The sequence below is a fragment of the Tamandua tetradactyla genome, chromosome 4 (genome assembly GCF_023851605.1).
Source record: "Tamandua tetradactyla isolate mTamTet1 chromosome 4, mTamTet1.pri, whole genome shotgun sequence".
NCBI classification, from domain to species: domain Eukaryota; kingdom Metazoa; phylum Chordata; class Mammalia; order Pilosa; family Myrmecophagidae; genus Tamandua; species Tamandua tetradactyla.
Window position 1 is genome coordinate 48,491,190 of NC_135330.1, and position 144,179 is coordinate 48,635,368.

Sequence of the window (144,179 nt, forward strand, 5' to 3'; positions counted from 1 at the left end):
CCCAGAGACCTTCTTTTGTTGGTCAGATGTGGCCTCTCTCTCTAAGTCAATTTCACAGGTAAACTCACTGCCTTTCCCCCTACATGGGACATAACTCCCAGGGATAAGCCTGGCCCTGGCATAATGGGATTGAGAAAGACTTCTTGACTAAAGAGGGGAAGAAAAATGAAACAAAATAGTTTCAGTGGCTAAGAGAGATTTTAAATACAGTAAAGAGTTCATTCTGGAGGTTATTCTTATGCATATTGGAGTAACTAGATGGAAATTCTTGAAACTGATGAACTGTAATCCAGTAGCCTTGATGCTTGAAGATGATTGTATAACTATATATCCTTTATGGTGTGACCGTGTGATTGTGAAAACCTGGTGACTGATAGTCCTTTTATCCAGTGTATGGACAGATGAGTACAAAAATAAATACAAAAAATAAATAAGTAATAGGGGGTTGGGGATATGGGATGTTTGGGGTGTTATTTTTATTTTTAATCTTAGTGTTATTGTTTTTGGAGTAATGAAAATATTCAAAAACTGAAGAATTGCATTTTTTAAAAAAAGATAGGATCACTTACTTGATCTTCTGGGGGAGCTGGAGGAGAAGGGAGCTCCAAAACTCACTCCTCAAAACAGCTAGTGGACAGGTAGGAAATGTCAGAAACAATTGTTCTGAGGCCCTGGGGGCCAGAGGAGCACTGTAAAGCACCCAGGGAAGAACAGGAGTAAAAGGCCAAGAAACTTCAATAAAGAACTGTGAATAGCTCACTAGATGGGTGTCAGCACCCATCTCCTACTCTAAAGACAGTCACCTTGGGGTTTGGTCCCTGGCTAGCTGCAGCAGACAGAGAGGAACGTTGAAGTCCTCTTCCCCGAGAATTGGGGATGGGGGAGTGTGCCAGTTTGAAAGGAATATGTATGGTAAGAAAGCCATGTTTCAATCCTGATCCAATCTTGTGAAGGCAGCTGTTTCTTTTAATCCCTATTCAGCACTATAGGTTAGAAAATTGATTAGATTATCTCCACGGAGATGTGATGCACCCAAGTGTGGGTATTAGCCTTTGATTAGAGGGAGATGTGACTCCACCCATTCCAGGTGGGGCTTGATTAGTTTACTGGAATCCTTTAAAAGAGGAAACATTTTGAAGAGAGCCACAGAGCTACAAGAACCATGAGAGCCTAGGGAACCAGAGATCTCTGGAGATGAAGAAGGAAAACACCCCCAGGAGAGCTTCATGAAACAAGAAGATGGGAGAGAAGGCTAGCATATGCCACCATGCTCACCATGTGCCTCTCCAGTTGAGAGAAACCCTAAACTTTGTTGGTCTTTCTTGAGTGAAGGCAATCTCTTGTTGGTGCCTTGATTTGGACATTTTTATAGACTTGCTTTAATTGGGACATTTTTACAGCCTTAAAACTGTAACTTTGCAACCTAATAAATTCTCCCTTATAAAAGCTGCTCCATTTCTGGCATATTGCATTCTGGCAGCTAGCAAACTAGAACAGGGGATATAGCAAACACTGATCACAGCTTTAGCTCAGTGAATTTGGATCACTGGGTCTCAGAGGTGAGCTGCAGTTTCAGACCACCCCAGAAGGGATGGCTACAGCCATTGTTTCAAGCTCACCTTCACAGAGACAGAGGCAGTGGAAGGTTAATGATGCTTGCATCCCTAGGACTTCAGGTAACAGTTTTCTGAAGGGCACCATCTTCTGGGAAGACCATAGAAGCACAGTTTCAGGAAGCCATTAAAAAGGCTTGGGGCATTTTCCCCAACCTCCCAGGATGTTTTGGACTTGGCCTGTGCCCTTTTCATGGGTCCATGACCCTATTTTGGCTGAGAAATACTCACTTGGGAAAGTCCTGTCTGGAGTGACTCTCCTCTTGAGAATTTGCCTTCCAAGCAAAAGCAGATAGAAGTAACTAAAGGAGTGTGAAAAATAAAACTATAGAAACAAAATAAAAACATACAGACCAAGATTCCCAAAGAAGGAACAGAAGAAAGGAACTTTTCTCCTGGGAGGTGAACTAATTGCACAAATACTGCAATCTTTAAAATTGTACTGCATATCCAGGACAAGAATCAGATGAAGAAGAGTGAAAAAATCTGGTCAGTTAAACATTGGCTATTCTAACAATCTGGAATAAGTTGAACCAAGTGTCAAAGAAGAACCTTAGCAATCAACAACTAAACCCTAGGCAAAAGAGAAAAACTAATTTTCAGCAAAAAGTCATCAAGATAATCAGATGCCTAGTCACCAGCAAAATGTTACAAGCCATACTAAGAAACAGGAAAATATGGTTTAGTCAAAGGAACAAATTAAGACTTCAGGGGAGATAAAGAATTTGGAACAACCAATCAAAGATGATCAAACAAATCACATAAATCAATTAAAGGAGAGGAAGGAAAATATGGCTAAACAGACAAAGGATAGTAAGAAAACACTGTGTGAGTGTGAAGGGGAATTTGAAAGTACAAAAAGAAACGTAACAGAGCTTAGAGGAATAAAAAGCACAATAGAAGAGATTAAAAATACACTAGAAGTATGCAACAGTAGATTTGAAAAAGCAGATGAAAGAAACAGCAAATTAGAAGGCAGGAAAATTGGAATCTTACAAACCAAATCTTACAAATCAATCTTACAACTGATTAAGGAACAAATGGGAGAAAAATTAGCAGGATCTCAGGAATCTGAGTGGCAGCATGAAGGGCACAAACATATGCATCATGGGTGTCCCAGAAGGAGAAAAGAAGGAAAAGGGGCAGAAATAATATTTGAAGAAATAATGGCCCAAAATTTCCCAACTCTTTTGAAAGACATAACTATGCATGTCCAAGAAATGCAACATACTCCAATCAGAATAAATCCTAATAAACCCACCCTGAGACTTATACTAATCAGAATGTCAAATGCCAAAGATAAAGAGAGAGTCCTGAAAGCAGAAAGAAAAAAGGGGTCCATCCCATGCAAAGGAACCACAATAAGATTAAGTTCCTTAACCATGGTGGCCAGAAGGCAGTGGTATGATACACAATAAACCCTTGTTGCATGAACTCAACACATGTGAATTCAAGTATGTGAATTCAAGTATGCTGGATTGGCAATTGACAAAAATAAAGGCAGAGAGAGAGAGAGAGAGAATTAGGATTCTAAAAAATTATTTCTATGATTAATTTTGTTTACTTATGGGTACAAGAGTGTTTATTTGCCTTATTATTTAAAAATGTATAATAGGCATGTTTATATAAGAAATACTGAATAATGGGGTTTGCTATTATGTGTACCCTATATAAAGCTGGAGAATGTGGCCGTGGCAGGGTGATACACAAGGGGAGGGGGCAGAGCACCAACACAGCCAGGGTCTCCAGGCAACACCATCCCCCAGGCTGCTGATATTAGGTGCCTTCCTAGACTCCCATTAGCTGTCTACAGTGTTTTTCCTCTGGAAAAGGGTTGGAGAGATCATGGGGTAGTCTAGGTTGTTGAGACTCATGCGTGAGAGAGAATGACAATTTTTTAAAATGGTTCTATGATTAATTTTGTTTCCTTATTGTTACTAGGGTGTTTGTTTGCCATCTTTATTTTAAAATGTGCAATAAGTATGCTTGTATGAGAAATAATGGGGTTTGATATTATGTATGACTTTCAACTTACTAAAAGAGTCTTAGAAAGAACTGGTCACATAAAATGGGGTTTTACTGTATTTAAGAAACTGAAAGAGAAAAATTGGCACCCAAGAAGTCTATATCTGGAAAAACTGCCCTTCAAAAATGAAGGAGAAAGTGAGACTTCCAGGAAGAGGGCCAACTAGAGTGGCTCGAGATTAGCCCTGCTCTACGGAAAGGTTGGAGAGGGTACAGGAGGGCAACTGAGGCAGTGATTCGGAAGAGTTGCTGACCTGGGAGAGCCTTCTGCACCACATGTGGAAGCCCTGGTTGCAGAGGCTGAGGAACTGAGAGGCAGAAGGCTGGAGCCTGGTGTCGAGGCATAGAGCTGTGGAGCCCACAGGAGTGCATGGATTGGAGTGCAGGACTAGGAAGTAAGCCAGGCTGTGTTCCTTGGGTGTGCTACCCTCACCAGCATAGCCCCATGACTGGTGACTCACCCCACACCCCAGGCACCTGAACCCCATCACCCTCTCCCATTCCCCATGCTCCAGGCACCCCCACACCACCAGCCTCCAGTGCACATACCTGCCCCACACCCCCACCCCAAGTGCAGCCTAATCCACCTCTCCTGTACACCTCCCAAGCACTACCTTCCCATTCCTGTTCCCTGCATAAAGGTTGCAGGCATTAACCTCCATATATAAGCTACCCCCACCCCCTGCCCGTAGTGTCACACAGCCTCACTCCACCCTCCCTGAGCACAGCGCATCCATTTATGGCACTTCCAGGCCCACGCATGTGCACGGGCCCCATCACATCATTCAGCTCTGAGAACTGCACTTTACAACAGAACTAGAACCATGAATGTGCACAACACTCAGCCTCACTTTCCAGCTCTGCGAAAGTGCCAACCTGCACAGCCAGGTCACATATACCCCCAGTCACTGAATGCTTAATGCTGACCTACTGCCACAGCTCTACACATGCACACAAAGGGGCCCATGCCTTAGACCAGTGCACACCAGGATTATGACCCCCAGACCAGTGCACCCACATAGCTACATCCTCCTTGGCCACAATATTCACAAGCATCAGCGTAACATCCCCAACCTTTGCCCATACCTGCCCTGAAGCAAATCACCATACTGAGTGCTCCCCCCCCATGCCCTGTTCCCTTCTGTACAACCATCCTGCAAACACAAGTCTTCTTAGACTACTGAAAGAAGTCAACTCCCAAAGTAAATCAATCAAGATATTTACATGCAATGAAGACAGCAGATCACTAAGCATATCACAATGCAGACAGATACAGCCCTGCCTAATGACCAAACTAAAACACCAGAGGAGACACAGACATTGGAATAACTAATCAAAGATGTTCATCAACTCTACTTAACTAAATAAGTGGGATAGCAAATGACATAAAGGAGATCAAGAACACAGTAGAAGAGCATAAAGAGGAATTTGAAAGAATAAATAGAAAAATAGTAGAAATCATAGAGATTAAAGACTCTGTTGACCAAATAAAAAGCATACTAGAGGCACACAATGCCAGATTTAAAGAGACAGAAGAAAGAATAAGTGATATAGAGGACAGGATAATTGACTTTGAAGACTCAAAACAGCAAATGGCAAAAAGATGGAAAAAAACTGAATGAGGACTCAGGGAAATGATAGAAAAAACACAGTGCACAAACATAAGAATCTTTAGTGTCCCAGAAAGAGAAGAGAGGAGTAAAGGGCTAGGGAGAGTAGTTGCAGATATAATGGGAAAGTTTTCCCAACCCTCAAAAGGACATAAATGTACAAGTCGAAGAAGCCCAGGAAAGTCCAAATAGAATAAATCCAATTAGGCCTTCCCCAAGGCACATACTAATCAGTCTGTCAAATGTTGAAAAGAAACAGAAAATTCTGAAAGCAACCAGAGAAAAGCTATCTACTACATACAAGGGAAATGAAATAAGACTAAATTCAGGCTATTCAACTAGCACCCTGGATGTGAGAAGGCAGTGATATGATATATTCAAGATTCTGAAAGAGAAAGACTTTCAGCCAAGAATTCTGGACCCAGGCAAATTGTCCTTCAAAATTGAGGGAGATCAACGTTTTCACAGACAAAGAAGTCCTGAAAGAGTTTCTCAACAAGAGACCAGCCCTATAAGAAATACTGAAAGGAGTTTTCACGGCTGAAAAAAAAACGCAAGCGAGGGAGGTCTGGAGGAGGGCACAGAATTGAAGAGTACCACTAAGGATAATTTAAAGAATACAAAAGAAAGAGGAAAACGAATATATAGATCTGACAAACAAAATTAAAAAGATGAGATGGTGGAATCAAGAAACATTTTTTCAGTAATAACTTGAATGTTAATGAACTAAACTTACTAATTAAAATACAGATTGACAGAATGGATTGAGAAACGTAATCCAGCTCTGGATTATGCTGTTTACAAGAGACTCATCTTAGACACAAGGATACAAATAGATTGAAAGTAAAAGGATGGAAAAAGATTTTCCATGCAAGTTGTAATCAAAAGAAAGCAGGAGCAGCTGTACTAATATCAGACAAAATAGATTTTAAATGTAAAGACATCATAAGAGACAAAGAAGGACACTATATACCAATTAAAGGGTCAATTCACCAAGAAGATATAAAAATTGTAAATATTTATGCTCCCAATCAAGGAGCTCCATGAGACATACATTGGCAAAACTGAAGGAAGCTATAGAGTTTGAACAATAATAGTAGGAGACTTCAATACAATGCTCTCCTCTATAAATAGAACAACCAGACAGAAGATCAACAAGGAAATGAAGAAGTTAAATAACTTGATAAATGAATTAGACCTCACAGACATAAATAGGTCATTGCATCCCAAAACACAAGTTTATACATTCTTCTCTAGCACTCATGAACATTCTCCAGAATAGATCATATGCAGGAGCATGAAACAGGTCTTTATAAATTTAAAAATATTGAAATTATTCAAAGCACTTTCTCTGATCACAATGGGATGAAGCTGGATCTCAATAACCACCAAAGAGCAAGAACATTCACAAATACATGAAGATTAAATAACACACTCTTAAATAACCAGTGGGTCAAAGAAGAAATTGCTAGAAAAATCAGCAGCTATCTGGAGATGAATGAAAACGAGAACACAACTTATGGTATGTGGCAAAGGTTTTGTTGAGAGGGAAATTTATTGCCTTAAATGCCTGTATTAAAAAACAAGTAAGAGCAAAAATTGAGGACTTAACAGCAAACCTGGGGGAACTTGAGAAAGAACAGCAAACTAACCCCAAAGCAAATAGGAGAAGAAAAATAACAAAGATTAAAGTAGTGATAAATGAATGGGAGAACAAAAGCACAAAGAAAGAATTAATAAAACCAAAAGTTGGTTTGTTGAGAAAATCAATAAAATTGATGGACCATTAGTAAGACTATCAAAGAAGAAAAGAGAGAGAAAGCAAATAAACAAATCCGAAATGAGAAGGGATGCATTACCACAGACCCTGAAGAAGTAAAAGAATTCATAAGAGGATACTATGAACAACTACATGCCAATAGGCAAGACAATTTAGATAAAATGGGCAAATTCCTGGAGACAAACAAACAAGCTACACTGACTCAGGAAGTAATAGAAGATCTCAACAAACCAATTACAAGTAAAGAGATTCAGTCATCAAAAATCTTCCTACAAAGAAAAGCCCAGGGCCAGATGGTTTCACAAGGGAATTTTATAAAACATTCCAGAAAGAACTAATACCAATCCTTCTCAAACTTTTACAAAAATAACTGAGGAAAAAAGGAACTCCACCTAACTCATTTTATGAAGCTATTATCATTTTAATACCAAAACTGGGTAAAGATGCTATAAGAAAGGAAAATTACAGGCCAATCTCCCTAATGAACATAGATGCAAAAATTCTCAATAAAATATTTATAAATAGAACCCAACAACACATTAAAAGAATTATACACCATGACCAATTGGGGTTTATAACAGGAATGCAAGGATGGTTCAACACAAGAAAATCAATTAATGTAATATAGCACATTAACAAATTAAAAGGGAAAAATCACATGATCATCTCAATTGATACTGGAAAAGCATATGACAAAATTCAACATCCTTTTCTGATAAAAAAAAAAACACTCCAAAAGATAGGAATCAAAGGTAATTAACTCAATATGATAAAGGGAATATATGAAAAAATGATAGCCAGCATCATACTCAATGGAGAGAGACTGAAAGCCTTCCCCCTAAACTCAGGTACAAGACAAGGATGCCCACTGTCACCACTCTTATCCAACATTGTGCTAGATGTTCTAGCTAAAGCAATCAGGCAAGACAAAGAAATAAAAAGCATCCAATAAGAAGTAAAACTCTCATTATTTGCAGGTGATGTGATACTATACTTGGAAGATCCTGAGAAATCTACAGCACAGCTACTTGAGCTAATAAACAAATTCAGCAAGGTGGTGGGAAATAAAATTAATGTGCAAGAATCAGTAACATTTCTAGAAACAAGCAATGAGCTAGCTTAGGAGTTACTTAAGGGAAAAACTCCATTCAAAATAGCAACTAAAAGAATCAAATAGTTAGGAATGAACTTAACTAGGGATATAAAGACTTGTACACAGAAAACTACATAACATTGCTAAAAGAAATCAAAGGAGATCTAAATAGGTGGAAAGACATTCCCTGCTCATGGATAAGAAGACTAAAAATAGTTAAGATGTCAATTCTCCCCAAGTCGATCTACAGATTCAACACTGTACCAATCTAAATTCCAACAGCCTACTTTGAAGAATTTGGAAAAGCTAACTACCAAATTCATCTGGAAGGAAAAGAGACCCCAAATAGCTAAAAGCACCCTAAAAAAAGAAGAACAAAGTGGGAGAATTAACACTCCCTGACTTTAAAACCTATTATAAAGCCACAGTGGTCAAAACAGCATGGTACTGGCACAAAGACAGAAGCATTGACCAATGGAATCGAATTGAGAGTGCAGAAATAGACGACCAAATCTATGGTCAACTGATTTTTGACAAGGCCCCCAAATCCTCTGAACTAGGACAAAATAGTCTTTTCAATAATTGAGCATGGAAAAACTGGATATCAATAGCCAAGAGAATAAAAGAGGACCACTGCCTTACATTTTACAGAAAAATTAACTCAAAGTGGATCAAACATGTAAATATAAGAACTAGCACCATAAAGCTTCTAGAAGAAAATATAGGGAAACATCTTCAATACTTAGTAAGAGGAGGTATCTTCCTAAACTTTACACCCAAAACATAAGCAACAAAAGAAAAATAGATAAATGGGAACCCCTCAAAATCAAATGCTCCTGCACTTCAAAAGACTTTGCCAAAATGGTGAAGAGGTAGTCAATTCAATGGGAGAAAATATTTGGAAATCACATATCAGACAAAGGTTTGATTTCCTAAATATACAATGAAATCATACAACTCAACAACAGAAGAACAAACAATCCAATTATAAAATGGGCTAATGATATGAATAAGAATTTTTCTGAAAAGCAAATACAGATGGCTCAAAAAAACATGAAGAGATGTTCATTTTCACTGGCTATGAGGGAAATGCAGATCAAGACTACAATGAGATACCACCTCACACCAGTAAGAATGGCTGCTATTAAACAAACAGGAAACTATAAATGTTGGAGAGGATGTGGAGAAACTGGGAAATTGATGCACTGCTGGTGGGAATGTGCAGCCACTATGGGAAACTGTTTGGCGCTTCCTTAGGAAACTAAATATCAAGCTCCACCATGACCCAGCAATAGCACTACTTGGTATATACCCAGAAGAGCTGAAAGCAGTGACACAAACAGACATTTGCACACCGATGTTCATAGCAGCATTATTCACAATCGCCAAAAGATGGAAACAAACCAAATGCCCATCAACAGACAAGTAGATTGACAAAATGCGGTATATATATATATATACCACATTTATTATATTATGCAGCAGTAAGACAAAATGACTACCTGAAGCACATGACAAGATGGATGAGCCTCGAGGACATAATGCTGAGCAAAATTAGCCAGACATGAAAGGATAAATACTGTATGATTTAACTTTTATGACCAACATAAAGGTATAATCAGAGACTTCTAATACAGAATACAGGGGACTTAGAGATACATAGAAGCTGGAGATAAGTGAACCATTAGCTAATGAGGTTGAACTCCAATGTCAAGGAATAGATAAGAGTGAAGGTGATTCTCTAGTGGGCCTAAAAGTGATATTACCATATTGAAGATGAACAAGATTGAAAAGGATTGTATAGACCTACATGTCCCATGACTCACACTAGAAATATGAATGAGTTCTTGTAAGAACTACTTCAAAGATATGATTCTTGTATAAAGAGTGTTTAAGTCCAAGGTATAGGGGGAAACCTGCTATGAGCCATTTTCAAAAGGAACCCATCAGCCACTACCACAGCAACAGCAGAGGTAAATAATGGGGGGAGGGTGTATTTATTGGTTTTCTGTTTCTTGGGAACAATAAAATTATCTAAAATTGATAATGTTGACTGTGGACTTTGGGCCCTCTACATGATGCCCGATGAATGCAGGTGGCTGAAGGATGCACTGATGGAGAAGTAGATTGATGAACAATGGTGTTATACTTATGAACACAGGCTGTGCTGCTATAAAAAGGAACAATGTCAAGGCATGCAATGAAACGAATGAACATGTGGGACATTTGGTGAGACAAAATAAGCCAAAAACAACAATGGTAGGGTCACCTTTAGAAAATGCTTTTAAGAAAACAGGTGCCTAGATTGTAAGTGTTTAGAGCAGACACATTAAATCTGGAGTGGTGATTATTATTTCTGGATTTTGAGAGGCTGCTTCATATATATAACTGATATTTAGAGATAAGAATGAAGCCGAAAAGGTTGGGGTTAAAGTAATTCAGAACATTGGGGTAAGGAAGACAGTGTCTATGTATTAGAACCACACATACTATTTGAGGCCGATGGAAGAAAGGTTTATTTGCTCTAATTCAACCTATCGGTATAGCTCATTTGAACAATTGAAGCACAGGAAGCACAGAATAAGAAAGAGGTCCTTTAATCCTGTATAGGTTATTGTAATGCCTGGAGACACCCTAGAGTATATTTAGCAGATCATCAAAAAGAATTGGCAAAGCCCTCTGAGGGAGGGGAGAAAGAATATGGAAATATTAAACTTTACCATCAGGGAATCCCCTGATACTATGTCAAACTTTAGGGACACCCAAATCAAAAGGCCATGCCCTCGATCATGAAGTTTATTCTTGTGAAGATTGTGTAGGTAGCATAGAAACTTAGACTACTTATAGCCATGCCTAAGAGTTACTTCTGAAGGACCTCTTTTGTTGCTCAGATGTGGCCTCAGTCTCTCTAAGCCCAACTCTGCAAGTGAAAACATTGCCCTCCCCCCTACATGGGACATAAACATCTAGGGGTGAAAGTCTCCCCGGCAATGTGGGAGAGGACTCCCAGGGGTGAATCCAGACCTGGCATCAGGGGATCAACAATTACCTCCTGACCAAATGAGGGAAAAGAAGTGTAATTAATAAAGTATCAGTGGCAGAGAGAGTTCAAATAGAGTCGAGAGGCTACTGCGGAGGTTGCTCTTATGCAAGCTTCAGGTAGACCCTGCCACCTATCACAGCCTGCCAATCCCCAACCAGGACCATTCCAGCCAATCCTAAAGAACATCTAGGGAAATTTATAAGATTCCACAAAGGTTCCAGGCACTAGAGTAACTTGCCAGAAACCTACAACCTCCTGATTGTTCCCTGGTCTAGATAAGTCCTGAAACCTAGCCCAGCCTCTCCAGAACATCAGATAGTTCCATCTCCCTACCCCCTATTAGTGACAGACCCTTCCAATATAAAAAATTAGAATTGCCATAGCCCAAGCAACCCTAATGAGAGGTATGGAAAGATCAAAGGTGATGGTGGAATTGCACATAGAAGACAGACTTAACAAATGAATATGAACACTGAATCATTAAATTGACATCTCTTTTATTTTATCTCCAGTATTTTAGAGCAGCTAGAAGTAAAAACCTAAAATTGTGAAATTGTAACCCATGTCAAAATCTGAAATATGTTCTACAACTATTGTGGTGCTGTGCTTGGAAATTTATAGGTTTTGTATATATATGGTATTGTTCACAAGAAAAGAAGAAAAAAAAGTCAATTGTGATGATTAAAAAAATATTTAAGCCCTCTAGTCTCCTATATTCTAGAGAAGTTAGAAGGAAAAATATGAGAGGATCATATGGTAGCCCATGACAGTCTCTGGGATCTATCCTTTAACCACTTGTTGAATAGTGCTTTGAAAACTATTGCTTTTTTATTTCTTTGCTTTGTATATATGTTACACTATACAGTAAAAAAAATTTTTTTAAAGTTTTTTAAAAAATGAGGAATAGATTAAAATATTCACAGAATCAGAAACTGAGAGACCTGCCCTACAAGAATTACTAAAGGAAATTCTGCAAGCCGAAAGGCAAAAACAAAAGAGAGAGGTTTGGAGGAGAGTGTAGAAATGAAGATTTTCAGTAAGATTAACTAGAAGGATGAAAGGAGAGGCAAAAATAAGATATGACATTTAAAAGTCAAGGGATAAAACAGTTGAAATAAGTACTGCCTTTACAGAAACAACATTGAATGTCAATGGATTAAATTCCATACTCAAAAGAAGTAGATTGGCAAAACAGATTTTTAAACATATAATCCAACTATATGCTGTCTACAGGAGACTCACTTATACCCAAAGGCACAAATAGGTTCAAAGTGAAAGGTGGGAAAAGATATTCCATGCAAACAGTAATCAAAGAGGAGCTGGGGTAGCTACCTTAATTTGGACAAAATGGAGTATTATTATTGTTATAAGAGACATAGAAGGATACTATATATTAATAAAATGGGCAATCCACCAAGAAGAAATGACAGAAATAAATATTTATGTACCTAACCACTGTGCTCCAAAATACATGAGTTCAAACACTGGAAAAACTGCAGGGAGTAATACAATAATAGTTGGAAGCAGCAATACACCACTCTCATCAACAGATAGAGCATCTGAACAGAGGATAGATAAGGAAACAGAGAACTTGAATGATACAATAAATGAACTAGACCTAACAGACATATAAAGCACATTTTACCCAGAACAGCAGGATATACAATCTTGTGGGCCCATGAATAATTCTCCAGGATAAACTACATATTGTGTCACAAACAAGTCTAAATAAATTTCAAAAACTGAAATCATAAAAAGCACTTTTTCTTACCATAATAGAATGAAACTAGATATAAATAACAGTTGGAGGAATGGAAAATTCACAAATATATGGACGTTAATAAACTATTAAACAATCAGTGGATCAAAGAAGAAATTGCAAAAGAAATCAGTAAAGTCTCGAGAACAATGAAAAAGAGAACACAGCATATTAAAACTTATGGGATGCAACAAAGGAACTGCTGAGAGGGAAATGCCTAATTAAAGAAGAAGGAAGAGCTAAAATTGAAGAACTAACTACACACCTGGAGGAACCAGAAAAAAAAACAGCAAACTAATCCTAAAGCAAGTAGGAGGAAAGAAATAGCAAAGTTTAAAACATAAATAAATAAATGATATTGAGAATAAAAAACAATAGAAAGCATTAACAAAACCAAAATTGGTTATTTGAGAAGCTCAATAAAACTGACAAACCCTCAGCTAGATCGTCAAAGAAAAGAAAAAAAGAAAGAAAGTGCAAATAAATAAAATATGAAATGAGAGGGTGTCATTACTAATGACCACATAGATATAAAAAGGATCATAAGATACTTTGAACAAATGTATGCCAACAAATTAGACAACTAGATGAGATAGACAAATTCCTAGAAATACATGAACAACAAAACCAGATAACGATACTACAAGAAAATTACAGACCAATTTCTCTTATGAATATGCTGCAAACATCCTCAACAAAATGCTTGAAAATGGGCGGGCCACAGTGGCTCAGCAGGCAAGAATGCTTGCCCTCCATGCCAGAGGACCCGGGTTCGATTCCCGGTGCCTGCCCATGTAAAAAATAAAAAAATAAAATAAATAAATGCTTGAAAATAAAATCCAACAGCACATAAAGAAAATTATGCACCATGATCAAGTGAGTTTTATTCCAGATATGCAAGGAGATTTTCAACTTAAGAAAATCAATCAATGTAATACACCACATCAACAAAATGAAGGGAAGAAAACACATGAAAATCTAAATTAACATTACAAAGATTTTGGCCTCTGAAATCTGTTCTATAACTAATTGTTGTGATGTACTTTGAAATGTATTGTGTTTATGTATATATGCTATTTAAAGCGAAGGAGGAGTATAACAGAGAAGATAGGATTTAACAAATGAGTACGACTGCTAAATCATTATATTGATACTTCTGTTGGCTTCCAGTGCCTTGGAGCATATAGAAGAAAAAGTGAAAAATTGTGGAACTGTAACCCATATCAAACTTTAAAATATGTTCTATAACTACTTGTTAAAATGTACTTGGAAATTTATTACTTTTTTGTATATATGTTATATTTCATAATTTTTAAATGTTAAAAAAGATTTTGACAAAACTCATATCCATTTCTGATAATAACATTTAAAAATAGGAATAGAATAAAACTTCCTTAACATGATAAATGGCATATATGAAAAACCCACAGCTAACATCATACTCAATGGCGAATGACTTAAAGCTTCCTCTCCAAGAGCTGGAACAAACAAGGATGTCCACTGTCACCACTGTTATTCATCATTGTACTGGAAGTTCTAGCCTGAACAATTAGACAAGGAGAAGAAATAAAGGCAACAAAATGAGAAAAGAAGAAGTAAAACTCTTATTATTGGCAGATGATATGATCCTATATAAAGAAAGTCCTAAAAATATAAACAAAGTTACTAGAGTTAATATATAAATTTAGCAAGCTGGCAGGTTACAAAATCAATAAGCGAAAATCAGTATGGTTTCTATACACTAGCAATGAGCAAAATGAGGAGGAAATTAAGAAAAAAATTCCATTTACAATAGCAATTAAAAGAATTAAATATCTAGGAATAAATTTAACCAAGGGTCTAAAGGATTTGTACACAGAAAACTACAAAACATTGCTAAAAAAAAAATCAAATAATACCTAAATAAATAAAAGGTGTTTTAGTTTGTTTATGCTGCTGGAATGCAGTATACCAAAAATGGACTAGCTTTCCTAAAATGTATTTATTGAATTACAAGTTTATAGTTCTAAGGCCACAAAAATGTCCAAACTAAGGCATCCAGACAATGATACCCTGACTCTGAAGAAAAGTCAAATGGCATGCAAGATTTCTGTGAGCCCTCATTGTAATGGTTTTCTCCAGTTTCTCTGTATTAGCTCCTTCTAGGTTCTGGATTACTTAGCATCTTATGGGAAGGCATGTGGTAATGTCTGCTGGACTCTGGTTTCTAAAGACTCTACAAGCATCTGTGTCGGCAGTCCAACCATCTCTTTTGGCACTCCAAGCATCTCCAAAAGTCTGTGTCTATTTTCAGTTCTGAATTCTTTCTCTCTCCATGAGCTCTCTTAAAGACTCCAGTAAAATAATTAAACCTACCTTAAATGGACATTCATATTTCCTTCTAATCAAAAGGTCATACCCACAATTGGGTGTGGCACATCTCCGTAGAAACAACCTATTCAAGAGTTCCCACCCTACAATATTGGACCAGGATGAAAAGAACATGACTGCCCCCCACAAGATTGAATTAGGATCAAAAGAACATCGTTTTTCTGGGGCGCATAACAGTTTCAAAACCAGCATAGAAGGGCATACTGCAGTCATGGATTGGAAGGTTTAATATCATTAAGATGTCAGTTCTACCAAAATGATTTACAGATTCAATACAGTCTCAACAAAAATTCCATCAGCCTAATTTACAGAAATGGAAAAGTCAATTATCAAAATTATTTGGATGGGCAAAGGGCCCCAAATAACCCAAAATGTCTTGAGAAAGAACAATAAAGTTGGAGGACTCACATTTCCTGACATTAAAATGTATTACAAAGCCACAGTAGACCAAAAAGCATGGTACTGCACAGAGATAGATATGTCAACCAGTGGAATCAAGTTGACAGGTCAGAAATGGACCCTCATATCTATGGCCAATTGATCTTTGACAAGTCTAGCAAATCTGCCCAAATGAGAAAGAATAGTCTTTTCTACAAATGGTGCTAGGAGAACTGGATATCCATATAGAAGAAAATGAAAGAGGACCTCTATCTCACACTGTATACAAAAATCAACTCAAAATGGATCAAAGACTTTAATATAAGAACTGGACTATAAAACTCCTGAGAAAAAATGTAAGAAATCATCTTCAGGATCTTGTGTTAGGCAATGGTTTCTTAGACTTTACACCCAAAGCACAAGCAATGAAAGAAAAAAGTAGATAAATGGAACCTCCTCAAAATTGTGCATGAAAGGACTTCATCACAAAAGTGAAAAGACAACATACTCAATGGGAGAAATATGTGGAAACTGCATAACAGAATATATAAAGAAATCCTACAACTCAACAATAAAAAGACATACAACCCAATGGAAAAGTGGGCAAAAGTTTGAATAGACATTTCTACAAAGAAAATATACAAAATTTAACAACACATTAAAAGATGCTCAACATCACTAGATGTAAGAGAAACGCAAACTAAAACCACAATGGATATCATTTCACAGTGACTAGAATGGCCACTATTAAAAAAAAAAAACAGAATATTACAAGTGTTGGAGAGAATGTGGATAAATAGGAACAGTCATTCATTCTTGGATGGAATGTAAATGGTGCAGCTGCTGTGGAAGACAATTTAGCAGTTCCTCAGGAAACTAAATATAGAATTATCATATGACCCGGAAATCCTACTACTAGGTATATACCCAGAAGAACTGAAAACAAGGACTTACACTGATATTTCAACATCAATGCTCATAGAGACATTATTCACAATTGCCAAAATGGAAGCAACCCAAGTGTCCTTCAATCAATGAATGGATAAACAAAATGTGGTATGTACACATGATGGAATATTACTCAATTGTAAAAAAAGGAATGAAGTCCTGATGCATATAACACATGGATGAACTTTCAGGATATTATGCTGAGTGAAATAAGCCAGACACAAAAGGACAAACATTACATGGTTTCACTGATGTGAACTGTCTATAGTAAGCACACTCATAGAGTTAGAATGTATAATGTAAGTTACCAAGGGATAGATTGTGGATCAATATGCAGAGCTAAGTTGTACAGAATTTCTATTTAGGTTGATTTTGAAGGTTTGGAAATGGTTAGTAATCATGATAGCAAATTATTGTGAGTGCAAATAACAGCACTGAATAATGTGTGTGAATGTGGTTGAAAGGGGAAATTTTGGATTGTACAGTTTACTAGAATGAAAGTTAAAAGATAAAACATGGGACTTCAGGATATAGTCAACCCTGTTTTGCAGGATGGACAGAGGTTAACAATACAAATATAAGAATTTTCTTTCATGAACTATATCCGATATACAACACTAACACAAGGTGTTAATAATAGGGTTGTATGTGGAGTAAAATATACCTAATGTAAACCATGGGCTATATTTAACAAAAATATTTTAATATCCTTTCATCAGTTTTAACAAAGGTACCATACTAATGCAAAGTGTCAACAATAGGGGGTTACATGGGAACATTGCATATTTTACATGACTTTTCTGTAAACCTACAACTTCTTTAATTAAAAATACCATAGAAAAGAAAGGTAACATCAATGTTGCAACTAAAATTCAAATTTGACTCTGCACATGCTTACAAGGCCAGAGGTGTAGTTAGGGAGGTAGATAAATAAAGATAGAGACAGAGAGATGAATATAGAGATAATACAGTACATTGGGTAGCCACCATTACGAGGATTATTGCATAGGAAAAAAACATGTCAACCCTTCAAAGAAAAATTTTTCCTAGCACTAAATTCAACAAAACGGAAAGGAAAGAGAAGTTCTGAATAAAAAGGAAACATATTCTTAAAGCCACTTCGAATAATTTTCAAAACATAAACTAGACAGTCTCCTGGGATATAGACCATGATGACACTTAAAGATTCAAGGAGCTTGAAGAAGACAGGATCACCTACACATAGATGCTGCAATAAAGACAGAATAGAGATCATTTTCTCAGGGTTGGAATAGATAAGGATCACAACCTCAGATGACTACGGTATCAAACATTTAGCAGAGACTATGGAATCAACCAGGTATAACTCAACAGGGGTGTAGTAGAGCCTGTAGGAAAAAGAAAGAAGGCAGGTCTTCTAGCCTTAGCCCTAGAGGAACACATTCTCTGTAAGAATATTCAGCCCTTGGGCCATGTGATTGAACCATCATGTCCAGATAAATAAAACTTTTTGCAAGATACAACTTGCAAGATACATTATCAGTCATTATATGCAACATCAAAATGAAGTTTTAATTATATCATGCAAGCTCTCCCTACCACGAAGGATGTAGTAGGTGATGGCAGGGCAACTCATACAAAAACTGTAAAAGCCAAATAAATTACCAAAAATCATACCTTTGAAGGCATTGAAGAACTGTGGAAGCAATGAAGTCTAGATATACTAAAATCACAAGAAGGGAAGATCCCTTCCAAAATGATCTGACAATTACTGGCTTAATGAGTGAAAGGCCAAAGAGCTGGGCCCAAAATGTCCAAATGGTAAAATTAAACCTCTTTTAGGACAGAAAAGACAAAACCATCAGGTTCTCAAAGAAAATCCTGAGAAGACCACACCTGAAGAACAAGGATGAAACAGAGGTGGATCAAGTCTTACTAAAAATACACTCATGTCCAATCTAGCTCAAACATGAAACAGAAATTAAAAGATATGGAAGACTATATCTTTTGGTATGGAAGAGTAAAAAAGACTAATGTATGTCTAATACGAGTGTCATAAGAAGTGAATAGAGAAAATTGGCAAGGGAATATATTTGAAAAGATAACATCTGAGAATTTTCCATAACTGATGAGAGAGATGAGTCTTCAAATTCAGGGATCCCAAAGAATCCAAAGCAAAAAATTAAAAGAAATCAACAACAAAACAGATTCTTTGAAACTGAGAAAAACAAAAATATAGTCCTTAAAGGAAACTAATTAAAAGATATGTGATGTGCAAAGGAGCAATTTCACTGATAGATAAATGTTCAGTGGCCACAATGGAAACTAAGAAACAATGGAAAAATATCTAAGAGAAAATAACCATCAAACCAGAATTGAATATGCAAATAGAGCTTTCCGAAGAAGCAAACAAGACAATTTCAAAGTATTAGAGAACTTACTACCAATAGACCCTTCCTAGAAGTAATATCTGAAGGAAAGTCTGCAAAGCAGGAATAAAGAGTGAACAAAGAAAATGAATAATATTTGAATAAATCTATACACTGACTATACACAACACAATAAACAATGTTTAATTTGTGGGAAATAGAAACAAGAAATTAAAATAATGGACAATTATGGGATATAATGGAGAAAGGGTATCAAGTTTAAAGTTGAAGTTTAAAGCATCCCAAGGTTCATATATTGTCCAGAGTAAAATTAAAATGTTGGATAATTTTAGACTTGATTAGGTTAACTGTGCACCTTAAATTTTTGAGGGTAATCACTAAAAGAATATAGATTGCATAGTTTTGAAAATTGAATGATGGAGTTAGAATGGGAAAGAAAAGAAAACTTGGCTCAAAAGAAGGCAAAGGTTTGATTCCCAGTGCCTGCCCATGCAAAAAAAAAAAAAAAAAAAAAGGCAAAGAAGAAAATCAAAATGTGAAAAAACAGGACCAATAGCACAAAATTAGATATAAGAAATTAAAATATTGATGCTGGTCAGCCCAATAAATATAAATATGACTAAACTCTTTACCTGAGACACAAAGATTTTCAAGCTGGGCGAAAAATAACATTCAGCTATACTCTGTTTGCAAAAGACTTAAAATACCAAAACAGGAATGATAAAACAGAAAGAAAAAAAAAGAAAGAAAGAAAAACACCAGTTAAATACCAATCCAAAAACAAAAGCAGCAGCTCATAATTGTATTTAATACAAAATAGATTTTTAAAGCAAAAAGCAGTGTCAACCCTAAAGGAAGGTGATAAATATGAAAAAATGTTCACGTCACTAGGAAGTTATAATGATTCTTAACTTGTATGCTCTGAATATCATAGCTTCAAAATGAATGTAAAAAATGGAGAGAATTATATGAAGAAATTAATATATCTTTCATCACAGTGGGAGATTTTAGCCCTCCTTTCTCTATAATTGATAGAATAAGGAGATAAATTATCAATAAAGATATAGTATATCTGAATAGCACAATAAACTAGTTAATCTAATAATCTAATTAATAAACTCAATTAGAAAAAAATATAATGGCTCTGTAACCACTCCCAAATTGGAAAAAAAGAAACCTTGTTTTCAAGCAAATGTGGAACACTTTGAGAAACTACCCACTCCTAGACCATAAAGCCTAGTAATAAAGCAAGTAATAGTTAATTTCAAAGAATAGGTAATATGCAGTTCACATGCTCCAACTGCAATGCAATTAAGTTAGAATTCAGTAGTAAAACAATCCATTTAAAAATATTATAAATTGTTTGGAAGTTTAAAACTCCACTTCTAAATAACTCATGATCAAAAAACAAATAAAATAAAAATTAGAAAATATTTATAACTGAATGATAACAAAAACACTATATGACAAAACTTTGGGTATGTGATCTAGCAGAATGAAGAGAAACATACAGACTTTTATACTCCTATTAGTAAAAAAAAGTTGAAAATTAACGAAAAAAAATCACTTAAATTTTAGAAAATCCAAACAACACTAGAGAAATTAGAGAGGAAAAAAATAAAATGAAGTAAGATATTAATATAGCGGAAAACAAATATGTTATTAGGGAAGAAACAAAGCCAAAAATAGTTTGTTTGAAAACATTTTGAAATTTTGAAAAATCTGTAGGAAGACTGCTTTAAAAAAAAAAAGAGAAGGAACAATAAACAAAATCGAAATGGAAGAGGGGACCAAATCACACAGAAGAAATTTAAATAGTAGAATATTATGGACAGCTTTGTATCGGTAAATTCGAAAACTTGGGTGAAAAGGGAAAAATCCTAGAATAATATAAACTATCATAATCTTATTCTATGGGAAAACAAGAAGGATTGTCCCTTAACCAATCAATATATTGGATTTGGTCCTGATTTTACAAATGAAATTTGAAATACTCTCTTGGGAAAAACTCATTTATAATATAACCCAGTATTTTATCTCTAAAAATATTGCTATCTTCTTTTACATAAGCTTCAATATTTAGGAATATAGCCCAAACTTCAAAATTTTCCTCTATAAGCCAATAATGGGTCTTTCGTCTATGGATTTATCTGAATTATTTGTAACACATTTGTATTTTCAACCCACGCTATCATTTTGGAAAATGAGTTCTGTAAGCTTACTCTCTACTATGTGAAATAGCATTTTATTTTACATATTTCTACCCTTCTCTCACATTTCTTGTTTTTTGTGTGATTTAGTGAACAAAGAAATTATATTCAGTTAATATTTCCATTTACTTATTAATTCCATTTATAATGGACTTTTAGTGTAGTCACTTCTAATTTCCCCTTTCTAGGCTGCAAGGCACTAAAATATTTAATGTTTCTCATTTATTTGATCATTTTTTAAAACTTGCATCATCTAAAAGTACAAAGTTAACACATGAAAATATTCTCTGCTTAGAACATTTTTTAATACAGATCTTGCAGTCCCATCCACTCAGAGGAAACCAATATAATGTAAATCTTTCTAGGCCATTTTTCATACACTTACAGTCATATAAATGCACCTGAAGATATCTTTAGACTGTTTTTATATGAAAAGATCCATACAAGTATTGCATAATGCGTTGCAATTTGGTTTATTCAAGTAAAAACATAAACTCCTCATCAGTATAGATGTCCCTGTATAAAATAACAAGAACTCTGGAGTGGAAAGTGATCCGTGTTCAGTAAGAAAACAACTATCCACCCTATAGAATTCTGGTCATGAAGAGAAGTTTGCCCATTTTATTATTCTTCTATTTTAAAAAAGTTTCTACATTTCTCCCTGCTGTTCTTCACCTTTTCTCTTTTCGGTAAGTGTCTTCCTGTTGTCCACACACTCCCTGTCCTTCTCTGCTTCTACGCCTGGTTCACCTGCCCCGCCTGGCGGCAAAACCCTTTCCCGACAGCAGTACTGTGTTCAAGTCCACCTAACCTTCAGCACCAGTTCAATGGCCATCTCTACAATTACTTTCCTCATTTTTCCAGTCAATAGCAGTGCTCTCTTGGACAAGTCACCCACAACATAAATCTATTTCCTAAAAGATTTAGGGTAGAGAAACTCTAATTTTTAGGGTAGAGAAACTCTAATTTTTCCCCTGCTTCTAATGTTCAATGGTTCTAAGAAATCCCCCTCTGTGAGTTCTCATTGCTTTCACATGTTTCTCAGTATAGAATTCTACCCTGTGTTAGGGATAATGTGGCACATTGCCTAGTTAGAGGGCAGAGAGAAAGCTAGCAGGTTGCTTTAGTAGGACCTGCTGGTGAGTCCATCGCTCCGTGGTCTTATTGTGATTTAGGTCCTTGGTATTTTTTTCTGTTTAACAGCTTTATTGAGGTATAAATAATACACATTAAAGTGAATCTATTTAAATTTTACAATGTAATGTTTTGACATATGTATGTAACCAGGAAACCATCAACACAATCAAGATATATATCATCACCCAAAGTATCCTTGTACCCCTTGGCAATCCTTTTATTCATGCATTCTTTTTCCAGTTAGGTGTCACATAATTGATAAATTAAAGCTTCTTTTGTAAATGAATGTTATTTTGCTACCTTGGCTTCACGTTGGTTGCCTTAATTAAATTTCAGGAAAGTCCTTATGTTCCAGCATTGATTGGAAATCATCCTAATCCTAAAATACCTGTTTTTTTAAAATATTTCTTTCTACCCAAACCATTCCTATCAGTGATTCTTATTATAGCAGTGATTCGAACATCATTTATGGTAAAAATTATCAGTCACAATATGTACTTAACTGAGAGAGGGGTTTCAGCAGATTGTTTCCATAGATAGTCTAAAAATAAAATGCAATTCTTTATTAAATGTATTGAATTTATTAACTTATATCTATTAAATATCCATGCGAGCATTCATCATACTATGACCATGACATTTCAGAAAAAGAAAGCACAAATAATTTGACAAATATTTAAAGAAACAAGAATTCCTGGAGCTTTCTTAAAAGTCAAAAAAATACTTCACTCAACAAGTACTTAATCCCCATTCTCCCCACCACCACCACCTTGAAAATCTCTTCTGAAGATGCTTCTCACCATTATCTCATCAACGGTATTATGATCGAATATCTACCTGGAGTCTAAACACTTTAATATTCAAGGAACAAATTCTTTGAAGCAAATATTTTATGATTGTTTATTTTTTAAATCATGGACACAATAAGCATTGGAGGATGGTTTACTGTAGGGAGCAGCACATAATGATGAGTGATTCACCCTGCAACTAAGGCTAGGCTGAGTTGCAGACAGGGTTATGCAGATTCTATGGAATGATAGCAAAGACATCATAGTGAATCTCTAGTGATACACAAATGTGACAATTCCCAATTGTTTATGTTGAGGGGAGATAACCATTTGTGTTTGAGAATATATGTGTGTTCATCATTGAGCTTTTTGTGTAGTTAAAATATGTATTTTTCAATGATTCAAGAAATTTCTTAATCTAGAACACACTGGACAGTATCATCTACTAAAGTTTAATTCCTAGATAATTTACCTGGAAATTCTGAGTACTAAATAGCTACTTGGCATTGATTTCAAGAGAGAGGACAAGCTCCTGCACCTAATTTATGTTTTTATCTACCAGAATGGAGAGACTTTATCAAGTCTTTGGTTTGATTTTGTTTAATTAATGATTTCAAAAATGCAAAGAAGGAGAACAAGCCCAGTGGTGAATTCAAACACATAAATCTATGAAACATGGCTGTTGCTTTCAAAACAAGCATTTTTGTTTTGCTTGCTTATTTATTAATTGTGAGATGGTGCGGCCGTCACAGTGGGACGGAGGGGTCATAAGGAAGGAAGGAAGCATCTGCAGAGAAGCATAGTGGTTGCAGCAAAGCAGAGCCGGACCATTTGGGTTTGAGTATTGGCTCCATTTAGAAGTAAATATGGACAGGTTATTTATTCTCACTGTGCCTCATGTGTACCATGGGGAAAATATCAATACTTCACAGGATTATTTTGAGGATTAGAGAAAAAATAAGTAAAGTACAAAGAATAGTGCCTGACTTACAGCAAGCATTATTTAAATCTTTGCTATTATTATTCCATTATCAATTTTATATGAATTTGTATTTAACATCATATGATTGGAGAAAATTATATAACTTGTACACTAGGTTGCAGCGGACAGAAACCCAACTCGGATGAGCTTTAAAAAGAAAAATGGAAATTATGCTTGGAGAACTCAGGGACGGTGTGTGTCTCACGGAACCCCATGGCAGGAAGGGGTCTGGGTGAGCCTCAGTAAACAGCAGAACTGGAGCAACGCAAATGCCCCTGCACTCTCCCCATTACTCTTCCACCAATGCCAGCCTCCTTCTTCTCCTTCCCTCACAGTGGCTTGCTCCTCTCTGAAACCTTGGCAGGAAACACGGGGCCGCCACATCTTACGCTTTGTGTCCTACATACCAAATACAGATTGATTTACCTTTCATAGTTTCAGTTTTTAAAACCTTTCCCGAGGTAGCTCCAGATGGTTCAGGGAAAAACAACTCCCAGTATGATGAGGCCACTGGGCATGCCAAAGCACTGTACATCTTTTAAAATGTTTCATGTGAAAACAAGATGATTTAAGGGCAAAAATAAAGTCCTTCCTCTGAAGCAGCGCTTGCCATCTTCTCTGACAAGCTTCCTCAATTGACCTTTTCCCTCAAGTTCAGTAAGATTTAAATAGCAAAAGAGAGTTTCCAAATTCCTGCTCCTTTCCCCCATCATGTTTGTACAATGTTCATTTCTGAATGGGTCTTGCTTGTTGTATATTGTTTGTTTGGTCTAGATTCCAAATCCAGATGCTTAAATTAGTCAGAGGAATCTCATTCTTGGTCCTAGCCACAGATGTTTTTTTTTGTTTTTTTTTTAAGCTACAACTTAGAAAATTATGTTACTTGATTCTTGCAGTTGAAAGGTTATGGCTGCATATCATAAACTCTGAGATTTCCATGAAACAGAGTTTTAATAAACAACAAACACTTTATATTCTGTTTAAAATCTCACTGCAATTTGTTAAGCATGTGGGTATGTGTGCGTATTTGTGCGCGTACTTTTTTTTAATGACATTCATGGAACTCGTATTTTCATCAGCAGAACAGCGCTTCCTTCCAAATAATTCCTGATACACCGCAGGGAACACATGGTTATCTTCCTGTACACCCAGCTTTTAGTGCAGAGCCTGGAACACAGAAGTGACTGGATAAATAATCCTTTCAAAAATGCAAATGAAAAATGAATAGATGAGAGGCAAATGAGGCAAAATCTCTCTAATCTCATTAGTTACAGTTCAAAAGTTACCATCCAAAGAACAACATGGAAATGAAGAGCAGTTGAGCAGGGAGAGTAATGCCCTGGATTAAAACCAACTTAAGAAACAAATGCAATGAGTGGTGCTTCATTGTATCTTGTTTTGAAAATAAAAAGTGACCATATAAAATAATTTGGCACTACTGGGAAATTGGGATATGGATTGGTTATTAGATAATATAAGACAATTATTATTAATTTTGTGTTGAAGCCATACAATATTGCTAACATGGCTGCCATGGCTGATGCAAAACAACACAAAATGGCTGACCCAAAATCTGCCCTCCACCTTAGCAACAACAGTGACCAATCCCGGAAATCTGCCGTCCAGCCTAGCAACAGCGACCACCAATCCCAGCTCGACACATGTCCCTGCATGCTTCCCAGCCTATATAAGCCTGTGCACTTCCTGAATAAAGCAGACGCCTTCCATTTTCCCCTGAGGGTTGTCTCCTGAGTCGTGTGCTGTGTGCTGTGTGCTGTGTGCTGTGTGCTGTGTGCTGTGTGCTGTGTGCTGTGTGCTGTGTGCTGTGTGCTGTGTGAGTGACTCAGTATGGCCACTTACCCCCAGCCATCAGCTAACCAGCCATCAGCTACCCCACAATTTTGTGTGAAACACTACAATGGTTTTGTAAGAAAATGTCTTTTTTAGATAGGCATGCTAAAGTTTTTAGGATTAAAAAATAGTATGTTTAGCATTTATTTTAAAATATTTTAACAAAAGAAAAGAGGAAACAAAAATGGCAGAATGTTATGGTATATGTGTATATATAGGAAAGAAGCTTCTGAAAACAAAGGTGCTAAACTCATTGTGAAACTTCACTATAATCTTAGGCATTAATTGCTGTGAGAAGTAAAATATTTTCTTCCCAAGACCTTCTAGGAATCTTCTCAAAATTATACCATGTAATGTTCCAGAAGTTAAAACTTTTATCCTTCTAATATCCCATACACTAGACAAACCAGAATACTCATTCTTTCCCAAAAAAGATAAATTTCAGGTTGTTCACATTCCTGTTTCCTCATGGAATATTCTCCATATTCATCTCAACCTGTTAAAATCGAACCCACCGCTCAAGGTCAAAATGAAGTTCCACCTCGACAATGAAGCCATCCCAGCTTAAATGGTCTCTCACTGCGCTGCCATTGAGAATTAGGGTGCTTGCACTTTGGTGAATATTGAAACCACTGGGTGATTTTAAACATGCACAGTCCCAAAACCACACCTTGAGAGACTGGGATTCATTCAGTGTAAGTTGGATCCAAGAAATCTGTATTTTTAAAAAGCGCACCAGGTGATTTTGTTGCAAGTGGTCTAAAGACTTCATGTTGAAAAAATGCTTGCCTAGACATGCTTTTGAACCTCTCATGTGCTATTATGCATTCTGATTTTTAAAATGCATTTCCTTCCCGGGTGCATGGGTAGTTCAGTTGTTAGAATGCCCACCTTGCATGCGGAAGACTTGTACACACACACACATACAAAATACATACCTTTCCATCATAGTTTTCAAAGCCTAATATATCATTTTTGTATTCCCCAAGAATCTGGCACACTATCTCTACACATAGGCAATATTAAATATTTGTTCAATAAAGGATTAGAGTTAGTCGGGAAAAAAATTGAATTGCTCCTGGATATTTCTTTAAATATTAACCCAGATGTATTCTTAAATATATTTAAATTTGCTCTACTAGTCCTGATATTTATTCTAAGAAATTTTTATTGTTAGAGTTCAATTTTTATTGTTAAGGGATAATAATAGGAAAGTCTGCCAAATCATTTCTGTCCATTAAACATCTATATAGGGTATTTAAGAATTTCAAGCATAAGACATCCTCTTAAACTTTATGGCCATTCTATGTCACTTGAATGCAAAGTAACTAGTGGAGAAGAACATTTTTTTGAATGTCAACTACTTTTATCTAAACCTATGAAGTAAATTTTCATAATCATTTTATAGGGAATACACAAGATGAACAATTTTTGAACCACAAAGTCAGCTCCTGGTCTCAATTAGCATATAGTTCATATGATAGTGATAGTTGGTTTTACACACACACACAAACATAGCACAATTCAGACTTTAAATTCATTAAACTCATGTGCATTTAATGCCTAATATGTATGTCTTAATACATAAGATATAAAAGATAGATAAATGAACAAATGCTCTAAGCCCAAAACAGAGTTATAAACAAAATCCTGTGGGAAGCAGCTTACTCTGGAGGTGTTAGGGAAGATGTTACTAAAGAAGGAATATCTGAGCTGGATTTGAAGGTTAGATGAGGACTTTCCGGGCAAGAAAAGAGAGGCAGGGTAGAAGGTAGAACATTCCAAGTAGAAGACACAGCATGGAAGCTTGTAAGTCTGCCATGTAGGTTAATGTTTCAGGATTTAACTCCTGAGGACCTTAATTTAGCAAGTTGGTTAATTAATATTACTGAGCATAATAATGGCTTGTAAAACATATTGCAAAGGTTATTTACTTAAAAATATTCTCTACTTCTGGAGGACGTCTGTTGTTGCTCAGATGTGGCCTCAGTCCCTCTAAGCCCAACTCTGCAAGTGAAATCATTGCCTTCCCCCCTACATGGGACATGACATCCAGGGGTGAAAGTCTCCCTGACAACATGGGAGAGGACTCCCAGGAATGAATCTAGACCTGGCACCATGTGATCAACAATTAAATTCTAACTAAAAGGAGGTGAAGAAGTGTAATTGATAAAGTATCAGTGGAGAGTTATTTATCAGAAAGAGTTCAAATAGAGTTGTGAGGCTACTCTGGAGGTGGCCCTTATGCAAGCTTCAGGTAGAACTTGCTACCTATCATGACCTGCCAGCCCCCAGCCAGGACCATTCCAGCCAATCCTAAAGAACACGTAGGGCAATTTATAAGATTCCACAAGAGTTCCAGGCACTACAGTATCTTTCTAGAAACCTACAACCTCCAGATGGGTCCCTGATCCAGATAAGTCCTGAAACCTAGCCCAGCCTCTCCAGAACATCAGATAGCTCCATCTCCCTACCCCATATTAGTGACAGACCCTTCCAATATAAAAAATTTAGAATTGCCATAGCCCAAACAACCCCAAAGAGAAGTATGGAAAGATCAAAGTTGATGGTGGAATTATACATAGAAAATAGAACTTAACAAATGAATGCTGAATCATTAAATTGATATCTCTTTTAGTCTCCAGTATTTTAGAGCAGCCAAAAGTAAAAACCTGAAATTGTGAAATTGTAAGTCATGTTGAAGTCTGAAATATGTTCTACAACTAATTGTGGTGCTGTGCTTTGAAATTTATAGCTTTTTTGTACATATGTTATTGTTCATAAAAACGGGAAAAAAGTCAATTGTGATGATAAAAATGTATTTAAACCTTCTAGCTTCCTATATTGTGGAGCAGCTAGAAGGAAAAATATGAGAGGATCATATGGTAGCCCATGCCAAATTCTGGGATCTATCCTTTAGCTACTTGTTGAAGAGTGCTTTGAAATTATTGCTTTTTTATTTCTTTGCTTTGTACATATGTTATGCTATACAATAAAAAAGTTTAAAAGATATTCTATTTCAAAGAAAATGTATTATTGGGTCCAATTCTTCACCTGTTCTTACATCTATAAATTTGGCCATGTGATGTTACAGTTCCTCTCATCAAAAGAGAGAGGTAAATTTCCATATCCCTTGATTTTGGATTAGGTCATATTGACTTGTGCTGGTCAAAAGAATGAGTCAGAAGTAACATTATGCCAGGTCTGAGCCTCAGCCTTAGGAGACTCTGCATGTTTCTGCTTGCTTGTTTTGCACTTTGACCATTATCACAGGAAGAACAGGCCCAGGCTAGCTTGCTAGTCCCAGGAGGAAGATGAGAGACAAGTGGAGCAGAGCATGGCAGCAAGCTGTTCCAGCTGAGTTTAGCTACACTTACATCCATCAACTTCCAGCCAAATTACTGGCACACGAGACGATTGTTGTTTTAAATCACAGATGGTTGGAGTGGCTGTTATACAGCAAAAGCTTTTATATATACTTATTTGTTTTGACTATTTCTGTATTTTTCCACTTGAACTTGTAAGCAGTATCACCAGAACTATGTTAAAATCACAAATTTCTTATGTATTTGCAGATCATGATATGTTTTGGCTTATGAAGACACATCCTACATAATCTATCCTAACTTTCCTATCTTAAATCTGTGAAAACTGAGACAAAGAAATACAGTATTAAAGCTGAAACATAAACTGGGGTTGTCTGTCTCTAAATTTATTGGTGTATCCATTGGACTATCACCTCTCCAGTTTGTTATCGCTTTGGCTTGATATTTTTACTAGATTATATAAATAGCATCTTTAAACTAATACACCCTAAACAAAACTCCAGATAGCTCCCTCCAGAGTAGTTTTCCACCCAGACTGTCTATCTTCCATTAATGACACCACTGTTATCATGGCAACTCAAGTTGCTCTAGCCAAAACTAGACATCTTCCCTAACTCCTCATTTTCCCTCATTTTAGCATTTAATACTTTGGAAAGTTCTATTAACTATACTTTAAACTATATCTCAAACTCAACCAATTCTCTTCAATGCTACTGAAATCATGGTCTAAATTACCCTCTGCTCCTAACTGCAATACTGAAGTAGAATCCTAACATCTATTACACTCTCCTGTTTCTAGGTTTACCCCTTCCCAATCCATTGGCCACATAATAGAGAGTGCTCTATCCACCAAGGACTTCACATTATGCTTAAAATGAAATCCACAGATTTACCAGGATTTACATGGCCAGGTCCTGCTATATCTCCAACCTCATCTCAAACCATTCACTCACTGCACTCCAATCACACTGGTCATTTTCCATTCTAAAAGCCAGACTAGGTCATTTTGCCTTCTGTGTCCCTGCATTTGCACTTCCTTCTACCAGGAACAGTTTCACCCTGACTCTTTACAAGACTGGCCCCATTTTATCATCCAGGTCTCAGGGCAATTGTTGCCTCCTCAAGGGATCATTCTGTCTAAATCCAGGCACTCCTCACTCTACCAGATTATCCTTTTTTATTATCTTCATAAAACTGATCCATTTTGAAATGTTTTTTTTCATTTATTTATTTGTTCATATGCTATCTATTTCCTTACATGAAAATGTAAGCATAGTGAGAACAAAGACTTTATTTTGTTAAGCTGTATCCAGAGTTTTATGTGCAATACTTAAATGCCTTTCTAACCATATCATTACAGTGAAGTTCAGCAGCCCAAAATGTAATCCTAATTGTACCCATGGAAGTAAAGAACCCACTCACCCTTATATCATTCTGTGATTTAGTATGATTTTGATTAAATAATTCCATCATTTCCATCATAATAAACAGAAATTTATAATATAAATATAATAATGTAAAGAGTTTTCCATTTCTAAAGCATTAACTGCATATATTCATTAATTCTTTATTAGATACTCTTAAGGAAATTTTAATCCAATGTAACTGAATAAACAAAAAATTACTAAATATATAATATTACTAAATTTATAAAAACAAAAAAGTACATACGGGTATGTATGAGTCACAATTTCCTGTCTCTTGCATGTCTTGTAATATTTTGGTTGAAACTGGACATTGTAGATAATATATTATAATTACTTATGATTCCATTTTTTTCTAAAATTATTAAGATAATTTTCTAGTAGGAAATTAACTTGCTTGTATTCAAACTAAAAATATTATTTCTCCTTATGGTAAGCAAAATGTGGTCTCTTTCAGCTGCTTTTTTTAGTCCAATCCCTGGCAGTTTCCCTATTCCAAACAAAAATTGGTGGTCACCAACAATTTGCATAGATATAGGACTTTCTCTGTGATTTCTTGCTTCTAGAGACTTCCCCCCAATTTCCAGCATTTCTACTGGCTTTTTGGTTCTTTATTATGATCTCCAAATCCACCCAGCTTCAGCTTTCTGCCACCTATGATATGCAGTCAAGAAATGTTGATAGTTGAGGACAGCATCCAACTCACCGGTCTAGATCTGAATTCTCTATTTTTCAAAAATTGATTTCTCTCTAGCATCTGCCTGCTTTTTTTCAGCAGATGCCCTGGCTGTGCATATGCAATTCAGCAGTCAACCATAAAGTTGAACAGTTTATGCTTTGAATTTTCATCTCACTTCTGAAAATCTTGTGATACAAGAATTTTATTTGAAATTTCTACGTGCTTTCCTAATTCTGGACTTTTATCTCTGGCACCATTAGCAGGTAAGGCTACAGGTTTTTTATCATCAGCCTTCCCTGTGAGAGTTGGGCATCACCTTTGAGACATAAGCTGCAAATTCATAACTCTTAGCCCAATCAATTTCAGATTTTCAAAGCTACTCCAGTTGCAGACTTCTGTTTGTTTTTCAATGCTTTCTAGTTTTTAAATCAAGGATTCTATAGTTGTTATCTGCAGAGCTTCATGCAACTACTTTACCCTCTTCTCCCATTACCTATATTCTTTTTTGCGCAACCATTTCTTACACTTCTAATACATGCCAAATAATGTACTCATAAACTACATATAGCATTTATCTTAACAGAACAACCATCCTATTAGATGTATGTTTACAATGAGCTCAAAGAGGTTAACTAACTGTCTAATGTCACTTAACTAGTAAGCTCTAGGGTTAAAAATTAAACTCAGATCTGACTCCAGCATAATAATAATAGTTAATGTTTAATGACCTTTTATTATGTGCCAGAAATGGTTCTTATGAGCTTATAATTATTCATTAAATACATTAATTAATTCATTAATTCTAATTAACATATTTAATCTTTATAATAAGTCTATGAGATGGGTACTTTTGATAACTCATTGTACAGATCAGAAAACTGAGCCACAATTTAACATCTGAAATCACATTGATAGAAGTAAGTAAGTGGTATAGCCAAGATCTAAATGTGGACATTCTTGCTCTAGGCTCTGGCATAAATTAAGCCTGGAGCTAAAATGCTTTCCAGAATTTAAACAAAATGTATTATATACATATCTGAAAAGAAAATTGATGTAGCTTACTTGACCTTTGAGTTGTCATAAAAATGACTTCCATCTTATTCAAAAATTGCTATTAAATGAAAAGCATTATAAAACTATATCATGTATAGATATATTGTGATTCAATATTGATTTAATAACAATTGATAAACTTTTCAAAAACTTCATAACTCATTGATTCAAATATTGGCTAAATAATGACATGTTTTTTAATTTGTAGCAAGTAGAACTTTCTAAAATAATAACTTTTTAAAATTCAAATGATGTGCTTTTACAAAAGCTGCACAATTGTCTCCTTAATGAACTGTGCACAAGGTTTATCAATAATTTAAATGTTTTTGTATATAGTCCTTCCAAACACAAGCACAACCAACATCATCACCATCACCACCATGCTTCTTTTAAGTTGACTTTTTTATGCAGCATTTTAACACATTGATTTTTCAAGTGGATACTTAAATTCCACTATGAATCATAATGTGTCATTCTATAAGTGAAGATAAAATCAAAAGAATGATTGTTGTCATGCAACCTCAGGGTTTTAATCAAACATAAACGGTGGTCACTTCTGAGAAAGCCAATTTTAGGCAATAATGACACATGAAATCAACTTTTGGAATATGTAGTAATTTATGAAGATCAAAATCTGGATCTCCTAGTACATACCCTTCAGGGGAATTTTGAAATTCCCAAGGGTAAATTTATGTTTCAAGTAACTATTTCCCTAATACATGCATAGCAGCATTTCCCATTCATGAATTCCCAAAAATGATACAATCACGTTTTCGTCCTTACAGCTAAGCCCATGAGGCAGACTGTGATCAGATAAATTATTTCTATAATTACCAAATGCTTTTGATTTCCAATAAGGAAATGACTGAAAAAAATTAGTGAGAAAAAAAGTAAAAAGCTGATACATACCAGGGAAATACTACTTTAAGTTTTTTGGCCCAGTAAGCTCAGACACAAAAGGGAAACAGGCCATCTTCTGAAATATAATTATAGCTTCCCTTAAATTAATCTAAATTAAATTAATAAGGGTGTTTACTTCAGGCAAAGTAATTTTTTCATTTAAACATGATATTTTAAAAGCAAGCCAATGAAAAAGACCTCCTTAGATAATGAATTGTGTGAAGTTATTTTTGGCTATTTCTGTTTCATATCCTGCCACAAATCATACTTCTCATTCTTACAAAATTAATTGGTTTTAAAAAGTATACTAAAATGTGTTTAAGAAAATAAACCATAAACACTTGAGGGAATTCTTCCCAGCCATTGAAAAACAAAATGTAATTAAAAATCCCCTTAGCAAAGTTCATAAAAGAATCATGAAAATAGTCCTCCTCCTTTTATCTGTTGTACTCTGCCTCAAGCCAGTTACCTCCCCTTTTTAAGACTGTCTTACCCTCCGTGAGCTCTCAACTCATCTTCACAGGCCATAGCTATAGACACTGGTAAAACAAACAAATGCACAAAAATCCAATTGTCATCCAGGGCTAAATGCATTTTGATAGCAGATTCTTGAAGTTGAAAGTCCTAGATTTGAAGAAATAAATCTTACGGTTGAATGTAGGCACTATATTAGAATAACGAGTGTGATATCTTTCCTAAGCAGAATGTATTTCTCAGTACCTTCTCTAATTACCCCAGGTGATTTTGTCAGCTCATTAACCTTGTGAACACAGAACCTACTGAGAAAGTCTGATTTTGCTTTGGATCCATCTGTCACTGGAACTACCCACTCTGAAGGAAGGAAACCCTGAGAGCTTTCTCTATTACTGAGACATAAGATAAATAAAAGGAAAGAGGGGGCATGCAAGGGTAGTTCAGTGGTAGAATTCTTGTCTATCACGAGGGAGGCCCAGGTTCGATTCCTGGCCCATACACTTCCCCCAACCCCACCCCACACCCACCCCCCAAAAAAATATTCAACAAATGCTGCTGCAATAACAGGATACTCACATAGAAAAAGAATGAAATTTGATCTCCACCATACAAAAAAAATGGGCTGGGGGACAGAAGAACAGGAAAGCAATTGATGTTGAAATAAGATACCAGAATATGCTTCAAAAAAGAACAAACTGCTAAATTGGAATTATTATACCCTACAGATAAAACTTATTCTAGTGTTCAAATAAGCAAAAGTTGTGTTAGCCTTTGTATCACCAGCGTGTTACCAGATGTTTGAGTCTTTCCTTACCACATTTCCAGGGATGTTATAAGTGAAATGCTTCACTGATTTAAAAATAGAAATCAATACGGAAATCTGCTTTGCTTTATAAGGATGTATTTTAGTCCAACTCTACTGTAATAAATCTATTCTACAAAATGATCATTACCATTTCTACCACATATGCCATGTATGTTTTCATTACTGTTCTTTCAAAAATCTCTCTCACTTTTCTCAAGGTTGACTTCAACTGAAAGACTTTGTCCTAGACATCATGGTCTAAAATTAAGTAAATGAAAACACAAATTAAGAACTACATACAACTCCTTCCTGTCTGCTTATTTGCTGGGTCACTTGACCTTTGTCAACTTTAGGTGAGTAGGATATACCTTAACCTTACCCATAATTATCCAAGGGTACATGGTCATACCTGTTACTGCTTTGAATTCCTGGAAGATACTCACTTACACAGTAAAAGGCAGTAATGGAGTGTGGGTTGTTGTTTTCTTAATGTTTCCTTAAAAGCTCTTTCAGTTGTTTTCTGTGTCAAATGAGGGGCAAACCCAATGTTGCTTTTACTTAATTTCTTACTAACGGTGGCAGTCACTCAGACCAAGCTTAAAAGTAAAAATGTTCCTACCCATCCTGGCATTCTACCAGTCACACACTTTTGTTGAATTTTTTGGAATGAAATTTCATTGACAGGGTTATGAAACTGTGGGTAAATATATGTAACAAAATCACTTGGAAGGGGTGGAGCAACAGTGGTTCAGTGGCAGAATTCTTGTCTGCCATGCCAGAGACCCGGGTTCGATTCCTGGAGGCTGCCCATGTCAAAAAAAAAAAAAATCACTTAAAAGACTTGTCTAGTACAAAAGTAGCTACAGAAAATTATGAGTTTATTTTCATTTCTGACACAGATTCAAAGAATCAAAAATATATTGGCATTCCAAATGGTGTTTTATTTCTGTTGGGACTAAAAGAATAGCTTGCAATTTTCATTCCCATTAGGCATGTTCAGTGAAAATAAGAGTAGAATTCATTTAATTTGACATTGTACTGGAAATTCTAGCTAGGGCATTTATGCAAGAAAAAAATAAAAAACATCAAAATTGGAAAATGTAAATCTTCCACTATTTTCCGATGATATGATTCTATATATAGAAAGTCCCCAAAAATACACACCAAAGCTGCTAGAGTTAATGAATGAGTTCAGCAAACTGATAGGATGCAAGTTAATACACAAAAATTGGTAGTGTTTTATATAGACTAGTTTTATATAGAATAGTGAAGAGTAGAATGAAATACTAGTGAACAGTGAAAGGGACTGGTAAGGGGTATAGAACAAAAATAGGGAGAACAAAGGTTAAAATCTATTGAGTAGATAGAAATGCTAGTGGTCAATGAGAAGGAGGGGTGAGGGGTGTGGTATGTGTGAGTTTTTTCTTTTTTCTTTTTTTTTTTTTTTCTGGAGTGATGCAAATGTTCTGAAATATGATCATGGTGATGAATATACTACTATGTGAGGATATTTTGTGAGCCATTGATTGTACACCATACATGGAATGTTTGTATGTTAAGAATGTTCATGTTTGTATGTTGTTTTGGTTTAATAATATAAAATAGATTAAATATTAAAAAAAGAGTAATCTGAGGAGGAAGTCAAGGAAAAAATGTCATTACAATAGCAACTAAAAGAATCACATAAGAATAAGTTAACCAAAGATATAAAGGACATGTACACAAAAAAAATTGCAAAATATTGCTAAAGAACTCTGTTTGTGTTTGCTAAAGCTGCCAGGATGCAATATACCAGAAATGGAATGACTTTTAAAAGGAAATGTATGGGTGCATGGGTAGTTCAGTGGTTAGAATGTCCACCTTTCAGGCAGGAGACTCAGGTTCAATTCCCAGACCATGCAGCCAAAAAGAAGGGGGAGGGGGGAGTATTATGTTACAAGTTTATATTTCTAAGGCCATAAACATGGCCAAACTAAGCCATCCAGACAAAGAAACCTTGATCAAAAAAATTCACTGAGTCCAGAACACCTCTGAAGCTGAGAAGGCATGTGACTGGTATCTGCTGGGGTCTCTGGTTTTGGGTTTCAAACAGCTTCCCTGGGGGCATTTATTTTCTTAATCTTCAAACATCTGGGTCTCATGTTGGCTCTCAAGCAACTGTTCTTCAAACATCTGAGCTAATCAAGACGCACCTTGAATGGGTGGCCCTACATTTCCATCTAGTCAAAAGGTCACACCCACAACTGGATGTGTCACATCTCCATGAAAATAATCAGAAGTTTCCACCCTACACAATAGGTCTGCCCCACAAGATTGGATCAAGATTTATACATGACTTTTCTGGGTTTCATAATAGTTTCAAACTTGCACAAAACCAAAGCCCTAAATAAATGGAAGGGCATTCAATGTTCATGGATTGGAAGACTACATGTCATTAGGATCTCAATTCTACCCACATTTATTTACAGATTCAATGCAATCCCAATCACAATATCAACAGCCTACTTTGCAGAAATGGAAACACCAATCATCAAATTTCTTTGAAAGAGTAAGGGGATCAAATAACCAAAAACACCTTGAAAAAGAAGAACGAAGTGAGAGGACTCACACTTCCTGACTTCAGAACATTTTGCAAAGCTACAATGGACAAACAGCATGGTACTGGCCCACAGATAGCTATATCAACCAAATCAAATTGAGCGTTCAGAAATAGACCCCATGCCTATAGCCAATATATATTTGACAAAGTTTCTAAGTCCACTCAACTCGGACAGAATAGTCTTTTTAACAAATGGTGCTGGGAGAAATGGATATCTACATGAAAAAGAATGGAAGAGGACTCCTATCTTACACCATATACAAAAGTTAACTCAAAATGGATCAAAGGTCTAAAAATAAGAGCCAGGACCATAAAACTGCTAGAGAAATTGTGGGGAAGCATCTCCAAGATCTTGTGGTAGGCAATGGTTTCTTAGACTTTACACCCAAAGTCCAAGCAATGAAAGAAAAATAAATAAAGTGGAACTTCCTCAAAATTAAAAGCTCTCGTGTAGCAAAAGACTTTGTCACAAATGTGAAAAGACAACATACTCAATGGGAAAAAATGTTTGGAAACCACGTATCTGATAACAGTTTAATATCCAGAATATATAAAGAAATCCTACAACTCAACAATGAAAAGATATACAACTGAGTGCACAGGTGGCTCAATGGTAGAATGCTCACCTTCCATGTGGGAGGCCCAGGTTCGATTCCCGACCATGTACCTAAAAAAAAAAAAAGACATACAACTCAATGAAAAAGTGGGCAAAAAGCTTGAAAAGACATTTCTCCAAAGAGGGCATACAAATGGCTAAAAAGCACATGAAAAGATAGTCAACATGAGTAGATAGCAAGGAAATGCAAACCAAAACCACAATAAGCTATCATTTCACACCCACTAGAATTATAGAATTACTATTATTTTTAAAACAGAGTGTTACAATGTTGGAGAGAATGTGGATAAATAGGAATGTTCATTCATTGCTGGAGGGAATGTAAAATGGTACAGCTGCTGTGGAAGACAGTTCAGCAGCTCCTCAGGAAGCTAAATATAGAATTACCACATTATCCAACAATCCCACTACTAGGATATACCCAGAAAACTGAAAGTAGGGACTTGAACAGAAATTTTCACACCAACTTCACAGCAGCATTATCTACAATCGCCAAAAGATGGAAGCAACTCCAGTGCCCATCAATCAATGAATGGATAAGCAAAATGTGTATAAACATATGAGTGGATTTTATTCAGCTGAAAAAAGGAATGAAGTCCTGATGCATGTGACAACATGGATGAACCTAAGGACATTATGCCGATTGAAATAAGCCACACACAAAAGGACGAATATTGTATGATGTCACTGATATGAACTAATCATAATAAGTAAATTTATAGAGTTAGAATGTAGAATATAGGTTACCAGGGGAGAGAATGGGGATTGAGTTGTACAGAATTTCTGTTTAGGTTGATTGTGAAATTTTGGAAATGGTTGGTGGTGATGGTAGGACATTAATGTGAGTATAATTAACAGCACTGAATTCCATATGTGAATGTGGTTGAAAGGGGAAGTTTTGGGTTGTATATGTTATTAGAGTGAAAGTTAGAAGATAAAACATGGAACTATATAATGCAGTGACCCTTGTTGTGGAGGATGGACTGGAGTTAATAGCACAAGTATAAGAATATTCTTTAATGAATTATAATAAATACACAACACTAATACATGCTGTTAATAATAGCGGAGACTATGGGGAAAAATATACCTAATGTAAACTCTGGACTATATAGTTAGTATGGTACCACTGTATTTTTTTACATGACTTTTCTGTAAACTTACAGAAAAATTTTTTAATAATAAAAATAATTTAAAAATAATAAAAAATAAAACTAGTAAAACTAAAGATTAAGAAAAGAAAAGGACATATGAGCAAGAACACATATGATATTTCATCTAATTCATTAATTCCTAAATAGCTGCCTTAGCATAATGGCTCTCCAAGGGCAGTCAGGTGGCATTCTAAAATTAAGTAAGGATTTTTCTTTATGTCATCAGTGAGGAAGTTTTTAGTAATGCCAGCAAAACTAACAATCAAGATTATCTATCTGGTGGTGAAAAAGGAGGAAGGAGGAATGAGAGACTAGAGATGATGTTCTCAGTTTAACCACACCCAACTGAGGTTTCTCTCTGGGTAAACCCTTCTCCACCATGGAATTATCAATTTAATTTATATCAAGCCAGAGTTAGGCTCAATTTTTTTTCCTATAATTATTGACAATGATGCATACACCCTAGAAGTAATCCAAAATGAGCCTCTGGGATTTGAGTAGGGTTAATACTCCATGTCAACTAATGATGCAACCACAAATATTGTATTACTGTCTAGCATAAAAGCCAGATGCACTTTCAATGCAAATTGCTACATGAGTGTCCTTAAGAGTATTTAATGTTTAAACTCTGAGACTGAAATTAAGAAATTATGCATGTTTGGGCATGCATGAATAATCTTTCCACAGTAGCTTTTAGACACTGATTCTTCCCCATCCCCAAAACAGTCTGAACATTCACTCAGTTTGGAAATGTATTTTGGCAAAAGGCTTTTTATCCCTGAAATTGCCAGCTGAGCCCTAAAGTGAATCAGTTTAGAAATCAAACCTGTGAGGAAAGATCATTTGATCTGCCAAGGCAATGCTATGTGCTATTGTTTGCACCTTTTTGCTGATAGTTAACGTGGGAACACAAGAAGCCACGGCCCCTGAGGAGACAAGATAAGATTAATCATGCCTGATGAAATGTTGATGTGTTAATAAAGAATATTTTAGTGATCTATATAAACATCCATCTTAACTTTCAGATGAATACAACAATTTGCTCCCATAGTAATGATGAATAGTAAAAGGTTTTAAAGGGATAAAGTAAGCATGGTATCAAGGTTTTATTTAGCATTGGTCTCTAAAAATAGTTGGATACACAGACATTTTCCTTATTGTCAATATCTTTGACAGAGATGCACTTCTGTGATTTTAGATCCCATTTATTCATTTTTATCAACAAATGTTCATTAAGCTATGTAAATGTAAGCACACTTTGCACTGATTAGAATTTTGCTTACAGTTACACCAAACATTTAAAGTCTATTTTATTATCACATCCATAAAATGTCCCAGATTTGAGCCTATCTCAATATTTCTGTGGCAAAAATATTTAGTAATATTTTTAAGGCACTCAGATAAATAGCGTATCCCACTGGCATATCTAAATGAGCAATTGCTTGAAAAATATAAATTTTACAAAAAAGGGGCAAGGAAATAAAATGTAGATCCCATGGTAAAAGTACATTGATAGATATTTTTCTTTCTTCACAAACAAATGTTTATCGAGACTCAACAGACTATTGTGATCAAAACAGCGTTCAGGAGAGGGGCCAGTGTCAGGGAGTCTGGAGAATATGAAGTGCAACTCTCCAAAATTCCAAATCAATTCACAATCTAGAGGGAAAGGAAATTAAAATGGATGATAGGTTAGTTAATAACTTAAACTAAAATTATTTAGTAGGTAAGAACTTGCATTTAAACCCGGTTTTCACCATTTTCAGCAGCAGCCTTCATTTAACTTCTGAGATGTTTCCTTATCTACTAAGTGAGGATAAAAGCAGTACCTTTCTCATAAGGTTTAAGTATTAAATAAGCAAATGCTCTTAGCACAATGCTCAGCACTTAGTAAGCACTCAGGAAATGTTGTCTGTTGTTACTAAGTGTCAGATGAGTAATACAAACAATCTGGACAGGGACTCGGACATGAGTGGAGGTGCTGTGCAACAGATCGTCAGAGGCAACTTCAGACAGGAAGAAGGGTTTCAACTGGAACTTGAGAGATGGTTAGGATATGAACAGGCAGAGATTAGTGGGGCAGTATTAGAGTCTGTTGTCATGCAGTAAGGGGAAGGATGTACATGGCGTATTTGCTGGACCTGTCTAACTGGAGCAGAAGGCGTGGGTTGCAGTTTACAAGTACGTAATATTGGAAAAGAAAGTAGAAATTAAATTATGGGAGACGGAATAAAAAGCTAAGTAATCTGTACATCATCGGTAATAAGGGATAAATGAAAGGTGGCTGACTTTGCATATTCATCTAAAATAAAATCATTAAATTTAGCTTAACATGGAACTTTCAAGAATAAAGTCTAACATAGTATGAAAGTAATTGAGCCCTTTAGAAGCATGTTTAAAGTTTAGAAGTCACACATTTTAGTTAGGTCTCTGCCCCATCATTAACACATTTCATTCTCAGATGCACACGAGACTCTTAGACTTTCAGAGCAAAATGTCCTAGTTGATCTATTTTTACCTTTCTAGGCTACTAAACTTATTTGGCCTACTAAGGTCTCTAGGCAGAGAAGAATAACATAATAGTAAACAGAAATTACTTAATGAGTCAACTGTGTGTCTAGTCTTGAAAAAAATGTCTCCTGTATTACATCACTTCAATTATAAGCCAACCATTCATTAGAGCTCATTAATAAGATAAGTGTGCCAAATTATGCTTCATATTACTAAACTCAAGGTGCTTTTAGGGCATACCAAAGATTCCTATGTATTTTATGTCTTTTGCAATATTAAAAATCTAAAAATTAATGGAATATGTTCTTTTTAAAATTCCAAATGTCTTTAAACTATCAAATTCAAAACCTCACACAGGCTTTCATGTATTTTCATTTCACGTTTAAAAATATGTTCCTTCTGTCTATGAATAACTAAAAAATGTTTGGCCTCAGTAGAAATTCCTTTATTACCTTATAACAAAAGGCTGTGTAGTAAATGTGGAGAATTCTATGGACCCTTTCTAATCTGCATTGATGATTCTCTTTTCCTTCTGTATAGATATGGTTCAGGATCTCTAAAAGTTGAAATGAAAGGTAGCTAAATATGTATATAAGAAAATATTTTATCATCTTTTACCAATGAATGTAGCTTTCAAATTCAGCGCCCAGTCTCTCACAGTTGGGAATTATAACGCCTGAAGTTAGAGCTGACCAGAGGCAAAACTGAGGAAGAAATGGATTTGCTTTTTTAGAAAAAAACATCTAATCCACTCACATGTCAGCCACCTGACAGCCCACATCTACCTTTGACAATACTTAGAGACTTACTGCACAGAGCTTTGTGTTCAGAAATCATTCTTCTGTCTTTCTTTCAATCACTGCCAGTTACACACATCCCTGTCAATGAACTGAATATAATTTGATGAGTCAAATGATATTCTTAAGATTCAAATATGTGATGATCATAGAAGTTATATTTTGGGAGGGTATGGGACTGAGATCCATATTATATTTAATAGGTAAGTTTTCAAACTGTTTTAACCATTAGAAAAAGAATCATTAATTTTTAATTCCTGATTTAAGAACCCACAATGGTATTTAAAGAGAGAGCTTTTTCAAGAGAGTCCCCTGGTTTTAGTTTTCCTTGGATGTTCAAGCAAATAATATTCAATGGAGCGGCTTAAAGAATAGGAATTTATTAGCTCACATTTTTTGAGGCTAGGGAAAAGTTCAAATCAAGACATCTTCAAGGTGATTTTTTTTTCCCTGAAGACTCCTATTCTGGGGCTGGCTGCTGAGGATCATCAGTCCTGGGCTCGTCACATGGCATTGCCCATGGTGGCCTCTCCTAAGCTTTCCCTTCCCTTCTGGGTTCCGCTGACCTTCAGCTTCTTACTTTCCATGGCTCTCACACACTGAATTTCATTCCGCTTATAAAGGATGCCAGTAATAGGATTAAGACCCATCCTGATGAATTGTGCCACACATTTAATGGCAGTAACCTCAATCAAAGATCACACTCACAAGAATGGGTTGTTTAAGAATACGTTTTTCTAGAGTGCATAGTTCCAAACTACCACACTGTTCAACCAAATCATTCCATTCTAGAGCCAACCATTTTACCAATAAGGCCAGCCTAAAGATAAAGGAACCTACCCACAAACCAGGTACCATGTAAGAGGCAATCACCAATTACCTCGATTCCAGGCTATGTATAGGAAGAATGGCTGTTCCTAGTCATTTCAGTTCTGCAAGCATTTTACTTAGCACCCAAGACCAGTGAAGCCCTGTGTGGGTAATGTGGGGCATCAGTTCTCAGCCCAGCTACCATGTCACAGTGACCTACTCTAATCAATCACAGGAAAGGTGTGGAGCTACAACCAATACAAGAGGAATTTTTCACCCCTGGAAACTGATTTTAGTTCTTCATCTTAATTGTCAAAACCTCAGCAAATCCACAACATGACTTGCATGTGACTATGTGATTCTGAGGAAAGATTAAGAACCACTAATTGGAGCTGGGGTGGAAGAGGAGAGACAAAGCCAGCAAAAATCACCCCAACTGCCCTTGCTTTATGATAATTGAAATCACTATGATGTATGACTAGATTAAAAACTTCCTGAGTGAATGACCATTTTATAGTCCATTGTAACATTCAGCATAATCTCTGATGTCTAACATTTTTGAGAAAATGAAGAGATGAAGAAGGGAAGGCTTCTTGGGAACTGTCTAACTATTTTGTGAATTTCAAGCTGGTTTAGCAGCAAAATCTTTTTTATATTTCTTTCCTTTTTTAATTTTTAAATGTTTTCACAATTTTATTGAGATGTATTCACACACCATGCAAATCATTAAAATATACAATTAATGGCTCACAGTATCATCACATAGTTGTGCATACATGCCCATGATCAATTTTAGAACATTTTCATACTTCAGGAAAGAAATAAGAATAGAAAATAAAACTCAAATCTTCCCAGCCCCTGACTCCCCCCTCCATGTTGACCCACAGTTTTGGTGTGGTACATTTGTTACTGTTTATGAAAGAATATTTAAATATTATTGTTGATTCTAGTCCATAGTTTACAATAGGTATGTTTTTTCCCATATATCTTCTATCAACTCCTTGTAATAGTGTTGTACATTTGCTATAATTCATGAAAGAAATTTTCTATATTTGTACAGTTAGTCATAGTTATAGTCTACCACAAGATGTACTATGTTATACATTCCCATACTTTAACCTCCAACTTGTCTTCTGACATACATGATTCTAAACTTCCCCTTTCTACTACATTCACACACTATTCAGTACTATTAATTATTCTCGAAACGTTACCATCATAAACTTAAGTTTAATGTAGTTAAACATTCTGCACATATTAAGCAACTCCCCCATTATTTAGTCTCATTTTATATCCTGATAACCTATATTCTATATTTTATATTGAGTTTATATATTATAATTAGTTCATATCAGTGAGATCATACAATATTTGTCCTTGTGTATCTGACATTTCATGTAACATAATGTCCTCAAGATTCACCCACGTGTCACGTGCTTCAGGACTTCATTCCTTCTTTACCGCTGAATAACATTCCATTGTATGTATATACCACATTTTTTTAATCCATTCATCTGTTGCTGGACACTTGGATTGTGTCCATCTTTTGGCAACTGTGAATAATGACACTATGAACATGGCTGTGTAAATGAATGTCTGTTTGCATTCATGCCTGCAAATCCTCTGAGTGTATCCTGAGTAATGGGATTGCCAAATGTAAGGCAACTCTATGCACAGCTTCCTGAGAAACCCCCAAACCAGCCTTCTCAGCAGCTGTACCATTTTACATTCCCACCAGTGGTGAATGTGTTCCATGAACATTGGCTATCTTTCCATTTATATAAGCCTTCTTTGATTTCTTTAAGCAATGTTTTGTAGTTGTCTGTGTACAGGTCTTTACATCCTAGGTAAGTTTATTCCGAGAGATTTAATTCTTTTAGCTGCTATTGGAAATGGACTTTTTTTCTTGATTACCTCCTCAGATAGCTTATTTTTAGTGTATAAAAACCCTACTGATTTTTGCATGTGGATCTTGTATCTCACCACTTCACTGAACTCATTTATTAAGCAGCAGGAGTTTTTATGCAGTTGAAGTCTCCTGAGGTAGTCCAAATGAAGCAAAACAAGGGAAGGTTTTGCTGGTTTGAGACTATTATGTACCCCAGAAAAGCCATGTTCTTTTAATCCTAATGCAATCTGATGTGGGCAGACGTATTGTTTGGGTGGGACCTTTTGATTAGGTTGTTCCCATGGAGATGTGACACACCCAATTGTGGGTGGGACCTTTTGATTAGATGGAGATGTGACCCTTCCCATTCAAGGTGAGTCTTAATCCTTTTACTGGAGCTCTGTATGAAGGAAATAAAAGGCAGAAAACAGAGAGAGTTCAGAACTGACACAGAGGGCAGAGATGAAACCAAGACACAGATGTCTGGAGATGTAGAAGGTGTTGAGAGAGCTGTTTGAACCCAGAAGCTGGGAGAGAAGGACAGCAGATGTCACCATAATGCCTTCTCATGTGACAGAGAAACCCTGGACCCAATCAGCCTTTCTGCTATGGGTGGTGTGATGGTGGCTCAGTGGCAGAATTCTTGCCTGCCATGCCAGAGGCCTGGGTTTGATTCCTGGTGCCTGCCCATGAAAATTTAAAAAAAGCCAATCCATTTCTGCTATATTGCAGCTTTAGCAAACCAAAACAGATATTGGTACCAGAGAAGTGGAGTGCAGCGGTTTGCAAATACCAAACATGTTGGAATGGCTTTTTACATGGATAAGGAGGAAATTCTGGAAGAATTGTGAACAGGGTGAATAGGAAAGTCCTTGGATTGTTTTGAAGTGACTGTCGGTAGAAATATGGATGCTAAAGTTTCTCCCAATAAGCCCTTAGATGGGAATGATAGATGTGCCATTACAAACTGGAAGAAATGTGATCCTTGTTTTAAAATGGCAGAGAATTTGGCAAAATTGAGTTCTGGTGTTGGATGGAAGGTAGAATTTGAAGGCAATGAGGTTGGATATCTAGATGAGCAAATTTCCAAATTAAATGTGAAAAATGCAGCCTGGCTTCTTCTTGCAGTTTAATGTAAAATGTGAGAGGAAGGGGTAAGCTGAGAATTGAACTCTTGGGTACAAAAAAAACAGAAACTGATAGTTTGGAAAATTCTGGGCTTCTGGAAAGGGAGACTCCAGAGAATAGTGTCCCATGTGAGGATTTAACCAAATTTGGAAACAGTCAGTCATTTCAGAAAATGCCAGGATTAGAAATAAAGTTATCCCAAAAAGGATTTGTGGAAAGTTCTATTGTCTGATGGCTGTGATCCCTATGTGTTGCATGGAAAATTTGCAAGTTTGTTGCTAGATCTGTATGAATGGAATGACAGTCAGTCTGGACAGAAAGGGACAGAAAATGGACAGATTAAAAGAAAAATGACTTCAAAGGCAGAACCATGGACGTTAAGGTCTGGAGCCAAGAAATCTCAGGCCAGGAGAGTGGAACCACACATCCACATGGAAAGGGTGAGTTTGCCCAAGAGGTAGAAGGCAGGGCTCAGAGAGAGTGAGGCACATTCCTTGAGGATTGGTGAGAGCCTGCCTGCCCCATTTCCTGTTCTGAAGGGCTTAAGTGTGTGCCGCAGAGATGGCAGAGAGTCCAGGTGCCACCCAGATGCTTGAAGAGGGTGCTGAGAATAAGATGGTCTCCCCAGTGCTTGGATATGTTGGAACACTCACCCCAGTGTTTGGAGAGAGCAGGGACACTGTGTAAGCCCTTGGAAAGGGGAGGTCTGCCTTTCTCTCAAGCCTGGGGATAAATGATTCTCAGACCTTAAAATCGAATGGAATCTGCCCTGCTGCTTTTTTGAAACTGTTTACGTTCAGTGACCCCTGTGTTTCTTTCAATTTCTTCCTATGGAAGTGGAAATGTTTATCCTATGACTGTTCCTGTTTTGTATATTGGCAGCAGATAACTTGTTCTGTGTTTCACAAGTCCATAGTCAGAGGAGAATTCTACCTTAAGACAGACCATGCCTGTAACTAATTTTGATAAGATTTTGTACTATTTTTGAGTTGGTTTTATATTTGTATTATTAGTAAAATAGTTTAAAGCTTTGGTGATATTGTGATGGAATGTCTGTATTTTGCATTTCGAAAGAACATATCTGTCCTACCCCACTCACAGATACCAGTAGTCTCCTGAGACAACCCCTGAAACCTTCGATGATTCTTAGGGCATAGATTAAATACAACCACACCAAACTGTAAATTCTATTACTGCAAGGACAAAATTTATCTTGTTTATCATTGTGATCCTAGTGTATGCCATAGTGCCTGGCGCATAGTAAGTACCTAGTAGAATGTAAGTTAGAGCAATGACATTTAGGAAAACGACTAAAAGAAAAGGCGCAAATTTTTGGAATCTATAACAAAGAACTTATTTTCCTAAGACTTATACATAATTACTTTTAAAATTAAAAAAATTTTAAACCAAAGACTACTCAAAATGCACTTGGAGAAATCTCATTTTTACTGTAGTAAATATGATATTCATTTGGGTTGTGGTCTTCAAGTACAGGGAAAAAAAGGCATTTCAGAAGTAGGCTATTCCATTGTACTTCAGTAGACTGAAAATTTGGGACTCATCTGCAAACTCATTCATATCACATAGGTGCTTCTACATCATTGCCATCTAAACTGAGATCTAAATCAAAACTCTAGAGAGTTATAGAAAGGTTACCTTTCTCTGTTCACCATCTACAATTACTTAAGTGAGTTATTCTATCCTCAGGGTCCCAATCCAGCTTTGTTCCAATTTCATATTCCCTTGTGCTATTCAAAATTAATCTTTAAATTCAGGTTCCAGGATGTTTTCCCCCACCAAAAACAGTATTCTTATGTTTCAATTACAAAATTAGGTATCTTTGTTTAAATGTTACTCAAATGCAAAGCCTTCCTAAAAGCTCTTCTGTGGCATTTTTTTATTAGACCAACATACAGTGGGTGCTGAGGGCAAGGAACTATAATGTTTGCTGACCTAAATTGAATCTAAGTTTTAAACTTAATTTTAAGTTTGGATTGTCTTTACAATGCAAACTTATTAAAGGAAACTAAGTTTTTCACTCAAGAGAGATGAATGTTTTCTATAGTGAGTCAGAAAAGTAAAAATTCTTTGTCAGTGGAGCCTTCTAAATATTTTCATAAATAGGGTTTTAGAAATAATGCAAAAGTAGTTCCAAAAGTTTAATTTAATTTATGCACACAAAATGCACAGTTACAGGACCCCTACTGATCATAGCTTAATTGTGACTTAATTTAATGAAAATATTAACAGGCTAAAATATTTTTTGAAACCTGGGAGGTGACCCTGAAGAGGTGAGTAGAACAAAAATGAGTTCAAGCAGATAATATCTTATTTGTGGCTCAAGGGTTTAAATCACTTCGATTTTAACAATTCCTTGAACATAAGAATGTAAACTATGTGGGCTTAGGTGTATAGTTTGGTTGTATGTTCCAAAAAATGTAAGAATACTCTAGGATTGATACACTCATTTCAAAAATTAAAAATTCCAAGAAATCAAAGATTCACTTTTCCCCCCTTTCTTGAAGATGAACGCTTGGTAATTCAGCTTCTAAAGTTAGGCAAAAAAATGCATCCACAAAAACTTGAAGATAATTGATACTCAAAAGCTGTGACTCATCTATGAAACTGTGGCTTTGTTTCCACTGGAAAGCTCTTAAGTTCTTCAAAATCTATTGTTCCATTGACATCAAAACATTAAAGCAACAGAAAAGAGTTCAGTTTCCTACTAGCATCTGCTCAAACAACACACCCATTTTGAGCTGAACACCTGTATTTCCATGAAGAAATTAGAGTACTGTTAATTTCTCTTTCTTATTTAGAATTCAGAAATTTGATCACATAATATGAAGTTACAAATTAAGAAAAACTGATATCCTTCAAATTGGCACTCAGAATCCTGTGACAAAAAAAAAGCCTTTATCTGAAAAAAGCATGAATTTTCATCTCCATGAATATTTTTAATGACTTTCCACCACCTAGCCATCTTTGATGGCTACATTCTACTTAAACTCCACCCAAATATTTAACCTATTTAAAGATAAGAGGATGAGAGCAAACAAAGTTTGGAAACTTGATCACTTTCTCCATCCAAGTTTGGCCTGGCTTGCAAACTTTACTGCACAAACTCTGTTAACACATAATGCAATGGAAACTCAGCACAAAACTAATTGCCTTTAGATTTGAATAAGCAATTAGAGTAATTTTTTTCTTTTCATTGCAGAGCCCCTATCTCTGGCAAGTGAATTCAGTTTTTACTGAATTCTAAGGTGATAGGACATTTCTCTAACTTGATCTTAGCAGTAGTTACAATGATAAAAATTACATTAGGTTTGTAAAAAATTACAGGACTATATACTTAAGATTTGAATTTTTACTGTACGTTAATTATACCTTAGCAAGAAAAATATGTTCAAATCCTAGAACAGCTAGATCTTTCAAAATTAACCTGTCTGTTTTAACATATTTAAAACAGTGATAATAATAACACTATCATCCCATGGTTATATAACTTACATAGCCATGTGAGAAATAATTTTCTGCACAAAAAAATCTTTGCTAACGCAGCTGCCCTTAAACTTAAAAGTGTGTTTTGATTATTTTCAACTGCTTGGAGATTTCTTCATAGTTATTTCCCCTCTGCCTCTTTTCTCCTGGTGGTGGTAATATGCATTGCTCCAAGCTTCTCCAGAACCAGTTAAGTTAAGGAGAGCTTGGCCTGGAACTCTCAGCCCTCCCGAGATTGATGCTGCTCCACTGCAGTGCTAATGCCAGACTGAATATTGGCAGAGCACCAGGGATTTTTTCAGTTTACCTTTCCAGACAGCAGACACTAATCCCTTGTGCCTACTTTTAATTATAATATGGACCTGTAACAGAAAACTAATTTTATCCCAAGGTTTGTTTGCATCCTAAATGGTGCTTTGACTCTTTTTCCTTGTGTTCTCATTCCTTTGTCTGAAAACGGAGAATGAAACCTAAACTGGAAGGCTACCCTTGGTGACAAAGCCTAAGGCTGCACTTCTTCCTTTTATTTTGAAATTGAGAACTACTGTGAAAGCAATTTTGGGCTGAATGCGAAAGCTTATGTTTTACTCGTCAATATTGAGATTTGTAATCATATTCCGGTGACTGTCATGAATAACTTTTTTCCCTTAAGAAAACAAGTCTAATTTTCCTCTGCAGTTTTTAAATGAAAATTTATATAAAACAGAAATTGCAAGGAGGATTATACAGTGATTTCTTCACAGAGAGCAAACATTTTAAACCAGATCAATTTGTAAGATGAACTACTCTTGAGCACTTTTGTTTAAGCAAGATAAATGTTTATGTCTTTACACTGCAGCAAAAGTCCTTATAGGACAGCTTCCTTGTTGGATGCTTTAACAATATTTTCAAAATTGTTTTCCTGATCATCAGTTTAATTTTGTGATCTGACCATTTATGGCGCAATGTCAAATAACATTACAATTTTCATCAAATTAACCTGAACTACTCTTGAAGCTGAAGGCAAAAAACCAATAATCTTTTTGCATAAATATACCAGTATCATCAAAGGAGAACTTTTAAGATCATTAAATCAGCTTATTTTCTAACATAGCACATTCAAAATATCTTTTAAAATTATGTAAATCATTTCCTCAGCTGTTGATTCTTTGGATAACTATATGAGTTATGCATGCAGTTTATATTAGTATTAGGGCGGTGCAATGGTGATGCGGTGGTAAAATTCTCACCTGCCATGCCAGAGACCCAGTCCGATTCCTGGACCCTGCCCACACACACACACACACAAAAAGTTAATATTAAGTATTACTTATTGGGTCACTAACATGCTAAAAACTATGCTAAATGAATTTATTTAATCCTCTGAAAAGTGCTGAAGATATGTACTGTTAGCCATGTTCTACAGATAAGGAATTTGAGGCTCAGATATTAAGCAGCTTGCCCAAGGTCACAGGATCAGTCATTTGCATCCAGAGTCTATGCGTTCAACCCAATGATATACAGTACAATTAAGTTATCTATGGTGTATACACTACTCAGCAAGATGGGATCCTGACAGATAAATCAAACAGCAGATTTGAGAGAGAGGCACAGAAACATCCATGTTTTGGCTTCCTAGGTGACTCCTATGTGCCAGGTACTATTTTAACAGCTGCATAAACAGACTGAGGAAAGAGCAAATTACAAAAGCCTTAACACTAGAAAGCACTTACTTAGTTCAAGACACTGAAAAGAAAGACAAGGTCAGCAAGTACGGCTGCTAGTGAGCAAGGGGGTCAACGGGACAAGATGAAGTGAAGCAGAAAAGCAGGCTCAGGCACAGCTTTTTGGCAAAGTATAGATTTGAGTCCAGGTGCAATGGAAAACTGCTGGAGGGTTTTAAACGGGGTGGCACGGACCAGCTCTGCTTATTTGTAAATTGTAGCAGAGACAGAAGTAAAAGCCGGGGTATCAGTTAGAAGGTCATATAATCATCTCAGTGAGATGTGAGAATGGCTTGAATGATGGTGGATGTGAGTGGAGAAGGAAGCAAATCATTTTTGGAAAATACTTTGGTTGTGTATTAGGTTTTTTTTAGCTTAAGTAACTTGGTGGGTGGTGGCGACGTTTGTTGAAATGAAGGCAATCCAGAAAGGAACGGATGGGAATTGGGGGTGGAGAGTCAAAGGATTCTGCTGTGGATGTGTTAAATTTGACATGTTTGATTCGTAGCTGAACCGAGTTTGTTTATATCCATTTTAAATTCATTCTTCAGCCTTTGATTATGGAGGCAGAATCTGGTGCCTGTCAGTTACAATATAGGAGCTCAACTTATAATTCCAATTACAGTACAGATAAAACTTGCATTTAAACTCAAGTGCCATTTAAAGTTGATAGAACTTTACTCCTGACAGAACGTAATGGTTTTAAGACTTATGTCTGAAAAGCCTTTAGAATCTGGAAGGCTGAAATGTTTATATAAAACAAAAGAACATTCACCTCCTGCATGTTCTAATCACATAATCACCTGGAGTGGACATTTAGAATGGCCCAACAATGACACTGTTTTCTAGTTTATTCACTCTCCTCCTTTTCTGGATGACTATTTCTAACTATGACTTCTCAAACTTTCAACAGAAGCTTCCAACTTCATTTAAAAGAGAACATTACCTACCACACAACCCACCTACCTGCATCTCTACCTGCACATCCTTTCTCCTCTCCAGTTACAATCTATGACATATCTGCACTCCTAGCAAAGGTAAACTAGATTCCACACTCTGGACTTTGCCCAGCATTTCTCCATCTTTCTGCTCTATCACCAATCCTTCTTTTCATAGTGGATCTCTGAGGCTTTCACATCTGCATACCAAAATGAGTATATGACCCACACTTTTCTTGCCTGTCACAATCCTATTTCTCTGCTCCTTGTTGTAGGAAACTCTAAAAAACATTGTCTAATTCACTGTCTCCATTTTCTTTCACCTCTCGTTCTGTCTTAAATCAATGCTCCTCCAAATTTGTTCTTTCCAGATTTCCAGTAATCTGCAAGTTCTTGAATTTATTTGTCATTTCTCAGTCCTCACATTACCTTACCTGACTGCAGTATATAACACAGTTGATTACTCTCTTTTCCTTGAAATATTTCCTTCTCTTGGCTTCCAAGACACCCAATCTCTTGGTTCCCTACTACCTCATGAACGTGCTTTCTCTGGCTCTTTTGAAGATTCCTCCTTATCTCTCCAAATTTTTAACCTCAGAATGCTTCAGGCCTCTGTTACTGAAATTCTTTTCTATCTACATTTATTCCCTTAGTGGTGGCTTTGAATGTTATCCAAATGCTGACAACTCACAAATATTTAGTCTCCCTCTTAGGCTTCCTTCCGGATTCTTATATCTAACTGCCTACTAGACATCTGTACTTGAATGCCTAAAAGCTGTCTTACATCTAATATGGCCAACACTGGGCAACTGATTATCCCCCCACCAAAAGCTCTTATCTCTCTGATAGCAACTCTATCCTTACAATCGATATGCTCAACCCTAATACTTGGGGTCCTTCTTGATGCCCTTTTTCATTCATACCCACACCTGATCCATTGTTATCTTCATCTGACAACTGAAGAACTGAGACCTAGAGAAGCTGAGACTTGTCCAATATTCCTCAGTAAGAAAGGGACTGTTAAGATCAAATACAGTTCTAAAGTTTGTGCCAAAATAGTGAACAACTCACCTCCAGTCTAGTTTAAATACTAGCCTGAAAAATGAATCATCCAGCCAACCATAAGAATGGAAAAAAAATATGTAGGGTGTTCAAATGTTCTAAAGATTTTCTGAGATGATCAGGTTGTGATTCTAAACTAATATCTTACCTATAATATGTTATACTTTCATATCTGGCAAAAGAAATCTATTCTACAAGTTTATGAGCACATTGATCTAAAGAAAATTATCAAAGATTTAGTAGGGGCTTCTTTTCCTCTTACTAGTCACAAAACCTTCTGTACCACATTGTTTAGAATTCAGATGACCAGATTTTCCAAAACTCTCTTACCAGAAGTAACAAAGATGTTCTCTGCTCTCCATGAACTTAGCCCCAACTCTGTCCATGTGGTTTCTAAGTTTGTCAAGTGTCAGCAGGAAGATACTAATGACCCCATGCCATTCTTCCTTCCCTCTGTAATATTCTACCACAAACTCCTCAGATTGTCTCAAGGATGTTGTCTGTCTAAATTGTTTTGATTCTTTGTCCCCAATGTTTCTGTTACACATACTGTATATGATGTCAGGACCTATCATTTTCAGAAAAGAGCTTAGAGAAGCCACTTAATTTACTGAGCACAAACGTTGTTTACAAGAATTACAATGGATCAGTTCCTTTAAAGGGGACTACTTCCAGCACTTCATTTTTAAATCTTAATATTTAGCTTTGTGATCATTTAGGCTGTTAGGAGATTTATGCCTAGATCTTTCAGGGCTAACAGTGGGATATTGAGATAATAAGTTTTAAGAGCAGTCATTTCCATGTCTTAGAATTCTTCTTATATAAAGTACTGCAAAGACTGCGATATATTTGTTCTGATTTTTTTTAATAATCCTAACTATTTCTCCATTTGCTCACTGTTTCAGCCTGCCAAAGCTTCCAGAAATCAACACACCAGAGTTGGATTGGTTTTTAATAAAAGGGGATTCATTTAGTTAAAAACTGTTACAGTTCTTCAGAGGAAGGCAGCTTTTATCTGAAGTTTTTCCTTACATGGGAAGGCACAGGGCAGGGTGAGGCCTGTTGGTCTTCTCTCCCAGCTTCTGGGTTCCAACACCTTTGCCCAGGGTGATTCCTTTCTGTATCTCCAAACATCTGGGCTGAGCTGCAGTGCTGAGATAAGGTATGCTGACCTCTCTCTTTTAAGCCTCCAGCTAATTAAATGAAACATCACTCATTGCAGAAGGTACTCCCCTTAGCTGACTGCAGATATAATCTGCCATAGATGAATTTCACATACTAATGATTCAAGTCCACAGCAACAAAACTATGAGGCATTATCACCTGGCCAAGTCGACACCTGAACCTAACTACCACACCCACTGAAAGAATTCGCCATTTCTACTCCTTTTTCAGCATGTTTTGAATTTGTTCATTTGCCCCTAGAGCAATATTTCTCTGGGACAGCCATAGTGGAATGGCTGCTATCCTTTAACTTCCTATACGTGGTGAGAGTCAAATCCAACAATTGCTTAAAATTGCTTCTACAAGAAAATTGATCTTAAGAACCTCCAACTGCACACTCTCTTCCTAAATTCTTCCATCATTAGTTGCAATGAATAGTACCTTTCTCAGTTATTGAATATATCTACAATACAGGATAAACTTACCTCAAATTATGGCAAGCTGAATTGTTCCAAATATTTCAGGGTACATTTGTCAAACATTAAGTGTGTAAGCAATTAGAATTCTTAAATAATCTGTCTGTCAAACCAATGCACCTAAATGTCTAGACTTTATCCCTCTGTAAAATCACATTCAAAACTGTGGAGGGCGGTGCAATGGTGGCTCAGTGGCAGAGCTCTTACCTGCCATGCCAGAGACCCGTGTTCAATTCCCAGTGCCTGCTCATGTAAAAAAAACAAAAACAAAAACTGCGGAGTGCTGCTTCGTATTTCATTCTCCCTATCATGCTTTCCCTCACATGCTGCTGACACTGAAGCCTTGAGACAGGCAGAAAAGCTTCCCTAAACTGTTCCAGCAGAACTGCTTTTGTTCTGTGAACCTGTTGAAAACTATAGGTCACGGAGAAGCCATTATCTGCCTTTCATCTTTCAAGTTCTGTATCTTTAAACATTTGACAACACTATTAGAGAGAAAGTATCTGCCTTATCCCTGAATCTCCTCTATTATATCTTGGGTCACACTTCTGAAGCAGCCTTGGAGAATTACTCTTTAGTATATCTTTGAACTTCAGCCCACCATATACTATGAGAATTTTGCTCATAATGTTTTAAATTGGACATAGTAACTCTCATGTCTAGGGGTAATGAATAGAATGGGAAAAAAATCAGTTAATTCATAGTCTAATGATTGTAGAGATTCCATTTTTATAAAATAAAACAACAAAAATATTCCAAAAGTAAAGTAATTTAGAAAACAGAATGAATGGAAGGGACTCTAAATGAATATCAGTATGTGATAACAGATAAAGTTTAGGACTTGATAAAAGTCATCCCATGCTACATCCCTTAGACTTTGGATACCAAAGAAATGTTAGGAAATTTACACAGAGTTTAAGATCCAAACTTCTTTATTATTTTGATGTTCAACATTATTGGAATATCTCTTGGGTTCAAATGAAAGGGCCTAGATTCTCATGGGGAAGGGTTGGCAGTGGATACTGTAGGTATCTGACTCAGTGACTTTAGCTTTTAGAGCATGCCTTGGAATTAATGACTGAGACTAAAAAATAAAATAAAATCCATTAATATTTGTAAGCCAGAGCTACAGTGTCTTAGGGCAAACATTGCTGAGACTAACCCTCTATGCACTCTGTGAAGCTACTGTCTGAAGAGAAGAGACAGCACTGCTGCAGTGAACAAGGTCACCAATTAATCTTCTGTTTTCACAACAATACAATATGGCAGTGACAGCAGCTTCCCCAGAAAGAGATCCCTAAAACTAGTTGCAATAAGAAAATCATTTCTATGCTGAACCACAAATCATTGAAAACCCAAACTCCATGATTGTATAGGAGCCATTTGAACTTCCAGTTCTAGAAAGAAAAGGCAACAATTCCTTTTTAGGCATGAAAAAATTCCAAAATAGCCAAGGATGACTTTCAGGGAAGATGGTAGAATAGGGAACTCTAGGACTTAGTCCTTCCACCAAAACAACTATTAAACAGGTAGGAACTTCCTGAAACAACTATTCTGAAACTCCAGGGACCAGAAGGACACTATAGAGAATGTAGGAAGAGGCTGATTAATTATGGTATAGAACTGTAAACCTGGTGACTACCAGATTCCATGCCCCACTCTCACAGCAGGCCACCATGGGCTCTGGTCCCTGGCTAGCACACTGGTAACAGAAAGGGACATAAACAACTTCTTCCCCAAGAACAGGGGTGGGCACAGCAGATCACCGATCATGTTTTTTGTTTAGTGAATTCAGATTGCTGGAGACCCAGCTCTGGGAGCAGCACTTGTTTCAACACACCTGGGCAAAGACAGCAGTCACTGTTTCAACCCTCCCAGGACCAGAGCAAAGTGGTCAAAATTTAACAAGCTGCAAAGGACAGTTAGCTGAAGGGTACATTTGCAAAGCTCAGCTTTGAGGAACCGTTTGGAGAAGTTCTTGGCATCCTTGCTGATCCCCTCCCCAAGGCACTTGAGAGTCAGTCTGCATCCTCTTCATGTGTCCCTGGCCCTGTTTGGGCTAGGAAAGACTGATTTAGGAAAGTCTTCTTTGTGCCCTCATCCTAGAATTTGCCCTTCAGGCAAAAGAACCTTGAGATGACAAAAAGAATGTAAAACTATAAAGGTGGACAGTCTGGGACAAAAACATGCTGGCAACAAATATCCAGGAGAAGAAGGTCTGTCTCCCGGGAAACCGATGGGACAACCAAACTCCTGCAAATTGGGGAACTTCGAAACAACCAACAAATAAAAGGCCAGGACAAGGCAGAGGCTGAGAATGACAAGGAAAAACTTGCAGTTGCCTTGGGCAGAGCTTCCTGATAGGAGGGCTGAAGCTCAAATAAATCCATCTTATCACTAGCTGGTTACAAAACAAAGAAAAAGACATTTCAGAGAATAAATCAAAGGTCAATATATTAAAATTTATAGTGTACCAAAAAAAAAGTACAAGACAAAGGAACTGGAAATGAAAGTCCCTCCAAAGGAAAAGGATAAAACTGCACAAAACACCAATGAAGAAGATAAGAATGTAGACATAGGTTGTCAAAGCCTTTTAATAAATGATCTGAAAAGTGCCCAAGGAGAAAATATGAGAAAGAACTAAAGGATATCAGGAAAACAGTGAATGAACAATATCAGAGTCTAAGTAAAGAGGTAGAAATTTTTAAAAAGTTACCAAAAAGAACTACAAGAGTTGGAGACCACAATAACTGAAATTAAAAATGCCCAAGAGGGTTTCAGGAACATAAAGAAGCTGGCAGAAAAAAGAATGAGTGAACTTAAAGACAAGAAAGTTGAAATGAGTCAGGTTGAAGAGCAGAAAGAAAAAAGAAATGTTAAAAGTGAAAATAGCTTGCAATAGCTATAGGACACCATCAAGCACACGAATACATGTGTTATGGGAGTCACAGAAGGAGAAGAAAGAGAGAAAGGGACAGAAGGAATATCAAAGAAATAATGACAGACATAGTAAAAATTAGCAAAAACCATGAATATGCACATCCAAGAAGCTCAGAGAATACCAAACAGAATAAACATGAAGAAAAATACACCCCATCATATATCAATTACACTAACAATGCAAAAGACAAATAGATAGTTCTGAAAGCTGCAAGAGAACAGATTGAGTCCTGATTTCTCATCAGAAACCATGGAGACAAGAATGCAGTGCATTAAAATATTTAAAGTGCTGAAAGAAAACAATTGCCAGATAAGAATTTTATACCTAGCAAGGGTTTCTTTCAAAAATGAGGTAGAGATTAAGACATTCTCAGATGGACAAAAGCTGAGGTAGTTCATCACCGCTAGACCTGCCCTACATAGCAACACTAAAAGGGAGCTATTCAGATGTAAAGAAAAGGACACAAAACAGTGCTCCAAAGCAGGATAAAGATAAAGACCTGCAGTAGAAGTAACCATTTGGGTAATCATAAATGCCTGTATTATTGTACTGCCTGGTATGTAACTCCACTTCTTACTTTCTACAGGTACTAAAATGCAAATGCATAAAATTTAATGATAAATCTATCTTTTGAGACATACAATGTACAAAAATATAAGTGGCAACAAGTATAAAAAATGCTGTATAAAATAATATATATGCGTGCTGTTGAAGTTAAGTTGGTATCAAACCAAATATGTTTGTTATATATTTAGAAGGTTAAATTTTAACCCCATGGTATCCATAAGGAAAATATATCCAGATAGAAATGATAAGTCATTTGATATGATACAATACCAAAAAAATCAACTACATATGAAGTAGGCATTAACAGGAGTGAAGGACAAAAAGGTTAAGATTTATAAAGACTAAATAGCAAAATAGCAAGAGAAAATCCTGACTGAACAGTGCTGACTTTAAATGCAAATAGATTAAATTCCCTAGTCAAAAGGCAGAGATTTTCAAAATGGATAAAAAAGCATGACATATCAGAAACTCACCTTAAAGTCAAAGATACAAGTAAGTGGAGGATGAAAGGATGGAAAAAACATATGCCATGCAAGCGGTAACCAAAAGAGAGCTTGGATGGCTAGCCTAATATCATATCGAATAGACTTTATGTCAAAAACAGCTATGAGGGACAAAGATGGTCATTATACACTGCTAAAGGGGGCAATTCTACAGAAAGATTTAACAATTATAAATCTATATGCATTTAACTACAGGGCCCCAAATACATGTATCAAATACTAACAAATTTGAAGAGAGAAACTGATGTTTCTACATTACTAGTAAGAGCTGTAACACACACTCTCAACAATGGATAGAACATCTAGTCAGAATATCAGTAAGGAAGCATAGGACTTGAATGATGCTCTAAGCCAACAAGAACTAACAGACAAATATGGAAAATGGTACCCAACAAAAACAGAATACACATTCTTTTCAAGTGCACATGGATCATTCTGCAGGATAGAGCACATGTTGGGTCAAAAAACAAGTCTCCAGAGTTTTAAAAATATTGAGATCATACAATACTTATTCTCCAGCCACAATGTATTGAAACTTGAAATCAATGACAGAGGTGGATATGTAAGATTTTCAAATATGTGGAAGTTAAACAATATACTCAAACAAACAATAGGTTAAAGAGAAAATCAGAAGTGAAATTAGAAAATATCTTAAGGCAAATGAAAATGAAAATAAAACATAAATCTTATGGGATGCAGTGAAGGCAGTGCTGAGGGGAAATTTAAAGCTTTAAATGCTTACATTAAGAAAGAAGAAAGACTTCAAATCAGACCTAACCTCAGTTCTGCTCAAATTCTTCCAAAAAAATTGAACAGGACTGTGCTGGTTTGAATCGGTTATGTGCCCCCAGAAAAATATTTTTTATTTTAATCCATCTCTATGGGTACAGACTTATTGTGGGTGGGACCTTTTACTGAGGTTGTTTCCATAGAGAGGTGACCTAGACCTTTCAAAGTGGGTCTTAACCCCCTTGCTGGAGTCCTTTATGAGAGGATAAAAAGCAGAGACATTTTGTAGAGAGCTCAGAGCAGCAAAAAGAGAAATGGCCAGAGACATTTTGGAGAGAACTGCTAGCAACTGTTGCCATATGCCTTCCATATTGTGGGAAACTGCTTACGGCACCGACAGTGTGCTGGCCCTCTTGTGATCTGACGCCATCTTAGGTACTAACTCAAGTTAAGTTTCTATTTCCTCACTTCTGCTCTGCCTTTCCCCGAAATCAGCTGACCAGCCTTGGCTGATCAGCCTTTCCCAGCTTAGTCCCTGCTGATTGGTTGCTTAACTGCAGGGTAATGCCCAACTTCTGCTGACGTCCGATACAAGTCACCTCCCCTTCCTTACTGCATAAATACCCTGGATTCGCCCTCAATAAACGAGACTTGATCAGAATCCTGTCTTGTCTCCATTCTCTGTGTCTTTTGTCCCCCGTTCTCACTCCCTCCCTCAGGTCCAGGTTCGTCTGTCCTGCGGGTCGGGTCAAGTGGTGCCCGAACAGGGACATGAGTACTAGGGGTCCAGTGAAGAACGCTGACAGTGAAACCCCAGCTGGGTGAAAATAGAGGACACGGCAAGGGAACCTGCCCTGCCATCAGGATCCTCGGTAAGTGGAGGACACTGTGGGGGAATCTGCCCTGCAGTCAGGATCCTCGGTAAACGGTCAGCAATTATGGGACAAGCAATTAGTCAGCGTGAAGCTTTTGTAGAAGGTTTAAAAGATGCTTTAAAGACACAGGGAGTAAAGGTTAAAGTTAAAGATTTGTTACGATTTTTTGAATTTTTAAAAGAAGTTTGTCCCTGGTTCCCACAAGAGATAAGGCGCCTCCTGGAATTTGGGAGGGCTTTTAGATTTATGTTTTATAATGGGCAACTCACCATTGATACAATGGGAATATTTATATTTACTTAAGAAATTGTTACACTCCACGGATATGGAGGCTTCTGATGCTCTACTTAAGAAACTTTTTAAACATGTCACACAAAAATATTATTGGCTTCAGCATAATGGCTAATTTCTGAGCTTGTTCTTAATAAGCTGCCTTTATATAAAAATTCATATACATCTGAGTCACAAAATGTTCAATAAGATCTATGCAGAACAAGAATCAGTACTCATTAATGGTTCCTATGGAATGGTAACAAATTAGTCCCCTAAGGGGTATGCAATTCAGGATTGTGGTTCTGACTCAAAGTGTTGTGTTGTTACCTTAGTTTAATCTAAATAATTATTCTACTAAAATTTATACCAATGTTACAGATAAAATCCTGTGACTCAGAATGGGAATGGCAGCCCCATCTCCTTTTGTTAACTTAGATCCTCAACAAACAGCAATTTGGAAACTAGCCATGAATTTAGCTCTTATTCATATTTGAAAAGGAAATATATTATCAGAACTTTAAAATTGAAAATTCTTGTTAAAAACTGTATATTAATGTTTCAAATATGCATTCACTAAAGTATTTTAAGTATTTAACACTATTCTAACAAATTTAATTTTAATGGTAATTATATGTGGTAGCATATTTGTTTAAAATAATGATTTAAGTATAAAAATACAAATGATATATTTTTATTAATAGGAAAAAAAGAATAGTTTTATCTTAAGATAAAATGAATAACTGTTACAAAATGAAAAAAAAAAAAGTGGGAAGTGGGACAAAGCCTGAACTAATATAATAATTGCTGAGGGTTTATAAAAATGGAAACCATGGTCAAAATCAAGAAAGAGCTAATAAGTCTAAAATAACGATGTTTTCTTGGACTCTTAGCCTGCTCTAATGAAAAGATATAAAGATTTTTTTTTCTAAATAATCAGTGTAAAAGGCAAAAAGTCTGTGTTATTTTAATGCTTTATCCAGTGTTTATATAAACTACATAGGTATAAACTATATTTATCCCAAAATAGCCTTAACTTAAATCGGAAACAAATCCAATTTGAAAGCTAAATGCAAGAAAAATATACTTGTGGAGTCTGTTCTAGTCACCTAATGTTGCCATTACATGCAGCTCATGTTGCTATCACATGACCTTGAAAAGAAACAGTTACAATGTGCACTCTAGCTGGGAGGACTGGCTATCCTCCCGGAAGGAGGTGTACTTTCATAAAGATATCTAGGTCCCAGAAAGCTCCTCTTGGTCCCTAGCCAGTTCCCAGAGGACCGAACTGGGCCCGGTCATGTAAGCAAATTGGAATTGAGCCACTATTGTAGAAAAATATCATAAAAACTGTATGCAATAAATTTAAAATTAGCAAAACACGCAACCAATTATAAAAAATCCTCATCCCTACATTCCTTTTCCATCAATCCAATAAATTCATTTTACAAAATCTAATCATTTACTATGAATGCATATCACTATTTACACTCTGTTTTCAATTTTGCTACTTGTCACTTTAAAAATTCCTACTTATATGTTGCAAAACTGAGCCGGCCTGGAGCTGGATTCCTGGACATAAAAGTACCTCAGCCCTCGAAAAACACCCCCCATTTCTGGGCAAAGAAAGGGTAAAGTCCTTTAACAAATGTATTTTTCCTATGGGGAGCAGTCTGGTCCTGCCCCCCAACCCTCACTAATGTCTATGCTCATAAAACAAAAAGGGGAAGATCAGCAAAATAATATTATAAAAATAAGTACACCAAAATATCAATTAGCAAAAGCTATTAGAAAAATATTAAAAATGATCTATGAAAACCAGGCATGATAAAGGTGTGGGAGGGGATTTGCTCTTATCATTACAGGTGATGGAACCTCAGTTTGGATTCCCCCAAAGAAAATAAACCCAGACATGTTGACCTGGATGAAAATAATAACTAAATGGGTAATGTATATTATAAAACATATAACTTTAATTGCTGAAGGACAGGGACATAATTATACTTATTGAGTTTATATTCCTAACCCACCTTTGCTACTAGCCCTAACATGGGCCAATCCAACTTCACCAAAATATCTAAATACTAGTTTAGGATTTCCAAGTCCAATAAATTCAAGACTTCCAAACCTACTTTAAAAAGAAGAAAAACGGTGTCAAATTTAACTCTTCCATTTTTAAACGGACCCATACATGTATCTAGGGTTTCACTTAAATGGGAATAAAATCACCAACCAAAAAATGGAATTAAGATTGGACACATTATCAACATTAAATGACTTCCAAAAACTTTTAAAAGACATTAACTGGCTCCGGCCTTACCTAAAGTTGACTACTGGGGATCTTAAGCCATTATTTGACCTCCTTCAGGGAGATTCTAACCCTAATTCCCCTAAAACCGTTACCCCTGAAGGACGTGAAGCAATTAATAAAGTAGAACAAGCTATCCAATTACAATTTGTTACTTTCATAGATTACACTCAACCATTAGTTCTAGTAATTTATCGGACAGCTTATACACCTACGGCTGTGTTCTGGCAAAAGGCACCTATTATGTGGGTTCATCTACACGCTTCTCCTGCAAAAACTATTTACCCCTACTACGAGGTGGTTGCCGATATCATTCTCTTAGACCAAAAACAAAGTATCAAATATTTTAATAAAGATCCAGACACAATTATTCAACCATACACTATAGCACAGGTTAATTGGTTTTTTCAAACTACAGACTGTTGGCCTATCGCCTGCGCCTCTTACTCTGGCCAAATAGACAATCATTACCCTAACAATAAACTTTTGCATTTCATTAGCACTCATGACTTTGTATTTCCCCTTAAAACTTCCTTGCAGCCAATTGAGGATGCCCTTTTAATATTTACTGATGGGTCCTCATCAGGAATAGCTGCTTACGTTGTCAATAATGAAATTATTCAATTCCAAACACATTGTGATTCTGCTCAAATAACGGAACTGCAAGCAGTTGTAGCAGTGTTTTCAGCCTATCCAGCCAGATCCTTCAATCTTTATACAGATAGTGCCTATATTGCTCAATCTGTGCCACTATTGGAAACTGCAGCTCAAATTAAAAATGCTTCTCAAGCAGCTTGTCTGTTTGTTCAACTACAATCCCTCATTCAGAATAGAACCCAACAATTCTTTACTGGCCACCTTAGAGCTCATACTAATCTCCCTGGGCCACTATCCTTGGGAAACCAATTAGCTGATCAAGCCACACATGCCGCGTACTGTGCAAACATTGTCCTCAGCAACCAATTACCTGACCTAGTCGCAAAGGCTATAGAAGATCATAAATTGCATCATCTCAATGCTCGCACCTTAAGGCTAATGTTTCATATCACCAGAGAACAAGCTCGCCAAATAGTTAAACAGTGTCCAGGCTGCATCACACATCTGCCTACACCACATTTAGGGGTTAACCCCCGAGGTTTAGTGCCCAATGCATTATGGCAAATGGATGTAACGCACATCCCAAAATTTGGCAATCTTAAATATGTGCATATTAGTTTAGATACCTTTAGTGGATTTATATTTGCTACGCCCCAGACCGGTGAAGCAGGAAAACAAATTGTTGCACACATGTTGGCAGCCATGACTGCGCTGGGGACCCCACAGCATATAAAAACTAACAATGGTCCTAAATACATAGGTCAAAAATGTTTACAAAATTTTGCCAACAACTACAAATCAAACATACCACAGGCATACCATATAACCCACAAGGACAAGGAATAGTAGAACGAGCAAATTTATCCTTGAAAAACACCATTAAAATAAATAAATAAATAAAAAAGGGGGAGTGGTACCCCACTAAAAGATCACCCAGAAACCTAATATCACATTCACCTAATATCACATTCTCTTTTAATTTTAAATTTTTTAACCTTGAATCAGGATGGGCGTTCTGCTGCAGAACGATTCTGGCACACAGAATCGAAAACACAGTTTGCCACGGTCCTCTGGAAAGACCCATTAGATAATATGTGGCATGGACCAGATCCTGTTCTAATATTATCACATGAATTGCTGGCTCTTATTGCCGATTGGCTTCCTGGCCCTGCTGTTTGCAGCCAGACTAGTGACAGTTGCCCCTAAGGATTAGAATCCATTAGAAAGAATTTTGGTCGCTGTAGCATATTTGTGCACAGTATGGTGCATTGCTACGTTAGCTTGTCTTCCTTTCTAAGAGCGGGCCAATAGCACTGTAATCAAAGATGGCTCCATCAGGAATGATACCCTGCATACTTATCATCTTGGGTTTACTTCTGAAAGACTCTTATGGTGGCTGGGATGACCCACAGGCTATCAGAAAGCTGATAAATAAAATTCATGCCAGCGCTTGCGACTGCTACGAGGAAATTACAACCACACCTTTGGCGGGAACGTATACGTTGCAGCAAAATTGTGGTGAGAAGGTAGCCTACTTATTAGCTGGTCACCCCTTTGAGGCAGGGAATTATCAAAGATGGGTTTGTTTAAAGCCTCCTGACCTAGAATTCCCCCTTAATGGGGTATTACCAAAATGTAATTGTACCACAATATATCCCTCTATTAATGCTCAATGCTATACGGCATATTCGCAGTGCATAGACAAAAGTAATAACAAAACTTACTATTTTACAAAATTGGCTCACACGGATTTAATGTTTAAGCCGCCTGAAGGCTTAGGTACCTCTAAGCTTCAACTAAGTAACTGCGGTGGCAGCAGTGCCAGAATAGGGAAGGAGGTGTGCTGGCCACCTACACCTCCAATACACATGTCAGACGGAGGAGGTCCGCAAGATCAGGTCAGAGAGCTCGTAGTCAAGAAGAAATTGCAAACAATGATTGATCACTTGTATCCTCAGATTCACTATCACCCGTTAGCTAAAGTAAAAACCCAAGATATAAATTTAGACCCTCAAACTTTGGATATTTTAACCGCTACTTGGAAGTTACTTAATATCTCCAAGCCAGATTTAACTTCTGATTGCTGGCTTTGCCTACGAATGGGACGCCCCCTGCCCCTTGCCTTGCCGCCACGCAATAATACCTATGGCAACCTCTCTAGCTCTTGCAGTATTTCCATACCTTTTCAAGTGCTGCCTACATTTGAAAACAGCACTCTTTGTTTCTCCTCATCATCATCTTCTAATGATAGTAATGAGATAAATCTCGGCGTACTCTCTATCGGTTGTCAGGAGACAATCCATATCTCTGATCCCCTCTGTCCCACTAACGGCACTGTATTCATATGCGGCAGTAGCCTTGCTTATTCTACACTCCCACAAAAATGGACTGGATTATGTGTCTTAGGTATACTCCTTCCTAACATTGATGTCATTGACGGGGAGGAGCCAGTGCCTATCCCCAGGCTAGACTTATTGCTGGCCGCCACAAAAGGCCCGTGCAGATGATTCCCCTCCTAGCTACGATAGGTATTCCTGGAGCTTTAGGTGCTGGGTCTGCTGGTTTAGGGGTCTCTATCACTCAGTATACTGAATTATCTAAAGAGTTAACTGAGGATGTGCAAGCTTTATCAGGCACTATTCTGGATATTCAAGATCAATTAGACTCTCTTGCCGAGGTAGTCCTTCAAAACCGAAGGGGATTAGATTTATTAACCACAGAGCATGGGGAAATATGCTTGGCTTTACAGGAACACTGCTGCTTCTACGCCAACAAATCAGACATTGTCAGAGACAAAATTGAAAAATTGCAAGAAGATCTGATGAAAAAAAGAAGAGAACTGGCTGAGATCCCTCTGTGGAGCGGGTTCAATGGACTGTTGCCTTATTTTCTCCCATTTCTAGGACCCTTGCTTGTCTTATTAATACTAGTTTCGCTAGGACCTATCCTCTTCAATAAAGTGATGGCCTTCTTAAAACAACAAATTGAAGCCATAAAAATGCAGCCCCTTCAGGTTCACTATCAGAGACTAGACGCAGCAGATTGTGATGGTAATCTTGATGAATACCTATAAAAGACACTCCATCTGCACATTCCAGAGTGCTGGACTGGGTACACTCTGGAATGATGGGCCAATGACGGGCAACTGGACACCTTAGTCTGAGCAATCTACCACCTAAGACAGAGGGCTGGCCTCATGCTGCCCTAAGCCTCCATGACGGGTAAGGTTTCAGGTTGCCTACTTTGTGGTGTCCCAACCTAAGACAGGCACAGTCCCCTTGGGATAGGCTGCTGTCGCAGTCTCCATCTTTTTATAAATAATAAAAAAGGGGGACCTGTGGGAAACTGCTTATGGCACCGGCAGTGTGCTGGCCATCTTGTGATCTGACACCATCTTAGGTACTAACTCAAGTTAAGTTTCTATCTCAAGTTAAGTTTCTATTTCCTCACTTCTGCTCTGCCTTTCCCCGAAATCAGCTGACCAGCCATGGCTGATCAGCCTTTCCCAGCTTAGTCCCTGCTGATTGGTTGCTTAACTGCAGGGTAATACCCAACTTCTGCTGATGTCCGATACAAGTCACCTCCCCTTCCTTACTGCATAAATACCCTGGATTCGCCCTCAATAAACGAGACTTGATCAGAATCCTGTCTTGTCTCCATTCTCTGTGTCTTTTGTCCCCCGTTCTCACTCCCTCCCTCAGGTCCAGGTTCGTCTGTCCCGTGGGTCAGGTCACCATATGACAAAGGAACCACAGAGGCCAGCAGCCTTTCCACAGAGATGGTATCTTCCTTTTGATGCCTTAATTGGACATTTTTATGGCCTTAGAGTTGTACATTTGTAACCCAATAAATCCCCTTTGTAAAAGTCAACCCATTTCTGGTATATTGCATTCTGGCAGCTTTAGCAAACCCAAACAAGGAAGGAACACTCTCTCATTCATTCTTCAAGGCCCACAGCACCTTCATACCAATCCAGATAAAGACACCAGAAGGAAAGAAAACTACAGAACAATATCTTTTATGAATATAGAGGCAAAAATCTTCAACAAAATACTAGAAAACTGAATTCAATGGTGGACAAAATAATTATACACCATGATTAAGTAAGATTTGTTCCTTATATACAAGGTTGGTTCAGCCTAAGAAAATCAATTAATGTAACATACCACATTAACAGAATGAAGGAAAAAAACACATAATCATTTGAATTGATTCAAAAAGAAAAAAAATTTGACAAAACCCAGCACCCTGTCCTTTTAAAAAACACTTAAAGCCCTAAGTGTTTAGGGCTTTAGGAATAGAAGGAAACTTCCTCAACACAATACAAGGCATAAAAGAAAAGTCCATTGCTAGCATCCTAGATAATGGTGAAACTCTGAAAGCTTTTCCTCTAAGATCAGGATCAAGGCAAGGATGCCCATTGTCACCACTGTTTTTCAACAGTGTACTAAAAGTTCTTGCCACAGTAATTAGGCAAGAAGGAAAAAGGCAACATAATTGGAGAGGGAGAGTAAAATTTTCACTTTTGCAGATATGATCCTAAAATCCTGAAAAATCTGTAACAAAATTCTTAATAAATGTGTTAAGAATAGTGGTGGGGTATAAGATAAATACCCAAAACTCAGTAGTGTTTCTATACACAAGCATTGAATTAGTGGAAGAAGAAATCAAGAAAAGAACTCCATTCACAATAGCAGGTAAAAGAATCAAATATCTAAAAATAAATCTAACCAAAGTTGTAAAGAACTTGTACAAAGAAAACCATAAAATATTGCTAAAAAAAAAATTTAAAGACAACTGAGTAAGTGAAAGGGCATTATATGTTCCTGGATTGGAAGACTAAATATTGCTAAGAAGTCAATACTACCTGTGATAGTTTCAAGAACATGTAAGGTCGTGTTCTTTTCATTCATTTCTGTGGGTATAGACCTGTTGTAGGTAGGATCCTCTGCTTAGGTCATTTCGATTGAGATATGACCCATCCCATTCAAGGTTGGACTTAATCCTCTCACTGGAGTCCTTTACAACAGGACAAAACACATTAGAAACTAAGAAATGTTATTAAGAGACTCTCACATAAAAAAAAAAAAAAAAAATCAGAGAAACAGAAAGGAAGCTACTGAAGCCAGAGGCTGGAAGCAATGAAACCCAGGAGAGAAGGACCAACAGGAGTCGCCATGTGCCTTGCTATCTGACAGAGCCCAAGTTCACCGGTAACCACTCTTCAGAGAAGGTATTATTCTGGTGAAGCCTTAATTTGGAATTATGGCCTTATAACTGCAAACTTCTATGCTAATAAATCCCTAATGTTAAATGGTATATTGCATTTACCATTTCTGGTATATTGCATTTCATCAGCTTTAGCAAACCAAAGCAATAACCAAATCAATTCATAGATTTAATGCAGTACTAATCAAAAATCCAACACCCTTCCTAGCAAAAATGGAAAAGCCAATCATCAAATTTATATGGAAGTGTAAGGGGCCCTGTGTTAGTTAGATTCAGTTGTCAACTTGGCCATGTGAGCATACTTAATTTTGTTGCTGTGGACATAAGCCAATGGTACATGAACCTCATCTGTTGCTAATTACATCTGCAGTCAGCTAGGAGGTGTGTCTGCTGCAAGGAGTGACGTTTGACTTAATTGGCTGTGCTTAAATGAGAGAGTGCAATGTAGCACAGCCTAGCAGCTCGGCATTCCTCATCTCAGCACTTGCAGCTCAGCCCAGGCCTTTGGAGATGCAGAAAGGAATCACCTTGGGGAAAGTTGTTGGAACCCAGAGGCCTGGAGAGAAGGCCAGCAGAGATCACCCTGTGCCTTCCCATGTAAGAAAGAACCTCAGTGGAAAGTTAGCTGCCTTTCCTCTGAAGAACTAACAGAATAAATCTCCTTTTATTAAAAGCCAATCTGTCTCTGGTGTGTTGCATTCCAGCAGCTAGCAAACTAGAACAGGCCCCAAACAGCTAAAGCCATCTGAAAAAGAAGAATGAAGATGGAGGTCAAATACTTCCCAATCTTAAAACATATTACAAACCCATAGTAATCAAAGCATCATGGTACTGGCAAAAGGACAGACATATAGGTCACTGGAGCATAATTGAGAGCTCAGAAATCAACTCTACATTTATGGCGAACTAGTTTTTGACAAGGTGGCAAAGAGTGCTCATTTGGGAAAGAATAGTCTCTTCAACAAATGATGCTGGGAAAACCAGTCCTTCATTATCAAAAAAAGAAGAGGATTCTTACTTTATACCATATACAAAAATCAACTCAAAATGGGTCAAAGACCTTAATATCAGAGCTGTAACTATAAAGCTCCTAGACAAAAACATAGAGAAGCATCTTAAACCTTTTGTAAGCAAAGATTTCTTGGAGTTTATACACAAAGAACAAGCAAAAAAAAAAAAAAAAAAGATAAATAGCACCTCATCAAGGTTAAAAATTTTTTTTTAATCTTTAAACTTTTGACAACCTAAAAACAATGGGAGAAAAGACTTTGAAACTACATGTGGAATAAAGGTTTAATATCCAAAATACATAAAGAAATCCTTTAACATAACAACAAAAAGACAACACATTTTTAAAAATGGGCAAAAGACTTCAATAGACATCTCTCCAAAAAAGAAACAAAAATGGCCAGAAAGCATGTGAAAAGATGTTCAATCTTTAACCATCAGGGAAATGCAAATCAAAACCACAATGAGGTACCATTTCATACCTATTAGAATTATTTCTATTTAAAAACAGAACAATAACAAGTGTTGAAGAGGATGCAGAGAAATAGGAACATTCACTCATTGCTGCTGACAATGTAAAATGGTCACTGTGGAAGACAGTTTAGCAGTTCCTCACAAGCCTCAGTATAGAATTACCATATGACCTGGCAATCCTACTACTAGGTTGTGCTGGTTTGAAAGGAAGTATGCCCCCTAGAAAAGCCATGTTTTGATCAAAATCCCATTTCAATACTGTATGTTTGAAACTGTAATCAGATCATCTCCCTGGATGATGTGATTTAGTCAAGAGTGGCTGTTAAATTGGATTAGGTGACAACATGTCTCCACCCATTTGGGTGGGTCTCGATTGGTTTATTGGAATCCTATAAAAGAGGAAACATTTTGGAGAATGGGAGATTCAGAGAGAGCAGAGAACAACATAGCCGCAAGAAGCAGAGAGCCCACAAGCCAGCGACCTTTGGAGATGAAGAAGGAAAGTGCCTCCTGGGGAGCTTCATGAAACAGGAAGCCAGGAGAGAAAGCTAGTAGATGACACCTTGCTGGCCATGTGTCCTTCCAGCTGAGAGAGAAACTGTGACTGTGTTCACCATGTGCCTTCTCACTTGAGAGAGAAGCCCTGAACTTCATTGGCCTTCTTGAACCAGGGTATCTTTCTCTGGATGCCTTTGATTGGACATTTCTTCAGACTTACTTTAATTGGGACATTTTCTCAGCCTTAGAACTGTAAACTAGCAGCTTATTAAATTCCCCCTTTGAAAGGCCATTCTATTCCTGGTGTGTTGCATTCCAGCAGCTAGCAAACTAGAACATAGGTATATAACCAGAAGAATTGAAAACAGGGACTTGAACAGATATTTGCACAAAGATGATTATAGCAGCATTATTCATGATTTCCAAAAGATGAAAATAACCCAAGTGTCCGTCAACCAATGAATGGATAAATAAAAGGTGGTATGTATAAAATGGAATACCATTCATCCATAAAAAGAAGTGAAGTCCTGATACATGTAACAGCATAGCTGAACTTTGAGGACATCATGTTGAGTAAAATAAGCCAAACACAAAAGGACAAAAGATACATAATCTCACTGAGTTGAAACAGTTACTGTAAACAAACTCAGAGTCAGAATCTAGAATGTAAGTTATCAGGATGGGAATAGGAGATGGGAAGTTAAGGCTTAATACATACAGGGTTTCTGTTTGGACTGATGGAAATTTTTTGGTAATGGATGGTAGTGATGGTAATACAACATTGTGAATGCAATTTCCAACACTAAAATATATATCTGAATTTTATTTTTAAAATAAATATTAAGTTGTATATATGGTAACAGAACAAATTTTTTTAAAAAAACCATGGCACTGCACTGCAAAAACAGTGAATCCTGTGTTAAACCATGGACTTTAATTAATAGTATAATTATAAAAATGGGCTATCATCAGTTGTAACAAATGTTCCACATCAATGCAAGGTGGTGGTGGTGGGGTGGGAGGGTAGGATATGGGAATACTGTAGTTTATGCACAATTTTTCTGTGTACCCACAGCTTCTCTAATAGAGAAAAAATCTTCATAACCAAAAGGTGAAAACAACCCCAATGTCCATTGTTAGATGAATGGATGAACAAAATCTGATATATCTAGATAATGGGATTTCATTCAGCCATAAAAACGAATGAATTTCTGGTATATGTTACAAAATAGATGAATCTTGAAAACATTATGCACAATGAAATATGTCAGGCAGAAAAGGATAAATATTGTTTGGTTCCACATATATGAAATATCTAGAACAAGTAAACTCATAGAGACAGAAAGTAGACTAGAGGTTACCAAGGGCTGTTGGGAAGTAGAGAAGAGTTATTGATTAAAGGGGACATGGTTTCTATTTTTGAGTGATAAAATGTTTTAGTAATAGAAAGTGGAAGGGATACTGAAACAGACAAGGATCTCAGTGGAAAAACTATAGTTAATAACATTGCATCAATGTTAATTACTTCTTAGTTTTAACAAGTATACCATGGTTATGTAAAATGTCCACCTTAGGCTAAGCTGGATGATGGATATACAGGGGCTCTTTTTTCTACCCTTGCAACTTTTCTAAAACTATTAAAGTATTCTAAAATAAAAAGTTTATTTAAAATGATAATAATAAGGTACTATTCAATTTAACCAACTTTAGCTACAGAGACCAAGAAACAGGATATTTTTCATCTCCTAGATTCACACAAGAAGGTGTTTGCAAATTTGGTACAAAAGATTTAAGATTTTCCTTCCTTTTCTTTTTATACGGCTGGATGTAGTTTTAGTGATCATTCCTCTAGTACAACAACATATCTTTTAAGTTTGATAATTAGCTAAAAGTAAGTATATTCTGGATAGAATAAAATAAAAAATTGAGAATTCCTGAATTTCTTGGAACCACAACTGATTTCTGCTTGGCTTCTTAATCTTTGAACATATTTTATGTTAAGAAATCAAAGGAATAGCTTTCAGATATTTTTCAATTTTCTTTTTTTTTTGCTTATGTAGTTAAATCAATTTTTCCTTTTTCTTTTAGCTCACTTAAGTAAATTTTTTAATAGAGCATCAGATTTTACCAAGCACATTTTACTTTTAAGGAGTATTTCTATGACTTGAAAATTGAATATTTGGTATGTTTTATATCTGATAATTTTTTGTGTGAAAGGGTACGTTTTTTGTTTTTTGTTATTCCATATGCTGTATGGTGGGGTCACATTTCATTCTTTTTCCATGTGAATATCCCGTTATTGCAGCACCACTTGTCGAATTTTGTTTGTTTGTTATATATTTTTTTGTTTTGCTTGTTTGTTTGTTTGGGGGGAAGTGCATGGACCAGGAATTGAACCCCAGTCTCCCTCATGGCAGGCGAGAATTCTACCACTGAACTACCCTTGCACCCCCCAAGGGTATGTTTTTGAACCTAGCAATATGTCTTAACTTTGCTAGGCTGTTATCACAAATACCACAAACTGGCTGGAAGACTTGCTTCCTTCCAGGGTCAGTAGAATTCTGGCTGGCTAGAAATCCTTGGGTATGTTAGCCTTTCCATCATGTGGTGTTATCCTTTCCTTTCTACTCCAGTTTTCCCCTGACTTTCAGTTTATGGATCTTCCCTGTGGCTTCCTTTGAATATGACTGAATTTCTTTGTTTTATAAAGGCCTCCAGTAATCAGATTAAGACCTACCCTCACAGTGAGGCCACACCCAAACTAAAGTAACATCTTCGAGAGATCCCATTAGGCCACGCCCATGGCATCACACACTAAGACCAAGAGTGTATGCTTAGTGGAGTACATAATTCAGTACACCACAGAACAGTAGTCTGAAAAGACATATATCACAGGGATATAGCAGAGACAGCTGGCTGACTTCCACAGTTCTAAGCTTCTCTCTCCAGTGAAGAGACCTTGATGGAAAGTGACTAATTTCCAAGTCCACTTTTCTCTATGGAACTATTTGACAATTTTGGACCATATAATGTTAACGGAAGTGATGTGTACCACTTGTAGGCCAAGGAATTGAAGTCATCATTCTGTTTTCTCCACACTCTCTTCTCTTTCCATGATGACCTTTGAGGTCACAAGTAGAAGACTGCAACGTCACAAAATTAAGATAGCTGAGATCCCTGAGGCTTGGAAGATAGCTGCTCAGAAAACTCTCTGACAAAGAATATCTATCTAGTCTTTATAGGAGCAAGAAGCAAACATTTACAGTGTTACACTCTTGAAATTTGTATCCTGTCTAATACAAATGATTGATCAATGAACAATAAAAACAGAAAATATTTTTACTTTCTTTTTCATTTTCCTTTATATTTCTAACTTTTTTCATGGACATGCACCATATATGCAATTAGAAAAATCAGGAAATTAGTTCCTATGTGGGGAAAAAAGAACCATTTGATCTTCCAATCTCAGTAATTTTCTTCTTATTTCTTGTAATTTTGCAAAACTTACCTCTTTCCATCAGATATCAAAAAAGACTTTTCCTTAAGATAAAGTTATCTGGAAATACCAATAAATCCTCTTCCATCTTGTGGATATGGTAAATACAGTACCACAGCGCAGGGGTATATGTCATTTTTAAAATATTGATTATCTAGATGCATGTCAACTGGAAATCAAAGGTCACAGCAGATCTGAGCACTCTAAAAAATTAAAGGTCACAAAAACAACCAGCACCTTTAACCAGATAGCATTCATTATTTATGTTTATATGTCTCTACCATATTTTTTTAAATATTAAAAGGAAAATAAAAAAAAAAACTAATCTTTTGACCCGCACAAATATTTCATGATTTTATATCATATAATTTATATTATAATGATATTGCAACTGCGCCACAAACCTGCAATTCTCAACTAATCTCCATGTACTCCAGGCTTCCTGGAGATGGTGGGGCAATATTTCTAGCTCAAACCAATGAATTGCATGCAGAAGTAATGTGTAGCTTCCAGACTGAGGCCGTGACAATCCCCAGAGGCTTCTCCACAGATTTTCACCTCCTGTATCAATAAATATGGAAGACTAATGTTGCAATGACAAAGTAAAGATCAAAACATTCTGGATCCTATGAGTCATTGTTTAAAATAAGCTGCCCTGGAGATCTATCACGTAAACTGAAGACTTTTAGGTATTGTGATGGTCTGAAAGGATTATGCACCCTAGAACAGCCAGGTTTTAATCCTGATCCAATCTTGTGAAGGCAGCCATTTCTTTTCATCTCTATTCACTACTGTAGGTTGGAAACTTGATTTGATTATCGCCACATAGATATGATATACCCAAATGTGGGTATTAAGCATTGGTTAGAAGGAGATGTGACTCCACCCATTCCACGTGGGTCTTGATTAGTTTACTGGAATCCTTTAAAAGAAGAAACATTTTGGAGAGAGCCACAGAGTCACCACCAGAACCACCAGAGCCCGTGCAGCCAGAGGCCTTTGGAAATGAAGAAGGAAAATGCACCTGGGGGAGCTTCATGAAACAAGAAGCCTGGAAAGAAAATTATCAGACTTCACCATGTTCACCATGTGCCTTTTCAATTAATAGAAAAACCCTGAACCTCATCAGCCTTCCTTGAGCGAAGGTGACCTCTTGTTGGTGCCTTAATTTGGACATCTCTATAGCCTTGCTTTAATTGGGACATTTTCACAGCCTTTGAAATGTAAACTTGCAACTTAATAAACTCCCCCCTTTTAAAAGCCATTCTGTTTCTGCTCTATCACCTTCCAGCAGCTAGCAAAATAGAACGGGTATTAACACACTGAGGTTTCTAGATGAGTTTGTTACTGAAGCCTAGCCTAGCCTTACCTGACTAATGCAGGACCTTCAACCTTCTCCCTTTGAATTCTGTAGCATTTCAATCCATTCGCTACAAAGGTCCTTATCTCTATGTAAGCTTTGGGCATTGTTATTTAAACAAAGTCTTTGCTGAGTTAGAACAGGACTATTGAGACCTCTTATTCCTTGCCCTATAGAAAGCATGATGTAAATATATGTGGGTATTAACAGCAGCACATCACAAACTAGTGTATAAATTTATGTACATAAAAGATTCATAGGGTTCTGACCAGTTACACTCCTGATATGCATCTGTAGAAAACAAAACAAGACAGAAACAACAAAATTGATTAACTTTTCTACTTTTTCTCTGTAAACCATATCAAAATATTTAATGCCATTTGTTCATTTGAAGGCAATACAGACAAGAAGTACCAAGAAATCAATTTCTTCTGTTAAAAAAAAAGTGGTAAGGTAAAAGTATCTTAGATATGCATTTAAAAGCAACAACACTCAGTGGCAGGAAATACTATGTACATGGTAGAAACTTATCAAAAACAATTAATACAACAAAGAAAAATGTTAATATAAACTAAAACTTACTGGGCTAAGTCTATAAATGAGAACGTGTAAATTAATTACCATTTCATCTCGCTTAGCTAAAGGAGGCAGTTATGTTTGGAATCCAAGTCATTCCTTTCTGCACTGCCTCACTTATGCCAAGTGGTTTTAGGGGAAGCACACCCTCAAGTCTCCCAGGACAACCAAAAACATACACTCTGGTCCTTCCTTTTGCTATATTCCAAAAGAAATATAAACTCTCATAAGCAGCTATGAGGCCCATCTGTGACGCATATACTCAGGTACACATCGGACTATATTTTCTTGTGAAGCATCTTACCACAGCATAAATCTGTGAAACAGCTAAATCAACCTGAAAATAACATCTCTAATTCCTAAATATTTTAACTTCGCACATTGGTGTGCTTTACTGTTTGCACAGTTTTTCAGAATGAAATGGCTGAGTAGAGATAGTGGAAGGTGAGAGAAGACTTGTAATCACCAAGTTTTGCAAACCACCCACCGTCCCAACCCAACTCACCTCAGGAGTGCATTGAGCTATTGGAGTCTCAGAAACTAACGGGAAGCAGGGAAAGGAGGGGCAGGCCATAGGCGCCTTCTTGATCTTGCTCCATCCCACACCTCCTCCAATGTGTAAGTGGTGAAATGAACTCCTGAAAAACACTTTCCTTTTCTGCAACATTGTTTAAAGGTAGCCTCCTGAGAGAACAGATAACAAGCAAAATATTCAGCAGAACATTCTCAATGTTCCTGATTAAAATTGCAACTAATGTTTCCTGAGCATTCTCTTTCACACTTTGTTATCTCAGAGAAGAAAAACTTGTTCCAACTTCTCACTTGACACTCTTGAGTATTCTAAGTAACAGAATTTCTCACCACACTGGAGGGGTTATGCTGAAAATCTCTTCTTGCTGGCTTATCAAATATTATTGCAAATGTGGAATTTAATATGACTGTCTAAATATGCTATGCACCTCTCCCCAGTTTTTCTTTTCTTCACAAAATTGTAGTCACTCATTGAAATAAATAATGCTATGTGTGGTATGCTGTACAGTAGCAAGCTTTGTCAGAAATATTTAAACAATTTTATTTAATTCAACTGTGTAATCTGACTCTCAGACTTCAGTTCTTCTTGGTTCAACCTCAACATTATTTGAATTCTACCTCTTCTGTATTAGTGTAACTATGGTCCAACTCATCAACTCTCACATAAGAGGATCTTTTTCAGTTCCTTTACTGTCTGTCCCATTCAGGCTATACTGCAAAGTTTTGTTCTCCAGGACAAATCTCATTGTGTCATAATTAAAATCTATTGTCTCTTTTCTATGACCTTCAAGACAAAATCTAAACTTATTAGCATTGCAGACAGACCTTTTCCAAGTTTTTATCTCAATTCATGCAACTCCCGCACTGTGTATAATATCCTCCAGTCTCATTGAACGCTTCAGATTTTGGGAAATTATTCCTGAATAAATCAGGACTGATTTTACATATGCCTATGCTTAGGATGCCTTCTGCAATTTCTTAACTTGAAGAAGAAGGAGGAAGAGGAGGCAGAGGAGAAGAAGAAGGTCTTCTGCTGTTTCTTCAAGAGCCAACTCAAATTGTATTTTCTTTTCGAAGTGTATTGGTTATCTATTTTACAATATAATAAATTACTCTAAAACCTAACCATATAAAACAAGAAACGTTTTTATCTCACACTTCCTTGGTGAGGAATTTGGATGGAGCTTGGCTCTGGTTCTGGTGGAGGGAATTTCTTGCAGTGCAGATGTTGGCTAGTGCTGAAGTCTTAGCTGGGCTGAAGGATCCACATCCCAAGATGACTCAGTCACATGCTTAATGGCAATATTTCCTTGCTTGCTGTTTGCAGGAGGTCTCAGTTCCTCACAAGGGGAGGCTCCCCATAGGACTGCTTAAGTGTCCTGATGACATGGCAGCTGGCCCAGAACCACTAACCCAAGTGCGAGCAAGGGGGAAATCTTTTATGAGAGACACCATTGGTTCTGCCACATTCCACACATTAAAAGTGAGTCACTATGTCTGTTCAAACTCAAGGAAAGGGGAATTAGTCTCCACCTCTTGCAGGGAGGATTATTAAGGAATAAAGAATAAGCAACTTGCAAAGTTTTACCTGAATATCATAAAAATATCAACCTGGATACAGCAATAAATATAGCAGAGCCTCTACCATCAAAAAGTACCTTTCTCCCCATGGGAAAGGAGGCAACCATTAACAAATTATTAAGATAATTTCAGGCACAAAGTTATGAAGAAGAAAGTGTCATCTGAGGAGATGACATTTAAGTTGAGATCTGAATACCAAAGATCTAATGAAACAGCAGTGAAAACTGACAAGATCATCATCTATGGGAAAGATACCACATTATCAAAGGATATGAAAGTAAAACTTGGGGTAAGTATACTGTCGTTCCATTTCAATAAGATACCATTTTTCTCCAAAATATTCTATATATTCAGTGCTATTCCAATCAATATCCCAAGAACATTTTTTGTGGAAATTGACAACCTGATTTTAAAATGTGTAATGGAAGATCAAACAGACAGGAAGAGCCAAGACAATTTTGGAAAATAAGGGAACAATGAGATGTAAGATTTGCTTAACATTTATTAAATCTTATTGTAAAGGTATTGAATTAAGAGAATGTGATATAACTGTAAGGATAGTGAATTGTATCAATGGAACTTAATTTTTAAAATTAGAAAAAAATAGAAATGGATTCTGTCTACTCTCTCTCTCTCTTTCTCTCTCTCTCTCTCTATATATAGTAGATCAAAAAGCTAAATGTAAAACCTTACACATTTAAAAAAAAAATTATAGAAAAATATCTTTATAACCCCAGAGTAGGAAAGATTTTCTTAAATAAGACCCCAAAATAATATATATATATATAACAAAAAACATTTTATAAATCCAAGTAAAATATATAATATACATAAAAAATTTATAAATCCAAATACTTAAAATATTAAAAAGACAACATTAAAATAGAGAAATGAAAAGACTCAGACCAGAACTAATAATTTGCAATTCATATAACTAACAAGGCAATAGTATCCTGCATATATACAGAACACATACAAAGCCAATAAGAAAAAGAGAAAACACCTAATGGAAAAAAGGAAAACTGGATATTAACAGACTAGGTCATTCATAGAAAAAAAAATCTGAATTGTTAATAAATGTATGGAAAGATGTCACCCCTGCTAATAATCATGGAAATGAAAATTAGAACTACAATGTGATACCATTTAAACCCCCATAAAGTTTGGAAAACATTGAAAAAAAAGACTGACAACAGTTAGGTCTATAAAAAATGTAGACAACTGGGAGCTCTGGAAAACTATTGCTGGCAGAACAAGTTAGTGCAAGCACTTTGGAGAACAGTATGTCAGTGGTATGAAAGACGTGTGTACCATATAATCCCCCAAATCCCTCCACTAGGTATATATCTTACAGTAGTGCTCTAGGATATATGTATAGCCTGGAGAACTGTGGGGACTCCTTAAGACCTTTCTTTCATGGAGTCTATAAAGTCAAACTATTTTCATAATGTGCTGAGATATTATTTGCTTTCTCACGTTTGATTTTGCACAGGTGAACAGTGGAGTTTTCCAGAGGTTACAGGGTGCATACAGGTACTGCACGCCATACCCAGGAGACTGGGTACCTCTTAGGGGGAAGGAAGTGGAATGGAATCAGAGTGGGATCCAAAAGGGAAACAGTCATATGTGTGACATTATATTTCTTGAGCTGGGAGGCAGTTACCTCTGTGTACATACTGTCCTTTATACATGTTTCTGTAGCTGAATTATTCCATAATAAAATAAAAGTCCATCACAATTAAAAAGAATAATGAATTCTGAATTATTCCATAATAAAATAAAAGTCCATCACAATTAAAAAGAATAATGAATTTATCAAGCATAGGAAAAAAGAAAGTAATCATATAAAACTGATTGATAATCTTTCTTGTAACTGTAAGTAGCTGTAAAACGCTCATTAGCTTTCTGTGAATCTTTTTCCTGGATCACATATTAAAGAGATAAAGTGTCCCATTGTGTGTTAATATAAACTAACCATATTTACCAGTCACACATTATTATGTTTAGACAAGCCTTTTAGTAATCATAAATTCTGTCATTGCTTATGGCTTTTTGAGGACAGAAGAATGAAAGGATTTCATAGATAGTCATTCATTCATCCGTTGCATGTTTTTGTAGGTAGTTCACTAGAGAAAAAAAGAGCAAAATCTTGGATGGGAAGGGCCCATATTTGGCTTCCAGTCCTGCCTACTATGCATTTATTGTGCAATTTACACACCTGTGAACCTTCGTTCCTTATTTATAAAGTGGGGATAATAATATGTTTAGAATAAGGGTGTAAGTGTAGGGTGTGCCTGGTGAAAAGAGGCTTCAATATTTTTAACCCAAGACATGGCCTTTTGGGGCGGGAGAGGTATTTGTTCTTGTCTTTGGAATTCGCAATTAAGCAATATTATCTTCCTTTCATTCCTTTTTAAACGTCCTTAACTCCCTGGTAGTGATCTAGGGAGGGGTGGAAGTGGGAGTCCATCCTCCTGAGCACAGGTAACAAGGTGCATTTTCTGAAAACAATTTAAAAACAATGACACTGACTAAAAGCCTATCTGCTGTTTAGTACCACCACATGCTGGCAATTCTGAATAACTGTCAATGCTAAAACTCTGCTCCTCTCCTACGTAGACCACTCCCACTGCTCACCCCATGGTGTGCCACTGCTATGTATAAACACCTTCCTTCCCTGTAGTACTCACCTGGCACTACTCTGGCCCTATTCAAACACAGAAATCTGCATGCTCTGCAGCTAACTCTGAAGCAGCTGAAGGTGTCTGAAGAAAAGCACACAAGCCAGCAACTCCATTTTTCCATTCATGACCTCAAATCTCAAATGGGCAAACACACCGCTGGGCACTGGCCTAGATTTTCCTGGTATATTTGTTTTCCTATTATCCTAAATTACAATTTCAAATGAAGATGGAAACTCCTTCATTTTCCACCACCAAGTATAGCATTCTTACCTGTAAAGTCAAGCTTTCCCTCTCCTCTTCTTCCCTGAGCTAATAGATGAGGTGTTCCTGCTCTTAAGTGCTTCTCCACTTGTACTCTGCATCACATCCTCTCTCACCTGTTCCAGGACTTGAGGAGTACAGCAACTTCCCTCTCTCAATTGGATAATTATACTAATAGACTGAAAACTCCAATCTGTGAGATATGCTATGTATAAACTGTAGGCAAATGAATGAATGGATGGATGGATGGATTGATAGATTAGACAGACAGACAGATAGGAAGATAGATAGATAGTTCCCTTGACCCCACTACCCATACAGTTACAATTCCATTTATTTGCTTCCTCCCCCAGCAAGACTTCTCAAAAGTGATGTCTAAAGTCATTCTCTCCATTCCCTCACTTCCTATCCTCTCATCAATCTAATCTAGCTAGGATTTGTCTCTACAATTCCACAGAAACTGTACAAAGCAAGTTGACCAATGGCCTCCATCATGTCGAAGCCAATATCACTTCTCTCCCTTATCTTAAACTCTCAGCAGCACTCAGCTATTTTGCTACTCTCTCCTCCCTGAAACATTTTTTTTCTCTTGTGGCACAATATTTTCATGTTAGTCTTTCTGCCTCACCAGCTCACATCCTTGGCTGGTTTGGTGATTTCACTACCTCTATTTGACCTCTTCTTTAGCTGTATTTTCTCCTTAGATGATCTCATTCACATCTTTTGATACCACCTATACACCTATACAGTTTATCCTCACAAGTCTTTATTTCCAATTCTGACTTCTCTGAACTCTTTGTCTAAAAGGCATTCATTTCAATTTTAACATGTATAAACACAAGTCTTGGTTTTCCACCATGTATGTTCTTCCACCATCTTATCAGCAAATAGCACGGCAGCCCATCCAGTGGCTCAATCCAAAAACCTAATGTTACCTTTTCTCCTTTTTTTTCTTATATCCCAAATTCAACCCATCTGCAAATCTTATCTCCAAAATAGATCCAAATGCTAACCATCTCTTTCCACTGTTATCATGGTAGTCTCAGCCATCATCATCTTTTACCTGCGCTACTGAAATCCCCTCCTGTTTGCCTATCCACTACTCTTGTTCCAAAAATTCTATATTCATACAGAAGCAAGAGTGGGCTTTCAGAAATACAAATCAAATCATATCACTTCCCTGGTGAAAACCCTCCGATAACCTTCCATAGTAGCTAGAATAAAATCCAAACTCCTCACTACGGCCTAAAAGCCCTTGCATTTCACTGCCTTCACTCTGCCTAGGTGAGTTCACCTCGTGCAGCTTTTGCCCTTGTTCAATCCATGTTAGCAATACTGACTTTCTTCTTCTTTCTTGGATGTGTCAAGGCCCTTGCATTCAGATACTAGTGTTGCCTGGATGATTAAGGTTTATGTCTGTTGTCCTGATGTCTTACCCTCTTGAGTATTTGTCCCAGACTTGTCTTTTTAAAAACAAAGCTTATTGGATCCAAGATGGCGTCTTAGTAAGGTACATGCGTTTTAGTTCCTCCGACTCCAAATCAACTAATAGGTGAACAGAAACAGTACAAACAGCTCCCGGGGCTACAGCAGGGAATGGACACACAGCGTAACCAAGTCTGGGCTGGCTAGTCTGACTGCGAAACTCAGCTGCGGTGAGTGAGATCCCCGAGCGGCGGGCGATTTCCCGAGCAGCCGCAGCTGCGGCGGTCCGAGCTAATCCCTCCCTCCTTCCGGGGCTGGCTGAGAGACTCGGAGAGACAAGCTTCCCAGCCAAGGCGGCCGGCGCCACACTTTTGCGGGCGGCTTCGAGTCCGCGACTACAAGTCTCGGATCAGAGGGCTATCCAAAGTCTGGGCTGGCAAGTCTGGTTGCGAGACTTGGCTGCGGCGAGACCCCCGAGCGGCCGCAGTTGCGGCGGTCCGAGCTAATCCCTCCCTCCTTCCGGGGCTGGCTGAGAGACTCGGAGAGACAAGCTTCCCAGCCAAGGCGGCCGGCGCCACACTTTTGCGGGCGGCTTCGAGTCCGCGACTACAAGTCTCGGATCAGAGGGCTATCCAAAGTCTGGGCTGGCAAGTCTGATTGCGAGACTTGGCTGCGGCGAGACCCCCGAGCGGCCGCAGCTGCGGCGGTCCGAGCTAATCCCTCCCTCCTTCCCGGGCCGGCTGAGAGTATCGGAGAAGTAAGTTCCCCAAGCCGAGGCAGGCGGCGCCCTTCTTTTGCGGGCGGCTTCGAGTCTCGGCTTTAAGTCCGCGGCTACGAGTCCCGGATCAGAGGGCTATCCAAAGTCTGGGCTGGCTAGACTGACTGCGAGACTCGGCTGCAGTGAGACCCCCGAGCGGCGTGTGATTTCCCGATCAGCGGCAGCTGCGGTGGTCCGAGCTACTCCCTCCCCCCTTTCTGGGCCGGCTGAGAGTATTGGAGAAGCAAGTTTCCCAAGCCGAGGCAGGTGGCACCCCTCTTTTGCGGGCGGCTTCGAGTCTCTGCTTCGAGTCCGCGGATACGAGTCTCAGATAGGAGGGCTATCCAAGCCGCGGAAGCCCCCCCACCACGGGAGGCTTCCTGGTCCGGGGGGGAATCCCCCAGGCCCGCTGCGGCCCGCAACCAGCCACAGGGTCCCCTCAAGCCATGGCAGCTGACGCCCCCACCACGCACGGCCCCTGAACCAACAGAGAGATTTGGATCCGAAATCCCCAGGCCACGGAGATCGGTGACTGGGGGAGACCCATTCCAAACACTTGAGACAAACGTGTGCCACGTGCGACACGTACTGGGCAAGATAAGAAAAACAGATCCCAGAGATTTCACAGAAAAATCTTACAACCTTGTTGGGTCCAACACCCAGAGAAATCTGAATAAATGCCCAGAAGCCAGCACCAGAAGATAACTGTCCACGCTCAAAAGATTGAGAATATGGCCCAGTCAAAGGAACAAACCAATAGCTCAAATGAGACACAAGAGCTGAGACAACTAATCCTGAATATACGAACAGAAATGGAAAACCTCTTCAAAAATGAAATCGATAAATTGAGGGAGGACATGAAGAGGACATGGGCTGAACATAAAGAAGAAATAGAAAAACTGAAAAAACAAATCGCAGAACTTATGGAAGTGAAGGATAAAGTAGCAAACATAGAAAAAATAATGGATAGTTACAATGATAGATTTAAAGAGACAGAAGATAGAATTAGTGATTTGGAGGATGGAACATCTGAATTCCAAAAAGAAACAGAAACTATAGGGAAAAGAATGGAGAAATTTGAACAGGGTATCAGGGAACTCAAGGACAATATGAACCGCACAAATATACGTGTTGTGGGTGTCCCAGAAGGAGAAGAGAAGGGAAAAGGAGGAGAAAAACTAATGGAAGAAATTTTCACTGAAAATTTCCCAACTCTTATGAAAGACCTAAAATTACAGATCCAAGAAGTGCAGCGCACCCCAAAGAGATTAGACCCAAATAGGCGTTCTCCAAGACATTTACTAGTTAGAATGTCAGAGGTCAATGAGAAAGAGAGGATCTTGAAAGCAGCAAGAGAAAAACAATCCATCACATACAAGGGAAACCCAATAAGACTATGTGTAGATTTCTCAGCAGAAACCATGGAAGCTAGAAGACAGTGGGATGATATATTTAAAATACTAAAAGAGAAAAACTGCCAACCAAGACTCCTATATCCAGCAAAATTATCCTTCAAAAATGAGGGAGAAATTAAAACATTCTCAGACAAAAAGTCACTGAAAGAATTCGTGACCAAGAGACCAGCTCTGCAAGAAATACTAAAGGGAGCACTAGAGTCAGATACAAAAAGACAGAAGAGAGAGATATGGAAAAGAGTGTAGAAAGAAGGAAAATTAGATATGATATATATAATACAAAAGGCAAAATGTTAGAGGAAAATATTATCCAAACAGTAATAACACTAAATGTCAATGGACTGAATTCCCCAATCAAAAGACATAGATTGGCAGAATGGATTAAAAAGCAGGATCCTTCTATATGCTGTCTACAGGAAACACATCTTAGACCCAAAGATAAACATAGGTTGAAAGTGAAAGGTTGGGAAAAGATATTTCATGCAAATAACAACCAGAAAAGAGCAGGAGTGGCTATACTAATATCCAACAAAGTAGACTTCAAATGTAAAGCAGTTAAAAGAGACAAAGAAGGACACTATATACTAATAAAAGGAACAATTAAACAAGAAGACATAACAATCATAAATATTTATGCACCAAACCAGAATGCCCCAAAATACGTGAGGAATACACTGCAAACACTGAAAAGGGAAATAGACTCATATACTATAATAGTTGGAGACTTCAACTCACCACTCTCATCAAGGGACAGAACATCTAGACAGAAGATCAACAAAGAAATAGAGAATCTGAATATTACTATAAATGAACTAGACTTAATAGACATTTATAGGACATTACATCCCACAACAGCAGGATACACCTTTTTCTCAAGTGCTCATGGATCATTCTCAAAAATAGACCATATGCTGGGTCACAAAGCAAGTCTTAACAAATTTAAAAAGATTGAAATCTTACACAACACTTTCTCGGACCATAAAGGAATGATGTTGGAAATCAATAATAGGCAGAGTGCCAGAAAATTCACAAATACATGGAGGCTCAACAACACACTCCTAAACAACGAGTGGGTCAAAGAAGAAATTGCAAGGGAAATTAGCAAATACCTCGAGGCGAATGAAAATGAAAACACAACATATCAAAACTTATGGGACGCAGCAAAGGCAGTGCTAAGAGGGAAATTTATTGCTCTAAATGCCTATATCAGAAAAGAAGAAAAGGCAAAAATTCAGGAATTAACTATCCATTTGGAAGAACTGGAGAAAGAACAGCAAGCTAACCCCAAAGCAAGCAAAAGGAAAGAAATAACAAGGATTAGAGCACAAATAAATGAAATTGAAAACATGAAAACAATAGAGAAAATCAATAAGGCCAGAAGTTGGTTCTATGAGAAAATCAATAAGATTGATGGGCCCTTAGCAAGATTGACAAAAAGAAGAAGAGAGAGGATGCAAATAAATAAGATCAGAAATGGAAGAGGAGACATAACTACTGACCTCACAGAAATAAAGGAGGTAATAACAGGATACTATGAACAACTTTACGCTAATAAATACAACAATTTAGAGGAAATGGACGGGTTCCTGGAAAGACATGAACAACCAACTTTGACTCAAGAAGACATAGATGATCTCAACAAACCAATCACAAGTAAAGAAATCGAAGCAGTCATTCAAAAGCTTCCTAAAAAGAAAAGTCCAGGACCAGACGGCTTCACATGTGAATTCTATCAAACATTCCAGAAAGAATTAGTACCAACTCTCCTCAAACTCTTCAAAAAAATCGAAGTGGAGGGAAAACTACCTAACTCATTCTATGAAGCCAACATTACCCTCATACCAAAACCAGGCAAAGATACTACAAGAAAAGAAAACTACAGGCCGATCTCTCTAATGAATATTGATGCAAAAATCCTCAATAAAATTCTAGCAAATCGTATTCAACAACACATTAAAAGAATTATTCATCATGACCAAGTAGGATTCATCCCAGGTATGCAAGGATGGTTCAACATAAGAAAATCAATTAATGTAATACACCATATCAACAAATTAAAGCAGAAAAATCACATGATCATCTCAATTGATGCAGAGAAGGCATTTGACAAGATTCAACATCCTTTCCTGTTGAAAACACTTCAAAGGATAGGAATACAAGGGAACTTCCTTAAAATGATAGAGGGAATATATGAAAAACCCACAGCTAATATCATCCTTAATGGGGAAAAATTGAAAACTTTCCCCCTAAGATCAGGAACAAGACAAGGATGTCCACTATCACCACTATTATTCAACATTGTGTTGGAGGTTCTAGCCAGAGCAATTAGACAAGAAAAAGAAATACAAGGCATCAAAATTGGAAAGGAAGAAGTAAAACTATCACTGTTTGCAGACGATATGATACTACACGTTGAAAACCCGGAAAAATCCACAACAAAACTACTAGAGCTAATAAATGAGTACAGCAAAGTAGCAGGTTACAAGATCAACATTCAAAAATCTGTAGCATTTCTATACACTAGCAATGAACAAGCGGAGGGGGAAATCAAGAAACGACTCCCATTTACAATTGCAACTAAAAGAATAAAATACCTAGGAATAAATTTAACTAAAGAGACAAAAGACCTATACAAAGAAAACTACAAAAAACTGTTAAAAGAAATCACAGAAGACCTAAACAGATGTAAGGGCATACCGTGTTCATGGATTGGAAGACTAAATATAGTTAAGATGTCAATCCTACCTAAATTGATTTACAGATTCAATGCAATACCAATCAAAATCCCAACAACTTATTTTTCAGAAATAGAAAAACCAATAAGCAAATTTATCTGGAAGGGCAGGGTGCCCCGAATTGCTAAAAACATCTTGAGGAAAAAAAACGAAGCTGGAGGTCTTGCGCTGCCAGATTTTAAGGCATATTATGAAGCCACAGTGGTCAAAACAGCATGGTATTGGCATAAAGATAGATATATCAACCAATGGAATTGAATAGAGTGCTCAGATATAGACCCTCTCATCTATGGTCATTTGATCTTTGATAAGGGAGTCAAGCCAACTCACCTGGGACAGAGCAGTCTCTTCAATAAATGCTGCCTAGAGAACTGGATATCCATATGCAAAAGAATGAAAGAAGACCCATATCTCACACCCTATACAAAAGTTAACTCAAAATGGATCAAAGATCTAAACATTAGGTCTAAGACCATAGAACAGTTAGAGGAAAATGTAGGGAGATATCTTATGAATCTTACAATTGGAGGCGGTTTTATGGACCTTACACCTAAAGCAAGAGCACTGAAGAAGGAAATAAATAAATGGGAACTCCTCAAAATTAAACACTTTTGTGCATCAAAGAACTTCATCAAGAAAGTAGAAAGACAGCCTACACAATGGGAATCAATATTTGGAAACGACATATCAGATAAAGGCCTAGTATCCAGAATTTATAATGAGATTGTTCAACTCAACAACAAAAAGATAGCCAACCCAATTACAAAATGGGAAAAAGACTTGAATAGACACCTCTCAGAGGAGGAAATACAAATGGCCAAAAGACACATGAAGAGATGCTCAATGTCCCTGGCCATTAGAGAAATGCAAATCAAAACCACAATGAGATATCATCTCACACCCACCAGAATGGCCACTATCAACAAAACAGAAAATGACAAGTGCTGGAGAGGATGCGGAGAAAGAGGCACACTTATCCACTGTTGGTGGGAATGTCAAATGGTGCAACCACTGTGGAAAGCAGTTTGGCGGTTCCTCAAAAAGCTGAATATAGAATTGCCATACGATTCAGCAATACCATTGCTGGGAATCTACTCAAAGGAATTAAGGGCAAAAACTCAAACAGACATTTGCACACCAATGTTTATAGCAGCGTTATTTACAATTGCAAAGAGATCGAAACAGCCAAAATGCCCATCAACAGACGAGTGGCTAAACAAACTGTGGTATATACATACGATGGAATATTATGCAGCGTTAAGACAGGATAAACTTATGAAGCATGTAATAACATGGATGGACCTAGAAAACATTATGCTGAGTGAGTCTAGCCAAAAGCTAAAAGACAAATACTGTATGGTCCCAATGATGTGAATCGACACTCGAGAATAAACTTGGAATATGTCATTGGTAACAGAGTTCAGCAGGAGTTAGAAACAGGGTAAGATAATGGGTAATCGGAGCTGATGGAATACAGACGGTGCAATAGGACTAGATACAAAAACTCAAAAATGGACAGCACAATAATACCTAATTGTAAAGTAATCATGTTAAAATACTGAACGAAGCTGCATCCGAGCTATAGGTTTTTGTTTTGTTTTGTTTTGTTTGTTTTGTTCTTATTATTATTACTTTTATTTTTTTCTCTATATTAACATTCTATATCTTTTTCTGTTATACTGCTAGTTCTTCTAAACCGATGCAAATATACTAAGAAACGATGATCATGCATCTATGTGATGATGTTAAGAAATACTGATTGCATATGTAGAATGGTATGATGTCTAAAAAAAAAAAAAAAATGGTCAGCACAATACTGCCTAATTGTAATGTAATTATCTTGGAACGCTGAATGAAGCTGCATCTGATCTATAGGTTTTTTTGTTTGTTTTGTTTTTTTTTCTCTTATATATTTTTGTACTTTTTATTTTTATTTGTGTTTTCTCTCTGTGTTATCACTTTATTTCTTTTTCTGTTGTAGTACTATTTCTTTCTCTAAATCGATGCATATGTACTGAGAAATGATGACCATACACCTATGTGATGATATTAAGAATTACTGATTGCATATGTAGAATGGATTGATTTCTATTGTTGTGTTAGTTAATTTTTTAATTAATAAAAAAAATTAAAAAAAAAACAAAGCTTATTAATAATTGCATTAAAATAAGCCAGCATAGAGTTGGTAGAACTTCACTTTTTACTTTCAGTTTCTGCCCTGATCTTGTCGACTAGTGGATGAGACCAATGTGCAGTGAACTAAGCTTTCACACTAACAAATTGGTTAATGCTGAAAGGCGAGCATTTTCTGTTTCCAGACTCTTTCCAAGGGAAAAGTAGCAAACAAGCTGGGCTCTTACAAAGTGCACATGGCAAAAGAGACTAGGAAAAGTCATCTTCTTCAGGTGTCTGGTGGTGGCGGGACATGTGGTAAATGCCTCTGTCTCCGGTGTTTCAGCCTGTGAGTGAAATGGATGGAGCCTTGGCCTGTGAAGCACGTAAAGCCATCAGGTCCCCAAACAGTGGGGTCACTTCAAATGTGGAAAATTATAGGTTAAATGTAAATAAAATAAGTGTGAAAAACAAAAGCTGAGCAGTCCTGCCAAGAGTATATAGACAGAGAATAGTTCAAATGCTATTGCTATGGTGGTTTGTGGATGGCATTTGTTTTATAGCATAAATTTATACATATACTTATTTTATTTTTTGATACTCCCTTTTGTTTGTTCTATTTTGCTTTTGTATATATTTTTTGCAATAAACTGATTGGGCAGCAATGAGTTGAAAAGAACAAAAGTCCACTTGAATGAAAAATTAAGAACTAAATTTCCATTTCTTCACGACAATGGTTGATGAACACGTAACTTGCACAAAATGTTTGTCAATATTTACCATCACCAGCGGGATTGTAGGTCTGCATGAAAAGCAGAAAACATAAATCTGCCAAGGAAGCATCTACATCTCTTTCAAAATATAGATAACAATTTAACCCAGCTGCAGCTGTGGAGGGTGAGTTTTAAATACTATTCTGTGAAGCATGGCTTTGCATGTACATTGAATAATTCTTTCTTTAAATTAATTTTACTCAGTTTTAATTCCAAGCTTTCTTGGATACATAAAAAAAGCGAATAATTCCTCCTAATAGTTCAATTAGCAGAAGAAAATTGCAAACAGTAAATTATGCCATTTGCATATCCATGTCATCACATACATATTGAAAATTACATATTTTCCATAATGTATTGAGTTTTCATCTAATTACAGGAATCAGTGTAAACTTTTTGTAATTTCATTCTATCAAAGGTAAAACATCTGACACTGTGGATGTTATTGTATCAATTTAAAAGTATATATATTATATACAAATATTGGTGGAGCACCATATCATAGCAAAAGCAGTGCATTTACTCCATTTAGAATACTGTTGAGTAGAAATAATCATTGAATTTGGTTATGCTGTTCATATAATTAATAATTCATATAAACTAGCAGTGACAATATGCCAATGGTAATAACATCTGTAATTTTTAAAGCTTGTAAATATATATATATAGAGAGAGAAACCATAAAATTTCTGTTTCACAGCTGATACTGAGTAAAAATATTTTAGCACAACAGTAAACTTTCAATGTTTTAGAAATGTTTAAATTCGTGAAGATCATTTTGGTAAATCAATATAACATCCTACAATGGTATTGAACACTTCTGTGAACACACCCTCTAAATTTTGGTTTTAGATTTTTGTTCAAAAAAGTTCTCATTCTTTGATCAAAATTTTCAACAAATGAGATGCCAAAAAGCTTGAGTTTTTGAAAATCTTAGAAATATAGATCATGCTTGCATACAGAAAGATAGTGATATTTACTCCTATAAAAGTAAGAAAAATACTAAACAAATTAAATCATTAAATTAAACAAACAATACACAAGATTAATACTGAAACTCTACTACTGTGCTTAGGAAAATCTTGATTTGGGGTAGAAATTTATTTAAGGATTTTTTAATTTGATAAGTTTATGTTCCACACTGAAAGAGAAAGGTATTGAGAAAGCCTAAGATTTTGCAGTATCTGAATTTGGCAATCTATTCAAAATAATCAAAAATAAAGACTGGTGGGCAGGCCACGGTGGCTCAGCAGGCAGAGTTCTCGTCATGCTGGAGACCCAGGTTCGATTCCCAGTGCCTGCCCATGCAGAAAAAACTTAACTAATTAAATTAAAAAAATAAAGACTAGTTCTTTGACAAGATCTGTCTTACAAAAGTACTTTTCAAAGAAAGGTTTTCAATATAGATGGAGAGAAAATACTACGACTATAAAAACCTTTAGGCTGAAACAATTACATATTCCAATTTTCACTAAATTGTCCACTTAACAGAATTTGCTCTAAGCTTACCAGATATTTCACCCTAAAAAGAGTATATTCTCAATTGAAAATATTATACTCAGTGGAGAATAATCAATTGGCTCAATTTAAAGTTTATTGACCATAAAATGAAATTTTGAAGATTATGGGAAATTTTATGAAAATAATTACAATGCTATGTGTTATTTGTTTTTAGTTGGAATTTTATTTTTTTAATTTTACTTATTAAACATACCAACCTACAAACACAAACATTCTTACTATATGATCATTCCATTCTATATATATAAGCAGTGACTCACAATATCATCACATAGTTGCATATTCATCATCACGATCATTTATAGAACACTTGCATCAATTCAGAAAAAGAAATAAAAAGAAAGCAGGAAAAAAAATTCATACATACCATGCCCCTTACCCCTCTCTTTCATGGATCACTAGCATTTCAATCTACTAAATTTATTTTAACATTTGTTCCCCCATTATTTATTTATTTTTGATCCTTATGTTCTACTCGTCTGTCGATTAAGCAGATAAAAGGAGCATCAGACACAAGGTTTTCACAATCGCACAGTCACATTGCGAAAGCTACATCATTATGCAATCATCTGCAAGAAACGTGGGCTACTGGAGCACAGCTCTCCATTTTCAGGCAGTTTCTTGTTAGCATTTTAGTTTTGAAAATAATTTTTGAAGAGAACTGTTCTATAGAACCCATAATATTATAAAAACAATTTGTAAGTTAATAAATCAATATTTCAAAATTCATATGTTAATTTTTTTACTGCTCCCATTTAGTCTCAACCTGACGTGGTTTGGGTGATACAGTATGTGGCCACTCTGGCCCCATATTCCCATGGCTGACCCCTCCCCATATTTCAGTCTTACACGGAAAATGTCCTGTTTAGTAGACCTTCTCTGATCACCTAGTCTACGTTAAACTTACGTCAAGTTGCCCTGCTTCCTGACTCTCAGCACACACATACCCAGCCTGCACTAGAATAGCCTATGAGGTGAAGAACATGGCTTGCGTTGTTAACTGCTATAGCCTTGGAAGGAATGAGCCCTTACTCATCTGAATACAGGCAAATATATTTTGGGGGGTAGATTCTCGTCTGCCATGTGGGAGACCCGGGCTCAATTCCCGGCCCATGCACCTCCCCCCAAAATAAGCAAACAAACAAAAAACCAAACAAGCAAAGATTCAACAAATGGTGCTGCAATAATGGGATACTCAAATGGAAAAAAGGATGAAATGTGACCCCACCACACAGCATACAAAAAAAAAAAGCAAATACATTTGATCTAAATTTAGAGGATATCAGTTGTATCATACATCATGATTTATATAACATTAAGAAAGTTCAAAATACTGTCAATTAAATCATGACAGAATTTTTTGTTATGTTTATTAAAAGAAGTTTCAAACTTTATATACGAATTTTATCAAACATCACTCACGGCACACAGATAAAACAAGCAAACTAAATTACCTAGCACAATTTCTAAAATTTAGTCACATTCACCAATGTTAATCTAGTCACCAATGTTAGTGTTTTTCCACACAATCAAGAGCATTGATGATGCAGCATTCCTTGAATTACTGCTTGACTCTTGTCCTGGGATTTTCTTCCAAACCACTGACAGTACAGGTTTTGATGTTAGTGCTTTCTTGATCTTAATGGCAAACGTGAATCTGTCGCACCAAGCCCTCACTACCTTCAGATTTCCTTAGCAATTCCAAGCAATTCGGCAATTCAACTTGTCTTCAATGTGTCTGAAATATCATTGGCAATGCCATTAGAACTGAATTCTCTCCTCACAGATGAATATTTGCTTCTCTATTACCTATGTCCCATTGCTCCCTGCTGTTCTGAAATCAAATAACTTCATTCTCAAAAGTTGAAAGCACAGTGTCATCTTTTCCAATAGTTTCAAATAGTTGTTAAACTCTAACGACTGTACCACACTAATGCAAGGTATAAATAATAGGGTAGTATATGGGAACTCTGCACTTGAGGTATGATTTTTCTGTAAACCTATAATGTTTCTAACAAAAAATTTAAAAAAATAGTAATTAAGCTCAACCCATGTAGCAACAACAGTGCACATAAACCTATCATAGTGACGACATAAGTTCCATGACCAAGTTAGCACATGCATAGGCAATACAAACTACATCCCCACTGCTACCTGGCAACAATATGGTAAAACACCATCAACTAAAAACATCATCCTGATAACAAAGATTTTAATATGAAAAAATGCACATCTTAAACTGTTCTAAGAGGAAATTGTAAATTAACCCCACCTTTTTCTATTGATAGTGCAAATGGGCCATTGGACATTCTTTTCATGAATGAATACTGTATATGTATTGCACACATCTTTTTGCCTTTGCATAAGAGAGAAGCTATTGCTCTGAGATATTTGAGACTAACTCCTTTCATACACAGGTTATTCTTCAGATTTAGTGGCTAAGACCATGGGTAATATCCTGTGGACTACAGGACTGGCCTTGTCTGAATGTTGGAGTCTCCCTTAGCAGGGCTTTTGGGCTGAGACCCTATTCCCGTTTGTATGAAACTAGTAAGGGTGGTCTGATTCTGAGGACAGAGCATTTGCTCAGGTCTGCATGGACTGACTGTGTTTCAGAAGTGACAGCTGTGACATGGCAATTCAGAATGAAGCCATTTAATAGACTGTCCTATTTTTTGAAAACAGAAACTTGGGACAATCTTGTTACACAGAGTAACCCTGGGAGTCCATAGATATATTTGGAGATGAGAAAAAAAGAACTGAATGAAACAGACTGCAGAATAGAGATTTAGAGTCATATTAATTTTATATTATATAACAGAGCTTTTTATTTTTTAACTCTGCTCTGGGTTATTTCATTTCTAAGAAGATCTCCAAAACATAATAAAGCTGAATACACTGTTTATGAGAGAATTCCTATAAAGTGGTTGATGCCTAGTACATGCTGAGTAAATAGTAGCCAATATCACTAATGACCTAGAGGGAACCCAGCACTATAGAAGGTGCCTAGGTATTTATAAGGAGTTATAGATTCTGATTGGCAAACTCTTGGAGTCTACATACTACCTAGATTGTAACTTGAATATATATTTGAATATGAATAGCAGTAAGAGTAAGTATGTATTGAAGTCCAGAAGAATTCCAACAATAAATGCTAAGGGAATTCAATGGAAATAACATTTTTTTGAGCTAGGTAATACCTTTTTATATAAAAATTATTGAGTTTATGGTTGCAACAGGCTATAAAATCTCAACTAACAAAAAAAGTAATGTTAAGCACATCCCTGCAAAGAAGGCTGTAAGCACTGAGAACAGATTTAATGCTTCAGTCTATTTTCTTTTCCTCTTAAAAATAAAAAATTTACCATTGGAAATTCAATAAAAGTGTATACTAAGACAGTGAGGAGGAGCCTAAAAATATATATATATATATATATATGCATTTCAATAAATTGTTCACTATCCAGGGGGTTGATGCTCAACTTATCTCACCAGTGTCCCTGAATGATGAAACTCAGATACTAATTTATGCAAACCAAACCCACAGAGACCAAAGCCAATGGATTATTTACACAGAGAAATATAACTGTCAGGTGAATAGGCATTGGCCTAATTTATGCATTCCTTGTGCACATACTTATCGAAACAAAATTTTCAGATCAGCTTGGTGAGCATAGGCTCAGAATAGGGGTAAGGGCACTTAATTTTAGGATTTACATTTTCATTAGGGATCAGATTCACTCTTTAATAAGGAAAGTATTGACAGATAGAACTATAAATCATGTTGAACATTTAGCACATGGCCTGGCTTGTAGCAGGCATTCAGTAAAGATTTCTTGTATGAATGATAAGAACGATTGAAGGGTCCCCGGAACAGTGATTGGATAAAGTACTGTCAAACTTTATCTCCATTTTTCTACAATTTTTCTTGAAAGTTTTTATAAAAGTAATATTCTAATTAACACATCTTTTGAAAAATGTTAAGACTTTCAACCTTTATGGTCAAGACTCGCTACCTTGAAAGTCTTTTAAAGCAGGGTTTCTCACCAGTGGCACTAATGTCATTTTGGGTTGGATAATGCTTGGTTGCAGGGGACAGCCTTGGGTACTGGAGGATGTTTAGCAGTATTCTGGTCCTACCCACTAAATGACAGCAGCACACCTCCCTTCACCCCACTCAGCTCCTGCGTTTCCTTTTTCCTATTAACATTTCTCCCTGCAATTTATTTTTTTTCATGTTTTGACACAATTCACTGCAATAAGACTGAATGAAAAGAGAATTCTCTTGGAGTGAGGTAAAATGTAGTGGAAGGAGGGGTTTGGAAGGAAAGAACAGGTAAGTCCATTGGCACTAATGTCATTTTGGATTGGATAATGCTTGGTTGCAGGGAACAGCCTTGGGTACTGGAGGATGTTTAGCAATATTCTGGTCTGACTCCAGGCATTGCCAAATATCCCCTGGAGGGCAAAATACCCCTTGGTTGAGAAACACTCCTTTAAAGTAATAGCTCTGCTCTTATCTTTTAGGTGCTAATTTCAGAACCCAAAACTCAGAGACCATATCACTGTGAGATCTTGAGGTCTTAGATTCATGACTGTGGTCTCTCCTAAACCCCACCCAACTGCCAGATACGGCCACTATCACCAGACTATTATATACATGCAGTACTATAAGAACTGGTCTCCAGGAAGAGAGAAAAGAGAATAAGTGGGAAGGAAAATGTAAATGAAAAATAAACAAATGTGTTTTAGTTCAAAAGGAAATAACAATAATTGTGCTAGTTCACTGAATTATACCTTGATGTATGATAGCCTTCTAAAGTAGCCAGAAACAGATATCTGTAACTGTTGTAACTCATTGAACTCTAACCTAGATGCCTTGTTTCTTTAATGCTAATGCTATGCTTCTTTAATGCATAATATTTACCCAGGAATTGAGTAATTGGACAGTGACAAGACAACTCATTACTGACCCTGCTTGTACCACCTTACCTTGGACATAATCCCCTGAAGTGTGGTGCCCTTGCACAAGGTCCTCTTGTAAATAAATATGAGTTAATCCAGAACTGATCACCCAATTCCTAAATTATCTTACTAGATCAAAGCAGTTCTAATCAAAGTTGTCCTCCTTGGCATACACAGTAGTGTAAACCATAAACTGTAAGGAAACTAAGCATGTAATCAATCTGCACATGCTCGGTAATTTAACTCTCTAACCTCATCATTATCCTAAGCCTGCGTTTGTTTGAATGCTATAAAATACTGAAAGTTTCTCCAGTACAAGTAGACAAATTTATGGCCCATAGTTCTTCTGATCTCCTTACTTTGCACTTGGCAATAAACTCTTTCTCTCTTTGAAACCTCACTGTGGCATAACTGGTTCTTCCATGTGCAGCAAGCAGAGAACCACTGCATTGATCAATATCAAAAGTAAGCTCCTCATCCCAAACCCTGCCTTCCATTCAAATAGTACTAAGGATAATTGGAGATACTGTGAAAGTGGGTGGTTATTTTGTGAGTTGTGGCTGGTCTGCACACTTGGTCAGCTTTCATGCAGTATACAGGCAGCAGAAAAGGAAAGAGAGCAGGAATCAAGTTTCAAAAAGAAGTAGCATAAATAAATTTGATCGTAATGGGCATTCTTTTATACAAAATTTGGCGTGATTATATCAGATTTATTTTTGAAGCCATTTCGTTCCTCTGGTTTGCCTATTATTACCTTCCAAACCCCTCTTTTCACCCTATGCCTACCCTGCCCCACCCCAAGCCTGTTTTCATTTAGTCTTACTGCAGTGAACTAAGCAAAATGCAATCATGCATTACAGAGGTTAAATGTTAACAAGAAACACACTGGGCACTTTTCATAGAATTGGTCCTTTTTCCCTAAATATTTTACGATTAGCTGCTCTCTAACTATGGAAGTATGTAGAAACTCATATCTGACCCTGCAATGTTTCATAGTCATACCTTCATTTAAATTCAGAAGTCACGTCTTCCAAATAGTCTCACCATGCAGAGACTCGGCCTGCCCATTCAGGCTGTTCCACTCTCACACCTGGTATATGGCTGCCTGGCGTGTGCACACATGGTCTTTATCAGGACACATGGCTAACAAGACTGCTAGTCTGGAATAATCTGGACTGTCAATCTGTGTAGTGCAGAATGCAAAGTGAACTGGGAAGAATTAAAAAAACACATTAAAAAAAGAATGAGAAGAGGGTTCTTGATGTAAAGATCTCAGAAACAAAGAAATATATGAAACAATTACAATATAAACAAGACGGTATGATTCTTTACAGTATTAAAAGTCCTATTAATTTATATAATCATATTTTTATAAGTACAAAATAGGTAGCATTTATTAAATAAATAAAAATTCAGACATTAATATTTATGGAACACCCAGTATATGTTGGGTATCATCTAAGGTAGGAATTATTTTATCGTTGAGGGAACAGGGAGCCAGACTAATTAGGTTATTGCTCAAGATACCAGAGTTGGTTAATAATAGAATTAGGATGCAAACCTCATACCTTCCCCCCAAACCTACAGCACCTTCCACTTAAACACCATTGCATTAATCTTTCTTCAATTTCACAAATACCTTAATTTATAACCATTATGGCATATGCCTAAATTGCTGATACAGCAAACATCATTTATCTAAAATATTTAAAATGCAAACCTTAAAATAAATATACCCAATTTTCTTCAATTGGTTAATTTAAATTTTGTTACATTTTGAGATTTTGGTCTTAAAATATATGAGATAATGTGCAAAGGTAATAAAAATTGAATCTTATTCAGAAATTATATTTAATCTTGGGTAAGAGTGATTAGATACATAATGTTATAAAATAAAACATATGACAAAAACCTTATAACTATTCTGATAAAATATCTATATAGGAGATGGTTAATACCGTTGAACCACGTTTAGTTATACTGATTAGAAACAAGATTTTACTGCATGTGTTTTTCTTGAAAATATGGGAATTTCAATCCCAAAGAAATGCTCAAGAACTGATGACCTACTCTGTCTGTTAATTAGGTCTCAGAAACTCATGGGTATTTTTCTGTTTTAAAGTCATACATAATATTTCCTACAGCTTTGTATTAAACCTTAGAATTAGATACAAATGTCTTCAGAGACATTTTTCTTCATCTTGAATCTTTTTTTTAATCCGTTCCCAAATGACCAGTCAGGAAACTTAGAAAGCTTTAATGTGCCAAGAGTTACAAAAATGCCATTCTGATATGCGCCCACAGCAAGGACACAAGTCTAAAAAAAGCTTTGATTTATTTCAGGAGCTTACTAAAAGAGGATCATAAGCTAGATTTTTCAGACAATAAATTTGGTTTAAATATGAAGTGGGTAATAGGATAAAATCAGTAATCTTTAAACTTTTCCACTTCAAATAATTGCCTGCAGGAAAATTACAAGTAAATTATAATTATTACCCATAGCTAACCCTTATGCAGAAAACACACCTTACCTGAATATCGGAATGTAAAGAATAATAGACGGTATCCATCAGCAATGTAAAGATTCCCAACGGCATTTGATCATTACTTTTCCCTGACACTCTATAAATGCAAATCCTTGAATTTAAACTAAAATTGCCCCTAAAATATAACATCAGTTTTGAGCATAAGAAGGAAGTAGTGCAGGACCAGCTCTCAGTCACCCTAGGCTGAGTTATTTCTAGGGTCAGTATTTCATTTTGCTTTTAACTTATTTTTTTTAATTGAATGCTTAAGATGAAATAATAATATTTCATCTTAAACTGAAAAAGTTTAAAATAAAACAAATTATAGAAGCAAGAGGGACAAGTCAGATAAGGTTTAAAAATAAAATGCTGTCCTGGGAATCCAAAAGAGATAATAAGTCCTGGAAATTCCACTTTTGTTAACTGTTTTAGTAATAACCTGATCACGGACAGATGGCTAGTCTATTTAACTTTTCTAGTGCACCCATATTATTTTTCAATATATTTTTCAATGTTTCTATACAGCTTGGTTTTCTATACTATGATTTTTTAATTTATAAAATAGAAATGATATTGATCTTCCTCGTACAATGTAGAATGAAGCAAGGGTTGGTGCTCAATAATTGTTAGATATCTTCCTTCCTTTTTTCTTATCTCCCATCCTTCTTTCCTTCTTCCTTCTTTTTCTCCCCCACTACCAGGGTCAGTGGGAAGAGCACTGAAATCAGGAAAATTACCTTCTAGTTCTTGATGGCTACTCATCAACTGCTTGATATCAGACTAGTTTCAATATCCTCACCTTTAAAACATCAATACTATTTCCCTTTTCTACCTCAATAGTTTTGTGACCATGAAATGAGATAATATATGTGAAAATAACTTTCTCAAGTTATATTATTCTATATAAAAGTAAGATGCTATTTGCAGAATTTTTCTTTTTTTTTGCGTGGGCAGGCACCAGGAATTGAACCAGGGTCTCCAGCACAGCAGGCAAGAATTCTACCTGCTGAGCCACTGTGGCCCACCCTATTTGCAGAACTTTAATGTGAAAGCTGAAGATAATAGGTATGCCTATTAATGATTTTTCACAGACTCCATCATTTATAAAACTTAGATGACCCTCAGTTTGTAAGAAGCTAAAATAGCAATTCTTAACCTCATGAGCTTTCATCAGTGGAAAATCACAGTTACTGTGTTCTAGGAGCCTAATTTTTATTCTGTGAGAATACATATGGGACCCGAGAAGGATAAAAATCTGGACTTATGTTAGTGCCCACACTTTATTATATAATAGCGTATATGCCAATGATTTCCAAAATGCATTTCAGAATAGCATAGTAGCAAAACCAGTTTCCAAATAACAAAATTAACATCATCTTTAGAGCAAGAGAGAGACTGAGTAAAAGTATAGGTAGAATAATAAAACATTGCGCTTATACTCATTGCTTTTTAAGGAAAGCGAAGCCATGCCCTGCTATTCTATTTAGATAGTATTGGGGATTGAGTCATGCTCCCCCACAAAAGGCATATCTTTTGGGTTCACCCTGGTCTTGTGGGTGTGAACCTACTTATAAATAGGACCTTTTAAGATGTTATCAGTTAGGTGTGCCTAAACCGCGTGAGGCTGAGCCTTAATCCAGTATGGCTGAAGTCCTTACAAGCCAAAGAAATTGGACACATAAGGAAAAGCCACAGGAAGAGCAAGAAACCAGAAGTCAATGGAACCCAGGAAAGAGGGGAAGACATCTCTACATGCATTGCCACATGACCGAAAAGCCAAGGACTAAGCATCACTGGCAGCAGGCCCCACATACCACAGACTTCAGGGAGAAAGCTTTGACATACGGATACCTTGATTTTGGACTTCTCCTAACCTCAAAACCATAAGCCAATAAAGTTTCATTGTTTTAGTCAATCTAGTCTATGGTATTTGTTTTAGCAGCTGGCAACTAAAATAGATAGCATATCTGAAAAATATAGAAAGTAGATAGACAATTCCAGATGTCTTTGAATAACTTGCCCTTTTTTAAGAAGATGTAAAATAAGTGTCACATGTACAATATCTTTCCAAAGAATTAAAGACAATTCCTTGTCAGAGTGTCAATGCTCCTCCTCCTCCTCCCCGTCTTCCCCCTACTCCTTGCTAATTAAGGAGAGAGTGGCTGATGGAACCAGAGATCAGTGCTTAACCCCAAGACAATCATTTAGAAGCAGACAGCAGCATAGGAATATTCTGGAACAAAGGCACCGTTCAACAAAGTTACTCTAACTACATGGTGACTGGCCAGCCTAGAAGAATATTTCCTGGGAATGTGAATTTGAGAAATAAAAAGAGAAGGAAATGGAGACTGTTCAATATAGGATTTAAGAATGTGATCCATGATGTCTTGGTGCCTACATTTTAATCCCAGCTCTTCACTTGCCAACTACAAGACCTTGGGCAAGTTAGTCAACCTCCCCAGGCTTCATTTTTCTCATCAGGAAAATAATAGCATAGAAGGTCTTCATGATACACAGACAATTGATAAAAGAAAGAAGCTACCTAAAACAAATCCATCAAAACGAGTCCAAAATGTCTGAGAAAACGTTGAAATCATATTTGATTATAGCAATCTCAAAAAAATAAAATGAAAAATTAGAAATATAAATATTTTTAAAGATATCCCCGATATTTAGGTTATAATTTTACGTATATACCAACTATTAGAATGAACAAAGTATCAAGTCTTTTTAAGGGGAGACAAAACAAAATACCAGCATAATATCCTTCATTTTACATTTGGTATTTATGTAGATATATTTAAAAAAACTTTTTAAAATTTTCCCAAGACTTTACTACTCAAGACTTTCCCTTTTCAATCTATGTGATTTTCTCTCTTACGGTTAACAGGCCACACTTCTAGACCCTCCTTTGGTGTGTTTGAAAGAATTATGTACCCTAGAAAAGCCATGTTTAAATCCTGATTCAGTCTTGTGGAGGCAGCCATTTCTGCGAATCCCTAGTCAGTACTGCAGGTTGTAAACTTGACTTGATTATCACCACAGAGATGTGATGTAGAGAGCCGCTTTCCGGGTTTGGCCTAGTGGACACGCTGCAGCCTGCTCTAGAGTTCCCCCCGCCCATCGAGTGAGCTAAGATGGCGCTCACATCCTGCTTCCGCAAATGACGCACACGCCCACCAACCCTATCTTCCAATCACCTCTGTATACGTGGCACTAACCTATTGGGTTTGGGCACAGTATATAAGAGGTTACCCGGATGGGGTGGGGGGAGACGACCCACAGGGAGCCGTGTCTGACGGCCGCATAGAGGTTGCTCCCCCGCGGGGCATCTTGTCCCGCGCGGAACCTGTAACAGAGAATGCAAGCTTAACTCCAGTAAAGGTCTGTGCTCACAACTGCTACGTGTCTTGGATCTGTGTTTCTCACCAGCGCGGATTTGTCTGCGTCTCTCTGTCTCTCCTCATTGTCTCACCCGCCAGCCGGGGACCAGAGGCTGAGCGAGAAGTCGCGGACAAGTGGTGGCCCGTACGGGGAACCCTTCTGCTGCCTTTCCCCGAGCTGGTGAGGACGTGCTTCTTGAGTTCGCAGCGGACTTTCCACGCCTGATCACCGTGGGAAGGTAAGTGCTTCCTATTACGTGAGAGTTAAGGGCTGTGGGCGTTCAGGTAGCCCCAGTGAATCGGGAGAGCTCCCCGATTGATTAAAGTACAGTGCCGACTGCAAGCATGGGGCAGTCAGGAAGTTCACCTTTGTTAGCTCCCTTAAAGACCCTTTTGAAGCAGTGGGGTATCTCGGTTAGGAAGAGTTCCCTCCTGCGGTTCTTAGACGATGTTGCTGCTTTTGCACCTTGGTTCGCCCACTCCGGGAGCCTTAGTCTGCCTTCTTGGTTAAAACTTGGTAATGACATAGAACGGGCGCGCCGGACGGGCCTTTGTATGGACCCGATCCTGGTCCCTATCTGGGAAACCGTCCGTGCTTGCCCTGAGGCGGAGAATGCTGCAGGCCTAAGTCCGTCTTCCGCCCTGCTGCAGGCACGGCACGCGCTCCAAGAAACTCAGTCAGTTTCGTCTGCGGACGGCTCCCGTAAAGGCAAGCCGCCAGAGTCAGACGTTAGTCCGGACGACTCTGACTCGGAGTCAGATAGTGATGAGACCGAGGGTGCAGACGCGCCTCCGCTGATCGATTGGGGGAGGCCCCCTGTCTCACCCACGCAGCCTTCCGCCCCGCCAGCGCCTGCTGTAGGGGTGCGGCGGCTTCCGGTGAATGGTTTTGGTGATCTCGCCAAAAACCCTCACCACGGGCTCCCTCTGGTGGCCGAATCAGGTAATTACAGTGGCTGCTCTCCAACTTCTAAGTGCTTGTTAAAAGGAATGGGATATGTCCCCGGCAAAGGCTTAGGAGCCTCATTGCAGGGGCGCGCAAGGCCTATACAAGCTGTCTCCAATTCTGACAGACGAGGCCTGGGTTTTTCCTAGGGGCCACTGAGGGGAGACTCCCACCCACACCTATAAAACTAAAGTGGAAGACCAGTACCCCGGTGTGGGTGCCTCAGTGGCCATTATCACAGGAAAAGCTGTCAGCATTACACACTCTAGTGTCTATACAGCTAAAAGAGAGCCATATCATTCCCTCCACATCGCCTTGGAACACACCCGTATTTGTCATAAAGAAAAAATCAGGCAGATGGAGATTGTTACATGATTTAAGAGCCATTAATAATTGCATGGAGTCCTTAGGACCTGTTCAGATGGGGTTGCCCCTTCTCTCAGCTCTGCCAGAGCATTGGTCTATTTTCATCTTAGACATCAAAGACTTACTAAAGAAACAGAAAGGGGGAATAGGTCACGGCCTGTCCCCAAAGGCTCAACTGTCTATAGCCTTGTTTACGTACAATTTTTTAAATGAAAATTCACTAGGAATGACACCTGCTCTTCAGCACACTACTCCGAGTCCTCCACATAGAGGTCTAGTCCGTTGGAAGGATGTCCTGTCAGGACAATGGCAAGGCCCTGACCCAGTGCTCAGCTGGGCCAGAGGCTCTGTTTGTGTTTTTCCCCAGGAGCCAGGACGTCAACCAGTGTGGGTTCCGGAAAGACTGGTGAGAACCGTGACACCGCCCGGGGACGCCACGGAGCTGTTGCCCAAAAAACCAACAAGCCTTCAACCTGAACCATCAGATCAGGCCTCCAACTCTGCTGATGACGGCGGCGACTGACGAGATAGCAACGAAAGCGCCGGTCACCCTTCGATTGTTTAGAAGGGGGACCAGTTTTAATAACCCCCGTTGCCTTCGACCTTTCCAAACTGGGCGAGACTGTACAAAGTCTGTGGAACCGAGTCACCTCATGGTTCTCTTGGCCCAATTTGACTACTTGGATTCTCGTAGCGGTGGGACTATTAGTGGGCTTAGTCACTGTTAAATGTTTGTTAGAACGCTTGTTCCAGACACAGCAGCAACTACGTGTTTCTACCATGTTAGCTATGTCTTCCCAGTCAAATGTGGGTGTGCGTCCCTCCTCGATAGATAGCCCGTCTGAATCACCTGGGGCAAAGCTCTTGTCAGCAGGGTTTGTTGCAGGCTCCCTGGCCACTACCCATGTTTAGCTAGGCACCAGAGGCTGTTAATTTTGCGCGCCTAGCCGCCTCGACGGTGGAGCTGCGGCCGCAGTCCTGGCCAGACTGGGCTTGGCTCTAGCCATTGCACCGAGGCCTCCGCAGCGTTTCCTATGCCCTGGCTGTCGCTCTCATAATCCCCGCTTGACCCAGTTGCGAGGCGAAGCACTGCAGGGAGGAGTCACGTGGTATCCAGTTCACGGACTCTCCGGTCTCTATATGAGGTGAGCATTCTGGTCGGTGCCAGAGGCTCCGTCGTGTGATGACGCGAGCCTAGTCCAGACTCCCCAAAGCACCAAACTATGTTGTGAGCCACTCAGGCCCACGGGAGCACCATCATCAATAGAGACACTGGGTACAAGAATACGGTCTACGGACCATGCCTCTTATAAAAACAAAAAGGGGGAGATGTAGAGAGCCGCTTTCCGGGTTTGGCCTAGTGGACACGCTGCAGCCTGCTCTAGAGTTCCCCCCGCCCATCGAGTGAGCTAAGATGGCGCTCACATCCTGCTTCCGCAAATGACGCACACGCCCACCAACCCTATCTTCCAATCACCTCTGTATACGTGGCACTAACCTATTGGGTTTGGGCACAGTATATAAGAGGTTACCCGGACGGGGTGGGGGGAGACGACCCACAGGGAGCCGTGCCTGACGGCCGCATAGAGGTTGCTCCCCCGCGGGGCATCTTGTCCCGCGCGGAACCTGTAACAGAGAATGCAAGCTTAACTCCAGTAAAGGTCTGTGCTCACAACTGCTACGTGTCTTGGATCTGTGTTTCTCACCAGCGCGGATTTGTCTGCGTCTCTCTGTCTCTCCTCATTGTCTCACCCGCCGGCCGGGGACCAGAGGCTGAGCGAGAAGTCGCGGACAATGTGACACACCCAATTGTGGGTATTAACATTTGATTAGAGGAAGATGTGACTCCACCCATTCCCGGTGGGTCTTGATTAGTTACTGGAATCCTTCACAAGAGGAAATATTTTGGAGAAAGGTAGAGAGCCAGGAGAACCATGAGAGCCCACCCAGCCAGAGACCTTTGGAGATGAAGAAGGAATACACCCCTGGAGGAGCTTCATGAAACAAGAAGTATGGAGAGAAAGCTAGCAGATGGTGCCATGTTCGCCATATGCCTTTCCAGTTGAGAGAGACCCTGAATTTCATCTGCCTTTCTTGAGTGAAAGTAACCTCTTGTTGTGCCTTAATTTGGATATTTTTATAGACTTGCTTTAATTGGGACATTTTCATAGCCTTAGAACTGTAAACTTGCAACTAATAAATGCCCTCTTTTAAAAGCCATTCTATTTCTAGTATATCACATTCCAGCAGCTGGTAAACTAAAACAAATGGTTTTCCAATTGACATCAACCTCATGAAATTCTGCATCTTCTGCAAATTTTGCAATTAGACTTTGTATTACATTTACATTATAGAAATAGTGATAATTAATCACCAAGACTAATATTAAGTGGAGGGGAGTTTGGAGCGGAAAATATATTGGTCACTAGTTCACAGTGGGTACTTTATTATTGTGATGTTTTTTGCTTTTTGAGATGATCAATGTGGGGACAAGGATAATGAATACTCAGATATGTAGGTCACCCTATACTTACCTCAGGGGGTTGTCGTGAGAGTAAAAATGTGATTCTGCTTGACATACATTAAGCCTCGATAAATGTTACTTATTGCATTTTTAAAGAGAGAAGGCAATAAGCAGAAGCCATCAGGCTGAAACAAGGATAGAAGAAAGAAGTAACCATGATGGAATAGGAAGAAACCAACAGAGTGAAGCAAAGAAAAAGGTACTGACTCACAAGCACGACAGACAAGTAGAATCACTGTCGGCTCCCAAAAGCTGCTGCTCATCCTGAACACTCCAGGCTTGCTCAGAGTTTCCTGGCTCCTCTTTCAGACTTCGTGGGCATTGTGACAACACATCATTTTCACCTGAGATAACCTGAGGATGTTTCAACCCTGAAACATCCGAACACATCAATTGAATCTATTCATTAAACTTTAGTCAAGCAGATTTGTTTCTGAGGAGATACTGATGAAAGAAACTTTCACCTCACCTTTTCTTTCACCTTTCACCTTTTCTTTACAGATTTAACTCTGAGTCTCTAAACTGTTCTCTTTCTTGAGTTTGAATAGATCTCAAAGGATACTTTCTCTAACCACCACTTGAAAGAAAGTAATTCTTTAATAACACATTAAGTGCTATAACACTCCACAATTTACAAGGTATTCTATTTCATACTCACAAGAGGAGGGTATAAATTTCCATTTTTAATAAGATCACTAGTTGGCTAACCAATCATAGCCTTATTTCACATGTTCTCACTAAATGAGAATCAAATTCCAGTTTTATCTTTCTAGGACCACTTGCATGCTGCCTGAACTGAAGCGGTGTGTGTTTAAAAACTCTTCAATCACGTACATATTAACATTCTCTTGTTTTATTACTATAAATTACTAATATTATCCAGAGGCTTTTCATGAAATTAACTGATTATTTTATTCAACAAACATGTATTGGGTAAATACCTACTATGTGCCAAGCAATGAACTAGGGGCTGGATTTTATTGGTTTAATTTTCAAGGTCAACCTTTTACCATATTTACCCAGCCCGGGCATCTGTGAGGAGACAAGTTGATAACAACTCAAATGGGACTTCCTGTAGAAACATCAGATACATGATGGCTCAGTTCTATAGTGGAATTATTGCAGACTTCACATTCACATCCCAGCTCTTCCACTGTCTTGCTTGCTTTATTTTGGGGCAGTTTCTTCACCTCTCCAATCATGTATAACATGGAGATACAGCATCTATCTCATAGAGGCGTAAGGATAAGAAATAATATATGTAAAATTACTGGTCAGTGGTTGGCACACATATGTTCAGCAAATAAAACCTACTGCTATTATTACTGGATGGAAGTGGAGGGGCAACCTTCTTTCTAAGGTTCTTGGAAAATACCATATACTACCAACATCATCTATAATTAATATTCCAATTTTTTAGGTGAAATAAATTTCACCTCAAAGAAGTCAAATCCTTCATGCAGGTAACAAATTTTTTAGCACCTACTATGTGCCAAATTGAGGTTAGTCTCTGGAGATGCAAGGATGACCCAAAGCACCCACAGTCTCACAGAAGAGACACAGTAGAGTGTTAAGTGCCATAAGAGAGGAAAGCATAGGGCTGTAGAGCTCGCTGGAAAGGAAGCTCATTCAGACTGCATGGCAGAGTGGACATGAAGGAAACTCCCCAGAGAGGATGTCTTAGCTAAGTCACGAAAGATGCAATCTGACAAAAGTTAGTCAGCAGCAGCCTGAACTTGAAACTAAACCCTCGTCTCCAAGAGCAGTGAACTTCCTATTATACAACGGCTCCTTTGAGTATTCTCTGAGCACTTTCTCCATGGAAAAGATCATACCAGATGGAGACAAAGGTGAATAATTATAGTTCTTTTCTCATGAAAGCAAGGCGAAATAAGACTGGCACACAGCTAACCAACTCTAAACATAGGTAGCAAAAGAGTGCAATATTAAAAATCAGATCTTGGCCAGTCTACTTCAGTTTCCACCTAATTCTCAGACTTTCAGTCTAGATGCTACCAATTCCTCACATTCCATGTGATAACAGGTCGATAACACTGCCACAAAAGTGAATTCCACCATACAGCTATTGGTGCGGTTATAGGCAAAACTAAGTGGATATTATTCATCATATTATCTGTAAAGTATAATACAATTTCTGTAATTTTTGCATAACACAAGTTTTATCACTTTATGTGCCAAGCATCCTAAATTCCATCGGAAGCAATGTTCCCGCTTTAAATTTTGTGCTGGCGGAACCTATTTGAATATATTTTATTTAAGGTGTCTACTTCTTTATAATTGAAATTTGTCTTTAGTTTTTGTTTTTGGGGGGAGGTGTACTTTCTTCATTAGATTCGGAGATCAGAATTAAGTTTACTTCAAAAAATTATTGGGCAATGTCTTACCTCTGTGTGCTTTAGAGCAATATAGGAATTAGGTGGCCTTAATGATTTTATAGAGCTCATCGAAAATATCCATGGACTGTGCAGTCACTAATCACTAATAGCAGTATTCCTTGTCAATTCCAATCTCACCTTCAAATGCTTCTTAACACCATACTCCACATAACCACTATGAAGCAATAAACATGGATTAATTCATTTATTTTCAGCCCTTCTTCTTTATTAAGACTTGAACATTCTTCTGTATATGACTTTGACAATATCCCATAGATTTTCATATGTGAATATGAAAAAATATTTCATTTTTAAAATTTTTCAAATCTTCTTAATCTATAAGTTTAAACCTTTGCTGCTCCAAAATGGAAGACTTTACCAATTAAGTCGAGAAAACCATCTACTGCTTTTTCAGGAGACTCCTATTCAAATCTGATCAGTTCTTGCTTCAGTTTGGTCTCCTCTGTTTCACATATTCCAGAAGTTCCACATTTCTTATATGCCAGCGGCACCTTTCCATCTTTTCCAAGACCTCCTGTAGGGGTTTTCATTCTTTCTTTTAACTAAAATTTTTGGTTTTTTCAAGGGACTGTGAGGAAGCAGAGGAAATAAGTACATGGGCTCAAGTCATGATACAAAAGCAAAAGTTCAGAGTTTTAGTTTTGAACTCTTTCAAGTGCTGCTCAACCTAAATAAGGGCTTTTTTTTTTTCAATTTGTCTTATTCTTCTTGTGCCAAAAATAATGAAATCATCTAGACTAATGATTTATATATAATACATTATAATAGAGATAATAAATTCAAACAATTATAATCCAAATAATATAATAATGTTTATATATGAACAGAATATCTGAGTTTAAATTATTAAAACTGTGAAGGAAAATAATTCCTATAATGATTAAAGATTAAAACCAATATGGAATGTTCTGTCCTCTAAAAATTGTAATATGTTACACCTTGGTTCACTAACTAAAGCAAAAAGAGTCAACCTCTTACAAAATGGTCCAAATGTGAAATTCCTAAAAATTCTCACAAACAAGGTACTTTGATATGAGATTTAATGCACTATTAAATTATAGAACTAAGTGATACATATAAGACTTCCTTAAAGTATATAGGATATAGCAGTAGGTGGTGGAATTAAAACAAATGACGATGCCATACTTTGCTTTTTTTTATACTTTTACTAAAGAAAATCTGAAATATCTGCATACTTACAACATTTTAAATAGATATCCTGTATATTACCAGCTTGTCGATTTTTCTGTGGTTTTGATGTCTTCTAAATAGTTTTATGAAATTAGGAAAGTGTTCTACTTTGAATGGGAAAAAAGACATTAAAAACAACAACAAACCACTGCTCTCATAAATTGCAAATACTAAATACCATCAGAAGAAGTGGAAAACTCATTTATGAGCATTGCAAAAGTCAATGTTAAGATGGAAACTTCATTAGGTTGCACAATCAGAATTTAATTCCCAGAAATTTTTTAGTATTAGCTAAATACTAATAAACACATACTGCTATTAATATACTTAAAGCAGCTAACTCTACAGTATAAATACAGTGAACTACGAAACCCTGACCCAAGTCATACTAATAAGAATGGTAGATTCCCAGAAGAGCAATCTTTCATTCATTCATTCATGCCTCCATCCATCAACTCATTCAACAAATATTTATTGAGTATTCTCTATGTGTTAATTTATAATAAAAAAAATAAAGTAGCAAACTAGTGGGAGAGCTTGATAAGAAACCAGGTAATTATAATTCATTGTTGTAAGTAAATTGATAGTTTCTGTGAGAGCACTTAGGAGGTACACTCAGATTTGTTTGAAGAGAGAGGAAGAGAATATAGGCTGTGTCTAGGAACTCCTCTTTTTAGTTTTCTCAGCTGCTCAAAGCAAATACCAAGAAATGGGCAGGATTAAGTAATGGGAGTCTATTTTCACTCATGGTTTTGAGGCCAGAAAAAATGTCCAAATCAGGTTGTCATCAAGGTTCCCAAAGGCCAGTGACCCTTGGCTCCTCTATCACATGTCAAGACACATGGCAGCATCTGCTGGTCTCTCCTTTCTCTTCCGGGTTTAGTTGTTTTCAGCTTTCTGTTGCTGTGGATTACTCTCTTCGTCTGAATTTCATTCTCTTATAAAGGACTCCAGCTGTAGGATTAAGACCCATCCTGACTCTGGTGGGTCATACTTTAACTGAAGCAATTTCATCAAAAGATACTCCTTACAATGGATTCACACCCACAGGAATGGATTAAATTTAAGAACAACTTTTTCTGGGGTACATATAGCTTTGAACCATGACACTTCACCCGCAGGACCCCAAAAGGGCATGTTCTTTTTGTATGAAAAATACATTCATTCCATCACAATATCCAAAAACCTTAAAACTCATTTCAGAAACAATGCTTAGTACAAGGTTTCCTCAAAATCAGTTATAGGTGGCTTGTCCTGGGGCAGAATTCCTCTCTGTCTCTGTCCTTGAAACCTAGAAGGAAGTTATCCACTCTGATAAACAATGGAGGGACAGGCATAGAATAAACATTTCCATTCTAGAAGGGAGAAATTGTAAGGAAAACAAGGGTCATGGGTCTCAAACAATTCTGAAACACAGCAGAGAATACTCCATTAGATTTCAAGATCTTAGAGTCATCTATGGAATGGATGCTTTATCCTCTGGGCCTGATGGAGCAGTAGTTCCACCCCTTCCAAGCACCTGCCCAGTGGCCATGTTTTCCTTGAACATTGGAGTAAAGATTCCACCCTCTACAAGCATGGGTTGGTGGCCAGATTTGCCTGCCCTCTTCAAGGGCCGAGGCAGATTCACTTTTCCACATGAAAGGCTGCATCCACACTCTTGGCCCAAGAAGATGCTTTCAGTCCAGACCTCAGTGTCCATGGTTCTGCCTTTGAAGTGATTTTTCCTTCTATCTGTCCCTTTCTTGTCACTTTTAGCCTAGACTGGCAAATCTCATAAAAGAAAAGAGAGAGAGAAAGAGAGAGGGATAGAGAGAGGGAGAAAGAAAGAGAGAGAGAGACAGAGAGAGAGAGAGGAGAGAGAGAGAGACAGAGAGAGAGAGAGAGAGAAAGAGAGAGGGAGGGAGGGAGGGAGGGAGGGAGAGAGAGAGAGAGAGAGAGAGAGAGAGAGAGAGAGAGAGAGAGAGAGAGAGAAAGAGAGAGGGAGGGAGGGAGGGAGGGAGGGAGAGAGAGAGAGAGAGAGAGAGAGAGAGAGAGAGAGAGAGAGAGAGAGAGAGAGAAACTTGTCAGTTTTGCATGTAGTACACAGGATTCCAACTATGATCCCACAAAAACTGCTGACTAATTCCATGTTCAGTTAAACCCTTTGCATTCTCTAGGAAGTCACTTTCCGGAAGCTAGAATTTTCCAATCCATCAATTTCTGGCTTCTTTGTGCCAAGTTCAGTTGACAATTATCTCTTTCCTCTCTCACTTTACTATAAATTACAAGGAGAAACAAGGTTATGCTTTCCATATTTAGCTGGGAAATCTCCTAAGCTAAATATCCAAGTTCATTGCTCTCAAGTTCTGCCTTCCATTCAAATCAAAACTCAACTTTGCCAAGTTTGTTGCCACTTTAAAAAGAAGGATCACCCTTCCTCCAGTTCCCAATAAGACATTCTTCATTTTTTTCTAAGGCCTCATTGTAAAGTACCTTTAGCATCCATATTTCTACCTATAGTCTCTTCAAAGCACTCTAGGTCTTTTCTATCAAGCACCTCACAAGTCTTCCAGCTTTTATCTTTTAGCTAATTCCAAAGCTGTTTCCACATTTTTGGTATTTGCAATAGCAGCAATCCATTCTCCTTGTATAAAAATCTGTTTTTGTTTCCTAGGCTGCTTGAAACAAATACTATGAATTGGGTCTGGGTTAAACAATGGGAATTTACTCATGCTTTGAAGACCCAGAAAATGTCCAAATCAAGGCATTTCATTGATTTCAAGCTTCATGCATCCATGGCTTTCTCTTTATCTGACTTTCATCCTCTTATAAAGGACTCCAATAATGGGATTTAAGGTCCACCTCGATTGAGGTTGGTCACACCTTAATTGAAGTAGCTCCTCAAAAGGACAATTTACAATGGATTCACACCCACAGGAATGGATTATATTTAAGAACATATTTTTCCAGGGTACATACAGCTCCAAACCACCACATCCTCTCAGAGGAAGTTCATTTATATGAACCCTGAAGAAGGAAGAATAACATAGAAGGTAGTCTATGTGGAGAGAAAATAGAGTGAATAGCATGAGCAAAGGGCAAAAGAGAAAAAAGTATGGCATGTAGGAGGAACTAAAAAAAGCATAGAAGGCAAGCCAGGCAGGAGATATTAAAAGATGAGGCTGGAAAGACAGTTAGGGACCAGATCAAAAGGATCTTGTAAATTAAATTAAGAATGTGGAATTATTTTAAGGATAATGAAAGCTATTAAGTGGTTTTAATCAGATAAGCAACAGTTATCAGAACTATATTTTAGTAATAGTCATGCTGGCTGAAGAATTGATAATTCATTGGAGAGGTTACATTAAAGAATGAAAAATCAGTTAGAAGTCTTGCTGGAATCCATAGGAGAGATGGCGAGAGAATTAAGATAAAACAGGAATGGAAAGAAGGAAAAAATTATAGTTTCAAAATATGTTTAAGAAGTAAAATTAATAAGGTTGGTTTAATATGGGACTGGGTGAGGGTGGAACTCAAGAATGAATGTTTTCTCCACTCCCATGTGCTGTCTCAGGTAACTGAGTGGAAAATGGTGTCATTCACTGAGATAGAGAACCAAGACAAAGAAATAAGTTTGCCGGCAGAGATAAGAAATCTCTTTTAAGCAAGCTGAGCTTGAACTGTCTGTGAGTCATGTACGTGAATCTGGCCAGCGGGCAATTGGCTAAGATTGACAGCTGTGTGAGTTAAAGAGAGCGAGATCAGCTCTGGGATTAATCAGCATACAAATCACAACTGAAGATTTGGGAATGGATGTACAAAGTGAATGTGCAGAGCAAAAAGAGAAGTTATCCCAATATTTAAGGGAATGCAATGGAAGAATTGAGTCCCCTCAAAAGATAAATTCAAGTCCTAAACCCTGGTTCCATGAATATGATCCTATTTGGAAACAGGATCTTTGATGTTACTACTTAAACTGAGGCCAAACTGCCTTAGGGTGGTTCTTAATCTAATATTACTGGTGTCCTTATAAGAAGAGGAAATTTGGACAGACGGAGAAAAGAAAGAAGACAGCCATGCTACAGAAGTGGAGATTTAGTTATACCACAAGCCAAGAAATGCCACGGATTGCTGACAAGCCACGGCCAGAATCCTATGGTCTTGAGAGGAAGCATGGCCCTGCTAACACCTTGACTGAACTTCTAGCCTCCAGAATGGAGACAATAAATTTCTGTTGTACTAAGCCATCCAGTTTGTGGCACTTTATTACACTAACCATAGGAAACTAAGACAGGGACACGTAAAAAGATGCTTGTGAAGAATGCTGAAAGAACCTCAACCCAGACAGAAAACACATTTTTGATATACCTACAAGGTTTCCCAAGCTTAGATCTGGGTCCCTGCCCTACCCCAACACATACACATATACCACAAACACACTTTCTCCTTTCAGGAACCCGTGTTCTTGAGCACTTCTCTTTCTAAAAACAAAAAGAAGTCTGTTAAGGAGTCTTTTTATATGCTGTGTGACAGAAAGAAATCTTAAAGAGTTAATATCTAAAAAAAGGGAGATACTCTACCCTGGTAGCAGTTTCAAAGCAGAGTCAAATGCCTCTAGATGGGCCTCAGGTTTTGTTGCTGTTATCTACCAGCCCATGAAGGTATCTTGAGGGTTTCTGAGGAGCAGAACAACCAGAATCTCCCAGAGGCAGAAACGAGAGAAGTTGAAAAATAAAGGGTCAAGTTGAGATTAAGTGAAATTCTGCACCTCTCGATTGCAAATGGGCATTTCAGTACAAGAATCAAAAGTGTGTCACCTTTAGGAAAGGTAATAAGAGGAGTGACTTGGTACATCACTCCATGGCATTGATGCAAATTTATCCTTTCAAGAAAATGTTACAATTGGTCAAAAACCTAGAAAAAAAATCTCAGTATGGCCAAGGACAAAATGTTCCTACCAGTTTGAGCCCCACCAGATTCAGGTCATGGATTTTATTCACCTAATTCCAGCTCCTTGGAGAGGGAAATGGAGACATCAAGATATGAAGTAACCTCTGAAAACCTGCACAGTTACTCAGCACTAGGTCCTGCTGAACCCTGGCATCTCAGACACACAAAAGCTGTTACTTCTCCCACTGGACAGTACATATTGTAGAGACTTTCTCTTCACCTGGTTCATGGAATGCAGTAATTTGAGAATACATACAAGTTGAGTCATATCTAGGTTAGTATTCACTGTAGCAGGGTTTTGTCTCTGTCAATTCAGTTATCTCAACTTTCCTTCACAACGGCTAGTGAAACGAGTCAGAGAAACAGAAGAAACCAGCGACAACATACCCTAATACTTGATATCCCAATTTCAGAAAACCTAAACTCTCCTTGAGGATCATGACTTCATGAAGAGAAAAGAAAAGACCATCACATAAGATGTTAATATTTCACAGCCAAGGTGGGCTTTGGAAAATGCAAATTAGATAACTGCTTTCCAGAAACAGTCTTGTGTCTCTACCTTTACCATGGAAAAACAAAACCAGGCTTTCCCATTCTTACAAGATAAGGATGAGAGATACCCGGAGCAAAGCCAACATCAAGCTGTGTCCAGCCTATATATGCTGACCCACCAGCTGACCTCAAAACACATGTGGAGACCAGCCAAAGTCATCAAAGATACCCACACCAGCCTGGCTAAAACCAGTAGATCCCAACCAACCTGCAGACACATTGTCAACAAGACTGAATTGTTAATTGACCTGGATAAGGCCTGGATCTCTCAAGGCCTAAAGACCAGCTACCATGAGGAAACCCGCACCCAGCAAATAATACCTTACCAGATTATCATTCTGAACAGCAGCACTTAGAACAGCATCTTTGTCATCATATATTTCACCACATATAAAAAGAGTTCGAAAATCATTCTTTCTTTGCTCAATGGGACTGGACATTTTTGAGATTGGAAAACTTTTCAAACTTCTACTTATTATTTCCTCAGTTTTTAAAGGTAGAATTGGTGAAGTAAGTTGAAATCCTTTGTAGTAATCCTTCCATTACCCACCCCTAATCCTCCCCACATATATCTAAGGCCATTCAAACATGGTGAGGCTCTGAGATTAGGACATTTCTTATAGCCCTTGTGGGTAGGGTGAGGGTTCCAGGGTCACAGAATGAAAGATTTATTCAAGAGAAGGAGGAGCATTAGCCAATACTTTACTGTAGCTGTCCCCCATACCCGTACCTCCACTTCCCTAGTTGCCAGTCAGTGATTTGGTTCCAGGCATGATGCTTACCAGTGTTCTCAGAATCCATATAGCCAGCGGGATCCTGGCAACCTGAGGAAACTGAAAGGAGCCTCGGAGATGACGGACTTTCCACTTATAGCCATGATACCCTGTGTTGCACAGGTTCTAGAGACACTTTGCCAGGCAGTGGGTGTCTTGCCAGAGGACCCTAAGCCATAGCCAAATCCCCACAGGCTGCTGTTGGAGATTGTGTTATTTATAATCACAGTTGGATTTTTCATCATTAAAACCCTACTTTATGCAAATAGAGACAAAGAATTAGCTAGTGAAGTTTTTGGTCTTTGGTAGGAAAGGCATCAAATTTTTGAAAAGTTTAGTCTTATTCAAAAAGAATCTGAAGGCTTTGAACCAACTTTAATGGATGTTAGACTCAGGAACAAATTATCAGAAATACAACAAAGTGATGGTCATTGACAAGGAGCTGGAAATCTCCAACTCTTCACTTGGGTTTAAAATGTTGACTTTTAGAAGAGGACTTGACAAAGGTAGATCTAAACATTTAGAACAAGTAGAGCTAATGGCTGACCTTACAAGAAAGATTTAGTCTTTAGAAGATGCTTTGAAACACATCCAATTTCAAATAGCTCTAAAAAAAAACAAAAAAACAGCCTTTACATCAGAAGAATGAACAACTTCAGACAGTACTAAAAGTGATTCTTCAGATAAAATCCCTATCTTCAGGAAAGTATAAAATTGCTTCCACAAGAAGCTAAAGAATGTATGAATAGAAAGAATGAGCAAATATATTAATAAAAAAAGAAAACCACAGTGCATGTAGAACAAGTTATAAATGATAAAGAAAGTGGGGTAAAGTCTGTAGATAACCATTTGCTGAAGGTGAAAGACTGTCTGCTGTTCTTGAACAAGATAACATAGATAGCGGAAACATGAGACAGAATAAATACCTTGGAAAATCGAGTCTTCTTGGTAAATGAATCCAAAGTTATCTGAAAATAACTGATAGATCTAGCTCAGTTAAATACAGGTGAACTAACTAGGATAGTCTGGGTGGCTACACTGGTCTCGACTGAGCTTACGTAAAACATTTTAAAAACTTTTTCTTGAAGTAAAAGAGATTAAATGTACACTAAATTAACTGAAGGAAATAAAATAGTCTATGCACCAAAATAATATAATATATATCTACAAATGAGAAAGCTTCATTGCAGTCACACAAAAAACCTCAGTTAAGGACCAGTAAAAGCTGTAGTAGAAACTGCACTGTTACTGTCAACATTGTACAAGGGTTGGCTATATTTCCATAATAACCTATATATCAGGGACTGGTAATCAAATAGACATCTGAAATTTTGTACTAAGAATATTATGAACTTAATATCCCAAACCTTAACCTTCATTGAGAAAACAAAATGAACTTTAACCAAATAGCCAGTTTAGAGAGAAGTCATACTGTAAAAATAGTGAAGAATTTTTCCAAAGTAATTGAGATTAGCCATGCATGTGAAAACCAGGATACTTATCAAAGCCAGTATAGTTCTTATGAGGGAAGATCTCAATAAAGAGTTGAAAAGTTAGGAAAGGTTATTTTCTGAAAGCAACAAGTAAGTTTGCTGGAATTCAAACTATACTATTACTGTCAACACTATACAAGAGTTGGTTATATTTCCATAACAACCTACATAATTATATTTAAAATAAAATATGGGTGAAATACTATATTTACTTGCAATGAAAAAATAGTATAAGTCTGTTGACTAAGAGAAACCTCAATTACTTAGAAAAAAAAAGTAAAATGTATACATCAGACAAAACAAGTCTTTGAGCAAGAACTGATACATTTCCTAAAAGTATCCTTATATCCCCAATGTTCCCAATGGAGCATATGGAACAGACCCCAGAGAACCACCATGGAATCCAATAGATAAACAGATCTCCACAGAAAGTCGCAGTATCAGGCAGTCATGGCTCACGCATCCAGGGTCCAGCCCTAGTTAGAACTAACCCGCAGGGTCGGACTACAGAAGCAAGATCCCTCATTCAAACCACCTCCAACCTTAGAGCTTCAGGTCTCTCAAAGGAACAAGACAGAGCTTGTTCTGTTTCTCCTTGAACTGGCAGACACTGGGGACCTTCTTTTAATTCAAACCTTCAGGTGAATGAGGCTTGTCCCTGGCCCAGGCTGCAGACCCCCACTTTGGATTGTCAGAGGTCAGACAGATCTTCCAGAACAGTGCCAGGGGCAGTGCCTAAGATTCCCTGTCCTTCCACTGTTCTAGAGAGTGAGGATAACTTCTCTAAAAATCCTCTCCCCCCGCCCATCATATCCTGCACTGGTAACAAGAAACGTCTTTTCACCAAGTTCTCCATTCAATCTTTTGCCCACACAACTAGAAAAGAGAAGTGAGTCATTTTTCAAGTTGATCCACTTTCCAATGGATCTAACTCTGAAGATCCAGAACCACTGCAAGATATTTTTTCTCTCTCTAGTAAATTTGTGGGGATTTTCCTTTGCTTTTATATAATGGCTCGAATAGAAGCTTTATAGGATTATAATCATACGTTATAACTGTAAACTATTCAAAGTGTAATTACCTGAGAAAGTTGTTCCTTTTCTTCTATTTCTAGATAGCATAAGTATAATATTATACTGAGGCTACTTAACAATATGAAATATAGTAAGGGTTTTACGTAAGAAGTCTCACAATTGGAAACACCTGAAATTCAGTTTATTGCTGTATAGTATGCCAAGGGCTTACTTTACTCCAGTTATAAGGCTAATATAGTTAACTAAATAAATATGAGCTTAAAATGGGGATGGGGGGTACCTCTCCTCCCTAAAAGCAAAGGAATTAAAAGAATGCATATAACAAACATATTATGTATGTACAATGGCTATTGTTTTTACACTATTTTTCCATTGCAAGTAAATATAGTATTTCACCCATATGGTATTTTAAATGTAATTATGTAGGTTGTTATGGAAATAAAACCAACTCTTGTATAATGTTGACAGTAATAGTGTGGTTTGAATTCCAACAAACTTGCTTGTTGCTTTCAGAAAATAATCTTTCCTGAATTTAATAGAATTCATATTTTTGGTGATGTTGTATAAATAAACTGAATCCAAGTTTGTATTTTTAGTTTCAGTGATTATTATAATTTGTAGCATTTAGATGCAAAATTATCCTAAACTTTATGCCAACATTATCTATTTACATAATGCATAAATACAGCTAAACATAAAATGAGCTTTTTTCTTTGTGTTTTTGTGGATTTCCATACAAAATCCTATCTTCCCCAACTCTCTTTTTTGAAACTATAAGAACTCTTTAACTAACACAGAATAAGCTCTTGATAAAAATATAAACTATTATTACAATCTATCATATTATGGTTCTTATTTTAGATTAATATTTTTCTCCAGCAAACTCCAGTTAAAATGTAAGCAAGTTATTGGGCAGACAAAAACATTAGCTTTTGGCGTAAATTGGTTTATTCATGTTCTAGCAACAAGAAGTATCCATTTGAATGGGATATGGGGTCGGAAGGGAAAAGAAGCAATAATCCAAAGCTTAAGTGGTTAATGGGAAGGTTTGATGGTGCAGAAAAGGAATGAAAATACAAGATAGGGTGTTACCAGGAGACCACAGGCCTATGAGACATGCCCCCCTAGGAGCAGCACCAAACAGGAGGTACAGAGGGAAGTGCCAACAAAATGGGAAAAACAATCACCTACACAAGACTAGTTCTATTGTAAGGTTTTGTTGAAGGCCAGCTCTGAGCACTAAGTTACCATCATCAACCAACTTGATTAGGGCATTCACAACACTATTTTTTTTATAACTTGCTTGCAAAGGAAAGGTGCTCTAAGTACTATCACTCTAAATAGAAGAAGCCTAGACACATGAAGGATAACAAGTTTGCCTGAGGTCATAACTAAAATACCAAGGAGCGGAAACCAAAAGGCAAGGTTCCCAATTACAGACAAACCTTCTAGGCATCTTGCTACTCTAAGGATGATTTATGAGAAGAAATGCAAATTTATTTTGTCTTTTAAAACCAGAAAGATTGTGGGATCTAGGGCCATTAGCCCAGCATTTCAGACTATTTTGTAGCATGATATTATCTATATTTCGTATTACCCTTTTGATATTGTGTCAAGAACTACTGGCATCTATTTGAAAGCACTGCTCTTTTTCTAATTAATTCCATTGAGATTTGTGGATTTTTTGTTTGTTTTAAAAAAATGGGTTGGGGAGAGAAAATTCACAAAATCTGAGGTTCTTAAAAAGGATTAAAGGCCTTTGAAAACCAATATCTAAAATAGATTAATAGTCTCTACATTGGAATAGTCATTACCAATATAAACAGATTCCTTATTTACTAGATGAAAAACACCCCTATTACATACCTTTAAAATGGGGGAGGGGGGATGGGGGATGGGCCACAACGGCTCAGCAGGCAGAGTTCTTACCTGCCATACTGGAGACCTGGGTTTGATTCCTGGTGCCTGCCCATGCAAAAAAAAAAAAGGAGGGATAGGGAATTCTCAGTGAATGATATTTAAACAAGCGTTTGAATTTTTGTATTAAGTATATTATGAACTTGGTATGCCAAATTTTCAAAACAGCAGTCAATAGAACAGTATATTCAATAATATATATATAATATATACATATAACTATATACATATGTGTGTGTGTGTGTGTGTGTGTGTGTATGCGTGTGTGTATAGTCAGGAGAGCATCTAAAAAGATGTCAACCCAATCCAATACAGGGGTTGGATCTCCAGCAAAAGCAAAACTCATACAGGCATTTATGGAAAGACATTTTACTCACATACAGAAGAGACAAAGCAAGGTCAGCTTCACAAGCTCCACAAAGTAAGGTCAGCTGGTTCCCCATAGCCAGCAGGTCTCAATCCATGGGCTAAGCAGGGTGCCGTTCTGAAAACAATATCCTTTTTCTTGTGTTTGTGTGCTGCCACAGTGGAGGAACTCCACCCCCTCCCCTCCAGAGACGGATATACCACCTGGATGTTAGCTGGATGTAGTAAAACATGCCCACCTGAAACATTTACATATGCTCAAAACAACAGGGGAAGAAATGTACTAGCAGTCCCCTTACCTACTAGGGATTTGTGTTTTATCCTGCCAGGCTGACATACTTGGTCCTGAGCACAGGATGTATTTGTGGGTCCCAGGGAAAGGCTGCAGGCTGGGATAGAACTGCCCCCTAATACACACACACACACACACACACACACACACACACGTACACATGTAATGACTTTCTACAAATTCAATGCACAGAAATTAAAATCCCAGGCAAAAGAACTTCCAGGAAAAAAAAATACCTAGCCTTGCCTCTTTATTTTGTAGAAAATAGGCCACCTATTTAACTTAGAGCAGTTACTGGTTATAAATAGAGCAACATTTATAAAAAAGCATTTATAACCACTTACTCTCCCCTGGGATTCTGTGTAGCCCAACGTCACAAAAGAGAAAGAAGCAATGAGCATACAATGGAAATAAATCCCAAATTTAGACCTCATATTTACGGTTCTTTAACTTACAGATCTAATAACAAAAAAGCTTAGTGGTATTTCAATATATGCTAGTGTTTTTATTCAGAAAACAATGTAAAACAAAACTTCATGATGTTCCTGTCATTGGTTTCCAAAGGGAATCCAGGTGCTCAGTAAGGAAAGGTCTATTAAATTTAAGTTGGCCCTGCCTGCATTTGAAGATGTACAACTTACCTCATACCATGGATAAATTCATGGTAGAACCAAGAAAGGGTTCTAAACGGAATTATCAATATAAGAATTGATAAAAATTATTAACTCTTCTATAATGCGTGTCAAGTATTCTCTTTAACCTCTCATTCCTGACAAAGACACTAATTTTCTCTCTTTTCAGCTTCTGAATAGGAAACTGCATTGTAATAAAGACATGATTTTTAAATCTCACCTCCTATTGGGGGAAGGAATTGAGTACAGAATCTTGTCTGGTCTTCTGTTCACTGGATGAAAAGAATACCTCACTAACAAAAGTTAAATTTGACGAAAAAAAAAAGGTATCACACTTCCTCAAATATAGTCCACCGAGTACTAAAAGTTTTCATTTTTTCCAATTACTTATCATACCCTTTACTACACAGGGTTTAATTTTCTAGTTTTTTCTTCCTTTTTTTTAACTTACCACACATGAAAGATTTCATAAGGTAAGCGACAGGTTTATAGCCTTTACAAATTCAGGAACTAAGATAACCTAGCTAAAATCAAAGCACAGATTAATAGAAAGTATGATCCCTTTGCGCTTTTTTAAACCATGTATCTTAGCTCCTAAATGTCTAAAACATGGGAGTTATTATGCATAAATATTTTTGCTAGTTATGATTAATAAAACTTGATTAATGATGGCTAGCATAGAGTGGGAGATGGGAAAATAACGGAATATGACAGAGGGGACGCTTGTCATATTTTCCCCTTGGTATTGTTAAAAATTTGTATTTTTTGCATATCTTTTTTGAAATTTAAAACAAATACCAAACAAGCTCAGGAACCACACTGAGAACCTATACCGCTAATGTGTTCAATCAGAAAACCTTTCCAGTAGAGGGCATGGTAGATTCAACCTGAAAAATGGATGGTTATGTCACTCTCAAGCTGCGGTTTAGCTGTGCAAACCTATTCCGCTGTTTCCACCGCAGAATGGAAAATGTGTCATGCTCATCTTGAGCAATCCCATTTACCTAAAAGTCATTATAACAACAAAAACAAACAAAAAAAGACGACAACAAGAAAAGGGACGTCATCAAATGTTGTAGCCTTTCCTTTAATTATAGTACTAAAGGTCTGCTAATCTTTTAAAAAGCCACTTTAAGGAGTACCTTTTTCACAAAAAGTTTACTCAGTCCGTAGCAGGTATTGCCTTAACTCTTAACATTTACATTCAGATTTATCAATCAACCACATAATTTTCAGGGAAAAATAAATTCTGCCATTTAACATCAGTTGTTAATTTGAAAAGGGTTTGTGAAAAAAGCAAATATATTAAACACTTACAGAACACTCAGGATAGTCTGTATTTAAACACCAGTTGTTTACATGCATACATGTATATTCACTTTTGTGACTATGTTGAGATGATTGAACCTCTGTGACTTGGAAATCTCTGATAAGTTGAAATGTTAATGCTTGCTTATTTTCCTGCCATATCGAGAGCACTTATTAAATAGCTATTGTGGTTAATAGTACAATCATAGTAATATTCTTTCATCAATTACAATAAAGGCACCACCCTAATGCAAGGTGATAATGTGGAGAAGGATATATGGGAATTCTGTATTTTCTGCATGAATTTTCTGTAAGCCTACAGCTTCTCAAAAAATTTAATTTAAAACTAACTGTTATAAATTTGATTCTGTACAAATCTCTATGACATTATCTTTCTATCTTAACAGTACTTAAGTATTTATAACCAAATTAGCTGAGTTAATTCTTTATTTTTCCACCATGAATAGCTATATCTCTGAACATTTCCTTTTCCACATATATACAAATTAATAACAAGTTTTGCTATAGCACTTTAGAATTTATAGAGGACTTTCACATAAGATTTGCATGATATCCTATGAGATTAGCAAGAAAGACACATTATTTTCCTTACAGATGAGTTGTTGCTGCTCAAGCAGATGGTGGAGTAACTGCCCCAACAGTTACTTGGTATTTATTGGTTAAGCTGAGAGTCCAGTTAGGTTTTCTAGCACCAAGTCAGCTCTCTCTCCCTGCTGCATCCTTGTTAGAAACCCTACTTTTCAACTGTCTATGAGTGAATTCTACTATTCTAGGTTCCAAGTGAAACAAATATTGAGGTTCATATTATCAAGAAAAGGCAAGTGAAAAAAGAAGAAATGTGAATTCTTTTAGAGCTGAAGGGAATACACTAGAGAAAAATGACATTCTCACATTTCATAAACATTTTATAGCATCTACTACCAAAATCTAACTGATTTTCCTTTCCATAATAGAGTACCTAACTGTTCTCTTTAGTAATGATTGCAGATTTTGCTTCCTCATCAAACATTGAGCTCTAAATACTGAAAAAAGCAAGGTCATTAGTTCCAATTTTCTTTTAACAGTTCTAATGCAAAGTTGGGAGAATATTTGCAGGCCAGCCAATAGCTTGCTGTTAATCTTACTGTGGAATTAGATGCTTGGTGGGAAAACCACTTGAATTTTCCAGTTACATTACAGTTCTGGCAATGCTGTTTTCCAAAATCAAATCATTCTGTGGCTGAGGTGATCTATTTCTCCTTGCTAATTAAGCTACTTTAAAGACTGCAGGAGTAGACAGAGATGAGTTTTTGAAGAACACATGAAACTTACTTAAGCAAACTATTAAATTTTCCTTCCTTTTTCTAATTAAGTGTTCTGGTAAATTCTAAGCCAACCAAAAATGACTCGTGGAAATTCTGCCTACTGGCGAACTTAAACTAGAATGATTCCGGAACATTCCAGCCTCCAGATCTCGATGGTTCCCTCTCTCTCAAGTCACCAAAAAGAGATCAGTGATTCCTGTTTTGGAAAGAGAGGAGGCCTGGGATTCCCTGAGGAATAACCCCGCAATCCCACGAACGTACCCAGCTGTGTCTAGTGGTAGAGCTCAGAATGCAAAAGCAATTTCAGCACTGTCATCTGATAGTCACTTTCTCCTGTTCCCTCCCTGTCTAATGTCCATTCCCCCAAATATTCCAAATGCCTAGGCAAGCTGTAAAACAAGTCACACCATATAAGCCCACGGGCCGTCAAGGTTTCAGGTTTCTCCTGTTCAGTTTCTTCCAGCAAATCAAGGAGAGGCACGAGCGAGAATCTCCCCGGCGCCCGGGTTTACTCCACAGATGGTCTCAGCTGAGTTGCTAGGGAAGTTGTGTAAACAACAAATGCGGCGCAGGCACAGGGCGCGCACTCAAACGAGGAAGAGAAACCTGTTAATTCAATACGAGGCAATGGCACTCTGGCTCGCAGCAAGCCACCTTTCCCTGCTGGGGAATCATCACTCCCGTTCTGGGGATGAGGAACACGTCGGGGGCGGGGGGTAAGGGACGGGGCAGCCCACCCGCACAGCCTCGGATCCCACCAGGTCGCCACCCCGAGCAAAGGTCGCCGGCGACCTGTCACAGGGCGAACTCTCGCCCCACCGCGGCCCCCGCCCAGCCGCCCATTTTGGCTCCACTGCGCACGAAGCCGGGGGCCGCCGACGTCAGCAGCGCCCCCGTTACGAGACCCTTCGCTGGCGGCCGTGACAGCCGCGAGCTCGCGCTGGCCCCGCCCTGTGCCCGTCAGGCGGCCAATCCGCGCCCCCTGGGGGCGGGGCGGGCGCCGGGAGGTTCCGTCCCTTCGCCTCTGCCTCTCATAAATACTGCGGCGCGCGGCCGAGCGCAGGCTGTTGGCTCGAGAGGACGATAATGCAAAGTGCTATGTTCTTGGCCGTCCAGCACGACTGCAGACCTATGGACAAAAACGCTGGCAGCGGCCCCAAGAGCGAAGAGAAGCGGGAGAAGATGAAGCGGACCCTGTAAGTACCGCGTTCTCCTTTCCCCCACCAGCTCCCACCCTGCGGGGCTCGTTCTCCCGGTTTGTGCAAATGCAGTAGAATGGTTTCGGCTTTGACTGTAGGAAACGATATCGCCTGCGTCTCTGCAGAAACAAAAATTGTGGAAAGGTTCATTGGCCAAATTAAGGCTAAATCTGTATTTGGGGGTATATAGTTATTTTGTTGCATGAGCGACGGATGACCAGGTAGTTGGTAGACGCCAGGAAATCGCGGCTTATTTTGTCTTTCTTGTTTTTGGCCCCTGCATTTAAAATGACATCAGAGATTAAATGTCAGCTGCGGCCGAAGCGCGTCCCCAACATTGAGTACTGATCAGCTTATGCAGCTGATGCTGGTTCTGAATATACTCCTTTTAAAGCTATTATTGCCTTTTAATTGAAGAGTAGACCTAACCCACTCACGACTGTGTAACAAACGATTGTTCTGTAGCATCTGCTTAAAATCGGTGCTGTAGTTGAGCAGAGACGAGAGAGAGAAATCACGCACACCTCTTTGTACGCAGCCTTTGGCTTACTTTGGGAATCTCCTGCTTTAAAAGTGGAAGGAAAATAAGTGGGTCTGTTAAAGGCAGTTCCTCTGTTGTTTTCATCAAGGGTGAAATGTCCTAGAGTTGTACCTAGCTTTGCAAAGAAACGGCCTGCCTTTTGCCGGCCAGAAGTAGCACCTGCCCTTTGAAGTACAAGAAATAATTCATTAAAATACCTGGGGACTTTAAGTGATTTAAGGTAGTCCTTCCTTTACTTATAAGACTGTTATGTTCAGATTGATGGATGAAACTGGATTTAACATTAAATGGGTAAAATTTGTCTCACTTGGAGAGAAATTACTTGGTTTTATTTGGCTTGTCTGTAGCTACTGGATGACTTTGGTAGAAATACATTCAGCTGCAGTAGCATTTTCAAGGGTTGCCTCTTAGTGAGTAACCTGGGTTTTGTTTTTGTTTTTTTAAGTTTAAAAGATTGGAAGACCCGTTTGAGCTACTTCTTGCAAAATTCCTCTACTCCTGGGAAGCCCAAAATTGGGAAGAAGAGCAAACAGCAAACTCTTATTAAGTAAGTAAAAAAAATCCTATACTTACAAATACGAATCTGTAGATGCTGGACTGAAAAGAGGAACTCTGATATACACAAGCTAATGTGCAGCGCTTGTCTTGCAGGCCTTCTCCAGAGGAAGCACAGCTGTGGTCAGAAGCATTCGATGAGCTGCTAGCCAGTAAATGTAAGTTAACTTCTTATATTTGATCCATTTCAAGTGTCACAGGAGTCTAGGAAGGTAGTGTCCACTCAACAGAACAGCAGTTTGTCTGATGGGAGTTAGACTGTACAATCACTGTAGCATAAGGCCAATTTTATTCTCATTTCCTATTTTCCGATGTTTCCAGGGTTAAACCATGTTTAACCATATATTCAGTCAAGATGGAGGGAAAATTAGCCTAAAAAAAATTAAAGTGGCAGTTACTCTTAGTTTAAGGGTGAGTCAGCTTTTCCATTGCAGACAATATTTTCTAACAGCTTAGTTCCCAGAGAATTATGGCTCTCCTGTAAGTATTTATTTTGCATTGATAGCAAAGTTAAGTTTTTGTATTTTTATAGCAGTGTGCCACCATAAACAGTTTGCTTGCTGGCATCTTAGCCTTTAAATTAAAGAGCTAAATCTGAGGATTACAAGTTTGAGTGAAATCTAGAAAATTACTATCATCTAGAAGTAATTAAAATATGGGGGGAGGGGAAGTACTACAAATAAAAAAATAAGAGATTATTTGGTCACTCTTTTTTTTCACATTGTGCATGCTTTTTTTTCCCTTCAGATGGTCTTGCTGCATTCAGGGCTTTTTTAAAATCTGAATTCTGTGAAGAAAATATTGAGTTCTGGCTGGCCTGTGAAGACTTCAAAAAAACCAAGTCACCCCAAAAGCTGTCCTCAAAAGCAAGGAAAATATATACTGACTTCATAGAAAAGGAAGCTCCAAAAGAGGTAAAAAAAAATTTAAAAAAATTCCTCCTTCACTAATACAGTGAAAAATATTTTTTAAATCTTTAGCACCAAAGTGAAATCATAACCAAAGGGATGTCAAAAGGATGGGGAGTGATGGTAGGAGGAATCCATCCCCTCCTCCCCATCCTAGTTTTCACTGAAGTTTCTCCAAAGACTGCCTGGGGGAAGCTAATCAGACATTATAGTTTGGGGTTTTAGTTTGTTTTGTTTTTTACAAATACTAAATAGATTTCCATATCTCTAACTCTGAGTATTAACTAAACCAATTTTCTGTTTTATTTCAGATAAACATAGACTTTCAAACCAAAACATTGATTGCTCAAAATATACAAGAGGCTACAAGTGGCTGCTTTACAACTGCCCAGAAAAGGGTATACAGCTTGATGGAGAACAACTCTTATCCCCGTTTCTTGGAATCAGAATTCTACCAAGACTTGTGTAAAAAGCCACAGATCACTACAGAGCCCCATGCAACATGAGATGAAAAAGGGGGCCAAAAAATGGAGAACTTTGCATTATTTTTCCTAAGGGGAAAGGCTGTGATCTGCTCAAAACCCCAACGACTGACCTTGGATTCAGCCTGGGTGTTTAGGAAACATCACTCAGAACTATTGATTCACAGTTGGGTAGTAAATGAGGAAGCTCGTAACAGTGTAGGAGAAGCTTGCATTGAAATGACTTCCCTCACTGTGCATAGAACACAGAGGGAATATGTGCTCTGAATCTGGTGCATCTCCCACTGGAAATGCAGGGATGTGAAGTGAAAGATACCATATGATATAGTTGATCCAGAAGCACTTAAAATCAATAGGTCTGGGATTATGTGGCCTTAGCTAGTGTACATCCTTCCCTAAATCAGTCCATGTTGCCACGTAGTCGTTTTAATTTTTTTTTTAGTAGGAAGTATTAAAATGTTTACGTGCAAGAGTATTGTAGTGCATTTTGACTACAGAGCATCAGAACTGTTGTCTCATGTAACGCTAAAACTGAAACAGTCTGTGTTTGAAGTGTTAAATGGTGTGTTGAAATAGAATGAGTGGTTGTATAGAAAACTGCAGTGTCCTTATGAGTGCCAAAAACTGTCTTGAAGGCAGCTAATCTTTGAAGTGGTCCTTGAATACTTTTAATAAATTAATTTTGATAAATAATGTCATCAGACACTTGGAGTCCAGATATGGTTTTCTGGTTTTGTTTTTTCAATGTAAGTGGAAATATAACAGATACAAGGTGAAAGCATCTCATTCTTCCTGTTAATGGAGAAGTGTCACAGTTAATGTGCCTATCCAGTGAAAATTGACAGTCCTCAGAATTGAAAAATAATAGTGGCAGGGAAGACGCCTCCTATCCCTTATTATTTAAAGCTATTAAGCATTTCGTAGGTCAATGGACAATAGATCATGTCCTTAGAAACATCTTGGGATCAAGGTTTCTATTATAATGTAAAACTCAAACTTAATATTAACGAAAGCAAAAGAACATTGCCCTGAAATCCTTCATGAATATTAAGGACCAGTTAAATCTGAGAAGTAAAATCATGTAGTGAAGAAAAGCACCGAAATTATTCATAAAACTAAACCTCTCAAGTGAAGAAAGGAACCAAACGTAGGTAATGTAAACTGCCTTTTTGTTACTATCTTTCGCTTGGTTCCAAGTTCCCACGCAGTGTACTGGCATAAGCTTTTAAGATACCTGAAATTGTTTATTTCCATGATAATTGATACGTAATATCGGGATTTTCCTGATTCTCCTGCCTTCATTTGGCCAAGAGAGAATCTGGTAGTTTTTTTCAGCTAATGATGAGGGCAGAGGAAGTGTACTTTTGTTTCTTAGACTTAATCCCCAAATGTGCTCTTTTTCTTAACAGAGCAGGAGACCTTGAATCAGTGTTATTTCTTTAACTGGCGATTTATAAAGGAATAACTCTTCTCTAGCAGGCTACTCTTTCAACCTCCTTGATTAGGGTTTTAATAAAAGAGGAAGAGGACCCTCATCTTGGGAGTCAGAAAACCTCAATCGCTCCATTGACTTAGCTCCTCAAAGCTTCTGGAATCTGGAGTTTTGGGGTTACCTTCCCCTGCTTCTCCTTTTGTACCTTCCTATCTCATTGGTTCCTGTCAGGTTGTCACAGAGGTAAGGGGCTCTAAAAACTGGAAAGCACTAGATGTATTTATTTCCAACTTTCTGAAAGAAAAACATGAAGTTCAATAGTTTAAACACTGTTTCACTTGAAAATCAACTGGATTTTCTGGCCCAGACAGGCACATGCTTCCTGAAAGATTTTGCCTTGGCCACTCCTGGATCATCGTCACCCAAAATAGGACAGGTACTCTGTGAATATTTGTTGAATAAATGGTTTCTGAAGAGTCACTGAAGTAGATATTTCTTAGGAGAAAACATATGTTAGGTTTGCGTGATCCTTTATTTGGAAAGGTTTTGGCCAAAATAGGCACCCAGGTGACATGCCATAAATCCAGTTGGCCACCAAGTCCTATTTATTTTGCTTTAAGTTTCTCTCCAGTCTGTTCTCTGCTCTCCATCATCGCCCTGATCGCAGATACCGTCACCTGCTGCCTGGGTGACTGCAGTAGTTTTGACTCATCTCATCACATTCAGCCTTCCCACCATTGCAAGGTGTTCCCTGCTTTTTAACTCTTGAATCCTTTCAAAACATATATTTGATCTTGTCTCCTCTTGCTTAGAAACCCTTAACAGGTTCCCCAAATAATTACTATAAAGGCAATATCCCTAATGCGACCTAATTTGGCCCTCCCTCCTCTCCAACTTTGTCCTCACCATGTTCCCCCCAGATCTCTCAACACCAGCAGTCTGCTTTCATTCTCTTGTAGGAGCAGTGTCTATTGACCCTAAAGGGCCTCTGCATGCAATAGTCCTACGTGAAATGCAGTTTTAGCTCTTACTCATCATCCACTTATCAATGCAATTGTCACTTCCTCAGTGACAGCTTTCCTGACCTCTTTACCTAGGTCAGATCCCCTTTTAGATGTTCTGATAGCACAATAGGTCTCTAATGTAAGGCACTTAATAGAGTTACAAATTTACATTATTTTATATGATTATCTGATAATTCTATGTCATTCCCTGCTAGATTGTGGATATCATGATTTGAGCACCTTCTGTCTTTCTTCTCATCAGTAAATCCCAACACCTAGCACAGTGCTTGGCATGCAACAGGAGCAGCATAATTATTGGCTGAATGAATGAATGAGTATTAAAAGGTCTTGTAAATAAATTCTGGGGAAACTAGAAGTACCTACCAATGCACAAAAAGATGAGAACAAAATTTTAAAAGCCCCATTGCCTCAAATGTTTGGATACGTATGCAGAATTTTTTCCTCTACCAAAGAAGAAATACCTCTTACCAAGCATTTTATCTATGACTTTGGATATTTAGTAGATGTAGAAGCCATATTGTAGTAACAAAAAAAAGGAGGTTTGACTTTTTCAAGGCTGCTCTAAGCACAGGCTTTTCTCAGGTGGCATTCTCCAATGTTCTCTAGTTTGGAACAAACTGAAATAGATTTAAGATTAGAAACCACATGCTTTCACAAATATCACTTAATGTTCCAGTTTCTCAGAGTTCATGCATTTAGGACCCACAGTAATTTTTACAGTCCATTTATTTTGATAGCATTTCATTTTTCATTTATTTTAAGCCCAGCAAGTTTTCAAAGCATAGTAATTTCATATGTTTGTACTGAAAAAAACTTTAAAAACTGTGTGTTATGTGTCATGGTACACAAGAGAGGCAATAAATGAGTTACAATGAAATGGCTTAAAGTGATCACCCAGAATTTCATAGGAAACAGAACTTTGGTATAGAGGTGTTTTTTTAAAATCACAATATGTGACCATTTATAGCAATGATTCTCACTTGGCAGAATCGGGGAACCACACACCGTGGTTGTGAATTTCTCTGTGTCATTAGAGCTGTTGTAGATGGAAGTGTGTTGTGCATTTGGAGAGCGTGGAGACTGTGGGGTACCTGCCTCCGTGTGAGGCACTATACTATTTCTCAGTTTGTTCAAAATTGCAGCTAAAGAGGGATGTAGGCTGACTTTATAAAGAGCATTACCATTATTGATCAGTAAATGGTGACAGGCACAGGGATTCCAGGTGTCTGGCTCACACATCTTTTTATTAAAGCAGTTTTATGGAGATACATTTACATACCATGGAATCCATCTAAAGTGTACAATGTCTTCTAGTAAATTCACAGACTTTCGCATCCCTCACCACGCTCAATTCTAGAACATTCTCACCGTCAAGAAGGTTCACTATGTTAAACAGCCCCTTGTTTCATCCTGACTTTCCTCCTAGTGACATACCCGCCTCTAAACTTTCCCTTTCAACCACAGTCGCACCCACATGTCACCACTATTATTAACACTCACTGTAATGTGCTACTATCACCTGTATTCATTTCCAAACTTTTACAATCAACCTTATGACAACTTTAGAAAGCCTTTTTGTCAATGGCAAGCAGATGAGGTCTAGCTAATTTTCTACATCCTAGCAAAGAAGCAGCTTAGAGTTGCTCAAGGTGATAACTACCCAAAGGAGCTCTTGTTACCTGAGTAATAAAAACAGAAATCCCTAGAAGGAGTAAGATGTGGGCTGACATTTATGGCCCATGATCCAGCATTACCAGACAGCACAGTAAGTATGGAAAAAGGTGCAGAATGAGATTGGAAATGTAACCCAGGACCAGATGATAGAAGGCCTCGTGGGGTGCAGGTTAGGATTTCATTCTGAGGAGTGGGATACCAGTCACACCTAAAATTTATAAAAATAACCTTGGCAATAACATGAAGGATGGATTGGAGGAAGTGAGATCTGTAAGGAGACTGCAATAATCGCCCAGATGAGAAATACCACATACCTGAACTAGGACAATGTCACTAAACAATTCAGTGCAATTTAACAGTAAATTGCACATCACTTGTTCTAGGCAGAACACTGATGTGAGCCACACAAGGAATAAATACAAAGATACATGAGACCTGTCCTCCAAGAGGTGCCAATTAAATATCTAAGGAAAGAAGTATACAAAAATTAAAACACAAGGTGGGATACAGTGGATGAATAAATAAATATTAAAAATAAGTGCAAATACATTTAGCTGGAATAAATCAAAATGCACTTAAAGTGAGGACATTTTTATGAGATTTAAAGAATCAGTAGAATTTGATAAAACTGAAGGGGAGAACATTCAGGATGAAGAAGCATCTAAAGGGAAACGGGGAGAGCAGAATTATATCTTACATGGTGCTACAATATTTTTGTGGACAAGTATTTTTGGAGGTGTGGTATATTTGATGTTTAGTCATTTCTTGGCAAATATTTGTGAAGGCTTTCTCCGGACAAGAATGATGTAAAAGTATAGAAGAGATAGTCATCTATCGATAAGGAAAGGAACTGAAAATAGCTTACTAGCATAACTAACAATTGCACTCTGTTTTTTCTTAAAACCAGATTTCTGTAAGATCATTAACCAGTCGAGTCGTCAGGCTCTAGCAAATCTTCCTTCATGATTTCCAAAGCATCTTTCCCTTCTCTTATTTGAACCAGTTCTTACTCTCCGATGTTCTCATTAGCTCCTCTAGATCTCAGCAGTACTCTCTCACAGGCCTGAATCCTGTCTTCTACTGATTCCCCAGAATGCTATTTCAACATTGATTTTACTACATTACTCTTAAGCCCAGACAGATTACAAACTCCCTGGTATCTTCCAAAGAAGGTAAGCTCCAAAGCCAAAGATTAGAAATTTTCTATGATTTGGTTTTTCTCTGTCCATTCAACCATTTTTCCCACTACTGATCAGAAATATTCCATTCTGGCTTTTCTTATTGTCCCTGAGATATATTTCTCTTCTTCCTATTATTATATTGTTGTTCCCCTTGTTTAGAACTGCTTTCTCTTCTCTTAAAATTTACTCATTTTCAAGGTCCTGATCAAGTGGTAATCCCATTCCCAAGAGTGTGTCAGTTTTATCTCCCAACTAGTCAGTATCTTACCATTTTTTCTTACTATATTTTATTTTCAAAATAACTGGTAAAGTTCTGGTCATGAAAGCTACTCAGTGCCCATTTTTCTTTGATTAACTGGTTAGGTTATTAATTGATTCACTTACAAACTCTTAAGTAAAAATGCCCACAGTAATATAAATGGCTTCATTTAAATTTACTGAACTATTTAAAAAAAAAATAGTTGACATAGTTTTTTCATTTTGGCTCTACATTTTTGCCTTGTAAATTTAAAATAGAATAAAAATAAACTATGTGGATCTTGGACAAGATCCTAACATTAGGCTTTCTTGAATCCCAAGTTAATCTAATATTATGTGGTTTGAAAAGTACACTGACCTATACAGAAACTTCCCTCAGTAGTGAGTCTATGTGTTTATTTAGCTGGTGTATCTCTTAGACATGTCCCGACGTCACAACAAAATCAAAATAAAGAAAAAGAGAAATGGGCCAGGCGGGAGAATGAGCAGAAACTATTTGCTGGTATCTGTACTTTGGGGGGAGGGGTCTGATTTTTCCTTTTAAGTGCATTTGCAGCTCCTAATCTCATAGGCCTATTCCTACCTTCATCACGGATTACTCTCTCATTCGGTCTTTTTGTTTGTTTTTCCATGGGCAGGCACCAGGAATCGAACCGAGGTCTCTGGCATGGCAGGCGAGAACTCTGCCTGCTGAGCCACCGTGGCCCGCCCTCATTCGCTCTTTTGCTTCAGAATGCAACCACAGGTAAAAGGGTATTTTGGAGCTGCACTGTTGAAAGAACTAAGAAAAACTACACAATTTACATGAGCCATGACATAGTTTGAGAGAAAAACTAGCTATAAAGCTTTGGTTTGAAAAGCAGCTGCTCCTCGGTACACCCTCACCCTGCTTACAGGGCAGGTTACAGTCTTAAATCTCCATTTGGCACAAACCAGCATATTCCCCATAGGGACAGATTTCTTACGGAAGTAACCAATAAGCCTGGTAACCTAAATATCAGAACTTGAACTTCTACCTCTTTTCGCTACTTCTGTTTTCAAATTCGAGAACTTCACTAATCCTGTAGTTCTAATTGCCAATAACATTCTACAAAACTTCTAATCAAATGAGTAACATTTTAAGAGTAACTAATAATGTCATAATTTCAGAAATAAATTTTGTCATCACAGTTACTTTTAGACAAAAAGTTAATAATCCTTCTGATTTTGAAAGTATTAATATTAATGAAGTAATCCCTCAATTTTGAGGCTTTTTGACATCTACAGAACATAAAAAAGACCTAGAAAGATAACACTTAACACCAAGTCAGTAAAGTAATGCTGTCCAAAAATTATGTAATATATGAAGTAATTATAACACAAAACAATATAATGTAATCTGCATATGTAATTTAAAGTATTCTCATAGCCACATTTTTTTCATAGCCACATTTAAAAAGTTAAAAGAAGCAGCTGAAATTAATTCTGTTAATAAATTCTCATAACCTGATATATCCAAAGTATAATCATTTCAACATGTAATCAGTATAATAAATTATTGACGAGTTATTTTAAACTTTTTCTTATTAATTCTTCAAAATCTAGTGTATTTTATAACACACATCTAAGTCCACACTAGCCACACGTGCCTAGCAGCTGACATATTGAATACACAGAAATAAAGGCTAAGTCTGAGATGATAAATAGTAAACCAGAATGAATTTACACTTCTTGTCTTATTTTTCTAGTAATAACAATAGATCCCCTCGCAGAGTTTTGTTTTTGTTTTTTGTTTTGGCTTTTGTTGTTTAATTTTGCAAAATAAATGGATTGATATATGTAACACGCTTAGCACAGTGCTAGTAAATGATGTTTAATAGTAATGTTATTTATTTAGGTATTAGCTATTAACGTTACTCTATTCAATTTTCTAAATATGATGGAGATCAGTAAATATTGTTGGCCAGAATATAGCTGACCCTCTTGAATGGAAATCTTGACTTGAAAGAACCAGCTTTTCAAAGGAACTGACTTCCCTGCCAACTAGAATTAGAATTAGAATGTTGTTTTCACTCATTATAACAGTATTCAATGAGAACTTCCTATTGTCAAGTACTTGGCTAAGTAATAAATGTATCACAGAGCTTCTGTTTCAGTGAATTGTAGCTACATTTTCGTTGCTTAGATCAATCACTAGGATAAGTTTGTCTGCAACTATTAGAAAACCCAATCAATCTGGCTTGAAAAATAAGGAAATCCATAGATAACGTGGATGCCGGTATAGAACAGTTACAACTCCTGCTATTGCTCTGAATTGCCTTCCCTCTTTCCTCTTCAATATGTCAACTTCACCGACAGAATGGCTTCCACCATGGCCACAAAACACTAGCACATGAAATAATGGGAGAGAGGAAAATTGTTCCTCCAACGATGGAAAAAAAGACTCTCTCTTTAGTCTAACTGACCCAACTTGAGGCAGTTGAGAAAGAAATCATGCACTCATTGGCTTAAGCCTAGATTTTTGAAGAATCATTGTCAAAGGGTATGAAAACTCCAGGATCCAATATCCACCTTTAAGCCAGGAATAAGAATCTGCTAGGGAAGAGGTAGATAACCAAAGGGAATTAGGGTCCTCTTAGTAAGGAAGAATTGGAGCTGTATGGCCAAGTAGACATCTACTACACAACATCGAAAGCAACTTGTGTTTTGTACTTATTCTGAAGTCCCTGAGCAAGCAGTCCATGACTCAGTGAGTTCTTGGGGATAACATTATAAAGTGCGCCACTCTAAAATGAATCCAGGACATACATGATATTTATCCTGACTACATATATTGTTCTCTTTATCAGTTCAAGCATGGCTGGAAAGTTTCAAGTGAACAAATAATGAAAAGTATACAAAATTTGATTCGGAGCTCCACTTTCTAACAACCGTGTCTGTGGAAATGTCACTTGTCTGAGTCACAGTTTCCTTATCCAGCCTATTTCTTAGCCTTGTAACTAATAAATTAGGATTGAAGGGATTATTTTGATTATTGAATCATTATATAAATATTCCTTTTTGCTTTCTGGTATATTGGAGTAGACAGAGGGAAGTACCTGAATTCTCTAAATTGTAATCCAGCTACCTTGATCTCTGATAATGATTGTGTATAGCCTTTATCTTCTGCCCCTGTGATAGTAAAAACCTTGTGACTAAACTTCATTTGTTTCCCGGTGCCTGCTCATACAAAAAAATAAACAAAATAAATAAACTTTATTTGTACCCATTTTATCCACCATAATCTAGCTGCTCTGATCTCTGATGATTATATAACCTTTATCTTGCACCTTGAAATTGTAAAACCCTTGTGACTAACCTTCAGTTGTATCCATTTTATCTAGTTGTTCAACTTCAGAGTCTTGTAATCACTAAAGACAGCCCCTAATGTTTATTAATGAAGGGTCATGGGTCAGTCAGTACAGAACTAACCCATTCCCAAGTCCAAAGTTATCTTGATAACTGAGACTGGAGCTAACCAAAGTGGGCCCGCCAGACATGTGCAGTAGCTTAGACTTGAACCTACAAGTCATCTAAACTTCATTATAATACTAAAAATCATGCCCATCATCATATTAAGGCCAGTATTTTCTTACATATGTTCTGTGACTAAGCATGTAATCGTCTTCACAGGCTCAATAATGAGATCACCTCTAATTACATCATCTGGGGCCACTTGCTTATTATCCTAAACCCTGGCCATCTTTTTCTCTGATAAAGCTATCAGAATTACTGCAGTTTGGAGAGACAGATTTTGGGCCAATAGAACCTCTGTTCTCCTGCTATGCGCTTAGGAATAAACTTTTTTCTCTGTTTGAGATCCCAGGGACTCGGGAATGGGCCATTTGAGCACATGAGGGAAAATAATCCACTGAGGTAACAGCCTCAAATTCTTGTGAATTCAAAGGATAAAAGCCATATGAAGGAAATTTGTAAACTTTAAAAAACTATTCAAATGCAGAACAGAAATAATGTTGTGATATCATTAACAACAAAATTTAAAGCCTTAAAAAGCTAATCAGGGGCGGGCCGCGGTGGCTCAGCGGGCGAAGTGCTTGCCTGCTATGCCGGAGGACCTCGGTTCGATTCCCGGCCCCAGCCCATGTAACAAAAACGGAGAAACAGAATACAATAAAAACAAGAAAATGTTTCCCTTTCTTCCTTCCTTCCTTCCTTCTATCCTTCCTTCCTTCTCTCTGTCTTTCCTTAAAAAAAAAAAAAAAAAAAAAAAAAAAAAAAAAAAAAAAAAAAAAAAAAAGCTAATCAGCAAGTTTGGGGAAAAGCAGTTTCCCAATCCTGTATCTTTGATATATTTGACCAATTCATAGTTATTGTTGATATGATTTTAAAGCCAAATAGACCTCATGTTGATATGGTTTTTGTGCTTCCACTACTTAGACAAAAACATAAATTACTTTTGAATTTCTGCAAAGACAAACTGTTAAAAGAACCACTTCCCTACTCAAAATGCATCCTTAAAAGGCTAAAAGCAAAGCATTTGAGTATTCTTGGTGGGACTGAATAACAATATCCTAAGAATAAGAGTTAAATATTTTATCACATAAAGGTCCATTTTAGAAATAATACAACTTAAATATGTTCTACCCATGTGTTCTTCAATTCCTAGCTGTCCCGTTCCCCCTTTGTTCCAATTTCTATTACCATTCTATTTCTGTCATGTCAACATTACTTCATAGTGTGTCAATCGCTCTCTTTGAATCAGATTTCCCCTCCCCATCTAGCCAATGTATGGAACCAGATTATTTTTCGTAAGTACCAATTTTCATAAGTACCATATATTGTATTTTTTTTTAAAACTTCCTTGTCTCTGCATATCCAAAGTATCATAGAAAGAACAGTGGATTGGAAGTCAGAAGAATGAGTTCTAGTCATAACAGCATTCCTTATCCAGGCAACTGAGAGATTGTCACCTCTTAGGACTTTAGCCTCTTAGTTTTTCTTCATCTGAGAATGTCTTGATTCTCCCCTCATTCATAGAAGATATTTTCACTGGATATAGAATTTGAGGTTAGCAGTTCTTTTCTTTTAACCCTTGAAAAGCTATGTGCCACCCTCTTCTGGCCTCTAGGATTTCTAATGAGATGTCTACTGTTGTTCAAATTGGATTTCATCTACAGGTGAAATGTTTTTCTCTCACTGTTTTCAAGATTTTTTTCTTTGTCTTTAGTTCTGAAAGTTTGACTATGATGTGTCTCAGTGTGGATGTCTGTGTCTTTATCCTTTGGGGGGATTTCACTCAGCTCCTTAAGTATGTAGGCTTAGCTCTATTGCCAAATTTTGGAAGTTTTCCGCCATTACTTTTTGAGTAGTTTTTCAGTCTCACCCTCTTTCTCCTGTCCCTTTAGAATTCCAATTACACACATACTAGATTTCTTGCTTTAGTCCCATAGGTCTCTAAAGTTTTGTTCACCTTGTTTTTTCAGTCTATTTTCTCTCTTTTTATCAGAATGGTTAATTTATGTTATTCTGTCTTCAAGTTCATTGATTGTTTCCTCTTTCTCACGCATTCAGCTGTTGAGCTCATCCATTTGAACATTTTATGTTAGGTTATGGTATTTTTTCATTCCTGGTATTTCAATTTGGCTCTTCACAATATAATTTCTTTGCCGGGACTTTCTATTTTTTCATTTGAATCAAGTTTGTTTTATTGTTTGTGGAAGCATTTTTATGATAGCTGCTTAAAATTTTTATCAGATAATTCCAACATCTCTGTTATCTCACCATTGATTACTGATTGTCTTTTTATCATACAAATTGGCATTTTTCCTGGTTCTTTGTATGATGAGTGATTTTTCTATTAAAATCCAGATATTTTGTGTATTCTGTTTTAAGATGCTGGATATTATTGTCTTCTCTTTTGGCTGGTTTCCTCTGACACTGTTCTAATAGGAAAAAAGGTGTGTCAACTTGTAAATGCCAAATAGATAGAGAAGCCCCATTCCCCACTCAACTTCCACTGACACTCAAAGAGGAGAAACTCTCCTTTTTGCTGCTGGTAACTGATGGGAGTTTCAATTCCCTGATAGTTCTCTACTGATACTTCACCCTCATTCCCAGCTTTCAGTTAGGGTGAAAATCTAGCCTCCCCAGTCAGCCTTTGCTGTTTGGGTATGGGTAGGGCCACAGTTTATTCTGTGGTGTTTGACTGGAGTGGAGCAATTATTGTTTTAAAATATCCTGTGTTGCTAGAATTCCCATTCTTTGTACCTTGGCTAGAGAAAATGAAAGTCTGTTGGAGTTTTTGTCTGCCCTCCTTGGCATTCTGGTGTTGCCAGCTTTTTCAGCTCCAATTCTGGAAAACATGAAGCAAAAAGACAACCCAGGAAAGCAAAAAGTGAAGCTTAATGTAAACCATGTACTATAGTTAATAGTACAAGAATATAATATTGTTTCATCAGTTGTAACAAAGGTGCCACAATAACACAAAATGTTAATAATAGGAAAAACTATTTGTATGAGAAGGGATTATATGGCAGCTCTGTACTTTTTGCATGATTTTTCTGTAAACCTACAGTTAGCTGCTCTAATAAATAAATAGGAACCCAGGTGTGCTGGTTTGAAAGGATTACGCGCCCATAGCCATGTTTTAATCCTGGCCCATTTTGTGGAGGTAGTCTTTTAATCCCTATCCAGCACTATATGTTGGAAACTTGATTAGATTATCTCCACAGAGATGTGGCAGACCCAATAGTGGGTATTACTTTTGAGTAGAGGGAGGTATAACTCTACCCATTTCGGGTGGATCTTGATTAGTTTACTGGAATCCTTTAAAAGAGGAAACATTTTGGAAAGAGCCACAGAGCCCACACAGCCAGAGATCCTGGGAGATGAAGAAGGAAAATGCTCCTGGGGGAGCTTCATGAAACAAGGGGCCTGGAGAGAAGGCTAGGAGGCGTCATCATATTCGCTACGTGCCTTTCCAGTTGAGAGAGAAACCCTGAACGTCGTCGGCCTTCTTGAGCCAAGGTATCTTTCCCTGGATGCCTTAGATTGGACATTTATATAGCCTTGCTTTAATTTGGACATTTTCACAGCTTTAGAACTGTAAACTTGCAACTTATTTAATCTCCCTTTTTAAAAGCCATTCCATTTCTGGAATATCACATTCTGGCAGCTTGCAAACTAGAACGCCAGGGAAATAACAACGGTATTATTCCTTGGATCCTAAAATCTTCAGTTGGTATTCCTACTTCTATATATTCCAGAGTCTTCTTTGTTTTATACATTATGTTGTGTTTTAGTTGCATGTAGTCGAAAGAATAGGGAAAAGTATATCATTTCTATCTTCCCAGAAGCTGGAAACTCCCCATAACTGTTTTCTAATATTTAGATTACTACATTTCAATATAATTAGTTTCCTTTGTAATTCTACATTTTATTTTCTACATTTATTTAAAATATTCTGAGAATTATCAGACAGCTATAAAGGTTCCTGGCACAGAAGCACCGCTACAGAGAAAAGGAAACTCAAAGGAAGCATCACAGAAGTATATTCTAAGATGATACAGTTGGCTTAGCTCCCTCCCTTAAAACATATGTTGGCTTTTCTCCCTTCCATGAACCTTCTCCAACTCCTACCAAGGTTCCCACCCAAATGCAGGAGGGAAATTAGAATTAGAATTTGGGTGATAACTTGAAGAATAGCAGGGAGTTCTCCTTACCATGCAGGGCTATTGCCTAGGAGGTGTCCAAAGTCTGCATACTTTCCTCAAAACTTCAGAATGAACCATGTATCAGCATGGCTGAGAAGTGAAATTGCCTATTCTTCCCATCACTTTGGGTGTGGGTTTCCCATTCCCCAGGATAACCTCTTCTTAATTGCACTAAAAAAAGAGAAGGAGAAGAAAAAAAAAACCTTTTCAATGGTTCAGAATACTCAAAGGCATACCTCTCACCCTGATGAGATACAGGTCCTTGTCACCCTAATAGCAGGTGTTGTGGCAGAAGGCAGACCACCTCACACCAAGCCTTGAGAGGGATTCCTAGCCCACTATCATGTTTTATTTAAATATATACCTAATTATTCATTGAACCATGAATTCCTCAAAGGAAATAAGTTACAATTTATTTTTATCTCTGCTGTTTGTTAGCACAGTAGGAGACACAAGGTAGATATTGTTGTGTTGTAAAGTGAATAAATAAATAAATCTATCTCAATGAAAAATGGCAGGTAGTATTTACCAAAAGACTTCAGGCTTACATATTTCTGTTTCAATTTAACCAATGGAAAACTAGAAAAATACTTTTGGTAATTTAAGACAAATACTATTAGTCATTTCTTGGGTTTTCATTCCTAATTCCTTCTCATTCCATAACTACTGATCCAAACTCGGACACCAAACAAAATGTATGCATACCTTCTCTGTTTTATAGACCATGGTGCTATCTTATAAATACACTTATGAACAGCCCAAAGTTTCTGGCTCCAACCACAGCCATGCTATTCCTTTCTTCCAAGTCCCCATCCCCACCCCAAGGGTCAAAGTGTACATACCCCTGGGGCAACAAGTCTGGAAAGTATCATCCTAGAAACAAGGTTGATTTAGATAAAACTCAGAGTGTTCTTCCAGTGGCTGATGGTAATACCTTTTGTTATATGTAGTCTGCAAATACAAAAAGTTAAAAATCTTGAGTGTGGTCTCACAAAGTTTTAATTAATGCAGCCCTCCTTAAACATAAACCCTTCTTAAAAGAAAATGACAATATAGAAAAACAATTGGCACTCCTCACGGAACTAGATACCAAACCAAGTTCAAGAAATGAAACAAACATTACCCAAGAGTTGAAAGGAAATGACTAAGTAAGAGTTGGAAAATGGTCCACAGCTTTAGGTATGACAACTTGTAAAAAAAAGGTGACATTCCACGCCTTCTCTAGACAGGGCTTACAGGATAGCCTATAAAAGAAATTTTATCATGAAAGATAAACCTGGGTTTGTCTTACTAAGGCCAGTGATAAGGGAAGGTTGGCAGTGAATCTCACAACCAATACTGTGAGTGAGGCTGCTGACGGCAGTAATAAATGAATAATCTGCCTGGAACGCCTCATCAATGATGTAAGAAACACTGAGGAATTCATAGATCCAGTCTCAGAGGGAACACCTTTTTCACGGCCCACATAGATAACTATAAAAGAAAAATGTGGATTTTTTAAAGGCAGATAAATAGATTACACTTGGATAGAAAAGACTTGTGGTTTGAATTTTAATAATCTATAGTAAATGAAAATTTTTGTTGCTATTTAAAAAAAGATTGCAGATATATTGTAAGCATAGTATATACGAAACATGGATATTTATTTTGTAAGTGATCATGTTTCAAAACTGCTTTGCCTTATTGTTGTAATACTAGCTTTATATAGTTATAAAGGTCAAATTGTACAAAATCGTGATAAACGTAGTGTCAAGTATGTTGACCAGAATGGTTAAACTTCCAAATGGATTAATTTCATTCCCAAACAGCCTTATAGTCTGTGTGTATATAGGTGTGTGATCTTTTGGGATCAGACTGCAGGTTGGGAGACAGGCTACGTAAATTTCTTCTATAACAATGATGGATATTATTAAATTAAAAAAAGATAAAAAAAAATGAATGTTAAAGAGGACGCAGAGAAATTAGAACTTCAGTGTATTGTTGGAGGGGATGTAAAATGGTGTAGCCACTATGGAAAGCAATTTGACCATTCCTCAAAAAGTTAAATATAGAATTGCCAATTTGACCTGACATTCCTACTTGTGCATATATACCCAAAG

The 144,179-nt window shown here is 37.4% G+C and overlaps 1 protein-coding gene and 3 long non-coding RNA genes across 6 annotated transcripts in view; 1 reads left to right on the plus strand and 3 right to left on the minus strand.

Annotated features, from left to right (window-relative positions):
• Positions 1–20,941: 20,941 nt before the first annotated feature.
• LOC143680780 (uncharacterized) lies at positions 20,942–116,768 on the minus strand. Of its 2 annotated transcripts, XR_013174177.1 has the most exons (5): positions 116,725–116,768; positions 76,904–77,082; positions 37,843–37,883; positions 25,145–25,272; positions 20,942–22,876 (listed from the first exon to the last, which is right to left on the minus strand). It is a non-coding gene; the product is annotated as an uncharacterized LOC143680780 (long non-coding RNA). The 2 variants fall into 2 exon arrangements; XR_013174176.1 differs by lacking the exon at positions 20,942–22,876 and having other exon boundaries at positions 22,973–25,272.
• Positions 116,769–121,223: 4,455 nt separating this feature from the next.
• Positions 121,224–126,003, minus strand: LOC143678936 (uncharacterized). The gene is made up of 3 exons (XR_013173488.1): positions 125,893–126,003; positions 125,542–125,740; positions 121,224–121,259 (listed from the first exon to the last, which is right to left on the minus strand). It is a non-coding gene; the product is annotated as an uncharacterized LOC143678936 (long non-coding RNA).
• Positions 126,004–126,175: 172 nt separating this feature from the next.
• On the plus strand, positions 126,176–129,522 carry RGS2 (regulator of G protein signaling 2). Its single transcript, XM_077157271.1, has 5 exons — positions 126,176–126,330; positions 127,320–127,421; positions 127,526–127,587; positions 128,177–128,343; positions 128,649–129,522. Exons 1-5 carry the CDS (start codon positions 126,221–126,223, stop codon positions 128,841–128,843), a joined length of 636 nt encoding a protein of 211 aa, XP_077013386.1. The 5' UTR covers positions 126,176–126,220; the 3' UTR covers positions 128,844–129,522.
• Positions 129,523–139,236: 9,714 nt separating this feature from the next.
• The window catches only part of LOC143678937 (uncharacterized), an 8,571-nt gene continuing 3,628 nt past the window's right edge, over positions 139,237–144,179 (minus strand). For both annotated transcript variants that reach the window (XR_013173489.1, XR_013173490.1), the window contains exons 2-5: positions 142,923–143,031; positions 142,090–142,251; positions 140,636–140,720; positions 139,237–140,310 (exon numbers count right to left, since the gene is read on the minus strand). This is a non-coding gene — a long non-coding RNA (uncharacterized LOC143678937). The remainder of the gene's footprint in view (positions 140,311–140,635; positions 140,721–142,089; positions 142,252–142,922; positions 143,032–144,179) is intronic.

Bases quoted from the DNA above. Each gene is read 5' to 3' on its own strand.
- RGS2 (XM_077157271.1), top strand. From the start codon at position 126,221: ATGCAAAGTGCTATGTTCTTGGCCGTCCAGCACGACTGCAGACCTATG. The intron at 127,422-127,525 runs GTAAGTAAAAAA...CTTGTCTTGCAG, and splicing joins AAACAGCAAACTCTTATTAA to GCCTTCTCCAGAGGAAGCAC. The intron at 128,344-128,648 runs GTAAAAAAAAAT...GTTTTATTTCAG, and splicing joins AAAAGGAAGCTCCAAAAGAG to ATAAACATAGACTTTCAAAC.